This window comes from Platichthys flesus, chromosome 13 (assembly GCF_949316205.1).
Source record: "Platichthys flesus chromosome 13, fPlaFle2.1, whole genome shotgun sequence".
NCBI classification, from domain to species: Eukaryota; Metazoa; Chordata; class Actinopteri; order Pleuronectiformes; family Pleuronectidae; genus Platichthys; species Platichthys flesus.
The window spans coordinates 21,233,874-21,355,769 of NC_084957.1; the positions used below are offsets into that span (position 1 = coordinate 21,233,874).

Sequence of the window (121,896 nt, forward strand, 5' to 3'; positions counted from 1 at the left end):
ACTGTGGCTCTAACTTTTATTCCCTGTCGTTATGAAACATGTGAAAGATCCCGGGGCTTTCCTCTCATCCACTGACATTCCACCACAAACCCCACCCTACACAAGTCACCCATCATCCAGCTGCTGTTGTTATAATAAACCATCCGGATAATCAGACTGATGATGAACATGCATTTGAAGTAATCCTGGATTTTACAGACATCTGCATTTTATAGACAATCCCACAGAAATTGTCACTGTGGAGAATCCATGCTGGACTTACTGCTGCGGAGAGACGATCGACAGGATAGCGTATTTAAATAAAAGTCTTTGCTGGGTAGAGATTCCAGATTTATTGTATCTGGATCCAATTTATGATTGAATGCTCTTGCATTTCACTATTTGTTGTTCCTCATAGTATCTTCTGTAACTAAGAAACTAACTGCACAGCACCAGCATCCACATGCAAAATGTATGTGAACGATCATGTGATGTGTTTTCAATCGTCTAGGCAGATCTTTTCTTGTTTTAGCTTTGAAAAACCGTTTCAAATGCTCAACCTCTCTGGTGGATGTATCTTTAGTCTGATGTGTGATGTGGACACTGCGTTTAAACTCTTGTTGAGTCAGTGTTTTGGAGACAGTTTGTGAACAAGGTTTGGTGAGAGACGAAATTTCAGATTGGGAGACGAGGATTGGATTTATTTAAATTTTTTACTGAACAATCAGGGAAGGGGTCAGCAGCGTTGACTGTTGAAATGTGTCCCATTCCCTTCAATGAACCAAATAAGTAAAATATGAAACAAATGCTGTTTTAGATTGAAATCCCAAACACATATGCGGCTTGATTATCAATCAATCAATCAATCAAATTTTATTTGTATAGCCCATATTCACAAATTACAATTCATCTCATAGGGCTTTAACAGGGTGTGACATCCTCTGTCCTTAACCCTCAGCAAGAGTAAGGAAAAACTACAAAAAACCCTTTTAACAGGGTAAAAATATGTAGAAACCTCAGAGAGAGCCACATGTGAGGGATCCCTCTCCCAGGACGGACAGAAGTGCAATAGATGCCACGTGCAGGAGAACATCATCAATAATCAAAGTCTCTAGCAGCATTGATGAAGCACAGTCCATGCTCAGCAACCATCTAGACCACGATCCACCATCCAGACCAGACGCCACTTCAGTCCTCAGTCACCGTCCACCGCCGCCCACCAGGAGGACCCATCACAAGCCACCACTGCGGTCCTGGTCCACCGCCCGTGCCCAATGCCAACGCGACACAGGGTCCGCCACCAGCACCACGATCAGCCCACATGACTCAGAATCCGCCACACTGGATCCAACACCGCGACCCCCGGTGCGCGATCCACAAACCGCAATCCATGGTGCGGCCACAGAGGCCCTGGATCTGCGGGTGATAAAGCAAAGGGATTCCGGGGAAGGGGGATAGGGATGGAGAAGAGGAAGGAGAAGCTGGAAAGAGAAGCTCCGTGTGTCATGTGTCATAAAATAGAACAAGTAACGTTCTGGCGCACTAATTAGCTCTAACTATAAGCTTTATCAAAAAGAAAGGTTTTGAGCCTACTTTTAAACGAACAGATGGTGACTGCCTCCCGAACTGAAAGTGGTAGATTATTCCACAGCCGAGGGGCTTGATGGCTAAAAGCTCTGGCTCCTACTCTACTTTTAGAGAATTTAGGGACGACAAGTAGGCTTGAATTCTGGGAGCGGAGTGCTCTAGTGGGTTTATAAGGTATTAACAGCTCTTTAAGGTATAAAGGCGCTATATTATTAAGGGCCTTGAAGGTGAGGAGGAGAATTTTAAATTCTATTCTAGATTTAACTGGAAGCCAGTGTAGCGATGCTAATATTGGAGAAATGTGCTCTCTTCTCTTTGTTCTCGTCAGGACACGTGCTGCAGCATTTTGGACAAGCTGTAGAGTCTTTAACGACTTCCTGCTGGAGCCTGATAATAATGAATTACAATAGTCCAGTCTCGATGTAACAAAGGCGTGGACTAGTTTTTCTGCATCTTTTTGTGAAAGGACATGTCTAATTTTTGAAATATTACGCAAGTGGAAAAAAGCGGTCCTAGAAATTTGTTTTAAGTGACTATTAAAGGATAAATCAGGATCGAAGATCACTCCCAAGTTCCTGACTGTTTCATTGGAAGCAAGGGCAATGTCGTCTAGCGCAGCTATATCATTAGATAATGCATCTCTAAGGTGTTTGGGGCCAAGTATTATAACCTCTGTTTTGTCTGAGTTTAATAAGAGAAAATTGCGGGTCATCCAGGTTTTTATGTCCTTGAGACATGTTCGAAGTTTAGTTAATTGATTACTTTGTTCAGGTTTTATTGACAAATATAACTGGGTGTCATCCGCATAGCAGTGGAAATTTACCGAGTGTGTCCTGATAATGTTTCCTAGTGGAAGCATATATAATGAGAATAAAATTGGGCCGAGCACAGAGCCCTGTGGAACACCATGATTAACTTTGGTGCGCACAGATGACTCATCATTAATTTGCACAAATTGGGAGCGATCAGAAAAATACGATTTAAACCAGTTAAGGGCGGTTCCATTAATGTTAATTAACTGTTTTAGTCTTTGTAATAAAATTTGATGGTCAATTGTGTCGAATGCTGCACTGAGATCTAACAGAACGAGGACAGACACAAGTCCCTGATCTGAGGCTATTAAAAGGTCATTAGTGACTTTTGCCAAGGCTGTCTCTGTACTGTGATTGGCTCTAAACCCCGATTGAAAGTCTTCATATATATTATTTTCCTGGAGAAACTCACACAGCTGATTGGCTACCACTTTTTCTAAGATTTTAGAAATGAAGGAGAGGTTAGATATTGGTCTGTAATTGGCTAAAACCTCTGGGTCTAGGGTGGGTTTTTTGAGTAGGGGTTTGATGACAGCTATTTTAAAAGACTGTGGTACATAACCTGATGATAATGACAGATTGATAATGTTAAGTAACGAACTATCAATTAGGGGCAGAATGTCTTTAAGTAAGTTGGTAGGAATGGGATCTAAGATACAGGTTGTTGGTTTAGAACCTGAGATTAATTTGGTAAACTGATCACGGGTGATCAGAGAGAAGCTGTCTAAGTAATGGGTAGGATTCTCAGCCGTTTCTGAGATCTCTGTTGTTGGGAGGGTATTAGTGCCAATTGAGGGCAGGAGATGGTTGATTTTATTTCTAATAGTTTGAATTTTATCATTAAAAAAGGTCATAAAGATATTGCTATTTAGGGATGGAGGAATACTGGGTTCGGTGGAGGTGTGACTCTCTGTCAGCCTGGCTACAGTGCAGAAGAGAAACCTGGGGTTATTTTTATTCTCTTCTATTAATTTTGAATAGTAGGCGGCTCTTACTTTGTGGAGAGCCTTTTTATATTCTTTAACACTATTCTTCCAGTCTATGAGGTTTTCAACATTGTTGCTGGAGCGCCACTTCCTTTCTAGTTTTCTTGATAATTGTTTTAACTCATTTGTCTGGGAATTATACCACGGAGCTAATTTACTATGTTTGACATTTTTCTTTTTTAGAGGCGCTATTGAGTCTAATGTTAATCGTAATGAGTCTGCAGAGCTATCGACGAGGTGGTCGATCTCAATGGAGCTCAGGGTTTTAAAGAATTTGTTGTTTATATCTACTGCTAATACGGGTTTAAATGTAATTGGGATTATTTCCTTAAATTTAGCTACAGCACTATCAGGTAGACATCTAGAAAATGAATTTTTTATTAGTGGCATATATTCAGTTATAGAAAAATCAAAGGTTATTAAATTATGGTCTGATAGAACTGGATTGCGCGGAAGTACTGTTAAATTTTCAATTGCGACACCGTACGATAATACAAGGTCAAGTGTGTGGTTACCACAATGAGTAGGTTTGTGCACACACTGACTGAAACCAATAGAGTCTAGTATTGAAATAAATGCTACGCTAAGGCAATCTTTATTATTATCAACATGAATATTAAAGTCACCAACAATAATAATTTTATCGGTCTTTAGGACTAAGTTTGATAAAAACTCAGGGAATTCCTTTAAAAATTCAGTATAAGCCCTGGGAGCACGGTAAACTACGGCAAATATGATTGGCTGTTGGTGGTTCCTTGATTGGCGTGGAAGACTAAGAACCAGACATTCAAATGACTTGTAGCTGAGTTTAGGTTTAGGATTAATTGATAGACTGGAGTTAAAAATAGCAGCAACTCCACCTCCTCGCCCAATTTCTCTAGGAACCTGTGAATTGATATGACTGGGGGGAGTAGATTCATTTAGACTGACATAATCATCAGGATGCAGCCACGTCTCAGTGAGGGACAATAAATCTATGTTGTAATCAGAGACTATTTCATTAACTAAAAGAGCCTTTTTTTCCAGTGATCTAATGTTTAAAAGACCACATTTAAAAGTCTGGGTTTCCTGTATTGTTTCAGAGGTTGTTTTAATTTGTATTAAATTTTTGTGTGGAGTTCTCGTTCTATTATTGTTTAATTTCAATAATTTAATCGGACGGTGAACAGACACAATCTCTATGGGGTTTTGTGACTGATCCAGAGGGAGCGCAGAGAAGTGTTTAGCACTGCAGCTCTGCTTCCTGGTCCCAACTATGGGTTGTCATGTTATAGACTTAGTAATATTCCTAGATAAGAGAGCTGCTCCATCCCAAGTGGGATGAACGCCGTCTCTCCTAACAAGACCAGGTTTTCTCAAAAAAGTTAGCCAATTATCTATAAAGCCCACGCCGTTTACAGGACACCACCTCGACAGCCAGCGGTTAAAAGACAACATGCGGCTAAACATGTCATCACCTGTTGTGTTAGGGAGCGGGCCAGAGAAAACTACTGTGTCCGACATCGTTTTAGCAAAAGCACACACCGACTCAACATTCAATTTAGTGACCTCCGACATACGAAGCCGGGAGTCGTTGCTGCCGACGTGAATTACGATTTTATTGTATTTACCTTTTTTAGATTTAGCCATTAACTTAAGTTTAGATTCGATGTCGCCGGCTCTGGCCCCTGGGATACAATTAACTATGGTCGCTGGTGTCGCTAACCTGACGTTTCTCAGAACCGAGTCGCCAATAATCAGAGTTTGTTTATCAGCGGGTGCCTCGCTGAGTGGAGAGAATCTATTTGAAACGTGAGCTGGTGGCTCTTTAATCAAGGGCTTTCTAAGTCTAGCACTATGCCCCCTCTGGAACGTCACCCATCTGCCCTGGGCTCCCGGCTGCACGGGACTAGTCTGGGGACTGCTCGTTAAGGCTAAGCTACGTGCTAAGCTAGGTGGCTCCGCGGCTAGCGGGAGCCGGCTAACTACAGCTAACGGAGTTTCTAAGCTGCTGAGCCGAGCTTCTAAGTCGCTAAGCCGAGCCTCCATCGCTATCAACACACTACATTTATTACATGTACCACTACTGTTAAGGGAGGCAGAGGAGTAGGTAAACATTAGACACTCGGAGCAAGAGAGAGCAGTAGAGCAACAGGGAGAGAGAGAAGACATCGCTGCTATATAGCTACGAAGGTGAGCTCAGACAGAACACAGAATCACTAAGCACGATAGAATAAGCGTTGGTATGTGCGAGTGTTTAACTACAGACCGGTGATTTTAGCCGTAGTGCTACAGGGAAACAGTTGTGTTTAGCAGCGGAGCTAATTCGCAGAGCGACCACCACCAGTGGCAAGAAAACAGGAAATGACGCAGCACGCTTACCGTCTAGATTAGATGTTAGGCGACTGTTGGGCCTTGGCGGAGGCCCCTGTGTGACGTGAGTGTAAGCGTGGAATGGTTGCAACGTGTTCAGGGTGAACCTGGCTTCAACCCACAGAGACCCTTAAGGCATAATGGTAGCCTACAGATAATGGATAGCTCAACGACTATAAATGTCATATTATAGTCGTTGAGCTATTTGAAAAATATGGGCCGTGCCTGACACAGCATCACAAGCAGGAGATATTGTTTAAACATACATATATGTACCAGACCCGTCTCACCTCTACACACATATACAACTGAATTATCTCTGAGGTAGTTGACCACATATAGTTCAATTCCACATTTTCGGGGACAGTCAGGACATTTGAAGACCTAAAGAAATGAACATGCATACGTACAGATAGTTGAAAGCGTGTCCGTCTTTAACTTGAACTGCAGGAGTCCATGTACTGCTGATATGATATATGCGGCTCCCTCTGTCTACCCATCCCAGCTCTACCGGGGGCAGTGTCATCTCTCTCTGCAGGGAGGAGCAGATTTATGGAGCTGAAATTGTGAGTCTGTGTTATTTTCTAAAAACTCAACAATCTGCACCAAGATTTATAATGAGAAAGCAAAGCTTGCCTTTTTAATAATACACAAATAAAGAGAAAATGACCCAGTAGAAGAAATGATTTTACTTGTAATCTTCCTGCGATATTTGAAAATCCAGATGTTAACGCATAAATCAAGAATGGCCGAAAGAAACGTGATTGATGTGGTATGGAAATATGAAGAGCTTAACAGTTAAGTTGATGAAACTGCATCCGACAGGTACGTTGGTTTGGGTATTTTTTTCCCACTCTGACACACACTCTCTCACACACATGCACACTCTCATGTGTTTACGGACAGCAGGTCTCCCTCCTCCTGTTTCCTCCGTCCTCCAGCCGGCCTGCCTCCTGCTGCTGAGCCGTAAACTGAAGTAATACGTTTAGCATGCTCAGCGATCATCGCACTACCGCTGCTCAAGGCCGTTTGCTGTTGTCATATCAGCACACCAGGGCCACGAGGCCATCGCAGGATACATAACGCTGATATACAGTATCTGAAAGCCACCTGGTTTCTGATTTCATTACAGGTTTTATTGTAGCATTTTATTTTACATCCCATGCTGTTTGGCCTCTCTCGGATTTCCTGGCTGAAACAATCTACTACATATGCATTCCAAAGCCTAGCACTTTTCACAAAGACATTTTTACATGTCACAGTAGAAAAAGCGATGTGCAGATAATAAAATGACATTCAGCTGCTTCTGTTTAGCAGTCCAGGTCCGTGTTGGCTCACTGGTACACTAGAACGGAACAGAGCCCTTGATAAAGCAACACTATGCAAAACATTTTTGATTAAAAAGAGTTTGATGGTTGTGAACATAGAGAATGTTTCCTCTCTCAGAACTTCTGTTCTATGTAACTTTGGTGAGTGGGTACGATTAGAATGAGGTCCAGCAGGTTAAAGAGTAAAGCTGAACTATAGATTAGTTAAAAAAAACTGTTTGTATCCAATATTCAGCAGGAAACTTTTGAAAATATGAACAATTCTAAACAGAGTTTGGTGGATTTATTAGAGCAGAAGTTCGTCTGGTTCAGGAAGCTGGGGATCATGGGTAATATCCACTGTTCAGTTGTGTTTCAGGGACTCCGCCAGTCTGAAAATGAAATTGTTCCTTCAAAAATATATCATCTGAGTTTTAAAACCTGCATTTATATCAAAAAGTTGACGAGCGATGTCTAGTTGCCTCAGTCAGAATAATCTCTATACTTTATCTAGTCTCGCCCTTTCGAATCACTTACATACATTTTGCCTAAAAAACACAACTGGATCTTTGTGGTTTCACTCAGCCCATGAGATTTTCTGCGGCTCTGCCTCTGAGATATGACTAGTGCTTGAATCTGAGCATAAATGAAATTCAATCTGCTCCATGCATACTGCACATATCCATGCCAGCTGGAGTCAGGGACAGTCGAGGAGACAAATAGACTTTCCAGCACTCAACTCCCCTGAAAAGAGCCTGAGAGAATACATCTCATAGAATGTATAATGCTTACACACGGGAGGGCAATCAAAGAACGGGCCTCCTTCCTACTGCCTCTCTCTCCATTTCGTTCTTCCTCTTGTTCTCCTTCGCTTATCATAACCTCGCCAAACCTCACTGGATGTTGAAGTGTCATAGCTCAAACCCAGCATGACTCTGGGAAAATGTTCAAAACCAGATTCGCCTATGTGCACAGCAAATGATGATCTGATCAGGTTTAGGGTTTAAGTAGCTCTGCTCCTGTGTGTGTGTGTGTGTGCCAATGCCAAATGTTTCCTCTGAAACTCTGGATTTTCCATCACACCGTAACCTGTATCTTTTACTACAGTAGACAGATACAGTAGGGACCTGCTCGTCGTGTACAGCTCTTTTAAACCATGAGGCTTATAGGGTGACTTATTCCCACCTCATACTGTGTAGTATTTGCAAATAATCACTGTAGTTTTTTTTTTGGACCTGCTTGGAAAGGCAGATGGATGAATTTTGTCATGAAGCCAGAGAAAGGGCCAGATCCAGGATGTTGTGTTTATTATTTTATCATTGCAAGACATTACATTTGCCATTGAATAATGCATGGATCTTTACGGAAAGAAATCAAGCTTATTTAGGGGACGAATATCGTCTGTTGCCAATAAAAATCCAGATCTAGCAAATATACACGTGGTTTCATGAAAGTAATGAATATACAACCTTGTAAATAGCATCACCGTGTAGCTGAGATAATGTGGCTTAAGAATCAACAGTTTGTATGTATCTGTATTAGTTTCAAAGCTACATCCAATCGAACTTAACTGATTCAATGTCGGATTAAGGAGACTAGCCTTGCCGGAGTTCAGCATTCAGCTGAATGCCTTTCTATTTATTTACACTTTATTCTGGACTGTCATTGAGGTTTTCTCTTGATGTCAGACTTCAACTGTGGATACAAATAATGCACTGAAAATGTAAGAAAATTAAGTAATAAAAGTGGAGACAAAGGGGACAACTATACTTTGATCCTCATCCTTCCAGTCAACCAGAGTCGGGGGACTCACTGGTGTTAAAATAAATGCTTCTCTCCCATGAAGATACTGGTGTACCTCACAGGTTAGTAAACTCCAGATCCGTGTGTCACCTGAGACAGAGGCCATGATGAGGATGTAGGTGAGGGGCTTTGGGTCTCATATGTTTTATACATTTTGTGGTGTAACATGAAGGTTCTGTAAACAATAAACAAACACGTAATGAAGCACAATGAATTAACTTTCAACCTTACAGTAGCAACTTTCCAAAATGAAGACTATTAAACTTCCATTTATCCTCAGTCTGCAAGCAGGTATACATACATTTAGCTGTGTGGTACTACGATGTTCCAACTTGCATGAGTATTTGTATACTTTCCTGTATGTCACCGTTTCCTGGAGCAGGAAACAGGCTGATTACATGGCATTACAGAAGAATTCAAAGAAGCACAAATAATTATTAGTGAAAACGTTTCATCTCAGGTCTGGTCGTATAACCCTTGTGAAAAGGGGCTCAGCATCTTCTTTCAATTCATCAACCTTCACCTCCGGAGCAAGTCACACTGCGACAGGACGGTTGTGGCCCAGAGGGGTCAGAGATATACTGCTCTGTGTGTCCACATCGTCAGGCTGCTTCCTCCTCTGACATATACACAGGCCTCAAGGGGCCAGAGGACACCCGGGAGACTTTCACAAAGGAGACAGGGAAACTTGGAAAAGCAGTCCACATTCATGCGGCCTAAAACGAAAATGCATAGTGCATCGTTGAGCTTATTGTATTTGATAGATGTATTATATTGGTCTTTCTGCGGTTTTGCATGTATTTCTCTCAGATGCTATAATAAATAAGCAACATTCCATTACGTACAGCAAGCCTTATTTTCAAATATGTTCATAAATAATGTTTTGAGCCTTAACCTATCATTTGTTTTGTTTTTTATTACTCTAGAAACAATGGGATCAATTGTTAACCCCCCCCCCCCACACACACACACACACACACACATGCTGACATGTTCACATCTAATACAATGATGAAGGACGCTGAATTTGATTAATATGTTTATTTTCCTTGTTTTAAACAGCAGTAGATGAATGCAGAGAAATCAGTGATGGTTAACAAACATGGAAGACAGCCTTACGCCTCTCACTCTGCACCTATGGTTTCGGCGTCAGGTCAATTTTTTTCACTTGGCGCGAGCCATATTTCATATAAATGATCAAATATGCTGCTGTTGTCCTGGAGCTTCAATTTCCCCATTTTTCCCCCTCACATTAATCAATTTCCCCCTCTGCCCATCAACTACAATGATACAAGCAGACAGACAGAAAGAGAAAGAGAGGACTGTTCCCACTCTTCAGTATTTTTTTTGTCACTAAATTACTTGTGTGTGCTAGCAGGAAATGAACATTAGCGTGGTGGGGCCAAATGTGCTTTGTGGACTCAATCAATGGGTTAGTTTGAAAGCTGGTGTCAACTCAGTGAAAACGAAAGCAGCTTCTGGATTCGGCCAGTGCAGCTTTTTCAGTTTTATGAAAAACAGATTTATTTGCTGAAAAATTAAGAATTCAACAACTTAGATATAATACTTTGAAAGTTTCTCTGACTTCACTTTCAAAGATTCAACACTATCAACAGATTCCACATTTATGATGAAGACGGGGTGTTTTGGGATATTTTCCCTCCAGTAACCCTTTTTAATATTACATTTTTTGTTTAAAGCTTAAAACGTGCATACATGCATCAACACTCAAAGTTTTACTTAGTCAGGGAATGAAGAATGTATGACACTAGCAAAGTCTACTGAATCCTCTAAATTTCCCAACTATCATACCAGGACTGATACACACTTAGGACTACATTGACTGACATAAAAAGATCGCCCGACAGATGTTTGATGAGCTGAGCCTAGTCCTCCACCAGAGAAATAAAATGTTGGAGGAAACGTTCATCTTATGGATGCCTCCTTAGATCTTGAGCCGTTTGTAAAACACGGCTGCAAAACCAAGGGCAATAAGGCAAGCAACAATGAGAAAGCCGACAGTCACCCCAAGCCCTACAGTAGATTCATCTTTTTCTCCAGCAGCAAGGGGCTTCTCTTTTGACTCGCCAGTATCAGCTTTGGTGATGATCACTCCAGAGGTGACAGTGTAAGTTTGGTCAATCCCCTCTGCAGCTGTGTCCACGGTGTTCCTTTTCCTCCTCCGGCTGCTGCATTGCTTGAATGCGCTGCAGGTGCTTTTCTCACACAGTCGGGTGATGCAGTGAAGGAGGTAGGTGGACACGGTCTGATCCTGCTGCTCGATGAAGCGGAAGGCTGGGAAGTAGAAGCGGGAGCTCTGGCTGTCACCGTTCTCAATAATGGTGGTGAACTGATCCTTGGAGCAAGGGACAAGCAGGTTGAAGAAGCTGGAGTTAGAAGGCAGTGGTGAGATGGTGGCGTAGCACCGGTCAAGCAAGATATGGTACTCTCCCGTCAAGTTAGTCGCCTTGACCTCAACATACACCTTGGTCCTCAATTCAATCCCGAGCTGTGGAATGACCATGGGTATTTTGTAATCGGAATCACTGAACAGCCTCATGCTCAGGGTGCTGATGAAACTTCCATTGTTGTCCTTGATGGCAATGGAGGAAGAGGACACATCGATCTGGGTGTTGTTGACCAGATATTCTAAGGGATAGGCGCAGGAGTAGTAGTACTTAAGCTCAGCATTGTAGGTGACTGTGCCAGTTGTGAGATCAACGGACCGAACTATGCCGCTGATGTTGACCGTCTGGATGTTGGAGAAGTCGGAGAATATACCTGTTCCAGCAGCACTGGTTGTCCGGAATACACTTCCACAGGCGTTGGTCCTGTTTAAGGGGAAGTCGAAGCGGGCAACAGGTGGACTCACAGATTCATCAAGGGTTGCTCTACAGGTTGTGTCCAACATTGAGTTCAGGATCAGTAGAGTGTTGTTGTAGCCAGTGTAGATGACTGGGCAGACTTGGATCACCAGACTAATGGATGAAGTACCACACTGCACTGCAATGTCATCAGCCCGTGGCCTTCTTGCTTCTGTTCCACACTCATCCACCGTTAGCTGATTACTTTTGACTATCAAGGCGAGTAAAAGATAAAGAGTCTTCATTGTGTTTCTTCAGCGTTGCCTTGAATTGGTTAATCTCTCCTCTGAAACCTTGATCCTGCTGCTTGCAGACTCGTACATCTCCTCAGTTTGTTTGAAAGGTTAGGGCTGCGTTCAGGGTCTTTATAGGTAAGTGTGTCCTATGGGATTGGTCGAAAAGAAGGTCAAGTACCTTGCTATTTGTTAACAACTGCATTGTATTAAGTTCCAGGGTGAACAATATCCTAAGGGCAAGAGAACAGGAGAAACAGGTAGATGCTTCTCATCTACCTGTTTTGAAATACAGAGAGAATGGCTTTATTTTCATGCCCCTATCACTAAGCTACCGTGAAGAAAGTGAACATAACAAAATATGAGATGGGGTCGTAAGAAATTCACACAATGCAGTGAAGGTTCTTCTATCCAGTTTTAGCCCCACATCTTCGAATATGACCTGGTTTGGATGGATGGCAGTGACCCACAGGATAATTTCGCCACTGAGCTCTAACTTCATCCTGAAATTTCTTTGACATAATTTAATTGTAATTTTAAACAACGCATAGAAGAAGGATGATTTTGTTACTAAACAAAAACATCTTCAGCGTGAGATCTAACTCAAAGATCAGACTCGACATTGCAATGATCGGGGTTTAAGGCAAAATACATAACACGTTCTATTCAATTGAGTCTTTAAATTAACATGTTTCTCATGTTTTACAGTTTTACACTGCTTCTTAATTATTTTGATCTTGACTATAACAATTCCGGTGAAATATAAAAAAAAAAGTTAATAACAACATTCTCTCATTGTATGTATGTGTATAGGATTTGGCAGATTTTGCATTCATGTTTGTGTCACATATGGGGCAGACATCAGCCTATTATGTGTTGGAACAATACATACTGGTCAGCTATTGTTGCCAGCTTATATTCAGAGTCTGTTGCTGAAAGGACAGGCTGACACCGCAGGATCAGGATCATAAAGGTAAATGAATCCAAGCAGTGTAGACAAAGATAATAATTCTGACCAAATGATGACAGAGAGCAGGCAGGTCTTCAATGACACTGCTGTGAAGTAAAAAAGTATATGTATCATTCTAATAAAACAAACATCGCAATGACATAAACAGATTTTAAGATTTTAAAAGAATTGGAAAATAAGTATTTTATTGTTCAATCTAATGTTAACAAGTTACACAGGTAACAGCTTTAATTTGAAGGAACATGGTGGTAACAGGTGTTTCAACTGTTTGACAAAATGTAATCAAATTAAGTCTTTTGTTCTTGTTTTGAGTGGTCAAAGTTACTTTTTTCATGTTAAATTAATTTGTGTTAATATTCGACCATTTGCAATTAACCTTTTCTTACTGTAGACCAAACTCTTATTGTTGTTGAAAGACACTGACAGGATACCACACACCAATTTAAGTAGCAAAGATACTGTCTGTAGTATATGTGTGTGACAGTTTCTACCATCTGTGGTGAAGTGTCTAGTACAAAGTTTATTTGGTAAAGAAATAATGCATGTGCTTGAACCTTTATGACATTTTGGTAATAAAAAAAGCTAAATGTAAAATAAACCCTTTTCCCTTGTTGTATTTTATTATGACACCTCTTGTCTGTAGTGATGACATCAGGACGGAAGTGTGAGGAAAGACGACAAACGGACCACGTCAAAGTCCTGCTGTGAATTTATTGGGGCATGGAGATGGCGTTTGAGGGATGATGGGGGTCATGGGGTGGGGAGGGAGGTTCTGCGGCTGTGGCTGGCTGTTAAAGCGCTCCAGCCTGGTGATTAATGCTCCGAGGTTCCAAATCAGCCGGAGGGTCTGTGGCATTGAGAAGTCGCAGAGGCGGAAATGCTGCAAAGGGAGAAAAACGAATTGGGAATTCTTTGTGGAGGAGAAATATAACCCTCTGTCTCTCTTTCACTGCACAGGTCAGGACCAAACGACCCTCTGTTATGATGGGTTATTTTGTTTAGCGGCCAGAAGCAGTTGGGTGACGATAGCTTCTGAGACGGACGAAGTGATGTGATGTTCTATCAGAAAGATTTTACGAGGAGCACAAGCTGAGCATCGATCTGTTCTGCTCCAGAGCTTCTGTTGTTTTAAATAGTTTGAGCTGTTACAGCCATTTACATGCATGTATAGATACCTATATTCCTCCCATCATGCATTTGTCCCACTTGAATTGATACAGCTGATTATATATTTTTGACCAGGTTGTGATTCGTGACTGAACTTTCAGTACCTACCTTGAAAAGTGAGTAGGTGGTTTAAAGAGTCACTTTTTAAATTCAGTTCTAATCTTTTAATCTCAGCTGTTTCCAAAACACACACCACCAGGATCATATGTGCAGCCGATTGTGTTGTTCATCATTGTAATAACTGGAATAGAAATAGAAGTTTGATTGTCAGCAGGATTACACATAAACAGATGTTCACAAAACTATCTGTGCCAAGATATAACTAAATTATGGCATGGATCTGAACAAAGGGGTTTGTTAAGGAATGTTGGTCTTTCTCACAGATTTGTCAAAAATCACACATATTCAGTGGACTACTCACTCAAAAAGAACAAAATTTGTCAAGAATATTTATTTTATTAGACTTTCAGAATTATGGCCTCTATATGGCCCCTGATTTAGAAACACCCTAGGTCAAAATGTGGAAAAGAATATTCAGCCTAAGACCGGAGACGTCAAGTATTTATTGCTGCTGCTTTAGTTTGACAAGGAATCTGCAGCTCTGGTGATTTTTGGGAATTAAAATGTTTTTTAAGAAATGAAACGAAAACATCAAACATTTCTCATAACAAGTAGAAATTCTGGTAGTGCTTAGGTGCACAGCACAAACACACATGCATACATGAAGCCTTACCCTAACACACATATGTATAAATAAACTCAAACCACACCTCTTCTCACCAGCCCTGTACTAATTGAAAGGTCGTTTGTTTCACTCCTTCGGCCATTTCCTCTGGTGCCGGTTGGCTGCTGCGCTGCCATTATAACCACTGACCTGGTTCACACCAGATAATATAGCAGCCTGTAAAGTGAGCTGCTATAGAAGTCAACCCAACACCCAATTGTTGTGCTAAGGAAATGAAATGTCCCATATGGAATGTGTTCATGCATATGGGTACCAGTTAAACAGCATGACACACTGTAAAAATGCAGATATCTGAAATAGTGACATAATGGAAAGAATAGAATTGATTTGTCATGTGATCACTGTTTGGTGCAGAGTTGATTGATTGGCTCAGAGGGGATTTCCCTAAAAGTTGGCATAACCAGGTTAAACCAAGTTGTTCCTATACCACTACAGAAACCCACCTTAAAGCAGCCATTTTGCTGAAAGGTCAGTAATTGAGAGCAGTGAAATTGAGACTTTATTTTCTATACATAGACCATAAATGGAACGAGGTCAAGACAGCTGTGACAATAAAGTCAACTTTCCTTGGTGGTAATTTGAGGTTTTGTTGAGGCCTGTGTTGAAACCAGTCTTCTCACAGACACAGTGTCAGTGTCACAGTGCTGAGCAGAAGCAAGGAGAAAATTTAGATCCACAAAGGACCAGATGATAATTGGGGATATGTTGTGCACCATCACCAGTTATTAGTGTGTATCCATTTCCTGCAAGGCCTCCTGTTTGAGGCAGCTAAACTTGCATTGTAGGCGCACATGCAAATGTTTCTCTTTTGAATGAAATGCTTTTGACTGCATATTAATACACATTTATTAACTTCATATTCTTGCAGTCCTGACTGCAAGAATCAGTCATTCAATGTTGAGTCATTCTCAACATTGATACATATGTACTGTATGCCATACAAGCATAGTTGCAGTATGTGTGCACGACTCACACTATCTCACACACACACACAAATTGTTCTGTTAAAGTCGTGCATCAGGGTAGCGCTGTTTTACGACACAGTTTCTTAGTGAAGCCTGTTGCTGCCTTTCCCTTTCATGTCGTACGTACAAACACACACACACACGCTTGCATCCGTGTACACAATATGTGACTGTTGCCCTTTCATGTGTGGAAAATGGCAACTGCAGGGACCAGCTGTTAAGAACTGAAGATATGTCCTGCTTCCCGGGAGCAGTTGCTTCTTTGACGTTAGGTCCGACACACACACACACACACAAATGTACATACACATAAATGTATAGTGTAACTGCTGGAGAGGCTCCTGTTAGTTGGGAAGTATAACTTATAAAGAACAATATCTGAAAACTGAAATCACATTATTACAAATTCTGTACATCCTCCTGTCCTGTCCTGTCCTGTCCTGTCCTGTCCTGTCCTGTCCTGTCCTGTCCTGTCCTGTCCTGTCCTGTCCTGTCCTGTCCTGTCCTGTCCTCTCCTCTCCTCTGATCTCTCATCCCTATTCCACTCTTTATTTCAGTAGTACTACTGTTCTTTCTTCTCCTCTTTGCTAAATTATTTGTTTTGGTTCCTAACCCCTATCCCTTTTTGTCCCCCTACCTCTTTCCATTCTTTTCATTTTAATACACATCTCTCTCTCTTCCCCTCTCCTCTCCTCTCCTTTCATCTCTTCTCCCCTGCTTTCCTTCCTTTTCCATTTCCATGCCTTTGCTTTTCTTTGCTTTCCATCCCTCTTTTCTCCTACATCTTTTTACATTTCCTCTCCTGTCCTTTCCTTTCCTTTCCTTTCTTTTCCTTTCCTTTCCTTTCCTCTCCTCTCTTTCCCCTTCCTTTTCCTTTTCCATTTCCATTTCCGTTTCCATTCTTTCCCTTTAGCTTTTCTTTGCTGTCCTCTGCTCTTCTCCTCTCCTCTCTTCTCCTCCTCTCCTCTCGGTCCCACTCTTTAGTGAGGTTTGCTGCCATCACCTGCTGAATCACCTCTCCTCCTCCCCCTTTAGTTTTGAGTTACACCAGATGTGGACCCTCGCTGTTTGAAAGACTGATGGATTTTCAACCTAACCGCAATCCAGCTGTTGTGTTTGTCAACCACCTGCAAATGAGCCTCTCTTACTTACTTTTTTATATGTTTTTGAGTTTATTTTCACAGGATAAGTAGACTTCTGCCTCCATACAATAGAGGTGGATGGAATTTAATTTGTGGTTTTCACAGCATTGTATAAATCCATCAATGTGACCTTCAAAAAAACTTGTCTGCAATGTGAGTTTCTTGGTTTTCTTAGAGAATCCAGACAAACTGCTGTAAAAAAATGTCAGTGCAAGTATTCAGATCAAACTTTAAAGCCCAACATAGTGTGTGAGATGCAATGATGGCAGCAGCAGAGTTTGGGGACAGAGACACATGGAACATTCTTTTTCATGGACTCGAGCTGTTCACCGAGTTGCTTTAAAAAAAAAAAGGGTTCTTAGCGAAGCCGACCCATAACTATGATTGATCGTCCATCTGTGTGTGTGTGTGTGAGAGTGTGAATACTGCACATCATAATCTCTGTGTGTGTGTTCGTTTGAGTTTGTGAAGCTTGGGTGTTAGTGTCTAGTCTCCTACGATAGAAGTATGTGTGTAACTTGTACTGTACTGCTTGTAACACCTGTGTGTGCCTATAATGTTGTGTATATATGTGTGTGTCAGTTTCACAGTGTGTTTTTGTGTCTATGAAATTGTGCACGTATATAGAACGTCTTTCAGTCACACACTTACGGACCGCAATTTGTGTGTGAGTGCGACTGTGTGCAGAAGTGCAAGTGCGACGATTAGTGTGTGTGTGTGTGTGTGTGTGTGTGTGTGTGTGTGTGTGTGTGTGTGAAAATTGGGAAAGTGTTGTTTCGCCTGGCTGTTGATGTGTTACCCTTAAATCCACATGTGTATGCAACACAGGGTCCTCACTAGTCTAGAGATATCGTTGTGTGTATTAAATACAAAATGTAAGTGAAGGAATGCCTGTCAGTGTGAGTTTCCACAAATTTGTAAGAGCACGTGAGTGTGCTCTTTGTTTTACACACACACACACACTTGCAGTCCCTCGGCGTGCATGAGTGTGTGAGCAGCGGTCTCCAGGGCCCGGCCATAACAGTGATGGATGGGCCGTGTGTGGAGGCCGTTATTATTTGTTATGTGAGCGGGTGTGTGTGACTGGGCCGAGCGGGACATCCACCTGCTGCGCGCCCACAGAGCCCCGGCGAGCTCGGAGAACAGCTGGACGCATTGATTTAGCAGCTCGCTCCGCAGGCTGCAGGAACAAATCAAGCAACAGCTAATAAAACCGGCCTTTATGATGGCTGCTCCATTTGCCCTCCAAAACAACTGGCTACATCATGTGTTTTTCCAACACCCGCCGTCACACAAAATTAAATCCCGGGCTAAGGTGTCGCCTCTGGATGCCGTGGAGCTCGGGGCTTAATGTCTGGCTTTAATGCTGCAGGGGTAATCAATGTTGCATGGTGTGTGTGTGTGCGTGTGTGCGTGTGTGTGTGTGTGATTGCTTGCACACAACTGACATATGCGCTCTTTATATATTTGTTCCAGTGAGTTTGTTCAGGAATATGTGTGTTTGTCTTCACGCCTTGATGTTAATACGATCAATACATTTCCCTTCACGTGAAATAAGGATTTGCTAAATGCTGCGGCCAGGTGAATGAGCTCTGCACATGTAGTAAGTCCAGCAGTGCCATGTGTCTCTGGGCTCGCAGAACGTACAGTGACTCTATTGTGAGTCTATAGTGAGGTTTTAATCACGCCTGCTGAGCCATTGGATACAGAGGAACAGATTAAATAAGCCTTTGCACTTTGATTGAGACACATTCTGCAACCAGAGACGTCATCCATCAGTCATCCATCAGACAGATGCTACAGACACAATTTGTCCTATAGGAAGAGAATGAATGGTGTCACTGGTGACTGGAGGCACCGAAACCAAGGAGCCAAACATCTCAGATCTCATTACTGTAACACGTGGTGCTGACCTGAGCGTCAATATCCATCTCAACTGTATGTTTTTTAGCTCTTCTTAAACTTGTAATTATGTAACTAAGGCTTCTAGGGGTCCCTCAATCAAAACATAGCAAGATACGTCTTGTGAAGCAGCGTGGGATCAAATCAAATCATGTTCACAAATGACTTCACATATTCAAGTTTAACTTTACATTGAAAACAGCGAAGAACAATCAGATACAAGTTATCAATAAAGAAGTGGAAGGAAAAAGGGCAGACTGGCGAGCAGTGCTTTTTTCCTTCATTACACCTGATGAGCAAACAGCTACAACGGCTGTGATGCAATCTGAAGGTGAACAAAATGAAACATCCAGTCACCTTGAATAAGAGTGGGGATTTCTCTGGTTTTGCACATTGTTTGAAACCTTTTCGGATACTTAACAGCTGCTCCAATTACAATTTCCAACCAACTTGGCCTGGGGACGAGGCCTGAGCCCCTGGCAAGAACTTATTTAATTATGATGAAGATAAAGGGCATTTTATACTTTTTTCACTCAATATTTCCGTTAATGTTCCAGGGAGGAACACAGGGATCTTTAGTGGGCTGAAGATTTGTGTGCCTACAATTTGGATTTAAGGATTTGGATTGTTTTTGACTAGTGCAAGCAGTCAGCTATAACCTTTGGAAGCTTATGTGCTTTCATCAATGTTGATTTGAGCAGCCACGACACACTCCAACACTGCTGCAGTTTCATTTGACGGAGCCTGTTTAATAGTGATCTGTCTGTGAATCATCTGAGAGACTCTCCAGGCCGGTGACAGCTGCTGCGGCCCGTGGGGTGCGATCCTGTCAGAGCAGGAACCGGACCGAGATGTCATTCAGTCCACGGGGAGCTCTGAGCGGGCCCGCCGCTGCCACAATGTGAATCGCACAAAGAGGTGACACGGTGTCACCTCAGTGGCTGCATTAAATAGCTAAAGTGTGATGCTGTGGCCAATGCTGTGACATTGCAAAAACAGATACGGCGCTGGTGAGTGACACCACTTAGTGTCACACTTGGGGGCCGATGACAACAGGGAGGGTCTGGCGTTTTCTACTGTTGGTAAAAATAAATCCCAATAAAAGATTTCACTGGTCATCAAGTGGCCGTCAGATGAAAGATGAGGGAGGATGACGGCCGAAGAGAACTGGAAGCACTTTGAAAACGACAAGAAATATTAAGAACTTTGTCTCCTCGTCCTGTGACCTCGCAAACTTTTGTAGTGACTGGTCATACAATTGGATTCAATAAGTGGAACCAAACAGAGAAGCTGGATAATTGCCTTTGACTTTGTAGTCTCACCCACTTCTGTGCTCTCTGCGATATCTATTTCAGGAAACCTGCCGGCCAAGCCAAGACTGTAAAAACCAAAGTTGGACTTCAGATGTTAAAGCCATCAGATGCAGGCGAGCGTGTGTGTGTGTGTGTGTGTGTGTGTGTGTGTGTGTGTGTGCACATACAGTCGATGAGCTTGCGTGCTGTTCAGTAAGGGATGCCTGCAGTACTTGCAGTCCATAGCTAAACCACCGTTCCATCATCTTTATTCACCCGTGTGATAGATTCCCTCGCCGATGTCAGTGTGAGCGATGGAAAAAAGATGTGATGAGCCTCTTGTTGCGGGCCGTCCTTCACGAGGATGTGATCTCACCATAACACACTCGTCTATTCTTACAGAGGACGAAGAGTGCGGCAACATCAGCCCTTTTTAATGAGTATATCCAAATTACTTAATTACGGTCAATAGTAATTAGTCTGCATTTATATAGAGCTTTTCTAATCTTGATTACCAAAACCCTTTACACCCATTCACAAATACATTCATTTCTATGAGAACTATGTCAATACAATATCTAAACTATATCTTCTGACATATCTCTATAGTAGCATCTAGTAATTAGTTTTATACCATTAGCATTTCTCTAACCAGCGATGGGTGCTTACAGCAGTAAACCAAGTTTAAAATTAGATTACAATTAATAAAAACTAGAATTGGACATCTCAGCAATTTTCATTTGGCGCCGCAACAGATTGCACACGCTCATTAATATCAGTGCCAGAATTTGTTTCTACCAGATAGAAGTTATTATTTTATGAGAATGAATGAAAATGTCGAAAAACAACATCTCATCTCCAAATGTTAGCGAAAGTAAAAGCTCATTCCTTGATCCACACCAAAGTTGAATGGATGCTTCATTGTGTTATGACCTGCACTTCCACAAAATCTCAACCAAACAAAACCAAACAGTGGTAGGAGGTTGTCTGTCCAGTAACTGTATCCATGTTAATCTCCCTAACAGACATCACTATCTATCATTTCCATCTGTCAATTTAAGATTAATCTTTATTAATATCATGTACTGAGGAATGATTGACTTTTCAACCTTTTCTGTTTTTTGATTTTTTGCCTCTTCTTGATGTAGCTGATTTAAGACATGACCTCGGAAAGTCCTCTACATATAAAGAGCACAGTAGGAGATTATCTGATCAGACATGCTCTCTCTCAAAGAACCATCCAGATAATCTCCTGAGCTGATTCAGACATTCTCCAGAGTTTGTACCAGGGGACTGGCAGTAGAAACTCAGTTAATAATCCCCTGAAATTCCAGTGCATGTCTGAAAGCAGCTTCACACGTCTCCTTATAGGCCCCAGCATCAGTGGGCCGGTCAGCCAATCAGCAGAGAGTCTCATATTCTCAACCACAGGAAATAAATTGTTTCCTACAAGGGTATAATGACAAACCTGCAAATGGCAATTGTCAGTCAACGCTAATATGAAATGTCAGATTTTATCTTTTTTGCATTTCCTTGTTTTATGTTTTAGAGGTATCCTTGTAAATACCAAGTGAAAATGTCTGAGGCCTCCACGGTAAACATTCCTCCCTTGTTCTCTCCCTGCGTTCAGCACGTCTGGTCAGTTCATCCTTCAGAGTCGTTGACCCGAGGTCAAAGTCAAACATGTTCTCTCTGATGTCCTCACTTTACGTGGTTCACCTCTGACCCCTGCGTCTCTGAGGTCAGCCGGACCACACACTTCCTGCAGCAGGTGAGTATGAACTGTGGAATGTCGTAACTTTTACAAGTCTGGAGGCAGGTGGTGCTAAAGAGACCCAAAGTCATCACCCGACAAGCTTGACTGCTATTTTCAGCACCTGTCCATCACCGCATGAAATAAGACTAATAAATTATAAAACACAGTAACATTCAGATATATCAGAAAGTGGACAAAAACGTCTCTTCAACAACTGAACTCATTCATCTTCTCTGGAACTTTCCAAGCGTTTGCGACCATGTGGAAATTAATTTTAAGGAGCTATCGAGTAAACGTTGTTTCCATGAGAGCACAGTGGTTCTGAAGGTGCTATTTACACACACAGCAAGGGGTTGCTGATAGTTGGACATTTATGCTCTTGAGCAAGGCTTCGGTGGACGGCGGGTGATTCATACCCTGTGCCCACTGCTCCCAAGGAACAAGCCCTAAATTATTTGAAGGGGAAAAGGCTGCCAGACTGACAATTAAGGAGGAAAAAACTTTTCAACGTGAATTATTCACAGGACATGACTCCGGGGCCTCAGACGTCCCTTTATGGCCTGGCTCCCAGCTTCAGACTGAGTCTACCTCTGCTCTTTTTTCAATTCCTACGTCACAGAACAGTCGACTCGCTAAATGCTAAATGCCTAACGCCTTTTATTATCACTCCTGAGATGTCAGCACAGACCACTCTTTGTCACCTCCTGAAGTCGCTATGAATTCTCAACGTGGCCGTTCCTGTGGAGGCGTGCAGAACCAATGGACGGTGGAAATTACGTTTGCTCTTCTGGCGGGGACGGCGAGAGGCGAGAGCTGCCATTTGGCAAAGCCATCAGGGGCACTTTACGCGTCTGACCTTCACGTGTCTACATGCAGTAAATATAACCCCCCTGGCTTTGGTGGATGAGCCCAGAGCACTCGGACTTCCACAGGGAGAACGACGGAGAGGAGAGCGTGAGAGAGACGGAGATGGAAAGAGAGAAGTTTAGCTGGGAAACTTTTTTTTTTTTGTCGAAAAACACAGTCATCTTAGTTTGAAAAACACAGTGGGGCTGTTAGTGATTTCATAATATTTTCTAAAATAAAATTATGATAGTGGCCATTATCACGTCTGTACGCTGAAAATTTATGACTTTCAGCTCACCACTTGTTCTATTTTACTGGTTTTACAAATTAAATGTTTTCATGAAACTGGAAAACAGTTTAAGTTTAAATGTTATAAATGTCACAATAGTAAACACATTTTCTCTATTACTTTTAGTGGTGTCAATAATTATCTTTTCGTTTGTTTACATTTCCACCTCTGACATTTTTGCCTTGAGCTCAATATAACGGACGTTAATACATCATTTTGTTAATGTGTGTGGAAAGATCTTATTAAACATTTTCAACATAAAGATTTTTCGACCAGAAACATTTTTCTGTTTACTCTGGATATTCCACTGACCTCTCTGTCAGGAGAAACTACCTTGTACTAAAGATGTGGTCTGTATAGGAATTTACACGAGCTGCTGAACAGTGGGTTCTCGCATCAAAATATAGATTATCCCTTGAATTTAAGGACGTCCTTAAATGCTATACTATAAATATATCTAACAATAAATATAAATGAATGCGTATCCGTAAGCTTTCAGAAGACATGCACATAGAGTATTAATTGTATTAACTTCTTTTGGCATGAGTCCGACTTTGATAAATCACATTTAAAACCCTAAATGCATCATCTACCAAATCAATTTAAACAAGACTGTTAATTGGACAACGTTGACCTTAACAGACAGATAATTATTTCATGGCAAAACACTTTAAATATGAGCTTACTAAATGCATATTTAGTGAAGTTACAGTCAACATAGAATTGTGCATTTGTGAATCCATGTATTAGTGTCACTCTCTGTCAGCAGCACACACACACACACACATGTGATGTGTGTGCGTGTGTGTGGGGGGGGAAGGCTGAGCCAAGTTCCTGTCAGAGTTTGTGTCACTCCTCTCCTCAGATGGAGGCTGTGGAGGTGAAACCTTTCACTCGGCAGCACATCTGGAGGCCAGCAGTGGCGCTGGCTCAGCGTCCGGCAGACCACCTCTTCTCCACAGCTCTCTGCTGCCGCCGGAACGCTCAGGTTCTCACCATAGTGTTTTCAAGAGCTGTGTGTAAAAACTGCAGGTTTCTAGGTGTTTCCAGTTGGACCGTTAACACCATTGAAAAGCTCTGACACCTGTGCAGGGCGTGGGTGAATGGTTTGAAATTGATAATTAAAGTCATGTTGTATGAATTGTGAAAGCTTTATTTCACTTTAGCAGGCACACTTTTTGTTGGTTAAGTCTTGTGTAAGATCTTCCTTTGAGTTAAGGTTTTCCACTTTTCAAATTGAGGTGACAAATGAATGAATATATACCAGGGAGTTTATCAGACGTCTGATTCAGACCTGCACTGAACTCATGACATTTTCCAGTGAACATAAATGCCTGAGTCAGTTGTTCCCGACATTTTCTGGAGGTGTTGTAAAATGAGAAAATGTCCCAGTGAAGTGAGGCCATGTGAGAAAACAGCTTGAAAATGTCCCAGCGAAGGTGTGGACATGTAAATAACATTTCTAACACGCGATTGACACAAAACTGAAAAAACTTTTGGTGATCTGCTGTAAACAAAAGTATGAATGTTACCGCCATGTCATGTCTCCTGCATGTTCTACCCAATGTTACCCCTCACCAGACATTTTCCTGTTGTTCCTTTTTTATTAATTTTAACCCAATAAAGTAATTCCGGTGACATCTGGTGTTTTTGCTCTTTTCCTCCTCTGTCAGTCAAACACTGTTGGCTATGGTTGGTCATACCACCTACATACAAATACCAAGTGACAGCACAGGGTGCCTGGATGGGAACTTTAGAAGCTGCTGCGAGGGATTGAGAAACAAAATGGAAATTGGTAACGTCAGAGTCGTCAGAGGGGTTGAAACTGCTCGACATGTTTCCACATCAACGTTTTCTTTCTCTTGACTCAAACTCTTCGACCTCTGCCCCAGGAAGCGTGTTTCGGTGTTGCCGGACATTTCAACGCACAGATTGACAGAAAACAAACATCAGTGTTAATGAAAATGTAAATCATGTGAAAGTGGTGAAAGGCCTCAGTGCCCCTGGGAGCGGAGGCGGGATACGCTGCAACAAGAGCTGAGAGAAAAGTGCTGTTCATCCCGATTTAAACAAAAACTGACAAACTGTCGCTTCCTGATGTTAATCAAGATTAAATAATGAATTATTATTAATGTATATGTATGTATAGTGGGCTGAAATTAGTAGAACTAATAAAGAAATATAATTAATATTGTCTGTATGTTTGATTACATATTTTTCTCTTTTTTTGCTTTAAACATTAAAAGGGACATAAAATGTAATTTCAATATTTGATGTAAAAATAGTGCAACTTCCCATTTTAGACCTTCTGTTACTTATGTTTTCTGGAGTTTTCAACTATCTCATAAATCCTAATTATTTCATAGTAGTAGTAAGATATTATTTTGTTTTATTTACCGTGACAATAAATATAACATTCAATATCACACCTTCCATTATCCTGTATTCTTCACTGGAGCTGTAGTGATTTAAGGGGAAATCAAGTGGATTCTATGTTTTACAGAATAATAACAATAATAATAAATAACGAGCTGAGGATATTGATATATTGATGTTAAAATTTAATTTGATTTAAGTTTATATCGCTGTTACTAGAGAAAACGTGAAGCATTTATTGCACGTATGATTTTCTATTTGGGTTTCAGTTACTTAAAATCTGTCAAATACAGTCCAATGACCATTAAATCGTCCACAGAGAGGAAAGCATTTATTTGTGTATCTTTGTGTGTGTGTGTGTGTGTGTTTGTGTGTGTGTGTGTATACACTGCACAGATAGGGTTACTCAGGGACTCTGTGACTAAAGAGCTGGTGGAGGGATTGCTATAAATTGAGCAGCCATGCTGACATGCTGCTCTCTTTGAGGTCTCTCTTTTTACTGCATAAACGCTCTATCAGTCAGCACAGACAGTTCACCGCTGTCAGAGCAGATCCCGCTTTAATCTCTCCCCAGGCACGAGGGTGGTTAGATCAGATCCTGCGTACGGGGGGGGAAATACCACAGAGCCTTTTGGTGCAGGTCGAGAAAGTTGTTCTTCACCTTTTCGCTGAATCATAAGTTTCAATGCAGATTTTTCAGATGCAGATGGTGAAACAAAACTTTTCCGTGTGGAGTGATAACAAAAGTAGTTTTCTTGTTAGTAATCATTTGTACTCGTCTTTTGTTAAACCCTCCACAGGAATAGTACAAATATTTGAGCTTGTTGGTATAGTATCAAAACAAGATTTTGTGGACATCAACACAATCTAGATTTTGCCTGGGACCCCCAATTTTCCTTTAAACACACATGCCCCTAAACACAGACACAACCCAGCAGCAGGGCAGGCTACAGACAAGCCAACTCCGACATGGGAACTAAACTGAATTTCTCATTGTTATCCCGTCCACCACTCGCTGCTGAAAAAACAAATCGCTTTCCTGTAACGCAGTTCTGTATCGGCCCGTTTCATCTGCCGCCGTGACGTGTCTGAAACGCCAGCTCGTCTCCTGCAACCTGTGAAATCAGACACACTTCACATCCCATTTAGACGAAATACATCTGCAAAAGCTGTTTTCTTTGTTGTTCCAGCCAGTAAGAGATCACAGGGCCAGATAGAGTTGAGACGAATAAAGCCGAGGGCTCTAAGAGCTTACATACTAAAAACCGTCCAGTGAACCCCCCCCCCCCCCCCAGCCTCTGTCCCCGTCTCATCTCCTCCTCTTCACCCTGTGTCACCCCCTAAATGTAGTGTGGGTATTTTAGGGCAACCGGTGTGACCTCTTCTTTGTCCCCCGCGACCTCCTCTCTCTCTCTCTCTCTGCTGGCATTTTCAGCCCAGTTTGTCTTTGTCAGTGACAGTGCGGTGGTGATCCGTCCTTCTCACTGTGAGACGCAAACCTTCTGATAAGCCGTGAACAATATCTTCACACGTAAATGATCCCGTCTGGAAACAGGATGTATAAAGCCGGCAAACACACACACACACACACACTGAACAAATGCTGCACCTCGCCAGCCCTCATCCCTAGAGATATACCCCTAACAGGCTTTTCTTTTGAAACTGGACTTAGCGGCTAAACTACAGGTATTTTATAAATGTTAATTTATTAAACAAGAGATTGTCCTGTTGTTCAGTCTGAAACAAATGGCTAAATCTAAACGGCTTTGAAGCCTCAGCATACACTTTATGTGGAGTGATAGAATCCGTGCTAAAACATTAGCATGCAGTTGTTAGTAAGCACTTTCACGCTAAGCTACACGCTGTCATAAATTGCATGGATACTAGTTTCTATTGAGTTCTTGTTCACAAATGACTCATTTACGGTCATAATCATCATCACGGTCATCAATTCTGACATTTGCTCCTTTTATAATTTTCACTTTTGCGATTTACTGTTAACGCCCCCTGGGCCAGAGGGTGTTGTTATTTTTACGTTTTCTCCATTAGAATTATTTTAGACACACTCTCCTCCCTTAGAAAAATCCACATTCGTTAATGGTAATTACTGTAAACAGCCGTCATAAAGCCGGTCTGACGTAAGGTCGTAATAGAAAGACATTGCTTTGCTTTCTACCTAATTTGTATCCATATTTACAGACAAAAATACACTTCAGGAAAATTAGACTTTTTGGACCTGATCTTGAGTTTTCTTATTTTCCTGCAGGTGCTTTCAACGTTGAGTTGGCGAGTGATTCAGATGACCGCAGACGTCAACCCAAAAACACTTTGAAGGAAGCCAGCGAGAGATGCGTGACAACTCAAATGAGTGGGTGAGATGACACTGGTTTAAAAGAAATAAAATGTTTCTATGTGTTTCCAGTTGGACCGTTAATAATTCTGCAGGTAGCCAATCTTTAAAAGTAAAAATTCGTTTTGCTTTTGTTGTGTAAAAACATTTTAATTTGGGTGATTTCATGTGGAATATTTATGAGGTCATTATTACTCTTGGAATATTAAACTCGTAAATGCACGGTGGTTGCTTTACTGTCTGCACATGTCAATGTGACAGTGATGAAAAGTCATTTATCATTTTTTTGCTCTTCTGGAAACCTTCTCACTGGGTGTGTGTGTGTGTTGTACTGCCATGTTTCTTTGTATAAGTACACGCATATAAAGTTATTTCACACCATTTGTACACTTTCGTAAGGGTACAACATGTGTGTGCATGGATGGGTGCGTGCTTCGCGATGTGCGCATATGTGTGTGCGCGTGTGTGTTTGTGTGCGTGTGTGAGCAGGCTGGGTCTGTTTGGCCAGCTGTTTGGAGGGAAAGCCTGATCCCATGTGACTTTGTGTTTCTACAGCTGCTCTCGGATCAGAACAACCAGCTCTCTCTAACCCAAACCCTGTTTACTCTGCTTTTCCTGCTTTTCTTTTTCAGGATTATTATTGTTCGTAACAGTAGTAGTTGTAGTGACATGAATTGTGCAAGGAATTAAACCTTTAAGAAGAAGAAGCGTAGACGTTTAATTGAAAATGTTAAGGTCATCTGTAGCTGATGTATAAACCTCTTCCCTGTGGAGGTAAAACATGGATTTGAGTATACCATTGCTTTACATGTTAACTTATTCTTGATTGATCAACCTGATAGAATAACAAGCCAATTTACTCTGAAAGAAGAGAAAGAATGACTTAGTTAATAAATTGCTGCCTCAGCCTCGTAAGGTAACAATCATCGGAGCTTATGACCAAAGTAGGGAAATTGACTTATATTAAGATATTTGGGTAAATAATGGGCAAGCAGCAGGACAAGACTCAAAATTGCTTTAAATTATTACTTTGCTGTTTTACAGCTGTATATAATAACTTGTATTTTATACTTTCATCTTTTCCCAACTTTTTCCAAGTGTCTGTGGTCACAATTTGCTTCACCCATTTTCAGAAATGTGAAAAAAAAAATCTTTTCAAAGATTTCTGTCAACAGACGATGCATTAGATGCTATTTTTCTGTCAAAATTAGATCAACTTAAAGCGCAAGACCCTGAGCATCCGGAGGTTGGTCGGGCTGCCTTGGCCGACCGGGGTCAAGCAGGCTGTACTGGTAATGATCCTACCGCAGGTTCACCTTCAGAAACTTTGTCAAGAGTTTAATTTACTCTAGATAGTCAAGTTTGATCGTCTCTCGGCTCGGTTCAGATCAGTCTTTATTATTAAGTGTGTTGCAGTAAGTGGAGAGAGCGATCAATGACCAAACACACGTTTCTGCGTAGCATGCATTTTGCGAACTGCAGCAAGGATTAACGCTTTATTTCCTGTGTCCATCAAGCGATGTTGCTCCATGCTTGCTTATTGCTCATTAAGGTCCACGCTATCAATTGCACATCACACTGTGAAAACGTTATGTAAATCGAATGTTAGTTTTAAAACAAAGCTTACTTCCTGTTCCCAGTAGGATACTATTATTACATACAGACTAATAGATCGGTTAAAGTAGGGGCTCTGATGTAGCGTGAGCAATTTTGTGTCAATTGGACAATGTTACAACAACTTACTATCACACTGGTCAGTAGGTGGCTCTATTACCCTGCACTAATATTAATATATTGAGCTGTTCAGGTCAGCATTTGGGGGCCGCCTGGATAATGCAGAGTGGATCCACAAAGTACTTCCTGTTTCATGGCGAATCAGTAGGTGGCGCTATGATACTGAGGAAATAATGACACATGTTCTGGATTGGACTCTGATCATGAGACAGAAGTTTGGCGGTGATAGGACAATGCACAGTGGAGTTATGACAACATCGTCTCCTTTGGCGACGGATGAGCCTTTGCCGGCACCTCAAGGTAAACACGGTTTGAGGAATTGTCACAATTCTGACCATGATCCAATGACTTGTCTCAGCTGATTTGAGCTGTATATGTAAAGAGGAGGCGGTGGTCTAGTGGCAGAAACTTGGACTATGGGCAGAGAAGGTCTCTGGTTCGACTCCACGGAGACACAACAAAAGACTAACCTGGATTGATCTGTCCCAAAATTGGACCAAAGATGTCAGAGATACACAACCTTGTGTTTTGATGGCGTGTAATCAAACTTTGACGCCACGCCACAGTCACCGTGTGACGATTTTTTTATTTAAGGTTGTTTATATCTCAATCTTGTTGAGATGACACTCATCGTAATTTAAGTTTGATCTGATGAAACCCTACTACAAGTTCGTCAAAGTAAAAATGTGGAATATGACCAAAATGGCCACTAAATCCAAAATAGCAGGCTTCCTGTTGCGTTTTTCCAATTGTACCATTAAACTTTTTGTTTGTCTGGTCATGATACACCTGGGCTAAGAATTTTGGGAAGATCGGTGAAAGCTAACTGAGGGGCTTTCCCCAGGTGGCGCTTTTGAGCCATTTTGCCACGATCATTTCAAATTACTCCAGAATACAGTTACTTGTGTGGGTTTTGAATTTCCTGCAAACTTTGGAATGAATTTGAGCATGTCTAGGCCCTGAAAAAGCCCAAAAGGGAAATAGAAATCCTTCGAAATACAATAGGGCCACCCACTGTAGGTGCTCGGGCCCTTATAAATATTATGGTGAGTTGTGCTCAACGCCTAAGATGCAGTTTCATTTCGGATAAGTGTGTAATGCCTCGCAGGTGACAAACATCCTGAATGTTGTTTACCGTCGTCTTTGAGGTGACAGAGCTGCACGAACTGAAGACCAGAACATGGATTCTTCAGAGGAGAGACCGGGGATCAGTGAGGTGGTGACACCTGTCGGCTTCACACTCATGTCTGTTACACACACGCACACACACACACACACACACACACACACACACACACACACACACACACACACTGAAGTTAACAAAGATGCACAGTTCTTCGAACACATGCACTTACACACTTAGAACACAGGCAGGTTGTCTCATACTGCATATAAACACACACATTCCTATACACACATGCACACACAAAGCATGTTGTAATGAGAACATTATCATACATCAGACATGTGTCATGCCGTCCACGCCATGTATTTATAGAACGAGTAAAGACTTTGATCTATGTGTGTGTGTGTGTGTGTGTGTGTGTGTGTGTGTGTGTGTGTGTGTGTGTGTATGTGTCTGTGCGTTTGTGTGTGTGTGTGTGTTACTTGCATGCATGTGCTTGTGTGTGCACCAATTAAAATGACAGGAGAGCGATGACTGTCAACAACCAGGTGCTGGACGTTAGGTGGAATCTGAAGTGTGACCGTGACAAACCTGGACACATTTCTTACAGGGTACGTGACAGAGAGACGGACGACTCTCCAATCCAACACTAGGTCCAGGTTGAACTGGAAAGAGGCTTTGAAGTCAAGAAAGATACTGAACATTCTATTCAAAAAAAGAATATGTCTATTTGCATTGTGTATATAATATACATCAACGTGTATGATTATATGAATAGCTATTAAATAGGTGATATTTAATGTTTAATGAGTTATTCTCTAATTCCATTTGCGAATATTATCAAAGAGGACAATTAACATTCAAAGAAAAAGAAAATGTGGAGTTTTTTAATATCCAAACAAATGTATGGTGTAATGTATTTATGTAATGTATATGTCATATAAATGGCTTAACAATATGAAGCTAAATTTAGAACATTAAATAAAAGTAGCACAATAATTCTTCATTGTTCATGAAGAACAACATTTTTCTTTGGAATGAACATGCATTAATTGTATTTATAGTTCACGTTAAATTATCTGAAAAATATATTATCTGAATCATTGCAATTATCTATTATCTATATAGTAAGAAAAACAAGGCAATTAATATGTAAGATATTTCTTGACGTTTATAAACAGGTCATTTGTCCTGCAGAGAGGACAGACAGAGTCCTCGACATTTCCAGTAATCCCTCGTCTGTTCCCGGCTCTTGTTTACAGATGTCTCTGTCTTTGCTGCTCAAAGTTCACTGATGTTTAAAAGTGTCCGAACGGCATTTTCAGAACTTTCAACTGCCGATGTGGATTCAGCTCAGCTGGTCGCACATGTCTGTCAGCACCGCTATTATCATCCTGCCTGAGTGTGTGGGTGTGTGTGTGTGTATAAGTGTGTGTGTGTGAGAGTGTTTGTGACTGGGTGGGGGGGTACCCTGGGCCTGTGACCTTGAAACTAACCCTGAACATTATACTCAACACCTTCCCCCATGCACACACACACACACACACACACACACACACACACACACACACACACACACACACACACACACACACACACACACACACACACATACACACACACACAGACACACACACAGACACACACACTCACGATATTCTCAGCCAGGGGCAATTGACCCTTTTAATGTTTTTACATCGAGAACACGTGTTCAGAACTTTGCATTCAGCATATTTTAAAAACTTGTTCTATGAATCAACCAACCTGCAGGGAAGCCAGATCCGCTTTAGCTTCGGTGATTTTTTATGAAAATGGTTGTTGAGTTTTTCTGGTTAAAATTCAAATTTGAAAGTTCACCTCTTTGTCAGGATCCTCATAGAGTGTATCTGGAGGATTAAAGAGGATGACGATGATGCATCTCTCTCTCCCTCCTTACACTATCCAGAGATGAAGCCATAATATCCCAAATGCGAACGCTGCCATCTAACGCAGATTACGTCATGTGGAGTCTGTGCAGTAGCAGTCGAGGGGCGGGAGCCATGGTATTGAGGTCCCACTGACAACCAATCGTAAGTCAGTTTCAGCTGTCTATCATGATTCTTCTAACAGTTTTTATATCATCAAATAACTAATTAAATCCAAGCAAATCTGAAGCATGAACTCTTGAACAAACATCAGTTTGACAAGAACTACCTGTAAAGACAGAAACCTTGACTTTAGTTTGATGCATTGCCCATCTGCTAGCATGGAGGAGAGTAGGTTTATTATATTTACTTTAATTTGTTATTGCACAGTTAGGAAAGTTAAAAGAGACTATTCAGGATATATTAAAAACAAGAATACGTTAAAGGTTGCAAGCTACATGTAAGGGCTTAGAGAGAAGACTGAGAACTTCAATATTTGGCTTAAAACATGATTTCGTAAATTCTGAACGCCACCATCGTCATAATGTTGCCATTGACTACAATTAAGTGTTCACGATTAAGTCCTGTAGTAGAAGACACAAATAAAATGTAAAGCGTGATAATAAAACACACAGATGCAGATGTTAGGTGGTCTTTCCCAATTCTTTAGAAGGCTCTTCTGTCATAATATTCTGCTAATAAGCGCAAGGTGATACGATTCATATTCCTCCATTACACCAGCTTTCTTTACTTCCTGAAACTTTAAAATGAATGAAGCTGTCCTCATGTTCCACGGCTGTTCAGAATATTTTATTTGTGTGTGTTTCCCCCCGAGGGAGAAGTGTCGGAGCTGAAGTGGCACGGTGCTAAAGTGAAGAGGCTCAGTGGCCAGGACAATGTGCTAATGCTACAATGGGTCTCTAACGAGTGAGAGCCAGCGCTAATTTCCCTGTTTGACAAAAGGACTGTGTGATCCTTGGCAGTTAGAGGTTTGCGAGACAAGCAGGTGTGTGTATGTTTGTGTGTGTGTCTGTTGGGGGGGTGTTTGTGTGAATGAGTGTGTATGGGAGAACAAGACCTGAACTGAAACAAATTATACGCCAGCTCAGAATGATACAAGTAGTTTGTGAACTTACATGTTATAATACACACATCAGTGCACTTCCCTGATTTCTTATATCTGAGTCATGGCCGTGTGTGTGTTTTCACGTGCACATAAGTGATAGCTAAGGTCATGGGGTCGTCAGTGGCCTGCTGGGGGTTACTGGTCCAGGTCTCAGAGTGGACAGGTTGAGCGACAGATCATTTATATCTCCCAGCATGCTCTGTGTGCTCATGGCACACCAAGCGCCACTGTGGCCATCGTCTCACAGCAAAAAGCCCTGATGAAGACGAGCTGTCAGCGTCAACCTGTCACACAGGACACCCACAGCAGAGAAACATTGATTATAGAGAAGCAGAGAGAAAGCAGAAGAACATCCAGAATAACCAGCAAATAAATCAGATGAATACTTTACGTACAATAATGCTAATTATCTAAAGTCAGGTTTTACAACATAATCAGACTCAACTGCGTGACTGTTGTTTCTAAAGAAGAGTATAAGGGCCAAACAAAAGAAATATAAAAAACATTTTGAGAATAAGTAAAAATGTCAAGTATTAAGTCGAGCAAAATCAAAGGACAAATTATGTTTGCATATGAGGAATTAAGTCAAATTAAAGAAACTTGATGGTATTTTGTACTATCAACATTAATGAATGCCTCTACAAAGTGCTTTTTTTTAAATGTCTGGTACTCAAAACAGGTAACAGGGCTGGCTAATAAAAATGTATTATCTAAAAATATATATATATAAGTATGTATATGATACAAATGCCTTGTCCAAACATAATGCGAAGGGTTAAGACATATTATTTAATGTTTTAACCCTTAACTCAGGAGCAAAAATCTGTCTTTAAACTTGAAAAAAATAATAATCAGACATTTATCAAGATAATGATTGATATCAGCTACTAGAAAAAAAGTTATCATTTTAGTTTTGGCCATATTGCCCAGCCCTATCAACCACTGTTCCACAATATTTTACTTATTTAAAAAGGTTCAAATTCTATTAGGCACTGTTGCTGTACATAATAAATGAAAATGTATCTATGAATGAAAAGGCAGGAATAGAAAAAGGGAGAGACATATGCATGCCATATATGGTGAGACGCTGTAAGACTCAGAAGTTGGTTGGGAGTTAGGAGGATGTTTGAATCTCACTCATATTCATGCTCCAGTCCACTTCCCACAGAGGAACGCCGCGCTAAAAACGTACACAGCCATAATGCTGCACGGAACGTGGGATAAAAGTGTTGACCAGATACCACATGTGAGAAGAGGAGACATCGCTATGTGAGGAGATGAAGAGGGGACGGAGGAGGAGCTAGGCTGGTGATGAACGATGGGAACACAGGGGAAGGAGACGAAAGAGGAAGAGACAGAGAGACGGGAAGGAGGACGGTGACAACTCTGACAGCTCCAGGCCTTGCCTGCTCCTCCAACCTCCAGGATAAATTTAAATCTGAGGAGTGGGTGTGCTGCCCTAGACCTGTCACTCTGATAGTGATTTTGTGTGTGTGTGTGTGTGTGTGTGTGTGTATGCACAAGACAGTTTTTCTCTATATCAAAGCCCATAAACTCTGTATTCTGAGAAGAGTATAATTATTTACAAAAACACAAACCAACAGAATAAAACTCTTGGTTCTCCTTCCTCCCTTTATTAACCGTATTTGGGTTTTCAGATCTGTCAAGTCTCGGAATTAAAGAACATAAACCAGGTGTTCATTTCGATCTACTTCCCTCTTTTCCTTCTACCATAACTTCCTCTTACGATCACTTGACCTGTGGAACTTGAGGTGTTGTATTAAAACAATTCCTGAGTATTCCTGAGTCCACTAACCAGAAGGTTGATGGGTACTGCTCCTCTAGTCCAAAGACCGAAGTGTATGTCACTGCCCGTACACCTCCATACATCCTTCACTTCTGCAATGTTATAAAGTAATATATCCACTACAGCGTGACATGTAGACAGTGGAGGAGATTGCTATAATATTTAGAAAGAAACAAATGTGTCTGTGCACATGCCCGACGTTTGGTGCAGGAATGATTGTCATAACGGCAAAAATCACGGTTTCATGCTTGGGACACACAAAGCCGGGTAACGTGCCATGCTAGCCTTCAATACAGAGCTAAAGAGAAGTACACAGCTTCACATTAATGTGATTGGCTAGCGCCTGCACTTGGATTTACTGGTGCTTCCAATGCCGCGGGAAAACCAGAATGCATTTGTCAATGCATGACGTCAACCCAAAAATGAATGAGCAGCAATTCGGACAATGAGTCCAATAGATGCAACCTAGTCCAGCTCTTGCAAAAAAATACAGAAGAAACGAATGAAGTTAGTGTCTTTGTACGTATCTTAACATTGAGCATTAACATTAATATATATAGTAGCATATACAGTATTGTGTGAGGATGGTCAAAAATTCCTCAACAGTTTCACGACACTCCCTACTAGATTGCAGCGTTTGACTTGATATACATGATATACATATACGTGCGGCCTCATGCACTTCTTCATCTTTCTAAGATCCAGCAGGGATCTTGACTCTGCTCTCCACATCCCCCTCTGCTGTCTGCATCCCCGCTCACATGCACATAAATCACTTGGTGTACACAGACACCCTGTGGTGGCCTGCTGGCATGAGTGTCTGTCTATCATCCCTTGTGTCTGTTCTCCGGTTGTCTGTTTGCATTTCTCCCATTCTGCCTCATCTCACTCTCACACTCTCACTCCTCTTTTTTACTCCTGCGCTCATGTGCACGGATGCTAAGTGGGTGTTTGAGTGGCCTTAAGAATTAGGAAGAGTGATGAGCGTCTCCGGAGGACTCGTGAGACTTCAGACTGAATTGTGCACCTGCCTGCCATTCTCAGGGATCTTTCTTGACGAGAAAAAAAAAAAAATACAGGGGGAGATTTCAACATTTGCTTCATCGGTTCTCAACCATTTGCTATATGGTTCCTCTCATGTGTTCAGCGCTAAGGCCATCTGTTCTGGCACGTTATTTTTATCACAGTCCCCAAATAAGCCTAGAGCGTGCTGAGATGGTAACAGATGAGGGGAGAGAGGGTAAAGATTTAACTTGGCATTGGACAGGACAAGCTGATGAAGCGGGACACTTCGTACCTCTGGGGACGGATCATAGATTTCCCTGCATCAAGTTATGGTCCTTCTTGTTTCTCAGATTAGTGCCTCCAGTTGCTTCAGTGCCCACACTTTCTAAAAGGACTTATTCAGCTATTGACACATTAGATATAAAAGGTAAATGGGAATTGGAGGCTAACACCATTATTACAGAAGATGAATGGGAAAGCTCTTGGATGTCCTGGCACAAATGTTTAAGTAGTCCAACCTGGAGAGAATTTAGTTGGAAGCTAAGATTGAGATTTTTTAAAACATCCATAGTAATAGCTAAATACGACAAGGAGTATTCCCCTCTCTGCTGGAGGGGTTGTGGCATAACTGGCGACTTTTCCCACATTTTCTGGGATTGCCCTAAATTGCAGAAGTTCTGGGAGGGGGTGAAGGGGGAGGTACGTGAGATCTTGAACTTAGACAGGTCGATTGACCCACAACAGCTGATTTTGGGAACTACACCTTCAAGGGGGCTAAGGAAAAATGAATTGTATATGATCAGAGTTATGATGCTAATTGCCCACAAAATTATCACAGTAAACTGGCTCAAGCCCCACCCACCTACCGTGGACCAGTGGGCCCAGAGGCTCCAGGCTGTGAATTGCATGGAAAGTTTAACTGCAAGCCTAAGATTTACTTTGCAAAGTGGACACCTGTGATAACGTATCTGTTAAGATGAATATTCTGTTATTTTGTTATGGGGAGAGCGTGGCCTAGGGGATAGAGCAGGTGCTCTGCAACGTGAAGGTTGCCGGTTCGAATCCCACTCTATCCCATCTGCATGCCTAAGTGTCCTTGGCAAGATACTGAACACCTAGATGGCCCCTCATAAAATGATGAGTGTTCTAAAAATGTAAGTCGCTTTGGATAAAAGCGTCAGCTAAATGACATGTAATGTTGACATTTTACTGGATAAGCTAGACTGGATGTGAACCTATTGGGATAACTCTTCTGCCATTTGTGTTCTCTTTTTATTTTGTCTTCACTTGTAATATTGTATGACATTCTGTGTGAGACTCATTGTCAAGGTACTTGTTCTAATAAAAGTAAAAAAATAAATAAAAGGACTTATTATAGTGCTTTTCTAGTCATGCGCTTTCAGTCACATTCAACCATTCATACAAACATATTGTGCTTCTATATGCAGCATTTTTTTTCTTTCACCAAAATTGTTATTGAGCGTCTTGCCAAGGACAGTTAGGACTGCAGAATTGAGGAACCAGGGATCAAACTTCAGACCTTCTTGTTATGGAACGACCTTTTCTACCTGCTGGGCCAGCACCCATATATCTCACTGCAGTATGTGAAAAATAAACATTTTGTGCATTGATATATATTTCTGAAGTTTGTACCTCTCTGCTGATGTCTGTGATGTAGAGGGGACCTGAGCTGTTGATTATCTGCAGTTTAACAACATGAGTTCTCTGCATGATAATGAAATGTGTTTGTTGTGTAATTTTCATGTAATTGTTTAGTTTGATACCAAACTTCCATCACCAGCTTCTTTCTGATGTTAAATTGTTTGATCGATGTAACCAGGCACCACCGCTGTGAGCAAATTGATTTGTACGTATCCTAAAAGGAGTTGTCTCATTTTCACACTGCTATCACATGACTCACTGTGATCTGCCAGTGCTGTGTAACGGCTGGTGTGGATTTGAGATTAAGGCCCCAGCTGTCCCACACAACCTCCCCATGCCTCCATATTTGTGTTTCCCGCAAAACGGGATAACCTTTCCATCCCTTGAGAGCCAAGACAGAAAAGCTGGGACCATCTGACACCAGATCACCCCGGAGGAATTCGCGGAATGGCGCTGTCCGTCCGTCGTGCCCACCCCACAGGGGAGGTGTCATCTTTGAATTGTGTTTATTTGTTGGCACCCTGTCGTGAAAACCTTCCCATCAACTGCGTGTTAATCTTGTCAGTAAATGGCCGCACAATTTTTGTTTTCTCAAACAACAACCCAAAACATTTGATCTGTTTTTAAAACTCTCTTTGCTTCTTCACTCCTCATCATCCTGTTCATTCTGTTCACTGATAATAACTCGTCTTCATCCCTGCTGCTGTGCATGCATACTGCCCCGTACTGAATACACACACATAAACACGTGGCCTCGACTGAGTTTTGGTGACATGCGGCGGTGGGAGTGGACAGCACTAAAAAGGCTCCGGTGATGAAAAACCTTCTGGTCGTCCAGGGAAGGCATCTTCTGTTTCATACCAGGCAAAATGTTTGAGTCCAGCTCTCAGCATCTCTGCTCTCCTGGTGAAATGGACAGAGATATTCAGAGAAAGACATGTGGAAAGGGATATGGCAATGGAGTGAGTGCAGGAAATTGAGGTGCAGAGAAGCAGTAATCGGTGGACAGATACAGAGTAAGTGGCTGAATGGAAAGTAGAAAGTTCATTAACCCAATCAGTAGGACGTCAAACGCAGATCCTCAGGCTTTCTGCTAATGCTACCTTAATAATGTTTACTAATTCACCATATCATTGCTGAGCAAATAGAACTGGTAATCTGATAGGGTTGGCAGCTACTGCTGACCACGTCAAAGTGTCCTCGAGCGAGACACCGAACCCCAACGCTACTGTGTCTGATATGCAGGTATGTGTCTGTGAATGAGAGCTAAATTAAAAGTGCTTTGGATGGTACAAACAGTAAAACAGAGCATAGCAGACCATAAAAACATATTAAGAACCATATACAAAATACATTTTCAAACGTAGGGTCAGATTTACTACTGATGTTCTTTTCCATCTGATAAAGAAATGTCGTCAAAATTGCAACATGCATCATAAAATGGTGAAAATCATTTGCAACTACTTAACTACTAGAAGTGTAACAGCCTTCTTTAATCGACCTGAAGGTGGGGATGTTGTCGAAAAAATGTTTGCCTGGCACAGGTTTTCATTACGACCAAACAGCTCCTCCTTGTGGAGAGTTTACAGTTTGCAAGACAGGACTGAATTAAGAGCTGCTGAGTTACAAGACAGTTTCACGAGGTGATTTGCAGCCAGTGGAAAATGTTACATGTTGGTAGTTGAACAACGTCATGGATAGCAGTCAAGTTATCTATATTTTGCATTTATCCTAATGTACATTATGTCTGCTACTGCTGCTCATTCATACATTGATGACGGTCTTCAAGCAATAAAAAATCCCCACAACAAAAAAGTCAGTAAATTGAATTAACCTCTACGTAATCCTTGGGCTCATCCCCTCACACAGTATCTGGTGGTAGCGCTGTTGCTTAAATCTGTCACACAACTGCCTCCAAAAGAGAGATGGATTTACGCAAGTCAAGAAAAACGAATCCTAAGATCCACCACCAAGTAAATAAATTTGGTTATGAGATCAATATTTTGCAGGGAAGCTTTCTAGAAAGATTGTTATCCTGAGTCGAGCCACATCTAAGTGGTTCGGAAATAGCGTCCCTCGAACAGGCGGCTGAGGCTGATCCAAGACATGTGACCAAATTTAGTTTTGGGCCTGAGATGGATGAGGGTGCTGAAAAAAGAACACCCCCGGCAAAACATGAGAGCGTTTTCAGTCAAATCAAACACAACCCAACTCCTTGCTTCATTACGTCAAACAGAAACCCACTCCGGCAGATGAGGGTTCACGTGTTAAAGGGTCACTTTTATGCTAATTAAAATCCCAAATGTCAGCCAAGGCCCCGGGTAACTTCAGTTCCTATGCTGGTATCTCAGCCTGCCTGCACTCATCCTGCCAATGGGGCGTCAATGGGAAAATCCAAGCCTATGAAGATAATCGGACGGGTTCAGACGGCAAAAATAACAAAGACAATGATCATGGTCATAAATCGTGACGCAGACACATCAAGCTGTCTACGCACTCTCCATTTGAGTGTCAGCTGGTTGTGGAAAGAAAACACCCCATCACGGCTTCAAAGGTCATAACTCACAGCTCTCCTCTCTGACCTGAGTTTCGTTAGGACTGGACATCCTAACGATGGAAGGATCACCTTCCGACGCTCCTGTCCCTTCTGTGCAACCCGCACACGTATCCATTCCTGGTATCTCTGGGGTGCCGAACAAGATACTCTTACCCAACCAAACAAAAATGTGCCACAAGTGTGCAGTGAGAGGAAGTGAAAGCAGCGGTGGTGTCACACATACTTTATTTTTACAATCCGGACACACAACGCTCTCATGCGATACGGGTGGTTAATCTCCACGGGAGTAAATTTATATTCTATTCAAGCGGGGAATGAGGCAGCGTCAGTACGAGGCCCCCCCACCGGTCAATGGCACTCTGCCCGGGAGACCCCCACCACCTCTACCACCAGCGGATAGTGGTCCTTAACCCTCTCAACACCCCCACACCGCCAGAATTCAGAAGCAGCCTCATCCCGAATCCTTTAATTTCCAGGGCTCTGATTTATCTGAGGCTAAACATAACCCTCAACACAGCAGTTACATCGTCGGCTCTTTTTAGCTTTTTCAGCTCAGGCCAGGGATGAAATACTCAGGGCTTGAATCAACATGGACTTTCGGTGGACTCTAAACATTAGTATGATGAATGACGGATTTATACGGCTTCATGGATTTTTCTTTCCCTTTTTCTGACCGATAATTTGGGGGAATAAAATAAAATGTGCTGCCAAGGCGATGTAATCGAACCGTGGGAGTCGCTCTGAGCAAGGAGAAAAATATATCGCCCATTTCACAGCATGCTAGTCAGATAGAATGTTATTTGAGAAGTTAAAACCCCCGCTGTAGGTGTTTAAAATAAAGGGGATACTGAGAATGAAAGACAGATAGATAAAAAATGGAGGTAAAGAGCAAAGGCCTTTCTATCTAATGATCTCCCACACATGCAGCTTATCTCATCTCTGCTGCAGCTGAATCCCTCTCCTCTCTTTTCCTGACAATGATAACACAAGTGTGGAACTTTTCAAAGAGATTTCTGATCTTTTTTTCTATCTCTCCCTGACATCCGATCGCGACCACAGCCGCGACCTCTGGAGACGAGGCCTGCTCATGTTTAAACAGCCCCCCCCCCCCCCCCCCCCCCAACAAAAAAGGAGGTTATCAGCTAAGTAAAGATCTGTCACTGTGGGGGAGGATTGGGAGGAGAGGAGCAATGAGACTGTAAACGAGCAGGAGGAAGAAGGAGGGATAGAGTGACAAAAAAGGAACAGAGGTGTTGAAAAAGTCAAGAAGCACTGCAGGAAGAGGAGGTGGAAATACACAGGTGTGAAAGGATGAAGCGATCACTTTTTTGAAATTCAAATATTGTTTCTCACTCGGAGGAGCTGAATATCCGAAGACCAACTTGAAATGTGAGGAGCCTGTCATCAACATGACAATGTTCTCTTTTACTTCTGTTAATGCAAAAGGTTTTAGGTGTTGAATCAAATATGTATTGTACCATTCAAATGTTCAAATGGTTCCTGTTGATTATCCACAGGTAGAAGATTGAGGCTGCTTGGCTGAACAGAATCTTTAAATACCCTCCGGTGATCCATGTAGGTCAGACAGGAGGCAGACAAAGGCTGGACGTAGCAGAGAGGGAACAGGAACAGGTTGGTGAACCTGGAGCAAAGGAAACAGGAATCAACACAAAGCACCCAAGCATAATGTCAATGAAAGAACAAGTTTGTAAAGACTAGAGCGAAAAACCAGGGCTAAAGTGTTGTCATCAGAATCATGATGGTGTGCAGGAGAACTGACCGGAGCAGGTGACTCAAGGATATTATACAACAGGAAAGTGGACAAATATAAGAACATAAAGTGGATATTTGGGGATAAAGAATATGGAGCTATGGTCTATGGTCATTGGGATGTAACCAATACTTTTTAAATGTAAAAACAATGATTACTAGAATTCAAATGAAAATTTCACCACATTGCCTTATTTAATGTCCTTATCCCTTTACAATCGCTTTACAAATCTCAACCTGCCTTGATGCAATGCATGTTGAGATTTGGTGATATTGTCTACAGATAAATCTCAACTGAGCTGAAGTATTGACTTTGCTAACTCTCTGCAGATTGTGAACACCCATAGTAATGTTTGATAAACATGTTCAAACCATAGCAAATATATGAAAATATACAACATGACAGCTAAGAAAACATCTTGATCATCCCATGGTGGATGGCTGCAGCATAAGTTTAAATGCCACCTCCTCCATGTTAGTGGATGGGACAGGGGCCAAATAAAAGTGAAGCCAAAGGTTCTTAATTGCCACCTGATGGCTGGCTGGAGTAAAGGCCATACCAGCCTCCTCCAGGGTAGCAAATTGGACATCTTTTTTGAGCAAAATTACATGTCAAATACATTTCGTCAAAGATTGTTTCTCTCATTTTAGATACATTTTCTTAATACACTGATTCAAATGTAAGTTTGTCCAGTAATTTATTACTTTTTGTCACGTTATGAGATTGCAGCTCCACTCCACGATCACTACTGTGCAGCCTCTGGCTCCAACTGATGTCAAATTGCAAGATGTCAGCATTTGATCTGATTTCTTGAGATTTTATGTTTTTGCTGAACTCTCAATCATTGTATTTTGGATTTGAAGCCCGCCTGCTCCCTCCAACATATTGTAAGTTCAAGATAAAAGAGTCCAACCAGCTTGTCTTGGCAGCTGTGAGCCTGAACTTTTGGCTGGAGGGCCAAATTTGAACCTCCGAAAGTAAAGCTCGGACACTGTTGGGCAGGAGAATGCAGATCGGAGATGAGAGCATGTAGAATGAAAAGAAAACAAAAGGCAGGCGCACCAGAGACAAAGCAAGGGAAGGTTTTGTGGACAGAGGGAGGCTCGTGTAATAGTCTTATTGAGTTAATCGCATGAGTGAGACATCAGCGGTGGCCAGAGGCGGCTGTCGGGGCAGCGATGCCACAATCTGCTCTTCATGGCCTGTGATCCCAGGCAGCAGGAACGCCAGCTCACAGCCATGAAAGAATAGACGGCTTCAATTGAGTTATTGGACTGTGGAGCAAGAGAGGTGGAGAGAGGTCTTTTAACTTAATTAAACTCTAATAATATGAAGCAGCGCCTCTGCCTTTTTTCTATAGGGGCTTTCATGTGTGTGTGTGTGTGTGTGTGTGTGTGTGTGTGTGTGTGTGTGTGTGTGTGTGTGTGTGTGTACGTGGCTAGAGCTGCATTCTTTGACAAGGAAGACCCCCCTGGAGTGTCCAATACTGGCCAAGTCAGAAGTGTTATTAGATGAGGATAGAAAGATTAGTGTGTGTGTGTGTGTGTGTGTGTGTGTGTGTGTGTGTGTGTGTGTGTGTGTGTGTGTTTGTGTGTGTGTGTGTGTGTGTGTGAGCGTGTGAGCGTGTAGCATTGTGACAATATTTACAATATTTTAGTAGAATTATTGTCCAGCAAACACCATAAATCTTGAACAAACACGTTAACAATATGTCCAAAAGTATGTGACATGAAGCGCAGTCTACACACACGTCTGCTAAATTCACTTCTTTCTAGCTCCACACACCCAGATGTTTTTCATTCTCAGTGCTGCAGTCTTCAGCCCTGACCACTGTCAATTTATCATATTTTGCACTGCTCCCTCTGCAGCCACAAAAGGTTTCACACAACTTTGTTTCACATATGCAGTAGTTCTGCTCAACACAATACAAACCTTGTAAACAGGCCTTGATGTGTAAAATCAGCGCCTCTAATTATGCAGCAATTGTCCAGGAAAGAACATCTTCTTTTTCAGTATGACCCAGTGCATGAAGCAACTTCCTTGAAGGAGTAGTTTCCCTTGCCCATCAGAGTCGGACCTCACTAATGCAACTGAAATTGAGCAAATCCCTGCAGCCAGGTTCCAAATTTGTGAAGTTTATGGCTTTCAGCATTTAAGGTCCATAGTTTGGGAATCATATGGCCCATAATGCATGTATTAAAATGTCTGCATTATTCAGGCCAAATACTGCAGAACTGAAAAAACTACAAATGTGTTCTGACTCGTGGTTAAATTGTCAAAGTCAAATCAAAATTCAACCCATTCATTTAAAAATACATGTTTTTGGTAAAATATTGCTTACACTTATTATTTACACTTATACCTTTGGCTTGATTTTTCAATTTCTTATGCACGTTTCAGTCACTCATAATTTGATCATAAATCTTTATCCACCAGAAGCTGAATTATGAGGTCACAGGTTACTGACATTATGACGCCACCTTAAAGTACCAGTGATTTGAATGTGGTAGACCATTGGATACAAATCCTGCACCGTTAGTTTGACTGTTCAATTTGTTTCCCTTCTTTCTCCACAGCCTCTAACAATCTTTGACTAAGGTCCCTATTTGCATCCCTGACCTGCTCCATCTGTACAGCCTGAGTGGGTCACTCAGCTCCGCGACCTGGTTGAGCCATGTTTACAAACTAAAGGTGATCACGCTTTTGAAGAGGATGTCACACCTTGTTAAAGCTCTATGAGACAAATTGTGATTTGTGAATATGGGGTATTCAAATAACATTTGGTTGATTGAAGTTGTGGCTCCAACATCATGAAATACTCATCAGAATCTGCTGAAGCCTTTAAAACAACTGAAAACAAATGTATTCACTAACTTTTGTCTGTTATTGTATTGGATATAATTATTGTGTAGTTGTACTTACTGGAGTTCATTTATTTATGTGAAGCTTTTTGTTACAATGGTTTTAGAAAGATGTTATTAAATTAACTTGATCTAATAACTTACTTTTACACATTGTAGATAAATACAGTCAAGTACAGTGTATGAAGTGTATGTGTGTGTGTGTGGGGGGGGGGCTGTGGGCTGAATAGTAAAAATATCACTGGTTTGTACTCAGATGACTACTAGAAGGGACAAAGAGTGGTGTATTCTTATGATGTGCATGTTCTACTATTGACTCTGCAGACCCTCCATAACAGTTCATACATGAAATAATATAAGCCTGTTGCTCCTTGTTGAAATCTGCTCCATAAAGACTCTTCGGCATTGACACATCACGCTGGGATTTCAACATCCGCTGCCACAATATCTTCCCATCCGAACCACATATAGTGCCAGTCTAACAGCTCAGTTTTGAGAGGTCCTCAGTGTTTTCTGATATGTAATTTGACTGTCATTACATGAAAGGAACGCCGTTTACATCAACTTCTCCTAAATCTCCCTAGATTAGCCAGATGCCAGAAAGCTGTGCGGTGGTCTTCACCGAGGCTGTGGGTTATATTTGGACTGATGCTAAAACTCCAGGTTGGTGGGTTGATTGGTTGGTCAGGAGTTGGGGAGTGTGTGTCTGTGTGTGTCTGTGTGTGTGTGTGTGTGTTACTGGCAGGAGGTCCAGTCATTGACAGAGGGATTATTGGGAGCTCGGAGTTCAAGCCTCTGCGCTGACAGACAACCTGCCCCTGAGAGTCAACACACACTCTGGAGACACACACTGCCTGTGCCCTCGCCTGACCCCGATGTGTGTGTGTGTATGTAAGTCACGGCGATGATTAGCCAGCATTTCAAGGCTGTCTTTATTAAGCTGATCAATATCCCCTTATCCTCAGAATACCTGTTTAACTTGATGACACTGCCTATAAATCTGCAGCAGCTCTTACAACAGGACACGGGGATGCAAACTGGGGAGATTTGCCAGTAAATTCCCAATGCAGTCATGCAAAGAGGGGTGTTTATCTTAAATGCATTAGCTATTTAAAAATGATCTGCACAATATTTATTATACTTGATATCTAAAGTCTTTTAATAATGTATTTCTACACAGGGAAAGTTGTATAAAAGTCTGAGGGACTCTTTCAGTATTTTTTGGGGGTCAGAAAAATAAGAAATGTAAGCATTAAGTTAAACATTGATTTAGGACGCTCGTCAGAGAAAAGTGAACCCTTGCACATATAGATAAATAAAGAGCTCCCACACTGCAGCAATATATCCTTTAAATGGCTTTAAGAAATATAGAGCAATTCTTGACCAAGAAACAAAACACTGCAGTGTTTATCCTCGAAATGGAATGATTGACAGCTCCCTATTCTATCTGGGTGGTCTCCGGGTGGCGGTGGTGGAGGTGGTTCTGGTAGCGTTGGTGAAGGGGTCGACAGGGTCTATGTTTCCCTCGCAGCTATTTTTCATCCCCCCCCCCCCCCCCCCCCCCCCCCCCCCTTTAAAGGGAGCAGCCACATCACCAATGTCATGGGTCTGTTCCTCAGCCCGGAGGCGAATCGGACGTGTCAGACAGATTGTGACACACCTCACTTTAAGAGACATGCTGCCCTCATAAACGATTTCAGAGCCTTTCCCCACTAGGGATATTAGGGCAGATTTTACTAGGGTTCAGTCTGGAGTTACAGCTGAGTCTGGGTCCAGGACCAAACAATAATTCAACCAGAACAGTACAGTCATTGAAATCACTGATGTAAGTTGAGCTGACGAAGCCATACTTTTTTATTTAAGTTCACTGATTGTCTGGGATTCATGATTAATAGATTTGGTTGTAGCTCACATGATGGATTTAGAGTTTCAGATTTGCAAATGCACAAGGAAATCTTCAAATGTGAATTCACTATCTGTGTTTTTCAAATGAATGTATAGTTCTGGGAATGTGTAGATAAAAGTGAACTGCCCAAAAGAGTGTTTTGCTCCAAGAGCCGAAACTCACAATGGTCCGTTGTTTTTGCTTTACTCTGGCAGATCTGCAAATGCAGGTGGGGATTTTTCCCTATTCACAATGTTTGCCTACCCTGAGCTTATGTCATTTTGTTAAAAAATAAAATGTTATACTTACCCATGGGTTCCCTCAGTGTTTCCAGGCCTCAGTCATCCTCCACCTGCTCCCAATTCTCCCATTATCACACGTTCCCTCAGGTTCCACCAGAAATTCTATTGTTCCAGTTTTTTGTTCCAATACTTGTGGTTCAAATCACTCTGGCTCCCCAGCTCTCTGTGTGATTTTAATTATCAGGCTATTGTTTCACTCCAGATGAGACATTTTTTTTATGTTTTGTAATGTGTCCTTGAAGAAGTACATTCTTAAAGGTTACACACACGTTCGACTTGTTTATAGCTGCTGAGCGTTGAACTTTCTCCGTCCATATTTTTCAACTCCATCATCTGACCCTAACTGGCAACCGTCCCATCACAGGCTTTCTTCCTGCTCCAGGCTAATAACCATATCCTTGCAGAAGGCTTAAAACAGCCATTGACCTTTTCCCCTTTGGGTGTCGTACCTCGTCCAGATGTAGAGCTTCACCACCAACCAGACTTCACAGGCATTCTTCACATTGTTTCTCATTTTTCCTGATTATTCCTTGTTTCCTCTCACGGACTCCACGGTAGTTTTGACACCTTGATCCAATGCTAGACCAAACACGGAGCCGTGGCTGTGACTGCAGGGATGGACCAACGATCATGTCTGTGTCAAAGCCCTGGAGGATGTTTGGGTCAAACGGATGAATGGAACTTGGTAATTGGCTGTTTTGGGTTTCTGCTAGGCCACCAAGGATGGACAACATAGGGCCTGCAGGGAAATAAGAGGGACTCTGATGATGTAGACTGGTAGAAAACAGGTGTATTAAATATACAGAGGCAACAATGATGGTAGAACTTTTTCTATCTGGTGGATTATGCCTGAAAAAGCAAGGAAATGAAGTTGTGTGGAGGCTGTGGGCACAACCCAAAGATGAACCCATTATATTTTGAAGCAGAATGGCGACATAGAGCATTAGCCTTGGCAGAGAAATGTGCTTTCCCTCTTGTTTTCTTTCAATTTACTAATCTACTGTGGCACATCATTTATAAGCATTTCCTTTAAACCTAAACTAGAGTTTTAGTTTAATGATTTCCATAAAACTAGATGTTTTAGGTAAATATGATTTTAAGCAACACTTTTACTCCTTTTGTGTGAGGCTGATGCATATGGATTTTTAGGGCTCGATAAGGGAGTAAAACTTTTCCAATATGATTTATCAGCATATATATATAATAAAACTAAATTGTCAGTGATGCTTAGGTGTTGTTATCAAACCCTTGTGACGAAATAAAAACAAGTGAAAAAGGCTTGATATTCATCTCCACCAATTAAGGATGCTTTGTTATTTGTCTGCGTTTATTTGTCAGTTAGCAGATTTACGCAAATATTAATCAATCGAGTTCAATGGTGTGACCCAAGAAAAATAACTAATTTTGTTGCTGATCCAGATCAGGGGGCAGATCCAGGATTTTCTTTTTTTTTAGTTTCTTTCACATTGTTTGATCGTCCTTTCTCAACATTTTTCATTGATTTCTCAAAGAATAATTCATGGATCTTGATGAAAATACAAATTCAACGAACATAAATACACATCTTTTGTGCATTTTCAATCTGTAAAATAAATACTGATACGACTGATATCAAGGGATTATTATCAATCTGATTTTGCACTCGGCGCTCAGATTAACCATCTATGAGCTGTACCAAATCATGTGACGCGTGACAATGCTGAAATATTAAAGCAGAAAACACTTGGCCCTTGTTTCTGTTTACAATAACTCCAATCGTGATCATGTGAAATACTAATGATCTAAACTAACGTGTTCCTATCTTGAATCAAAGATTTAAACCAAGTTTGAGGGGTTTTTTTTTTATAATTTACTGAAGGATTAATGATGATGTCAGAGCTTGGGTTAAACGTTTGACTCTGCTTCAGACACAGAAGTGTTGGTGTGATGTGTGTGTGTGTGTGTGTGTGTGTGTGTGTGTGTGTGTGTGTGTGTGTTTTGGTGCGGGATATTTATGATGTGATCCTGCAGATTTGTGGTTTTACATAAAGTAAGTGAACTTTTCAGGCCAATTGTCCTGTCTGTGTTTATGGATTTTCACAGGAAATACCGTAAAAGTAAATGGCCGTGGGTTTTTGTAGGAAAATGTGAGTTTTAGATCTTGAGCAGCAACAGTCTGACCGTCTCTCGTCTGACATCCTCTGCCAGTGGTTGGACTATTACTCATTCACAAATACTTTCTGTCCGTGGATTTCTTTGCTTCTTTTAAAATCGCTCTGCTCCCTTCACCTTGTCGATATATACAAACTGTTATTTTTCAGCAAATGATTGTAAAACTTGGTATTTCAATATTTTCTGACATCAATTAACCCCACAATCTCCTCCAGTGGATTTTCTGTTTCTCATCGGAGTTAATCCCTCATGCAAAAACGTTTTTGTAATGTAATTTCATCAAGCCAACGCCACCCTGTAAATCCCCGAGCAAAGGGCCGTTGTTAAAGTGTTTCTGGAGCAGAAACTGTGGCCCAGAACAAGACGGCTCCATTTTTCTATTTATTTTCGGTGTTTAATTGGACAAATGAGTAGCATTCCAACCCGGGAGCATAGTGGCATTATTGTTCTCAGAGAATAAACACAGAAGGGTCCTGCGTGGACTATAAAACTCCAGAATAAACAGCTCTCTCAAAGCCCAGTATTGAATGTCTGTTTATGACTTGTAATATGAAGTGCAGAGCTCTAAAATTACTAATTACATCAGCTATGTGGATTTCTGGGGAGAGCTTTTAAAGGGGTTTTGCTGGATGTAAGTGTGTGCGTGTGTGTGTGATTGAGTGTGTGTGTGTGTGTGTGTGATTGTGAGACTTAATATGCCTAATGTGTTTGTACCCTCTAGGCTGTCTCGTGCCTAAAGTGAATATTTTACACTTTTCTCAAGTCCTGAGTGCATTTGCTTGATTTTAACTCTGCCCGTGTGTGAGCTGCAGAATTAGAAGCCGGCTATGTGCGTGTTGTAAGTGTGTGTGTGTGTGTGTGTGTGTTTTTGTGTGTGTGGCTTCATAACAACCCACAGAGGGCTGACCCCGGTGCGGGGCGGGAGGAAAAAAATGGTTTCCTCTCCCCTGATCTCTGCAGACCCTGGTTATTAAAACATGTTTCCCTCTTCCGCTGAGATGAGAGGAGGTGAGCTGCTGACCCCCTCAACACGTGCAGCCAACGGCACCCTCTAAATTCTGACACTGAAACTAACCGTCGTACAAGAACAGATATAAATCATTTACTAACTAAACTGACTGATTTATTGTTGGATCGACTGCACTTCCCAGGATTTTAGTGAAGATTTTTTTCAGTTTTAAGACGTAGAAACACTTTTTGAGACCTTCTGGAATCGACCCAGATTTTAATATTTTTAGGTTAGTAACTTGTACCGTAATGTAGAAGTAAAATAATGTTTTATTTATTTTCATTGCAGCTCTATTGACTTTGTTTAGCTGCTGACCCCCTCAACAATGACGGCTCTTTCAGCAAACAGCAGCGTTATAACAAGCAGTTGTACAGAAATGGATTGAAAATAATTTAATTGCATATTTGTTAATTTAACGTGGTAACTTTCAATGTAAGAATAAAGAAAATGTTACTTTAACTTATTTTGTTTATTTTCATCTCTGCAAAATAAGCATTTTAAAATGCGTGATTTCTTTTCTGTCAAAAATTGCAGTATGGAGCTGCAGCATTTCTTCATCTTGGTGAAACTACACTTTGAGCCAGTATATGAAGAAATCAGCTGTGAGGGGCGATCACACAAACAAACATCACAGAATGAGGTGTGAGAAAGTCAGAGGACAGCTGAAAGACGGGGGAAAAGAGGCAGAACGCAGAGAAAGGAAACATTCATGGCCGTATGTGTGCAGCTCTGCAGTTCAGCTGAGTTCAGTCAGTGGCCATTCGGTTCTGTTGGCCTCCTCTGCGTGCACCATCACCTCATCACTCACTGGCCTGCCTGGATGCCCTGAGGCCTCCGCCCTGCAGCTCCGTCTGCTGCCGAGGCCGCCACAGTACAACTGCGACTCGTCAGAATGACCCGTCACCTCATATCTCAGTGCAGGTATAGCCTCATTCATGAGTGCTGGACACAGATTTAACACAAGGCCCATCAGTGGGATGACTGGTAACCTGGCAGGCTGATGGACGGCCTGTCTGCCGTCTGACTGGACGCTGTTTTGACGGCGCTGAGGTCAATGAACCAAAATGTGCTGCTCATAGTCCTGCTTTTAGGAGCTAGTTGGCAAGTGGGTAAGAGGGTAAAATATAATGTTCTATGGGAAGATGCATCAGTTGAGATAAAATAAAGCATGACAAATCCAAGGGCATCAAAAGGTTTATACACAGCGTCATTTTCCAGGCAGAGCTTTAAGTTTAGTTTTAATTCCTGGAAATAAAGAGAGGGAATGGCAGTAAAATACATTTAATGAAATGACTGTCATGCAATCATTTGACAAAGTGACAATTCTCAAAAGCTGTAAAAATGTTCGACATTTGACTTTACAGACACATTTCTTATTACCTTGTAAACGTACAAATTTAGAATGATTAAAGAACGATTGATTCAAACTTTTGAAAAGTTTTCAAGTAAAGTCTGGTGATCTTGCATAGTTTTACTTATTGTCTACAAAATGAGAAGAGCAAAAACAATATGTTTAATCCATTTCATAAAACTTCTCTATTTCTGCAGCTTTCATTTTCATAATGAGGTTTATTTTTTCTTTTCATTAAAACAATGCAGTTTTCCAATTTCCCAAATTTTATGAAATATACTAAAGAGCAAAAGTTAAAAAAAAAGTGATTCTTTTAAAATATACCTGATGTATTGATCGTAAAAGTACTTGCAGAGAGTAGCCTGTTCCCCAATGCAGTGGTCAACTACACAATTAACTGTACTTACTGTATATTCTGTTCAAAAAGAGAATAATACAGACATTTTAATTTATGATTTATTTCTGAATCCATTTCTGGTGTTTCTTCTTCTGCTACTGCTGCTGGAGGCTGGCGCCTGTTTCACTGGTTGTTTCACATGAAAAGTAAATAAAAGGACCTGTTCCCTGTGTTTTCCCACTACTCCACACCAGGCCCGCTGTCTGAGTTGCTGTGCAAACTGCTCCTGTTGTAACGGGACGCCCGTCACTGCCAACAGCATCCATCTCGAGAACGGCTCATACGCATTTATAGCTCGTATCGTATTCGCCGGCCATAGACACCACCAAATCAAGTCAGCAGCTCCGAGTTGATCGTATCCTGCAGTATATAATGTCATGCTGACCATATGATGACAGACTATAGCAGGGCAGACCACATACAGTAATACTATCTCCTGTCCGTCAAAGTGTAATGCAAATACCGGCTGTAAAAGAACACATTACACCGTGTGGCGGAGGCACAGAACAGTCGAGGCACCGCAGCCTGGTCGCTGCCTCCAGGGAAGAAATCCTCCGTCCTTGGGGCAAGTGATGTGTTTAACATGTCCCCTTTGTTTGGACTAAACAGTATACGATGATATAGATGTATATCATGAGCAGTATTATGGCTGATGTGAATACATATAAGAACAGGAAGAAGAGGTCAGCGTCTAGCAGATTTCAACTCGTGGCCCAAACTGACTGGTGTCCCTGAAAGCAGCAGATCTGTCGCCTGGTAGACTATCAGTGCTAAAAGTGGGCTTTTCTCTGCGGAGGTGACTAACCTCCTTTACCCTGACTCTCCCTGACCTGTGTCTGTCAGTGCTGGACCGTGTCCACCTCTCCACCGTTATGGACTGAGCTCTGCAGCAGCTGGTGGGACTAGGAGGCCTCGAAGCCCCGAAGGTGGAGCAGCACATGGGTCAGATACCTGGGGGGGGCCGATGCTGGAACGGTCTAATGAAAGGCAAGACTCCCATCTAGTGGCTCAAAGAGGACCTGCATTCAATGTCCTGATGGGGTTCGATGTTTCTTGGTAAATTCTCTCTTGAAATGACTGCTGCTGTTTTTTGAGTGGTGTACTGTAGTGTACTGTGTAGTGCTGTTTAAAGATATGTGAGAATTATTCTGTAGACCACTTTCAAAACTTGCTCTGACTTAAATTGGGATGAACTCAGGTGCAAACTTTATATTTTGTGTTTTGCCACCATTATCAATGTATTGAGACCTGCTTTACACAAGAAACTTTACAAAGTTAGTTGAAGCATATTTATTTTTCTAACATGCCATTGAATATTTTCGGTTCAGTTTATTAATAAAAAGATAATTTCTTTTTGCAATTTACCATTTTACAGTAAATTGATGCTTTGGATTAACTGACTTTGGGCAATGTGCAGTTTTGTGTGGTTGTATTACTTCATGACTGAGTAGCACTATCCCCCCAAAGCTAGCAGTTTGATTCTTGTATAGTTTTTCTGTGTATAGTGTGTATGTTCTCCCCATGTGTGTGGGGGTTCTCTCCGGTTAATCTGGTCCCACAGTCATGCACAGTGGTGTTGGGTGAATGTTTTAGTCTCTGTATCTTGGCCCTGTGATACACTAACGACCTGGGTGAACTCCGCCTCTCACCCAATTCAGACAAACGTGTGAAACAAACATTGATTCATAGAGTTTTTCCCTCTTTTAAACCCAATTTGTGGTGATAAAGTTAAACTGCTGTTGGATGCTGAGACTGTATCAGGGTTTGTTAAAGAGTATGTGTGTGTGTGTGTGTGAATGTGGTTTGGCATTTTCCTGAAGAACTTTTAATTTTGGTAGGTGTGACATTTACGGCCTCAAGACTAAATCCAGCCCTGTAAAAAGCTGCTGCCGCCTCCCTCCATTTATTTTACAGCCCAGTAAATACAGAGTTAATTTGTTCCTTGTCAAAACTGTGAAATTAAAACTCCAACAATGTGCGAGAGGTGTTTTTTTTTATATCCTTAAGGTTCATTTCATTATTCCACTGTGCCCCACGGTCAAGAAATAAACACAGTAGGAAAATGAAATGTCTGATGTGGGTGTGAAACTTCTCGAAAGGTCACAGGATTAGAAGCGCGAGAACGCTCACATTCATCCGTGAGCAAACACAGAGCTGAAAACCTAGAGCCAAGATTTTCTGCTCCCGTTATGAAATACGTTCACTTCATGTACCGGCCCCGGGGCAATAAATCCAGGCAAAGTTACAGCGGCTGTAAAGTCGAACCACATCTCCCTGAGTCCAGCGGTGGACGGCTGGGACGGCTGGAACAGCGAGGCCAACAGGCTCCAAGGGAGTTCTCCTCTGTGGGATCGCTCCCAGGTGGTCTGGGGCTCAGGCCGTCTCTGACAGGGTTCAAACCCCCCACCATGTCCAACACATCCTCATCCTGGTTTGGCTCCGGGCCTCAATTGCTCCCTGAAGCCTGTGGGACCGAAACCAGCTTAAATCATACCTGCCCTCTGTGTGTGGTGACCATGGAGGGAGCGCCACTGCTGCTTTTAGCCTGACTTGTATTAAAAGTTAACAGTATGACGATGTATTTTGTGTAAAGATGTGCAGCTGCAGAGGGAACGGCTGTGAACACACTCTACATTTCCTTCTGCCATCGAGGATTTACTTGTTTTGAAAGCCCCCGGCACACGTGAGTTACTGTGAGAAAGATTCAGACACAGGTTTATTTGGGAGATGAAGCATGTCACTGAAAAACACTGAGGCAGATCCATTCATAACATACAAAAACCATCAGAGTAAACGTCCTGGTCCGGCCCTGGAAGCGGGGAGGAGACGGGAGCGTGTGTTTATACACAAACCAAAAAATGTCCATCAGGATTCAAGCGATGGTGAGGATGGCTCTCTCCCTCCTCCTCCTCTTCTTCTTCTTCTCCTGCAGCTGCCCTGTGGCATCGGCGAAGAACATGACGTCCTCTTTGCTCTCGATCTCCCTCTGGAGGAACTGTAGGGCGGCGCTGTTGAAGCCCATCATGTCCTGAAACACGGAAGGAAAAGTGGTGAGGAAAAGGAGAGGAAAGGCCAAGATGACAAATACTAATTATGTAGATGTTACTTACTCTAATTTCCCGAACTTTTGAGAGAGTATTCATCCGCAGCCCGTCGATGACATTCACCAACATCTGGTTGCTGGAGATCTGGCCAAAATGGATCCTGGAGAGACAGAACGGGACAAATAAGTCAGATCAGTGTAAAACTGATCAAGACTGGAATGTAACTAAGTGCAGTTATTCATGTTCTGCACTTCAGGTACTTCTTCTTTTACTTGAGTATTTCCCATTCAACTTTGCACTTACAACAGCAGTCATCTACAGTTCATGTCCTAGATTACAAACTAAAACTTAAACAAAACAAAAGCAGAGCTAATAGATTTAAATGCTTCAACAATTTATTTAAAAACAGCGAAATAATGCTGATTAATGGATTTGTCAAATAATTAAATGATTCATATTTTGATTTGAGATAAAGGAGACACTCAATACCATTTTCCCTTCCTGATTCTTATACCTGGACTTTGCATATCTGCAAAAATGTATTTTAACAGCTGTGTGCTACTGACCCTGCATAGGAGTGACTATTTTGTGATCATTGCTCCCTACACTTCTTCTTCGCTGCTTTTAAAACAGTACTTCCCAGTGGCAGATCAGCACAATTGTAGTTTTAGAGCTGCGTAGATTAAGTGATTTCAAGGAAAATAATGTACTTTCAAGACGTTGTATCAGAGTACATAGTCAGTGCATAGATTTGTGTACTGATGCCCAACTCTGTATTTTTCGGAACATCTTGAATTTTGATCACCATTTGTGTCACAAAATTCTTCTATCTTCATCAAGTATTTGCTGCATTTTCCTTGTGATTATTTCAATAACGACAATAGTTAAAAATGATTAAACAACTAACTAAGAAAATAAGACCTGAGAAAGAAGTTACTAACTTGAGCAGGAAGAAGAGGCAGCGGCAGACCAGCTCCACCTCCAGGCCCTGCTGGATGTAGCCGTTGAAGAGCGTCAGCAGCTCGGGGACGTAAGGGAACGGTAACACCAGCAGAGAAACCTCCAGCTCACTGATGAGTACAGCACAGACACAGGAAAAAGAGAAATGAGTGTAGTTAGTTGCACAAACAGGTATGCGTTTGTTCTTGTCACCTTGACCTCACGTCTTACCTGGATCTGACTTTCTTTATGACGTCTAAAATGTAGCGTGATGGCTGAAAGATGAACAAAGACAATACATTTAGGCTTACTATTAATTTTGTTGTCAGGTGGGTCAATGTTGGCAAGAAGTTTACTCTCCATAACTGTTCTACTTACTGAAACATTTCCAAAGGCCACAAGGATAGGGTTGGGTTTCGGAGCAGGAAGCTGCAAAGCAAGATAAGCTGTTCGTCAAAACTATTTGATGAACCATACAAATCGAAAAATCATAAAAATGCAAAAATACAGCAAACAACTGTGCAGCTATAGAGCACAGAATTATTGGATGATGACGTCTCTACCTCTTTGCCTGCGTGTATGCAAGCATATTTATGCTCTTCCGCCTTCCTGTTTTCGTCTCTGAAAAGCTCCAGAGCCTCCATTATTCGCTCCGCCTGCAAGGAGATCCCACGAAAACAACATTAAAAAAAACAAACATGTAAAGTTGCTCGTTTGCGCCTTTTAAAATCTAGAGGATTTAAAAATAAAAAAATCGTAAAACCCATCAACTACAGCCTAAAACTAAGCAACAAGCTTTACCCTAAACATCTATCACTTCAAAGTGATGCCAAGTAGCCAAATAGGAGAGAGAAAGGTGTTCTTGTTAGAAGAGGTGTAGTCAACTCACAGCTTTCACTGTCTCAACAGTTTTCTTGGCGGCAGGTGCTGTTTCTCCTTGAGTCTCTCCAGGCACCTGCAGGGGAGAACACATTAATGCCTCAGTTACATCCATTTAATACAACGGCAGAATAAATTATCTTCAATAAGGAGTTCATTTTTCACCTCTGTCCGTTGGTTTATTTGTTAGTTTGTTCAAAATATGATAAGACGAGGATTAAGAAAGAACCAATATATTTTGGGGCAGATCCAGGGTATAATTCATGGATCTGGATTTTTTTTTTTAATGAGGCATGTTTAGGGGTGTTAATATTTGCCTGGTATAGGTTAAATGGGATAATGTTGTACCATCCTCATGACCAAAATCACACAGAAATAAATGAAGCTTGAAGTTAAAAACTCACCACAGGCGCATCTCCTTTGGCCATGCTCTCCTCAAACTCTGCTTCTCGTTCCTGTAAAAAACTAAATTGTTTAATTCAGAGTTACTAATTGTGTGTGTGTGTCTGAATATCTGTAAAACCTGTCAATCGCTATTCCTCACCATCTCCCGCTCCTCTTCCAGGATGATGGGCTCTCTGGTTCTTTCCCACAGACGCAGGGACTTGTCGTGGGAGGACGACACAATATGGTCGCCGCTGGGGCTGATGGTCAGACACCAGACCTCCCGATGGTGGCCCTGAACGGCAGAGAGAAGATACAAAAATCTGAGACTCGCCTGGAGAGATGAGATAGAGAGAGCTGGCTATCTTAATATGTGTTCATCTGGGTGTAGAGTTTATTTCCCATCTACTTTGCTTTGTGATTGCATGAACAGCCTGCACATCATGTCTGCAGGCACCGAGTGGGGAAAAAGTGAGTGGTTATTGTCGTCATCATAACAACCAAATTAAGTTATGACGGTTTTGCTTTTCTGTATTTCAGGTGAGAGGGACCTTTGGGTAGAACCATTCAACTCTAAAATATAAAGAACATGGAGAAAAGAGTCACCTCTAGCGTCTGGATGTGCTCAAACTTATCGGCGTCCCACTGTTTGATCTTCTTGTCTTTTCCTGCTGTGAAGAACAGATGGGTCTTCGGGACAAACTGGAGGAACATGACGCTGTGGAGAACAAAGAAGAGTGAGGGAAGAGAATCAAGACAAACAATTCAAAACCAAGAATGGAAAGAACTCAAAAGGCAGTTAATCAACAAAAAAAAAAAGAAGAATAAAGAATCAAAGATCACAAAGTCTTGGAGTCATCACGGAATAAGCTTAAATGAAAACAAACTAAAGCTTAAAATGACCCCAAAAGATATTAAATAAAGCAAAGTGGAGAAAAAGAAAAGAGGTGAAGACAGAAAGTGAGATGATCCATGAGATGAGCGGAGAGATGAAAGAGCAGCTGGTGTGAAGTCACAGGGCGACGTGAGTTAACAACACGTGGATCAGAGTCTCTGACCACAACAGATGAAGTAAGAGCAGGAGACGCAACAGCCCACAACCTGATTTCATTAGCAGACGTTGAGTAGAAAAAGAAACTGCTCCAGTGAAGCTACGACTGATTGATGTGTGTCTCTGTGGTTGGGCGTTACCTGTCGTCATGAGCGAACATGGAGCGGTGACAGTCGCCAAAGTCCAGACCCCAGATCTTCACGTTTCTGTCGGCGGATCCAGTGGCGATGAGCGTGTTGTCCTGGTTAATGTAAACACAGGGTCAGAGCCCGGGGGCAATGGGACTGTTGCACTAGTCCAGGAGGACTTCTCAATTTAATGCAAATGATCATATGTCAAAACAAAAGACATATTGTCACGCTTAAATCCAGTTTTGCCACTTGTGGTTACTCACATGGGAGATGTCCAGACAGAGAACAGGCAGCTTGTGTCCATAAAGTGACAAGAAGAACTAAAGTGGGGAGCAGAAGAAGAAGATCAGTTCATCAATGGAGCAGTTATACACTTAATAAATGATGGGCAAGTTTTGTGTGGGATTTACCTTCAGTGTGTCTGTGTAGAAGACCTTGACGGTGCAGTCTAACAAAGAGACGGCCAGCAGGCGGTGATCAGGAGAAAACTTTACACATAGAACGTCCTCCTCCAGCTGCAACGTGCGTGTGTGTTTCACCGTTAGCCTCCTACAGCGCGCAAAAAGGACAGTTTAGTACAGAGAATATGCCATTTATTGCAGCATATTTCACACTGTGTGAGTTAATCAGAACAAAGAAATCACTGACAATGAAGCTTTGAAGATGTCGTACAGGACATTTGCTTTATACATTTTCATTTCATTTATAAAAGCTGAGCAGAACTTTCTTGTGTCATGATATCATTTTCTCAGTCTTTTTCAACTGAATGCCTGGTTTGACGTGCGTTTCCCGATCATGCAATGAGGGGGTGACTTACTTCTGTTCACTCCCCTGGTCCTTGATCAGCTCAAATTCCCAAAACTTCACTGTCTTGTCTGCACTTCCTGTCACGATCCCCCTCTGTGGGGTTGAACACGCAAAATAAATCAGCTCAGGAGAGTCATTTCATATAGTTAAAAGAATGTTCTAAAACCTGGTCCAGACATATTCGTAGATGATGTGTGACTGCAGACGTTACCTGGTCTGGGGCCAGGCACAGGGACCACAGGGCTGAACCATGAGCATCTACAGTCTCCAGGAGGCTTCCTGAGGACAACTCAAAGATCTGCAGCTTTCCACTCTGACAGGAGAAACATTTTAAAGGTTTTTTAAAAGGCATGGCACTCTGACTCTCTGTCTATTGCAAGTTACACGTAACTAATGAAAAGACCTAGTACAACTATTTTGATCCATGTACCTGGTAAAACAGTGATTCAAACGGCCTCACAAACCTGCTAAACTTCTATCAAGGTCTTAGTGTCTAACCGAGTAGGTTAGTGTCTGATTACCTTGGTTCCCAGGATGATCTGTCGGTCTCCAGGCACAAAGAGGGAGCAGAGAGCATATTCACAGGCCATGGTGCGGATCACCTGCAGAGTGGATCTGTGGCAGGAGATGGGACGTACAGTTAGAGGATCACTTACTAACTGCAACATGAAGAAAAAAAAAATTCTGAGAGTGAAGCAGTTTCACCTGTTCCACACTTTGACTGTGTCTCCAGAGGCGGAGAGGATGGCCAGGTTGTCGGAGCTGAAGGCCAGGGTGCGGACATCGGTGCGGTGGCCGCCGAGCGTGAGGCGAGACGTCTTATTGGGTTCGGGGGTTTTGTCTAGTGTTTTCAGGCTGTAGGTCTCAATGGTGTTGTTCTGCAGGAGGAGCGCCACCTTCAGCTCACCGCCTGTACACGACAGGCAGTCCACCCATCTGAGAGGGGAGGGGGGGACGTGTGTGAGAAGTCTATCTTTGTGATTTTGCTTGACTATCAGGGATCTCAGCTCTCTGACCACTTAGACTCCAAACTTACCGGATCTTGGAAGATGCTTTGATGTTCGTTAGCCGGATGATCTCGTCTTTCAGCATCTTCTCCACCACCGGCTCGGCCGCCTCCTCTCCTGCTTCTTCCTGAGCTCTGTAGCAGGGAACCAATCAAATTCAATCCAACGTAATTTGTAAAGCCCATATTCACAAATCACAATTTGTCTCATAGGGAAGCCACAAGACAAACATCAGCATTATCACAACCACCAACACTGAGTGAAGACGACAGAGCGGCAGCGGCAATAATAAATTAAAAAAACTTAAAATACTAGTTGAAGGGGAAGCAGTCCTAGCAGTAGTGTATTAATAGCCAACTGACAAATCTGTTGTGCTCCCATAACAGCTCTGAGTTTATATCTACCGTACACCCTTTATTTATATCATAGTAAGATTAGCATTGATAATCAGAGCATGACGGAAATAACCAAAACAAACGAAAACTACTTTGAAATTGTGTCATTACATAGATTTAGGGTTGCAAGATTCTGAGAATATTCAAAGTGGGAAACTTTCCAACGGGAATATACGGGAATATAAGGGAATTAACGGAAAATTGGAAATTGTGTAGGTAATTTATACTAACATCCTAAATCAGCATGTTAATATATTTCCCCAGCTATATCATCGAAACTTACCTGACTAGTCATGCACACTACAGCAGGCCTCAATAGCCCTGCTGTAGTGTGCAGGATGCTGGGAATTATCTGTGCATGTGATGGAGAAATGCACAGCTGAGGGTTGAAATTCAACGTGCAGCGTGTGCTTCATTCCATACATCTTTAATATAATGATGTCTTGAATGATGTTTTTATTGCTCAGCATTTAATTGGCAATTTATTTATTTTTTCAAAATTACGAGGCGCAATATTCCCATGGAAAGTTTCTTGAAATTTACCGGGAAATTTTCCGCCCGTCTGCAACCCTACATAGATTGCCCACAGTTTATGCTTTAGGTGTAAAATATCAAGCCTCAATTACATTTCTTTAGCAAATTGGTTTGATAACATCTTAAGAAAAATAAATATATATATACATTGGCATTGATATTGTTTTAATCCATCATATCGGTGTTGACCCCTTAAATCAGACTCCAGTAATAAGAGAGACAGTGAGGATGTAAATATGTCCCAGGAGCTAAACATAAATCATGATATTTCCTGTTCTTACTTGGTCGCCTTCTTCTTTGCTTTCTTCAGCTTCTTCGTCATTCTCTTCTGAACTTCCTCATTTGTCAGAACTGTGAAAAGCTCCAGGACTGAGTCGTTGCCCTGGTGGAATGAGAGGAAGAGACATGTGCAGCGTCAACATCTTTTCTATTAAACACCAATGTAAACAGTGTATTTATTTGAAGTCACACCGTCTCACTCCAAACAAATAAAAAACACAGATGTAAAAATCTCTCTAGTTATTCATCAGCTCAGCTTCATAAATAAACTATTGCCTGGGTCCACCTGATATTAACTGGAAACACAGCAAACAGCTGACGGGCAGCCAAACACAGACGATCACTGAGCCAGAGTGCACATGAAAGTAAAACAGGCTCCTGATCCAGAAAACACAAACAACGACAAACAAAACTAACGAGGAAACAAACAACACTCTAGGCATCACAAAAGAAAAGAAAGCTTCTTGACATGTGTTTGCAACACAAACTGACGACAGGACTCCAATTTGGAACTGGGCCTGTCAAAGTTTTCTTTTCAGCAACAATGAAATCCTGCATCTTGTGTTCCCGAAACTCACATGGCAGGCGACGACTCTGGCCCTCGCGTCCGATGTCAGCGAGACGACTCTGTCTCGAGCTTCCCTCAGGATGGAACCTGCTTTCTGACAGCTCAAGATCCGCTGAGCGACAAAGAGGGAGACACAAGACACAGTTTAACGTCAAGTTTGAAATGAAGCACAACAATGTCACGGTTAAAAAGATATAGATAAATATTAACATTATAGTGTATGTGATTCAGGTTCTCCTTAAATGAGAGCTCATGACGCAGAGATGCCATCTTTAACCATCTGAGACATAAATGATAAGATAAAGCTGTGCTTAAAACATTATATATCAATGCACTTTATTACAGCATTTGCATCACTGATTCACTCATACCTCTTCAAGACTTTCGTCCACTCCTTCTTCATTGTCTTCATCATCATCATTCTCCTCCAGAAGAGTTTTCCCCTTCTTCACTTTGGGCTCACCTTCAGCTTTTGCCTGAGACAGGGACAGAGCCTTAACACCAACTCATGCAGGATCATCAACATGACATTTAATCATTAACAAAAGATGACAAATGCATTGTTGTGTCCTCACCTCCTCTAGGTAGTTGATGTCCCAGGCTCGGAGCTCGCTGTCTGCAGAGCCTGTTAACAGCCGGTTCTCCCCATTCAGCAGCACCATGCCCCACACCTGACACACACACACCGATTTTTTAACATAATATAAAACGTCTCCATCTCATTCTCCAAGAGTTTTCACTCTCAAATATCGATATCGACCCAAAATATCAGTGAGGCCCCACTCCTGGAGACTAAAGAAAGATCTTCACTCACAGCGTTGGTGCAGACGTAAATGACATCTCCAATTCCAATAGTAAACTAAAAGCAGTCAATATGCAGACTAATATATCATGTTCAAGATATATCAAAAACACATGCCCACTGGCCGGGATGACAAATTCCGCTACAAGCTCTCCTCTTCGATATTTTGAGATAGAGTAATGTTGTTTCTCAAAGAGAAGTTTAATCATCAGCCACCATTCAAGTTAATGACTCTATAATGACTCAAAGATTGTTAGGGTTTCATAATCTTTTTCTTTCAAATGGAAACTTAAACCGGAACAAACCAAGCCTAAAATAATGTTAGGCAGTTAAATCAATCGAAATGAATATCTTCTTTAGTCATGTACTTTATAACCCATTGCCTCTGTTTATAATCAAGCTCCTCACCTCACTGCGGTGGCCCACCATGGTCTTGAAGCAGTGCTGCGTGTCCAGGTCCCACCACTTCACAAAGCTGTCCTTGGAGCTGTTAGACAGGAGAACAAAGGGATGGGCAGACTTTGTGTTATTAATATGTTTTCTAATTACAAACCAAGAATTAGAAAAACACATGGAATATTCCATTTCATAGAAAAGAAATGAGGACTCAAACACGAGTCATGTAAAGCAGCTACAACCACCAACATACTGTTCGAAATAACAACATATAATAAATAAATTTGTCGATGAGTCGCGGCACCGGAGGACAGACGAGTTACCTGGTGACCAGGAGGTTCTTGTCTTTGAGAAACAAAGCCTGTGTGATGACGTCTTTATGACCTCTCAGTCTGTACAGACCACACTCATTGATGATGTCCCACACGATCACATCTGTGTCCTGAAGGAAGAGGAAGAACAGGTAATAAATAAATAGATAAATACTCAACACATATTGTAACATAATTGACAACAAATAGTACGGAACCCTTGTTGGAATCTAGTTTATTTTTAAATGAACAGGCTAAAGAGGATTTGCTCAGATCTTTGAGAGAAAACAAGAGCATGAAACCTAATTTATCTTCTTCTGATTTGAACACATTTGCATCTCAGGTTAAACTCAACCATTGCCATCCTCAACACTTGATCCCGGTTTATGACTGTAAAAATTTTCCGCCACAAACCAGAACAGCCATCTGCCGGACGTACCTTGGACCCAGTGACAAGCCGTGCTCCCAGTCCGTCATAGTGTATGATGCTGACAGCCGACTTGTGACCATTGAAAGAGACGTTGCTCTCGCCGTTCAGGAGGCTGAAGATTCGCACAGCGCCATCCTCGTAACCCACGGCGATGTGGACACCATCAGGTGAAGGGCAGAGGAAGGTCACCTCGTGTTTCTGGCCCTTCAAGATCAGGATCTTGACAAAAAGAGACGAAAATCTAAAGTTAAGGAACAAAACCTGGAGTAAATCCCAGTCAAAAGAACTTAGGCCTGTCTTCTCACCTTCTCTCCTTTCCGGACATCCCAGATGAAGACGTGCTCACAAGCAGCCACGGCAACGTAGCGCCCCCTCTCTCCTCCTCGGAGGGTCACAAATGCAATGTTGGCCTTCTGGCTACCGATTACTCCAAACACCGCGCTGGTGACGTAGCGCAGGTACTGTTTGGTCAACCCCATGACCAGCAATCTTGATGGGATTCCTCTCCCTGTTTCAAAGAGAACATAGGAAATGATTGCACTGAAATATGGGACATGTAAAACAGTTTTAAAAATACACACCTAGCTAGATGAGGTAATGTTTGCTTTTAAAATAGTTTCCTGTGTCTCCAGAGGTCTAAAAGATTTGTGACATTCTTTATACTTATTTCCAGATCATTCAAATGCCTGTGTACGGATCACCTGATCAGCTTACACATCCAGTGCACTAAGGATAAATTCATTTGAGACTATTTTATTTTCTTAATTTTTCAATAATTAATGTTTCATCTCTCTATAAAATCCTCATTGTCCACACCAGTATAATAAACATTATACTATAACAAATATATGAATTGTTACTTTTCGGAAATATTAAATTAACATAACACTAGGACATCATCTGGACTTTGTTTTTAAACATCTGGAAAGTTCACTACCTGGACATAAATATGTGGACGACTCTCCATTATCTTAGCATTTCATTATTAAGCTGTAAATCCATGCGTTTAAATCCCCAGATACAAGTGAGGTTGCGACTTATGATTGTTTTCATTATCGATTGAGAGATTTATCGATTAATCCTTTCGGTCTGCTATTTACCAGACATTATAGATTAGAATACTTTTATACTCATTCCACTGTGTACAGCGAAATTTAGCAGCAATCCTCAAGGTGCATTTTATAAATACAAACAGCATAAGTAGAAGAAAAAGGTGCAATATATACATAAAATCATAACAATGATGTATACTGTTTACAGTGATTAGGACTGTTTTAATCCGCGGTTGTGTCATTTTAACATTAAAACAGATGTACAGTTGAGTTTCTATATCTAAAATGTAGCGATCAAGTTAGTTAATAATCGAGAATTCTCCTCCAGACGTAGTTTTAGGTGAATTTCTAGACGATAAGAGCTCGATAGTCTTTAGTACGAGGAGCACTTGTTTTGTGACAACTCACTTGTCCGCGTGTTCGGTGTTTAGAGCTGGAGACCGTTGAATAAACTAAATACGCGACAAACCCCGCCCGCCTGGTTAACATTGTTCAGCAAATCGAGTAAACACCGGTTGTCCCTGGACCCACGTGTTGAAGTTATTGGTTTAAATTTTGTCCATTACATCAGATATGACGCAGATTTGATTCTTCGAGTGTTGTAAACAAACTCCTTATTTGTGTCTTAAACCCAGCGTGTTGTTGTTTTGGATCAGAGTCTTCTCTTACCTATGAAAAGCTGCTGCTGCGAACTGTAACCCGTTAGCTGCTAGCTGGTAGCCTGTGCTGTACTTCCTGCGCTGCTCATTCAGACCAAACTAAACGATCATATAAAAGAGCAAAAACAGAACAGAATGAAATATAGTATAAAAATAGAAATAAACTACGTCAAAAAAATGAATGATAGGAAAAAATGTATTAAAATACAGCAAAATTAAATGAAATACGATGAATGAAAATGTAAAAATAAATTATGATAGGAGAAGTTATTCGAAAAGAAAAGAAAAGAAACTGATGGAAAAAATATATACATTTCAATAAAAGGAAATACATTCAAATTATAATAAATTATAATAATCTAATGAAACAAATGTGTATTACCCAAAGAGTTCTCACATTGTAATGTATTTGTATTTTTCAGTGGGGTATTTGTTATTTTACTTTATGTAACTATACATATTTACTGTAAAACACCTGAGCACTCTCACTATAGATATACATCTATGACGTCCCAGACTGGGTGCTTTTCATCGATGGTTCTGTTTTTCTATTGGTTTGGCCTGTGACCAGAGGAAGACGCACAAACGCGTGATAAACATATAATTGGATTTTCTTCATCTTCATCATGATTTTCCACAGTTTTATTATTATTATTAATATTATTAATATTGTTGAATTATAGTTTAGACAAGAGAAAGGTCTCTAAAATTAAGCTGAGCGGAAATGTGTTTCTCTCATCAGTCAGCTGATTAGGAACCGATGGGATACGTCAAGCTGAATCCAAACAGCAGGAATAGTACCAGTTAGTAGATAGAAAATAAAAGCCTGTTTAGGATTACGATTGGGAAATTACTTCACAACCATCACAGTAGAGAAAGAACAGGGCAGAAAGGCCTAATAATAGGGGGCATATAGATCTCGCCATAGACAACATGACACAAAACAAATCATTAAGAATAGATTTTTTGGTATCTGTTTGGCCTCGTTCGTTTGCACAAATATACAACAAACTGCTCCAGAGTCTATTTGCATCAGCTACATCCTAGGCAAGTACAAAAGTTCTACTTTAAACTCTTGAATTTTCATGTACATGAAAATACGTCCAGAAAACGAAATCAAGTTTTCCACACAAGGATGGAATAAAACTATAAAAAGAGCTGATTACATATTTTTCAATAAAATAATTAATGTTGTTTATGATTTTACTGGGTTTTCAAGACCCTCTGCCAGTGCATAAATTAAAAAAAAGTTAAAAGTTGCTTGTGATTTTATTTTGAAATTCAGAACCGGAAGTTGTTAACTGCACTTCCTGGTTTCTTGACGTACTAGTGGTTAACACCTAGCATGTTGGCTTATTGTGTAAACCTGCTCATTTCGCACCTTTTAAAGTCTTAAGTGTGATTTTGCGGTGTCTTCGCTCTTTAGTATGAAAACACCGAGGGACGACAACACTTCCTGAGTCCACACACGTCGTGTCGACATTTATCGATCATCTTTTTTAAATGTTTTATTGTCGTGGACATCACCTGAGTCTGAAGGAACCACAACAACTGGCCAGTGAGGAGGTAACTGCTGAACCTGTGGTTTACACACACACCGGCTGGTTTAAAAATACTATTTCTGAACATATACAGCAGGTTACAGTCCGTTGATCCGTCACGAACATGTGTAGGAAGATATACGAGTTCATCTGTGAGGTGGAGATGTGTGTTTGACAGTAGCTGGGATGTTTCTTTCACCAGTTCTTCCTCTGACTTTCTTACTGCGGTTAATCCCTCGATATTTTTTTATGACATTTGGCTGTTTTGGAGCCTTGTATCATCCACACAATTATAAATATATCATTATTCATCCTTGGTTATCATTAAGCAAAAATTAAAAAAAAAATTCTAATAAACTGTTTAATGTTTATTCAGTGTTGCTTTCAGTACCAGCCAGGAAGATGTTCACTTTACAAATATGTAAAATAGAGGAAGGTACCATTCATTTTACAATATTTGACTTATTTTGCTTGCTAAATGGGTAATCAATAAATAAAGAATTCAGGATATTACTTTTTTTCAGTGTGTGGTCTGTTATACCAAAACATGACTGACAAAAAACTGTAAATCCTCAAATTGTTCCAGCTAGAAGAGCTTTGAAGAACAGTGAAGTTAAACACAGCATGATAGCAGATCTTCTCAGGTGAAAAGCTTTAGTGTGACGAATAAGTTATATTTTATGTTTTGATGTGGATACTAAAATCCCCAGATTAGAATCTGACATCACCTTCAGGTATTTCTAGTAGAGACAATCAAGCAAAATGTTTGAGCACTATAATAGCAAACATCATGGTCATCCATTCTACCAAATCGAAGAGCAGGGTTTAGCTTCATCAAGCTAAAAAAGTTTTTAGCTTCATCAATGATTTGAATGATTATGAATCAAATGACCTAGTCACCTCTACTAACTACTTTTTCAATTGTTTATCATACAATCATCTCTTATGTTACTGAATAATTAGAATTCCTCTCTTGAACCCTTCTTGCAGTGAAGCTGCTCAGAGATCTGGTGCCATCCTGTTTCTCCAGAGGGGATGGATCCTCTGGGTGCTCGCTCTCAGTTTGTAGATATCCAGACTCTCCCCACGTGGCAGCAGCAGCTGGGTGAGGATGGTGAGGAGCCGCAGGATCAGAGCGACAGTCGGCTCAGTCAGCAGGCCTTCCCCTCTCCCTTCCCCTGCAGACCAGACATCAACCGCAAGATCATCCTCTTGTGAGTCACGCCAACATTTTGCACTTTGTTGCTGCTGGGTTAAAGTCCCCTGCAGATGCTCAGTAGCTCAGATTCCCTGCGTCCGTTTTAAATGGACGATTATATTCTCTTTTGAATGGATATACAAAATTTAAACAAACCTAAACTTGAGGTGCATTGTTTTGACACAAAATAAAGATGGATCACACGACTCCGCTTCCTACTTATGCACAAACATGAAGTTAAAATATCTAGGAAATGGATGGGCACAGTTTTGATCAAGTTGAGCAGCCGTGTTATCTATGTTCTGTCGATAAACACCCGACCAATCAAAAGTCAGTCTCAGATGTTTTACTGTAAAACGTAAAACAATAACAACTACCTTACATGACAGAAACCATCTTTGAGAAAAATTGCTTGTCCTTTGCCTTTTTATTTAGAAAAACTTAGGTGGTGTTTTCCGTATTTTATAAATGATATAATCTATCAAAGTATGTTTTTATTTGAATGCCTAATGATTGCCACAGATTGTCTGTTACTCAGAACTAGCTTTTTTATCTTGACTTTTTGTAGATGTGTCTGTGCTATTTCAGACGTTTGCCCAGTATTTAACTTTGTTACCATAATTATTCCAACTTTCTAATTATAAATCATTCAAATTGTTCTGTTGCATTGGTGTCCACATGCTGATATTTTGGCTTTTAATGCCGCCGTGCCACCGCAGTTTAAGCCGAAGGCAATCACATTTTAAAGGATATGAGTCCACAGAACACCTCTGGAGTCTCAGGGGTAAACTTCATTGCAACCGAATCCAACGCAATTGAAGCCAATGGTGAGTCCTTCTTCAGACGTAATTAAACAACAGAAAAAATATAACGTGCCTCAAAACTGTTTGTGCAGTGTCATCCAAATGTCTGCAAGACCCGACATTCATATTCGACTGGAAACATCATCACTACGGCGTGTTTTTAGCCTCAATTTCCTCTGATAGCCTTGGATGGAACCACACGAGCAGTATGGAGACATGTTATGTTTTTTCTATTATTTTATTACGTCTGAAGAGGCGGTCGCCTGGGCTGAAATGCTGTTTACCCCTGAGACTCCGAAACTGTGACTCAAACACTTCTCCGACCCCTCTATCTTCATAGTGGTGAGTAGATAATGGATGAATTTTCATTTTTCAGTGAACTATCCCTTTAAACGAGATATCTCAAGATTGTTCTAACTGAATTTCTTTGATATTTTGCACAAACATTAATTTGGACTGAGCAATGAACCGATTAACTTTAGTGGTTAAGGTCTCACTTTAGTGGTCAAGGTCTCACTGGTCAAACAAGGTAATTTGTTGAGTATGAAGAAATACACTTAAAACCTTTCCAAGTCTCTACAACATTTGTATCATGAGTGTACTGCCATGGATTTAAACTGCAGCTTGCCTGGTTGGCAGAGACGTTCAACTGCAAGGCAGTAATTCTAGTTTTGTTTAAACCGTCCATCATCTGACGATTTACTTGCTTTATTCATTTGATCTTTGAACAAGTGGATCAAACATCTGAAACCTTGGAAAATTTGATTTACACCGATCTTACTTCTAATTTATCTGTGAAGTGACTGAGAACAGTTGCTTTGTTGTTTCTGAGCAGAAAGATGTTTGCAATCAGAGTTTCTCCTCATGTTTATCTGATTTTTGTTTTTGTTTGATAGAAGTTCATGGGAACTCATGGGATTCATTCATGTGAATCATTTTTTTTTTTCTACATAGTGAAGAGCCCAGTGTGTTTGTAGTTATTTGATCATTTTGGTCAAGGACAACTGGACTTGAGTAAAAAAAAAAAAAATTCCCCCACATTAAATCTACCGTAATTCGATTAGAAAAATAGTTTTAGCCCATTTAAAGTTGAGGGGTTTAAGTCGATGTCAAATATTGCATGAAGTGTAGTGTGTCAGTTATGTTTTCGATGAAAACAAGTACTACAATTTTTTTGGGGAAAATTGTCGAAGGCGGAGTCGGCACGAAATTTGGCTGCACACGATTCTCTATTCAGGAAATATCCTGTCATCACTGTCACTTTTATCAGATGTGAGTGACATCCTAGAAAATGCAGGAGCAGCAGCACAAACTCATCAGGTGTTACTAGCAGCTCTGGGTTCATAGTTCAAATGCTGCCTGTGTCTCTCCCAGTGCTAACCCAGCTCAGTCCAGAGTACAAATCACTTCATAAATCCTCTTTGTGCAGGAGCACATGACCGTCTGGTGCCCGACATGGTGGCACTTTCTCTGTGAGCGCCTTGTTGTTGGAGCAGCCCTCCAATGCTCAGGCGTCAGGAGCAGGCACATTCCTGCTGCACGACCATGACCAGGAAGAATTGACCCTCGAGCAGTGCTCTTTATCTTGTGACCACTTGAAATCGAAAAAAAATTCTTTGCGTGAACCCTTGTTAAATGTTGCATGAGTAAATAGTAAATATATTTTCCCTTTTAAACTGTTTTTGAGTTTAAAGCCGTAACATACGCTGTAGCCTAACGTTAACCTTTCAAGAAATCAAACTACACATTTTAGCTCCTGTCTCTTTTAAGGCCCCGCTCTCAACCACTTGTTTGTGATTGGTCAACCAATTCCCACATGTATAGTTGGGGAATAATTTGGGGTATCAAGCCGCATGACAATGACATCAAAATGGTGCTGAAGTATAGTCTGGATTGATTTGGTGTTTCTGGAGCAGCAGTGTTTTCTGTGGAGGAGAGGAGCTTCCTTTTACTACGGATTTCAGAATTTTTTACTTTCCACGAAAAACCTGGTAACACACTAGAGGAAAGAAAAAGTAAAAAAGCATCTGTAGCTCCTTTAATACACTGCATGTGATTCAGTGTCAAATGAACATTGTAACCCGGATCAATAAACCTGCACTTTTGCTCTTAGAAATAAATGACAGTATGAATTTTCAATCAATTTTGAATCAAAGTATCTTGACTCACATCACATCAATTAACAGTCTGACATTGATAACTTTGTTATCAAGGTATGAAGTTCCATGACCTTTTATAACCAAACTACTGCAGTGAAACTTTCAGATAATTTTGTTGCTGCTGAAGTCACGACATAAATCATATCTTCATTTTTGCTGCAAACAATGCCACTATTATTAAAACAGCTTCTAAGAGTCTACAAGGTCGGTTTCTCAATGCAGTTATTTTCTTGCAGTGGTTGGCTTTGGATTGTGACTCATCTTTTATAATCCAAAAAGGGTTTGATGTGAAAGAAACAAAAAAAACTTGTTCCTGGAAGCTCAACCTGTCTTGTGACCAAATGCTTTCAACACAGTCGAGTAGTTCCTCATTGTTCTCTCCAAACAAACTGACTGTACTGAAGCAGTACAAAAGTAAACACATTGTTTTGGCTAAATGTGTATAAAGTTAATTGCATACATATGTGCATATGTGTGTTTGCTCAACTAATCATCCGTACAGTAAATACTAAATATATCAAGAATAAATTGAATGGAGATAATTATTGAAAAATCTATCTGAGAATTGACACCAGTGGCAAAATATGATGCAGATATACTATCAACAATATACCAAACACAATGATATGATTAAAATGTGTTAATTTAAGTTGGACGATATGACTGCTCCCTAAAAGTGAAGCCAGCATGTCTTAATTGCCCCCTGGTGGCTGGCTGCAGAATATGTCAGAAACCCTGCCTCCTCCGTGTTAGTAAATAGGACGTGGACCAAACTACAAAGTTTCTCAAAGATGTTTTATGTAATTTTAAGTAATTTTAAGTAGTTCTTATCACACCAGTAGGTTTCTGGTAAGTTTGCTCTTAATTATTCATTTTATGCTAAACGTAAAAAATGTAATGTTTGACACCTGAGACTTACTTATTGGTCAAGCATGTTGGGACCTCGCTAGTATGGCCTTGATTCTTTGAACTTCTGTAGAAACTCTGACTTTGAAAGCATAACTCTGTCATCATTTAAAGGCAGTGTTCATATTTGGGATATTTCGTCCACAATTCTGCATAATGGAAGGAAGTTGAGATGCATCTACCATCTTTATGTACAATCTATGTAGACATCATAGAGTCTTCCCCAAATCTTTGTTTTTTGGCCTGGCTGTACACACTAGATGTCTATTTCTGCTTATATAACCATTTTAATGTTGCAACTTTTATTTTTCCCACGACAGCACTGGGGACATCGCCCTGCTGAACTGCACTGCCATTGTGAACACCAGCAACGAGTCCCTAAACGACAAGAACCCGGTGTCTGACAGCATCCATCATCTTGCAGGGCCAGAGCTGCGAGATGAGCTGTTCAAAGTTAAAGGTAGGACTGGAGAGATAAGGTACAGCTGTCAACATTGTTGATTCGACTGCTCAGTGATGCTGTGAGTTCACGTCTGGAGGCAGACTGAAAAAAATGTCAGCATATGAGTGCGTACTCATATGCTGACATATGGGTGGTGTTACATAACCAGACACATGCTGCTCAGTTGCATTTATTTAAAAAAATATTTTTTGCAGCTAACTTTATAGTAGCTTGTAAATCAGATTTGTTTGTATGTTTCCGTGCAGGATGTCGGACAGGTGAGGCGAAGCTGACTAAAGGCTTCAACCTGGCGGCTAGATTCATCATCCACACAGTGGGACCAAAGTTCAAAAGCAAGTACAGGACGGCGGCGGAGAGCTCCCTATATAGCTGCTACAGGAACATCATGCAGCTGGCCGCGTAAGAACCATCAGATCAACAAAATCCATCAACTTTTTTTGTCAGTCAGCCCATCAGTAAATCATAAAACCATGCAGTATAAATGTACTAGACACTTGTATTAGTACTAACTGTTCCTAATGTTGTGTTCAATCTGATAAAAGCTTTGTGTTGTATAAGCAAATCCAATCATTTCTTATGGAGTTAAGCTGTCATGAGTCATGAACCAGTCTTTAGATTTCAGCTAGATACATCTGACCCCTCAGGTATAATTTTGTATGATATTTAATGTTTGTGCTTAAATAAACATGAATTTGATGGAAGAACACTCAAAATGCATTAGAGAGATTGTAGAAATAGACTTCCCAAAAACTATGACAACATATTATAGGTAAAAAAAAAGATGCAGCCTCAGGAGCAGGTATACAATATAACAATATAACTTAACAGATATAATCTTTTTTCAAATCTACTGCCAAACATATTTCAAACCGTCAAACCAATCACTGGTGTGCAGTATACATTTTATGTTAGGTGTGTGAAATGTGGTTTCTTTTCTTGCCTCAACAGAGAGCAGTCAATGGCGTCTGTCGGTATATGTGTGGTGAGCACGACCAAACGAGGTTACCCACTGGAGGATGCTACACACATCTCGTTCAGTAAGACGCATACACTCACACGAGTCTCAGTACAAATAACACACATGCAAAGCTATTCACGTGTGAGGCACAGGCATACACAACATGTCACACATCACAGATTCTGTTTTCATATGAACACCCAAACACATAGAAAGAGACAGGGACCCACAGACACAATGCAGTCATATACCTCTTATCTTCTGTCCCACAAAGACACACAACATGTGGCTATACTGTATATACACAAAATGAAAGTTATACAGTTTAAGTTATACAGGCAGACAGACATCTATTTAATTATAACACATATGTCATCCTGTGGGTCTGGATGGCTTTTATTGATCAAAATCTAATAATCTGATTTAAGAAACACTTTTAGTTGTTCTCAGTTCTTCTTTAATGTGCTGATCTGCTACTTTATGTCTGCACTATACCTCAGCAATATGGAGATTTCATCCCAAGTGATTGGTATTTGTGTTGTATTTTACATTTATAGTTGTTTTTGGCTTCAGTCCTTAAGGGTATTATATATGATGATTTGTCAGTTAACAGGTGTGAATGTGTGTTGACAGGAACAGTGCGCAGGTTCATGGAGAATTTTGGAAACCGCATCGATGCAGTGGTGTTCGCCGTGTCAGACACAGAGGAGGTCGGTATCGTTCACCTCGATGAGCAAAAACATTTAACTTCTCACATGATGTGAGTAACATTGATTATCTCGTAAAAACAGCACATGTCAACAGTCTGTTCTCATAGTCTGTGTGATGTAGATGGAATGAACAGGGTTGAAAACGTAACGACATGTAACACCTTTGAAGTGTTATGACTTATCGGGTGCTTCCCGCTCACAGGGCATTGGTTAGGGGGCAGGAACAAGTGCTAGCTGAGGCGGCCCCATGTCCATCTTATAGAACTTAAAGGATCTGTTGCTAACGTCTTGGTGCCAGATACCACAAGGGACCTTAAGATGGCTTGTTAAGTCTATATCGCACTGAGCCTGAGCTGTTTGACAGCCAAACTGCACATTAGACCGGGGTGGTCATAATGTTTTTGCGCATCCTTCAGACAGTTCATCCCCTTGGGAAAGTGTTAAAAATAGTGTCTATATGCTAAAAAAACAAGTAGCAGCTTTGCAGCATTAGTGTGAATATTAATTTGAATGTTGTTCCTTCAGCCGGTGTTCAGGAAGTTACTGCCTCTGTACTACCCTCGCTCAGAGAAAGAGGAAATGGCCTGCCTGCCTCTCATCCCAGCTGACATTGGCAACTCTGAGGGTGAACCCGTTGTCCCAGAGAGACAGATCCGCATTGCAGAGAAGCCGGGCAACCTTGAAGGTACAAAACTTCAACACAAATCTTTTCACCTCCAGCCAAGTAGAGCAAACAGACCCCTGTATGTTGGGTTGTTTCGCAGGATTACACAAAAACTTGAATTGATTTCCACGAACTTGGTGGAAGAATGGGACATGGTGTGAGGGCGTTTTTAGATATTTTTACCAATTTAAATAATAATGAATGGATCTTGATGGGAAAAAAACACATCTTGAGGCTACTGATATCTATGAGTATATTCAATTTCATGCAAATCCACATAACAAAACAATCTAGGGGATTTAAATGTGGTCAGGTTTCTTCTGCCGCTATATAGTAAAGCATGGGGATAGAAACTCTGAGCAATGACAGTGCAGCCTCAGCCATAGAGTGAGGTTTGAATCTAAGAAGAGTGTTGGTCCTTGGTGGAAGTATGTACTCTACTGATGCCATTCTGGTTTGTTTGATGTGATTAAATGTTTCCCAGCATTAGCAAGGGAACACAATGTAACAGGATTCACTTTCATGTCAGCAATCTGATTATTAGACGACCAATCAGATGTTTTCAAGTGGCTGATATTTAAATTTGGAATCAGTCTCATTAATAATACAATCAAAGATCAACTGATGTTGATGTTTATGACTGTAAAATTCCCCAAATAAACACATAGGGGCATAATTTAATATTTTACTCCTCCCTGTTTCTATTTTGGCTCATCTCACAGTAAGATCTATCGAAGCACCAGTTAGCCACTTGAACATGAGGTCAACAAACTACATCGGCCATTTGTAAAGCCGGTCAGTCACACATCTGATGTCAGTCTATTAATCAACCACTCAGCAGCTCTTCAAACCAAAACATCAAAAGTAACCGAGGCACGAATGACAGGACAAAGAGTTGAATGAACACAGTGTTCAAGCTTTGCTGCTCCGTGATTCAGTCAACGTACATCAACCAGCAGTGTCGCTGAATATTTTGTCAATTGAACATTTCGCTGCCTGGATCCTTTAGTCAATCAAATTTTATTTGTATAGCCCATATTCACAAATTACAATTCATCTCATAGGGCTTTAACAGGGTGTGACATCCTCTGTCCTTAACCCTCAGCAAGAGTAAGGAAAAACTACAAAAAACCCTTTTAACAGGGTAAAAATATGTAGAAACCTCAGAGAGAGCCACATGTGAGGGATCCCTCTCCCAGGACGGACAGAAGTGCAATAGATGCCACGTGCAGGAGAACATCATCAATAATCAAAGTCTCTAGCAGCATTGATGAAGCACAGTCCATGCTCAGCAACCATCTAGACCACAATCCACCATCCAGACCAGACGCCACTCCAGTCCTCAGTCACCTTCCACCGCCGCCCACCAGGAGGACCCATCACAAGCCACCACCGCGGTCCTGGTCCACCGCCCATGCCCAATGCCAACGCGACACAGGGTCCGCCACCAGCACCACGATCAGCCCACATGACTCAGAATCCGCCACACTGGATCCAACACCGCGACCCCCGGTGCGCGATCCACAAACCGTAATCCATGGTGCGGCCACAGAGGCCCTGGATCTGCGGGTGATAAAGCAAAGGGATTCCGGGGAAGGGGGATAGGGATGGAGAAGAGGAAGGAGAAGCTGGAAAGAGAAGCTCCGTGTGTCATGTGTCATAAAATAGAACAAGTAACGTTCTAGAAACTAATTAGCTCTAACTATAAGCTTTATCAAAAAGGAAGGTTTTGAGCCTACTCTTAAACGAACAGATGGTGACTGCCTCCCGAACTGAAAGTGGTAGATTATTCCACAGCCGAGGGGCTTGATGGCTGAAAGCTCTGGCTCCTACTCTACTTTTAGAGAATTTAGGGACGACAAGTAGGCTTGAATTCTGGGAGCGGAGTGCTCTAGTGGGTTTATTAACAGCTCTTTAAGGTATAAAGGCGCTATATTATTAAGGGCCTTGAAGGTGAGGAGGAGAATTTTTAATTCTATTCTAGATTTATCTGGAAGCCAGTGTAGCGATGCTAATATTGGAGAAATGTGCTCTCTTCTCTTTGTTCTCGTCAGGACACGTGCTGCGGCATTTTGGACAAGCTGTAGAGTCTTTAACGACTTCCTGCTGGAGCCTGATAATAATGAATTACAATAGTCCAGTCTCGATGTAACAAAGGCGTGGACTAGTTTTTCTGCATCTTTACTAGTTTTTCTGCATCTTTTAGTTTAGTTCTCCCATGTGCCTTCTCACACTCACACACGTTTTCTTACACAAATTCTCACTCATTCATTCCTTTTGTTTTCCACAGACTGTTATCTGCATAATACAAGGAGCATAATTTGTCGACCGACAGCCGGTCTAACACAGGGCAGGTGGTTGTTCTGATTCCACAGGTTTTTTAAGGACATCACATTTATTTTTGTCTCCTAATGAAAGTCCAGTTTATCTGAGAACTGTGTGTGTTACAAGGTGCTTTTGTAGTTTGTATAGAAAATAAGTATTCAAAAAAGCATCAGAATAAATTCATATAAGACTATTTCAAATATATGAATTAATGTACCATACAATTGGTTAAAGAACAGTAAGTCTGTAGGTCTCTTTAAGTATCTTCAAATATGGGAAAGTTCTAGTGCTCAAATTCTAATCGGAATCAGATTTGCAGCAACGGAAATGTTTGCATACAAAATATATCAGTTAAGATCACTCGAATGCCAAGGCTTATCGTGCCTCAACACTTTACAAAGCACTATAGTTAAACTGAGTAGCTTACCCTGCAGCCATAGTGGGAATGAGAATAGTTTAAACTGTGCAGTAATTTGCTTTCTTGCATATAAAGTAAATCGACAAAGAAGAACAAAAACAGGAATTCAGATATTTTTACTCTTAGCAGCTTCAGTTAAAACTTCCTTTCAGGCCATTAGCCCTCATATTATATACTATATTTTGCATAACCAATTGTTTTCCAACCTCAGCTTTTGCTTGCACATTGTCTAAATGTTAGTTTTCGGTGAAGAAGATTGTGAAAGTAACACCGGCCCATGTGTGAGCGAGTGTTTGTGGTTTTCTGAGTCGAGCCTGTTGACTCCGTTGACCTCCAGTCTGGTGTCAGCTGGCAAGACGTTTCAAAGAGACACAATGTGGCTTCGGGGTGTCGATCCAAAGCAAGCAGGCCACGTGCGAGCGAAACCCGACAAGAACAGGCTTATGTACACATGAACGATGACAGACAACACATGCCCATTTAAGCACAGTTAAAACGCGGGGACATGCAGATAATGATACATGCATGTCACAGTGAAAACAAGTATGGAAACAGACTTGAACCTGAACCTGAGTATATGACCTCGATCACAGGTTTTTTCACAAGCACATGCAAGTAATGTCATTCTTTCACAGTCAAGTGTGTGGCAAATGTGGTTAACAGACTTTTGATCTGGAAAAAGAATGTATACAGTTAAATATTAGAGGAAAATCAAGATGTTGAAAATCAGCATGAAGCCAGATCCAGGATTATTTACTGTGTTCATTCTGTAAGGAGTATTCTTAGGTCCTATTTGTGTATGTGCATGTATGTTTGTGATCAGTGAATAAACTGTAAAGCTGAATATGCCCTATGGTATCTTCCAAATGCGCGTTTTTTTCATATGCCACAGCGACCATTACCATTAAGTCTATCAAAGCACGTAAATTAAATTATAGTAGATAATCGCTCATCATCTACTTTTTTCTTTGTGTATGTAGATGATTCAGATGAAGAGAATCTAGAGTCAGATCTGGGTCAGGTGGGAAATCATGCTTTCGCCCGGATGGAGGGTGACGTGGACAAAGAGCGGAAGCTGATCCTACAGGGCCAGATGTCAGAGGCAGCCGTGCAGAAACATCACCAGAGGAAGTAAGAGTTCGACCCAACTCAGAAAAACTTTGAACATACGATCAGGAATGTGAAGTATTATACCATGAAGCACATGGCTCCAGTTCTCAGTGGAGACAAGCTTAATTGACAAGATTAATTGTAGCATTACCAATATTAGCAACAAATTAACATGCTAATAGAGTGTGTCACGTGATGTATAAATATCATAGACCACTTATAGTCAAGACATGGTTCATTCAATTTTTTTTTTGTCACAATTAAAAAGGCATCATAGAGTAGAAAAAAAACAATCACGCTACAGGTTGTCAAGGAATATGTTTTAAACAATATTTAGCTAAATTTGAATATCCAGAGGAATTTAACAAATATTTTGTTCATAGTATTTGACATACAAAAGGATTTTACTGAATACATTTGTAAAAAGTTCATTCCTTTAGCAGAGATAATGCACAACTCTCACTGATTAATCACAAGCCCACAACTGTCCCAAGATGACCTTTGACTTTATGTCTTTACACAGAGTTTATTTGAACACTAAACAGTTGCAGTGGTTCACAAGCATATCCAAATGCATGTTTTATTGATTGAATAAAATTACATGTGTGTGTGTCTCCCTCCACCAGTTACAATCGCTGGCTGTGTCGAGCGAGAGCAGAGGATCTGTCTGACGTCGCTGCGCTGAAAGCTTTATATCACACTGGTATGTGTGTGTGAGTGTTGTGGACAGTGGGTGAGAGGGCCAGAGGGAAGTTAAATATTATATTTCAGTGATTTTTTTAGGCTGAATCCTCTGTGTTGTAAATATAAAACAAAATAGAGGAACAAAAGGACTATTAGAGAACACGCACACTGTTTGTGTGTGCGTGCGTGGGCGTGTGCATGCGTGCATGCCTGCGTGCATGTTTGTTTAAGATACAACTGTTATAAGATGCAGTGGAAAGCCATCACCACTAGGCGGCAGTGTTGTTATTCAGTTCAACTCAAATGTGATCTGACCCTTGAACTTTATCATGATGTTTTATAACTTCCATGACTTTGAAAAACTTGGTTCATCGAACCAGTGAAAGGTTTAAACCCATATGACTCAACTCTTTTCTCATTCAGTTCTGGAAACAAATTTTGGGGATGAAACTCAATAACATAAACCTGATGTATCAGGAAAGTGACTATATAAATTTTTCCTCATTTAATTGTGTTTAGATGATTATTGAAGGACTTAGTTGAACTTTTTTTGACGGCAACCATATAACACTGTGTCTTCACTTAACAAATAACTGAATATTTATATCGAGATCCCACATCACAGGGCAGAAAATATTTTCATATTATGTGAGATAGGATGATGGTTGAAATATCTCCTGTGTTTCCAGAAAATTTTAAACAAATAATGCATCTTTGGAGTCTGGGTAAAATGCTGAGTTTTGTGGAAATCTTGTCAGCAGTTTTTGCATAATCCTTCTGACAAAGAAACAGACAGGTGTGAAAACATTTACCCCTTGATTGAGGTAAAAAATTCTAAGCATCGTCTCTTATGGTTGTTCGACAGAACTGAAATGAGAGAAGAATAAGTAAGGGATAGAAAACAGTAACTGGGGACTATTGGACACCGATTACTAATACCAAAAATTGTTTAAACAAAACATGGACCTCAGAAGAATTTCTCACAGTGCGAAGCTGACCACTGATCACTGTTTCCAAGCTGATGTTTTCACACCATCTGCAGGGACAAGGTTGTATTTCCAGGGCGAGGCAGGACACCAAGTGCTAGAGGGGCAGAATGAGCTCCAAGCGGCTGCCTCTCAGTGAAGGGTTTGCAGGTCGTTAAGTTCATACAGCTATTACTGATATTCTGGAATAGTGATATTGATGGCCTTTGTCATTTTTTCATTGCAGTGGAACTAATGTTGCAGATGAAGATGTTCCCATTTGCTCCCGTTTCAGAGCCACCATGTAGAAATAGTGGATTAATTAATCTAACTGCTGTTACTCGACAGCAAATCCTCAAATTTGAGAAGCAGTAGCCAGTGATTGTGTACCAGTTGACTCCTACTGACTTCTGCCAGCAGCATCTTTCAGGATTTGCATTACCAAATAACAGATATACATTGATTTCTGGAGATTAAAGAAAAAAGTATTGCATTAAGACAGGATAGGCAGAACCACGGCTGAACAGGAGAAGAACAGAACCGCAGAAAGTCAAACCACATGAACAAGAACTTCAAAGACGTGAAAGTCTGACCCAGATTTGGGCAGCACAGAATGCTTGTTGAGAAGCTCTGGGGTTACTTATCTGATCATCAGTCCTAATACTTCTGCCTGTGGTTTTGTCCATGTTTAAACTGAAACTGTGTTTTGACGTTTGTTTTTGGCTCCAGGTGTGGACATGTGTGGCAGGACAGTCATGGTTATCGTTGGACGAAATATCCCAGTGACCCTCATTGACCTGGAAAAGGTAACAAAGTAAAAGTTTTTTTTTTAACCAGTCAGAGCTTTGTGCCTTTAAACTCATTTTCCTCTTTATATTTATTTAAAATACCAACATGGTGTGATTGTCTTCGGATGTGTGTATAAATTGCTCTGTTGCAGTAGATGCATCTGTGTGTTTGTATGTACGGTTTCATAAATCCATCTGTATTCACATATTTGTGGCTGTGTGAAAGTTATGCATCTGTATATCCAAATATATGACATAACATAGGTTCTGTATTTAGATTTATATCTGCATACTAATCCATCTGTATAAATTTAATGTTTCAATGTGTTGCAAGTAGTTGTTTAACACAAACTATGTTCAAAGTAAAAGAAAACATGTGCTTTTCTTACTTGATATATTTACTGAAAGAAATTCAGGTACATACATTTTATACACTGCCTAAGTAGTTGACAAAAAAATCAGTTTCTGTCTTATTTCTACTGTCTACATCTGTTATATTTTATTTTTTACAAAAATACAAATACTTGAACCAAAGCTTGTGTATTAAAGAAACATGGATGACAAAAAGTAACTGAACCTGCTATCAAATCAAGTCATAGTGAATGGAAATTCAAATAAATGTGTAAAACTGTAAAAGAATAAACAGAGAAGTGCAGAGTCCATGACTATAGAAGTGTGTGAACACTGATTCTGTCTGTGTGTGTGTGTGTGTGTGTGTGCAGGCTCTGCTGTACTTCATCCATGTGATGGACCACATCACAGTGAAGGAGTACGTGATGGTTTACTTCCACACGCTAACTGGCGAGCACAACCACCTCAACTCCGACTTCCTCAAAAACCTCTACGACATCGTTGATGCCAAGTCAGTCTGCCATTTTACACTCTGTTGTTGCTAAGCTGAGCCAGTATCACAGGGATTGAATTGATCATTAAGTCAAATGAGCATAATATAAACCTCACACCCAATGCATTGTGGGATATGTTTCCTTTCATTGATGTGCAACATTTTGAACCAGAAATGTTCCACTTTCCACTTGTTGGACTCCTCATTCTGAAACTTAAGACTTGAGTACATTTACTCCAAGGTTAAATAGAAGGCTAATGAGATCAGACATTAGCTCTGCTCTCTTGTTTTAGTCTTTCTTCTTTCCGTTTTGTCTCATCCCTCTGCCACACACGGTGATTGAGGAAAACTCTGGAGCTCTTATTGGGTTAACCTCCAGCCCACCCAAGGGCACCGTTTTTAATGTTCTGTGCTGTATGCTCTGGGTTTTACAGGAGCAATAACATGATTTGGTGAACTCCGCGGGCCAGCTGCATTTCTGGTTGTTACCATCCAAAATTTTGAAAGATAGAGTGTGAGAGTTTTTCTGGAAAATTTATTTGAAATTCCTCCACGTTGAAAAGAGCATCTGACGGTTTTTGACAGGTCCCTGGTAATTATTATTGTTTTGTATCTATTGTTATGGGACGTTAAAACCTAGCCAGGTGCAGCATGTAATTGAAAAAAAGTGAAAACGCAAAGTGGAAATTTTCCTCCTCATCTATTGCTGGATGTGATCATCTTTGAGGCTTGACTCTGGTTTGACCCTGGTTTAGACTTCATTTGGCTCAGACTTGCCTTTGCTGACTTCTGCAAGGTCACTAGTGCAGATACATTGTTCATGCTACAGTGTGACACCGCCAAGGATACAGAGTTAAGATGTTTTGGAAAACAAAATAAACTGTGAAGCGCCTTTTGTTTCATTGTGGGTTTTTGGAAAATCTTGAAGGCATATTTGGAACAGGAAACCTTAACTTGGAGCTGGTTCTCGGGTGATGTATTGACTGTTACTCATCCTTATCAGAGGGTTGAAAGTTTTGGTCGTTGCTCTGAAGTTCATTTGAATCCCTTAGAAAATGTATTGTTAAATTATTTTGTGGAAGTTGATGAATACTAGCTCAGTGGCAGAAATCCTGATATATTTATATAGAGAAGGTCCCTACAACCAAAAAATGATTGGAATATTTGCCCAAGCATCTCAGTTTTAAAAACTTGAAATTAAATCTTAACCACATTTAAACATAAATTATCTGATTCTTAATAAATACAGGATTGAGCCACGGTCATTCACATAAAAAGATATACCTGCCTCTCTTAAAGATCAACATGTGAAGGATTTAGTCACTGAACACCAGACAGATGCAGTCCAGACGTCAAACCTGGAATGAAATCAGCTATTCTTTTTTGAGAACCATGAGCGATAACAGGTTTTGCTCAGAATTCTGTATAGGAGTTATCACGTATGCTGCTTTTTCATTTCAAATACACATGGAGTCAGGCACTGTGTCCGGCAAAAATAACCTAAGAGTGCATCTCTTTGTCTGCAGCCTGCTATGAAGTGCGCCATGGAAGAATAGTTTCTTCAAGCTAAATAGGAGCCACATCCTGCAAATGAAAACCAGTTGTTTTCAGTTCCACACAGCATCGCGCTTTTTTATTACCTGAAGTAATATTTCAGCTGTTCTACCATTCGACTCTTGATGGTTATTTTATTTTAGTACTGAGTGCAGTTAAGCTTTGTTTAAACCCGAGGACCAAACATTTTTTAAAGTAGCAGTGATGTGAAAAAGGATGTGAAAATTAGGTTGAAATGATTCTTGTAGTACTTTGCTTGCAGCAATGGTGCAGTCATGGAAAAATGACATCTTAGGTTTTAGGAGACGTTCCAGTGCGACAAGAAACACAAACAGTCAGACGATCAAACTGCTTGAAACAAACCCGCAGGTTAGGCTTACTTGGATGAGAATGCAAGAGTGAGGTATAACCTTAGACTGTATATAAAAAAATCTGATTCTTATCTCTAGCTATCGCAACCATACAAACTTCCTGTGTCAGTGGGGAACTCCATGCAGCCATTACGCACCTTTCAAATCTTTTTGTTAAAGGTCATTTAGTTAGTTTCACTCCGAAATTCAAAAGTTCCGACAGAATTTTGTGGTTGTATTTCCTGAGGAGATGTATAAGAACACTTTCCGAATGTTTGTTTATTTTACAGAATAAATTTGATTTAAACTCGATTTCACCTCAAGGCTGTTAAAATCATCTGCCTTCTCTGTGACAACATACAGTGATGAATTATGATAGCAAAAAGGACACAGAATGCAAACAGTCAAATTAAGAATATGTATAAAGAAACCTTCATTCAACTTGGAACTGGGAAACCCCATCGAGTCATGTGATGATTGTGACCGCTGCAAGGTGATAAATACCTAAAAACTGCCAAAGTTATTGTAATGTTTTTAGTTCCACATATACTCTGCAAAGTTTTAGATCTGACTCATTGAACTTTATATGACAAGTTGGACTAGACACAGTTTGACAGCTGAAATAAATGTTTTAGAGCTGATTGTTGTGACCTGGACTTTGCCCTTTGGCTTCTTTTGAGGACATCTGTTTTGAAAATGACAGCATCTGATTGTTACCTCCACTAATGAGGGCATGTTTACACCCCGTCTGTTTGTTAATTGATTGATTTGTGTGATTTTCAGCACGACTAATCAAAAACTACCAAACACATCTCCACAAAACCTGATGAGAGGATGGATCTTTGGGTGGATCCAGGTTTTTGTGTCTGTCTTGAACATTGCATGATAGTGTTTTTTTTATTGACATTCCCACCAATGTCCCAGAGAATCATTATTTAATCTTGATGGGAAAAATCTGGCATTATTAATCGACCGATGTCTATGAGTTTGTGCAATTTGGTGAAGCTTGATTGAATTTATCGGGACTTCTTGGGCCTTGGCAGAGCTATGGGCTCGACTTAGTGCTATTCTATTCTAAAAAGTGTTGCCATCTAGTAGTTATTTGCGATTTGGGGCTCTACATGTTTTGGTGAGCCTCTTTTCTTGTTTAATCCGTGTTAAACTTAATTGTACAGAATCATTATAGCGGAGTCAGACACCCCCATTGAGAATGAAACCCTTTCCCCTCTGCTACCTCTGTTAATGTCATTCAAGGCGTACAGTTTCTATTCATGGTCCAACTCTTGTGTCAGAACGTGTGACTAATTGAGAAGCTTTTTTTGTTCTCAGTTTCACTTATTAAGCGGTCATTGTGCTTTTTACTTGGCGTAGCACTGTTGATCTGTGCAGGCAATGGAAGCACTAACCCAAGCCTGACGTGTACAGCTAGTTCAACCCATCAAGCTATTGATTGCCTGCAGATGCATTGTGGCTCCAGACAAACCACCAGCAGTACTAAGCCAAACATGAACACAAACAAGTTTCTAAGACTTTGTGGCTAAGTGGGTCGATTGATTATCTTTTCCCATTGACAGATGAGTTTGTTTAAGATTTTTTTGTTGTTGTTCTCTCTTCGTCCATCACTGGACCAATGAGAACGTCCCACGTCATGTTTTAGTTCACCTGAATCCCCCTCAGAGTTAGTTTGTCAATGAAAAGACCAAGTTCCTCCCTCTTTTGTCTAACTGTGGTGTGTAACATGACAACAATGCTGCGTGCCCCAGCCAAACCACCACTTTATATGTGAACGGCTTGACAATAAAATTTGTCCCAAATGTGGCGAGTTATTTTCAGTGTCCTGCCATGAATTGAAGAGCTAAGTCTGTCCTTGTTTTCCGGAAATTTGAATATAACTGCAATTTTTGTATTTATTAAATGATCAGCGTGTAAATACCGTATACTTCAAGTTTGTTGTTGTCAGAGATTTATCTTCAACCTCTGGGTATGCTTGAGCTGCCAGAGTCAGGTACTCTGACTCCTTTGGGGCTAGATAACATTGTTGGTTCCTTTCTTCAATATGGAGTGATGAAAATGTGGTTTGCTGAACAGGATGGTTTGTGTGATTTGCCCATGATGTGGTTTTATCATGCCTCTGTGCTGGCAGCAGTGCCCTGATTGTGTTTTCAGGTTTACTGTCCATGTGTCCCATTTTTCCCAGTTTGATTCAAGATGGAACTGATTACCTTTGTGGGTAAAAGGTCAGGGTCACTGTGACCTTACAAGACACAGGTTTCCCTGTCCAAAGACACCTCCAGGGGATTTCTTCACATTTAGTACAGAAGAGTTCACTTGGACTGAAAGATGAACTGAGTACATTTTTTTAATCAAAGGCACAAACGTTCCCTGTTTCCTCTTGAATGTTTTATCTTAACAATGCTTCCAGAGAATCCTGTCAAAATTGGAACAAATGCTCACATAGACTGAAGTCACATGTGACCTAATGAGTCAGGAACAAATATATGTAAAGTGCAGTGGTTGGCGGCAGCACACAACACCAGGGCTGTTTTTATAGTTGCAGCTGAGGGAAAAGTAGGTGAGATACGGGTCTGTACCTGGGCGGCTGTGGCTGAGGGGTAGAGTGGTAGTCCTCCAACCTGAAGGTTGGCAGTTCTATCCCCAGTCTGCATGCCGAAGTGTCATTGGGCAAGAAGCTGAACCCTGAATGGCCCCCCATAGAATAACTAATTGCTGCTAATAGATGCACTGTATGAATGTGTGTGTGAATGGGTGAATGTAAAAACTGTACTGTAAAGCACTTTGAGTGGTCATCAAGACTAGAAAAGCGCTATATAAATACAAAACCATTTACCTCCAGATTTAAGGCATTTTGCAAGGTAATGATGGATTTCTCCCACCTGGTTGGGAGTGAGTCTCTGCCACACAAGTTGAAGTGTCTTGTGGACCTGAAGTTGCATTACATTGACAGGGAGAATGGGGCACCATCTTGGGTTCTGGCTACATTGAACTAGGCTGCTGTGGTGAAAAAGATCTTGACCTGAAGATGAAGCTCTTCTTGACTCCAACTCTCACCTCTGGTCATGAGCTCAGGGTATGAGATCATGAAGACAAACTACTAACACGTCTTTCCTTAACAGGCGGTTGGGGCATTCTGTTAGATACAAGCTCACATCCATGTTTGTACCGAAGAGTCAATGTTTTGAGATATTTTCTGCAAAAAATTGACTACGGCATCTGTTAGTGCTGTTGGCTAAAAGTTAATCCTGCCAGCGCTATTTACAATATCTTGAGAAGAAGTAAAGCATAAATGTATGTGGTCCTGACGTCATGAAGACACAGCAGGAAAAGTCAGGGAGCCCTGAAAAAACGTCATAGGATTACAATTTACCCGACTTTAGCATTAGCAGCATAACCATTGTTTAACAGATGAGAGAAGAAAAAAAACACTGTTGTGTTTTATGTGTTGCAGGTTTAAAAATAATTTAAAGGCATTCTACTTCGTGCATCCAACATTTCGCTCTAAGGTAAGATTGCCGTCATCATCAAATAGATACTTACAGGGGTAAATGTTGATTACAGTATGTTTTGCTGCAGTGGCCAAACTTTCATCAGGGATAATTAAAGTGTCATTAGTCGTTATGTAGTTTCAGTTTTTGTTGCAGTCAATTTTGTCTTTGTCGCTCATGAAGATTAAAGTTTTAAAGTCAGATACCATCTATAACTTATGAGTTGTTCTTTTTTTCTTGCTTCCTGACATTGTTTCTTTAAAACCAGGTCTCAACGTGGTTCTTCACCACCTTCAGTGTTTCGGGGCTGAAGGACAAAGTCCGCTACCTGGACAACCTGCACCAGCTCTTCACCTGCATCAAACCGGAACAGATCGACATTCCTCCATTTGTCGTGGAGTATGACGCACGGGTACGCACCATCACACACAGACACATGGACAGAGATAAAGACATTTTCCTCACCAACATCTCAACTTTCCCTAGATATCCTTCACCTTCATATGAATAATTTCCATGTATTCTAAATCAGTGGTTCCCAAACTTTTTACAGTCTCGTACCCCTTCAGACATTCAATCTCCAGCTACGTACCCCCCCGACGCACGTATACAGCATATAACACTTGAAACTTTGAAATTGTCAGGGATTTGAGGACTCGGATGGAAGTTTAGATCAAACAGAGTTTATCTATCAATTGTCAGTTATCAATCAGTTGTTAACCATGATAGTCAGTTCCTAATCGATTGTCGGGAGAATTAACGATCGATTTTTGATTAATCGTTAATATTTTATATTAAAATGCACTATTTATAGGCTCTGTTAAATGCAGTGAAAATATAGATCTTTATTACAAGGTGAACAAGTCTTGTGGCAGTTAAACGGGATCCGCTCACTGGTTACACTTGAAAATATGCGCTACTGTTCTCTTAAGCCCAGATGAGAGTGCAGCTAGCCGCTGTGAGCTAGCTGGATTTGACGGTTCTCGACCTCTCAGTCCGGTGGTTGTCACCCCTAACTCAGAGCCAGCTCTGTCTGGGTCCGAAGGGACTAGCTTGGAGCTAGACCTCCTACTTGAAGAGAGCAGTGGACTCCTCAGGCGCACATGGAGACGTATAGCTTCGCAGTGTTGGCAGTGAACGCAACAGAATTAAGTCTATGACAAAAGTTCATCTAGGAAATTCTTAAGGATCAATTAATCGATTGTCGATTAATTATGCCCATCCCTTTTTTTTACTAACAGTCACTAACCTACCTGTAACTTTTATTGGCAGTGTAATTATTTTGCTGAATATGGGTATACATGAGTATTTTTGGCAATGCGACTTGGCTATTTAGACTATTTAATATTGCATGATTATTTAAAACTCAGTTTGATAATGTAAATGGCCTTTTTCACTTTGAAAACGCAAATAACATTTTCTCCCCATGTACCCCCTGAACCACTTTGCGTACCCCTGGGGGTACATGTACCCCAGTTTGGGAACCGAGGTTCTAAATGATGGATGAATTTTCTGGCTTTTGTGCCTCTTTATATAATGTGCCAATCTCATCCTGTGATCTTACTAAGGAGAGGATTGACATATAAACAGCTTACACACTTCCATGATATGCATCCAGTCTGGGGAGGGTGGAGGATGAATCACTGTAGGTGGATGTTTTACTTAAACAACCATGTGAGAAAAGAGTTCAGCCAGATACATATAACATACCTTATTTCACATAGGCAAAACAAAGACCTGGGATACGTTGGAATGTTTGTGTCTGCAGCTCCATTTTTATATCCCATCAGTCTTCCATTTGCAGGTGAAATGCCTGCGGTTTGAGTTGCATCCCGTACAGCGTGACATCTGCTTTCTGGCTGTTTGTGTTTTAAGTGAAATGTTACCTCCCCTCTAATATCTGTGGCCTCAAATGCTAAATACAAACACTTAAATGTGTTTCCACTAGTTTTATCTTCTGAGCATATTATTCATTAGATCTATCTGGAAAATCTGAGTTAGAAAGGCTAAATGAGGAGATTTACATGGGGTGTCATTTATAAACACTACTTCTCACGCAAACGTTGTGATTTATAAAAAAAAAAGAAAATACTTGATAGGAGAATTTGAAAACTACCTTGCTAACAGTGACCCATGTGAATGAACATTTTGGAGATGGGGAAATTACGAAGCAAACATGAGAAGCAGATTATTGATCCACTTCATCATTAAGATTAAAACCAACAGCGTTATTATTGCTTGCATGACAAAACTGCTCCTTAAGAACATTCAATTGAAAAAGATATGAAACAACGTACAGCAAATTACGTTTAGATAAAAACAGTTACAGAGCCGAGTCATTAATAGTTTTTAATAATATATTCTGACACTGTGTGTGTATCATCCAGGACGAGTGTGTGTAAAGTCGCTGCAGTGAACGTGACGTGAAAATATAGAAACTATTCACTTTCAAACTTCTATTTCCAAATAATCTCCCAGAGAGGTCCAAAGGATGACTCCTACGCACTGTTTTATAAATAAGGCCCCTGGTTTGTTTTCTTTTCTGTCTTTATGATATAAACCAAAGAAAAGGGCAAAAATCAGCTGAAGACTTGTTAATTGTCTGTAAGAATGTGAGCATTTGTGGAAATGACACAAATGAATCAGTGTCCATGATACCATGTTGATTTATCTTTGAAATCATGAGTATCACTGGATATAATGCAGCAAAGCCAAGGTTCTGTGAAAAGACACAACTGTATACAGGCTTTCACCAGCTTTATTCTTCCACATTGACTTGGGAGAAAGTGTCAGAGAAGCAAATGAAGAAATTATTTACACAATAGACTGTAAATTAAGATGGACGATGGTCCTTTACTAAAAACTAACTTAAGATACCCTGAATGATGAGCCACCATCTTGCACTTTTGACACCATTTTGAACCAGATTCTGCTCAGTACTGATAGCGATGTGGAGCCGCAGGGTCAGATTCCCATTAATACAAATACGATTATTCGCAACCATTCTCAGCTGTCAATCAGGCCGTTTATCTCTGTTTTTATAGCATCAAATGACTAATAAAAACCAAACTTATCAGTAACAAGGAACCTAAACGTGCATCAGTGTGATAAGTAATACCTAAAATGAAAATCGGTCCAAATAATGATTTAATATGTTCTTAGACTGGGTTTATGACCGATACCACAGCCAGCCACCATATCATCCACTTTTTATATACAGGCTTGGATTTAAACCATCAGGCGGAAATGGTGGACAGAATTTGAGGCAGCTTTTAAAAAACAAAAGTGTCAAAGTAGGACTCCAAAAACGGTGGGTTTCATGTCCAGCTCCCCAAAGTGCTTCCTAAGATTCCTCATGATCTGTGAATTGCTGCCATCTAAATCTGTTATATCGCTTTGTGGCAGTTTGTAGTTTGGGTTGGCTGATAAAAGATATACACGTCTTCTCCTTCGTTGAATCTTGGATTGAGGACTGCGTTTTATTCGGTTCAGCTGAACAGTATCATTCACCTCATTTTGTACGTCAGATTCTCTGGTGTAGATTCACACATGGGCCAATTAAGTCATTTGGACATAATTTTCATGAATTCGAGATGTCAGGGGAGTTCAAAAGTAGTGTAAGCTATACTGTTGGAACCAAGTACATGGAGTAAATTACTCACAGCCACAGTTTTGTACCAGTGAATCAGGTCTGCCCTTTTGCACATGAACAAATGGTAACAGTATTTTTAGAAACCAATTTGCTACTCCACATATGGGATCTTTCTCACTGCTGGCATTGTGAGTTGGCTTCAGGGTGAAGATCTGCAGGTTTTAATATGATGGGAGTACTTCTCAGCCATAAATCTTTTTTGGGGGTAATGCAGCATAAAAGAAATAGACTTAAAATTGGATTTCGGATTGATTTATGCATTTTTGACAACAATACAGCACATGGACATGAGGTAGTGATTACATAGTGTTTTTCTTGATCATGTCCCTACATGACTGAGAAGACTGATTTTTCAACATAAACCAGAGAGGGAGTTCAGGTTGAAAACAGAACAGCACTGTAACAATGCACTGTTCAATCTGTATCATCATCATTGGAGGTTGGGGAGAAAAGTAGTTAGAGCAATGTGGTTATAAATTGTCATCCTTATGTTTTCAGGTGCTGCTTAAAGTCCGTAGTTTCGAACCTTCTCCCAGATTTTACTTACTCATCAGGAACCTATTTTATGTGAAGCTCAGGTCTTGGTAGAGGATTTAACTGTGTAATGGGTTGTTAGGCTGTAATATGGTTTATTTCCCCCTTCAGCACCTCACCCTTGCATAAACTGGACAGTAATATTCATATCAACACCTTTTTGAGTCGCTGTTATCCAGAAATTGTCTTGTAGGAAATTTAGCTTCTTTCTGTTCACTAAAATGTGGCCTGACAGGAGAAGTAACTTACAGCACACACACGCCATCTTTAGACTCAAGCTGAGTGTACAGATCATTGGTGAATACAGAATATATATTATTCTATAAGGACAGAGTGCCATCTGATGGTTTTAATAACCCTAAAGGGAGCGTTGCACTAATAGGAAAAAAACGTACAGAGCACTGTCATGTGAATCAGCAGCGCCCTTTCTCTTTATAATGAGTTTAATCTAATCTTTCACACATCAAACTTGCAAATGTACTGTTCCGGTTCACTCTTACTGCTGTTATAACCTCATTTCTGCTGAAAAAGCTCTAAGTAGAAAAAGAAGTTGTTACTGCAGGTTTAAAAGGTAACTTCTATTAAGGGCTTTGAAGTGTCTTAATATCTCACTATAATGCTTCACCTGCTACACAGATAAGCAGCGTGAGAGACCAACAGGTGAGCTCCAGTTTCCCCTCTGAGATCAGCTAATGATAGCTTTCCTGCAAAGTGCACTGAAATGACAAAGCATTAAAGTTTTATTCTTTCAACAATTTAGTGCAACATACCAAAGGGAACTGTATGTTATTTTGTTGTTTTGTCCACTAAATTTAAGATTTTGTAAGAGAAGTTTGCCAAATTTTGAGGAAATTATTCAAGAAACTCAACTGTAAACCAGAACAGGGAGAAGTGTGTGTGATGTGTGACAGATCCTCTCTGATCCAAATATTATTTTACTGTATAATGATGAAATTTAAAGTGACTCTAAACGCTGCAGGCTCGGTTACTTCCCCTCCATCTGAAATCCGGTTTCTCCTCATTTGATAAATGCCAGTTGTGACCAGATTGCATTTTCATGTGCAGTCACTGAAGCTCCTCCTGCATCAGTGTTTCACAATAGAAACTCTTCCAGCACGGCACAGAGCATCCTCCAGTCCCTCCAGGCATTTCATTTCAAACAGTTGTACTAACAGCAACTCAGTCACGGTGAATTAAAACACTATTTGTAATAAAATGTGATCGGAAAGCAGAATATTGGTGGATATGACATAATTACATTACATTACATTACATGTCATTTAGCTGACGCTTTTATCCAAAGCGACTTACATTTTTTTAGAACACTCATCATTTTATGAGGGGCCATCTAGGGGTTCAGTATCTTGCCAAGGACACTTAGGCATGCAGATGGGATAGAGTGGGATTCGAACCGGCAACCTTCTTGTTGCAGAGCACCCGCTCTATCCCCTAGGCCACGCTCTCCTCAGCATAATGCTGATGCTTGGATGATGCCCGTTTTTTAATTACTGTTCTTTGTTATGTCCAGTAACCTCAGCCAGTATTTGAATACTGTTGCTTGATTTCAGACTTTAAAAAAGCCTTTTGGGGCCCGACCCTGAACCCAACAGGAAAATCTGTCATTTTCTATTTATTGGTCAATTTGATGTATTTATTTTGTCACTTGCGCACCTTGTAATTTGACAAACTCACAGCATTTATCTGATTGAAACAAAGTGAAACTTGAAGGTTTTTAGATTCTGTTTATTTCCTGTGATTTGTTTACAATCTGCTGATGTTTGTCTCCTCCACCTCAGATGAATGGACCCTACCGTCCCACCAACTCCTCCAGTCTGTGACAGTCAACCGGCCGTACCTCTCTGCCAGGGGGGGACGAAATCAAATGGAAGCTGGATGACATATGTGGACATCGGTGTTGCCCGTGTTGTCTGACCTCCTCACCTCCTTGTCAAGGCCCTGAAGCAAAGGGCGGGAGGGGGATGGCTCTCCTTTGTTCCGTCCCTTCTGAAAAAGGACAAAATGAACAGTTGCAGGCCACGTTCAGAAGCTTCTGGCGCGGTAAGCGGTCATTCTCACTCACCACAGACTATTTCGGGATCTGGTATGGTTTTTGGATTATGCCTTACACCAAGGATTCTTACTCAGCAGTTTCCTCAAACATCCCTGAATATGAAGCATCGTGTCACGCCGGACAGTTCTCTCAAATTGTGCGGCCACATCACATAGTCTCGCAAATGTGTCTGACTTGTTTACCCAATATGCTGGAGGTGCTGCCTGGATTTCCACACTGTTCCATCCTGAGCCTGCACAAGACTTATGCTGCGTTGCACTTAATCAGATGTTGGGGTACGACATTGTTATAACAATCCTTCCTGTGGTCACACTCAGAAAGACGGGAAGAAACATTTACTTGAACGACACATTCATCAAACTCCATCTAGCAAATTCAAGGAAAAGCTTAACATTTTCTTATGATGATCAATACCACTCTCATAGTTGTGCATAAATATGACCCAACCATTTAGTTAATCATCCAACTGTAGCTGTCGCTTTTACTCTTTTGTTTTTTACACTTTTGTTTTTGCCTGGATTACACAGACAACATGTGGCGCATTAGTTTATGAGCTTTAAAGGTGCAAGTAGGCCGATTTTCTTACAGAGCCCGACGAGCTGCAACTTTGTTTTTTAATTCCCAATATGAAACATTGTTTTTCCTGCTTGTATCCAATGCTTGACAGGAGAGCATATAAGGATATTTCCCTAATAGGTTGAAATACTCTCTAAGCTTTAAATGCATATTGTTGTCAGTGATGTGCTGGAAATGTTAATTAGGAGAATGTGAAACTATGCTGACATCAGCATCACTTAAACACTGTTGGTGTCTGGCTTTTCTTTTACTTTATCTTATCATTTCTCATGTGCTTCTGTGTACAACTCACTTCTTAAAAGTAGCAATAAAACAGTCAATCCATCAGTCAGACAGCAGATCAATCGTTTGAGTGTCAAACGTTTACTGGTTTCAGTCCCTCAGTTGTGAGAATTTGCTGCTTGTAACGTTTTATAAGTTTCATACCTTTGGTCACGTTAAAATTGTTTAGGACCACACCCTATAGGCTGGATGCGTTGATCAATAAGGGCGTGAGTGAGAAAACCTCTCTTCTCTAGGATCGCTATGTGAAGATGCTGTTACTAGTCTTTCTTGAATTCTTATATTCAAGAAAGACTAGTATACAGGATTACAAACGATATTCTTCTATTTCACTACTTTAATACTTCATTTATTTGCTTCCAAGTCATCTTTTAATAGTCATGATTGCTGGATATATGATTGCTAACATTCAGTATTTAGTATAACTCACTTTGTTCTAAGGGAACCCAAGCCAACAAGGGTAGGAACTGCTGCTTTTGGTCCATTTTCACTTTCACCTTATGAAAGACAGTAACATTTGTTGATTTTTTCTTTTTTTCTTTGCCAATAGAGCTTAAAATCTTTTGTGCCTGTTTGTTAAAATGAGATTATAATTTTGTTCTGGGTTATTTTTTCTGTATATAGATTATCATTTCTTTTATTTGCACAGTTCGTTTCACTCTTCTTTACTTTTCCCAATATTCACCCCTGGGATGACTAGATCGATTTCTCTTATCAAGGCAAATGTAAATCGAATGTAGTGATTTTTCCAGCAGTCATAATGTAGTAGACCTCGTCGCTCTGGTACCACAAGAGTCAACACTATCACCATATATGTAGGAGATAATAACCTGTCACGGTTGGGAGGGATTTCATTTTTACCTGCATGTAGTTCTGTCCTCACCAATTCTTGCCACACACCTCGTCCAGGCGTCAGGAATCTGCAGCTTTAAATCATTCCAGTTCCGGTGCTGGCAGCAATGGCTCTTAGTGGTAGAGCTCTTGTCCCGAGATGTCCTGGCTCACAGAATCCTGATGTAAGCAAGTCTGCTCACACACACACACGAAAGTCACGTGACACCATCATGCAGAGTTCAGCCTGAATCCTGAGGCTTCTCAAATTGTTACTGACACATCGTTAGATTTTGTAGACTCAGCCACCAAGAAGGGGTTTGCTGTGTCAGCGGCTCAAGGACATTATGGTGATTCCTGCACTCAAAATGATGTTAAATACAGTTATTCATTCTGTCAAAGAAATTCATAAAGGTCATTATTCAACTGATAAATGTTTTTAATCATATTTAGTAAAATGAGGAAGAACACATCCAATGGATTGTTGATTTGAAATCCTGCATCTACAAAAGACTGGGAGTGTATTTAAGAATGTTATAAATACAACTGCGGAGAATTTGAGTAAATCTTTTGTTGCTGTTCAGTCGCTTCCTCAAATATGAACGACCAGAAGCGACTTTGGATCAGGGAATTTGTTAATGTTAAGTTCATCATCAGAACTGTGATCATGTGAGAATGTAAAAAAATAAACAATGAGCCAAATTTTAACTTTCTGTATTAATATGATCTTTTTGTATTATTATTATTTCAGTGATGAAGTGAAGTAAGAAATGCGAAAAGTTTAGAGTAAATGTTTGTGTTGACATGTCCTGGTTTGTCGTTTTCTTTTCTTTCTTTTTTTTAAACTTAAAACTGATTAAAATGATTTTTGTTAATGTGATTTTTTTTTTCCCTTTCTTTTTGGTGATGAAAGCCAATTATTGGCCAAAGAATTGATGTACTGCAGTGTTAATTTTGGCTATTTTTTGCATTTAGAAAATGCAAATTAGTTTTAGTCACATTTAGTCATTTTTATCCTTCTTAGTTTTAGTCTAGTTTTCGTCGACGAAAACTCAGAACATTTTAGTCTAGTTTTAGTCACATTTAATAGCCACATTAAACTCCTTTTCTATAAAAACATATAGCTGCAGCCTAATAGCTTAAAAATATATATTTAGTTTTAAATGTGAAAACAAAAAGTGAGAGCAGGTCAGACTGGAGGCGAACACAGATACTGCAGCTCGTGCTCTGATCAAGAAGCTGAGGCGCTGATCTCTGATCAGCTGAGAGAAACTATGTGTTTTCACTGTTTCCATAGTTAGGAAGCAGTGAGTCACTGAGAGGCTGCTCCACGTGAACGAGCTCTGCTTTCACTGTGTCTCTGAGCGAGTGCAGGGAGCGGAGCTACGGACCGGTGCGCTATCTGGGAGCGCACAGGCACACAGACACACAGACTCACTCGCCCGCTACTGATACTTCATGACGGCCTGATACAATGATGTTTTAAAAATTATTGTATATATTTTTTTCATAAATAACACCTACTTTAACATGTGTAATTGGACCTGAGTGATACTTAGTCAGAATTCAGAGCAAAACAAATACAAATAATAGGAAAAAAAGGGATAAAAAGTGTGTGTACAGCCGTGGTCAAAAGTTTTGAGAATGACACAAATATTCATTTTAACAAAGTCTGCTGCCTCAGTTTTTATGAAGGCAAATTTGGATATACTCCAGAATGTTATTAAGAGTGATCAGATGAATTGCAATTAGTTGCAAAGTCCCTCTTTGCCACGAAAATAGGGACTTTCCCAACTTATCCCCAAAAACCATTTCCACTGCATTTCAGCCCTGCCAAAGAAGGGCCAGCTGACATCATGTCAGTGAATCTCTTGTTAACAAAGGTGAGAGTGTTGACAAGGAAAAGGCTGGCGATCACTCTGTCATGCTAATTGAGACAAAATAGCAAACTGGAAGCTTTAAACTGAGGGTGGTGCTGGAAATCATTGTTCTTCTTCTGTTAACCATGGTTACCTGCAAGGAAACACATGCAGTCTTCATTGTTTTGCACAAAAAGGGCTTCAGAGACCAGGATATTGCTGCTAGTAAAATTGCACCTAAATCTACCATTTATCTGATCATCAAGAACTTCAAGGAGAGAGGTTAAATTGTTGTGAAGAAGGCGTCAGGGCGTCCAAGAACGTCCAGCAAGCGCCAGGACCATCTCCTAAAGTTGATCCAGCTGCGGGATCGGGGCACCACTAGTGCAGAGCTTGCTCAGGAATGGCAGCAGGCAGGTGTCAGTGCATCTTCACGCACAGTGAGGCGAAGACTTTTAGAGGATGGCCTGGTGTCAAGAAGGGCAGCAAAGAAGCCACTTCTCTCCAGGACAAACGTCAGGGACAGACTGATATTCTGCCAAAGGTACAGGGATTGGACTGCTGTGGACTGGGGTAAGGTCATTTTCTCTGATGAATCCCCTTACGGATTGTTTAGGGCAGTGATTCTCAAATGGGGGTACTTGAAGGTACTCCAGGGGGTACTTGAGATTTTTTTTTTATATAGTTAAAATTAGCATCCATTCAAAAATCCTTGAAAAATTGTTATTTGACAAATATTCAATAAAATATAAGTGTAAGTTTATGAACTAAATTTTATATTCAGTAGGCTTTTAATTTAATTATCCTAAAAAAAACAGAGTCTCCCCCATACCGATGGTTTGACCCAACCTGGCACACGCCACCTGTCATCACCTATCATCACCTGCCTTGAAAACTTCAACAATGGAGTCGAGTTGAAGTGCAGCAGCAATGCTGCTGAAACACAAATACCAAAGAAGGCGAAACCAGAGAAATAAAAGCATGTAATACAAAAGCGGAAATGAAATTGTATGACCTTAAAGCGAGCAAATATGTCACAATAAAATAACAGAAAGACACTTCAATAATATTAACAATAACATAGATTGGGTTATTTACACTTTTTGCTTTTTCTGCGGGGAGAGATTAGCCAACAGTGGCATTAGGCCACCACATCTTCAGCGGTATCTCCAGACAAAACATGAAAGTCATGTTGGTAAGCCACCTGAGTTTTTTAAGAGGAAACTTTCTGAATTCAGGTCATCTCAAGACACGATGCGAAAAGCCTCCCCGAAGCAAACGGAAACAAGCTACCTGTCAGTATTCTTTTCGATCCTTAATGAAGATATTTTAAGATGATGAATATTAAAAAAATATGTTTTGAGCTAATCTTTTATTTAAAACTAAGTTAATGATTTATTTTTTGGGAAGAAGTGTTTAGCTATAATTAAGTTCATGAGTTCAGTTTTAGAACATATTTTTATTATGATCCCAAAAGAGGTCACTTTAAGTTGATAATTATTTTGAGGTGCACAAATCTTTATTTGTATTGAGATAATAATAAAAGTCTTTTGTTATTTTATATCTTTTTAATTCGAAATAGTTCAAGAGAGACCCCTACAAATGAGCAATGTTATGCACATTGATGGAGTTTTAAATTTGAATTTGTCTAGTTACAAGACTTAATAAATCACATTACATCTTTCTTTGCGCTGGTTAGGGGGTACTCGGCAGAATTCTTTCTACGAAGGGGGTACGTCACTGAAAAAAGGTTGAGAACCACTGGTTTAGGGCATCTGGAAAAAAGCTTGTCTTGAGAAGAAAAGGTGAGCGCAACCATCAATCCTGTGTCATGCAAACAGTAAAGCATCCTGACACCAATCATCTGTGGGGTTGCTTCTTAGCCAAGGGAGTGGGCTCACTAACAATTTTGCCTAAGAGCACAGCCATGAATAAAGAATGGTACCAAAACATCCTCAGAGAGCAACTTCTCCCAACCATCCAAGAACAGTTTTGTTACGAACAAGGACTTTTCCAGCATGACGGAGCACCTTGCCTTAAGGCAAAAGTGATAACTACGTGGCTCGGGGAATAAAATATCAACACTTTGGGTCCATTCCTAGGAAACTCCCCAGACCTTAATCCTGTTCAGAATTTGTGGTCAATCCTCAAGAGGCGAGTGGACAAACAAAAAACCCACAAACTCATGATTATGCAAGAATGGGCTGTCATCAGTTAGGATGTGGCCAAGATGTTAATTGACAGCATGCTAGGGCGAATTGCAGAGGTCTTGAAAAATAAGTGTCAACACTGTTAAAATTGACTCTTTGCATAAACTTAATGTAGTTGTCAATAAAATCCTTTGACACTTATGAAATGCTTGTAATTATACTTCCGTAAACCATAGTAAAATCTGAAAAAAAGATCTAAAAACACTGAAGCAACACACTTTGTGAAAACCAATACTTGAATCATTCTCAAAACTTTTGGCCACAGCTGTATACTTAGAACACTGTGTCAGGAACTGGGCTGAATTCATTCCAGCCACGAAGGGAAAAGAAGATCCATCATTTGCAGCTGATAGGTGATGAATGAATAGAAGCCTGGTTTGCCAGACTCCAAGTCGGCTAGTACATGTTGGTGGACTTCCCCCTGACCTACAGTCAAATGGTTCTGTGAAGAGGAAATTCTTCAAACAGCGTTTACTTAGAAGATGTTTGAAGAAGACTTTATGTTTCAGAGAACCTCATGTTGCTTGTTCAACCCTTTCAGAATGAGTGTCTGCACCGAGAAGACGTAAAGCCATCACCCCTGTCAGACACTGTTCAGATACGGGTGATTTAACCCCCTCCGCGAATCCTGAGCATAGAGAATCCATCTGCAAGCAGAGGGAGGATGATCACCAAACCATAAAACATGAAGGTTTCGCTGCAGGGAAATAAGAATCCAAAGGAAATCCTGCATCATCAGTTAAATTCTTGCTGGTCTCTCTTGAAAAGTAACTCTTAAATGTTAGAACCAAAAGGTCAGAAAAAACTAAGTTCAAGAGCCACAAACATAACAGAGATTTTATGATTTTCGGTTTTTTCTTGATATTAAAGAAGCTAACATTATCCTGGACAAAATCTTGGAGCCATTGTGATATTATTACACAGTGATACTAGGCTAATGATACTCACAGTTAGAGTCAGGGATGTGAAGACCAAAACACACAAAGTAGCTACAGGAGAGATGTTGCATTGAGGTTGTATCAAAATTATCAGCAGAAACAGTTTAAAAAGGAAAAACACGTTATACAAGGGAAAGCTAATCTGTGAGATGGTGACCTCAACACAAAATATAATAACCTTGAAAAAAAAGGATTGAAATAATAATGGTATAATAATTTATACATCACCTTTAATTTACAAAGTGCCATATACCAGAAACTAAAAAAAAAACAAACATTCACACAAATAAAAACAAATAAATAAATGGATGCAATAAGAAGAAAAGATCACGTCAAATCAGTTAATATAAAGAATGGGAACGATAAAAGCGAGACCATGTAAGAGAAAAGCAGATGAATTAATAAAATAATATTTTCATCTCCTTGGGCCGATCGTTTTAATGTTGGAAACCTGTTGCTCTATTCACAAGTTTGTCAACAGTTGACAATTCAGGACCTGTAAGGGGGAATATCGTGATAACTTTCTGACAGTGCAGTTATATACTTCACTTTCAGCTTTATTCACTATATTGTTGCATTGGTGGTTTTATGCCACGCACATATGGTTAATGGTCGTTAATGGAAACAGATTGATCTTTATAAATGTTGGATGTAACAGATTTAGCTGCCAACCTGAGATCTGCAGCCTTTAACCACACAGACTGAGACACATTAAGTTTCCAGGTTCGAAGGAGAAACAGCAGGTGTTGCACTCAGTGTTTGATTTCTATTCCACCAGCCTCACCTTCCCTCTGCAGAAAAACAGCATCATGTTTCAAGAAGTGAAGAAGTGCTGATTAAAAAACCTCCAACCTGCACGTCTGCTCTCCGTTCTCCACCTCACCACCGTCTCTTCACCTGCTCCCATCCTGCTGACCCTTTTTCATCCCGTCTCATTTTATACTTCTTAATCTCTCTATTCATTCCTGATGGATTAGAGCCCTGAGCAGGAGATGAGGACGGGAGGATGCTGCTCTCTGTTCTGTAAACAAAGAGCTGTGGCAAATGGACGAGCAAATCCATCTTTTATGGACCCCCCTCCGTGACAGGCAGGGCTTAGCTGCTCAAAGGAACAAAGCAGACACACAGGAAACCTTCGGTCAGTGTTCAGACGACTCTGAGGAGGGAAATGTGTAATAAATAAAAGTTACTTCTTTTAATCTTCATGGATTTACAAATGACTGTTGTCATACGAATTAACACAAGTAAAGCTCATTAATCATCACGTCCATCCTTGTTTGATTTTTCCAAACCTAACTGTGAAAATAACAATTTGCAATGGGAGGGAAGGGGGGGGGGGGGGTTGCAAAGCTAGGCTAACTAGCTGCATAGCAGTGGTTTTAAATAACAGACTTTTATTTTACCGACTTATAAACCTCAGAGTTCATCACTCAAACATTTAAACATAAAATGATGATATGAACTAGCCCACGTCTCCTCAATGGCGTTTAGTTTGATTTAAATCGTGGCGATGAGCTCAGACTTTATGTAAAATGTCGTTTTAATTAAGAAAATGTCACATTTTTGTTCTAACCTTTCTCTTATAACATGAGCTCATTGTGAGGAGCTGGACAAACTTCCTGGGATTTTCCCTCAAACCGACATTTCACTTCATAGACTTCCAGGAAAAATCTTTTTTTAGACCAAACACTGACCGAGGTTTATGAACACCAACACTTCTTTTATCTCAGCAACACTTCTTTTATCGCTCTTTGGTTAAAAAAACAAGGGAATTGAATAGAAACCTTTTTATTACCACATGAGTTCAAATGGATGGACTGGTGCTTCCTCTTTCAAACAGATGTTGATGGAATTGAGTGATTTATTGTGTATTCCTCAAAGCTGGAATCACACCACTTCTATATGAGTCCAAGAGAGAATTGATTCAGCTTGTTGATGGAAACATTTCCCTCACATCGTTTGGATGCAACATTTAACCTTGTTTCTTTCAGTGTGGATCTACCTGGTTGATTGACTTTTGCTTATGATAAGTTGAACAGCTCACGTTCACATTTACTGTACGGGCGTGATGGCTATGTTGGTTTTCTTATTGAACTGCAGCTGTTTGACACAACAGTGTGACGACACATCAGTGTGTGCACCTGCATGGAGGAAACGGGGGACTGCAGTGAAACTGGATGATTCACCCGCCGGCTCCTTGAACAACAGAAGGTTCACATGTTTGCACTTGTTCAAATCAAAGATCAATATGAGGCTGACAAGGAGGCTAAACAGCCACAGCAACATCAAACGCAGACGTCAGTGCAATGAGGGCTTTTAGTGGTCAGCACCAGGGTGTGGATGTAATCAAGACTTTTCATCACCACCATGTGCTTCCATAAGGACCGAGAATCTGCTTTGAGGAAAAGATTGAGACGGAACTGAGTGATTCATTCAACCACGTTGGATCTCCAGATGATGACAAGTGGATTAAAAAGAGCCGAAATTGGGCAGACATAAGGAAGAGGCTGTGTCTTCAGTCAATATCATGGTCCAACCCATGATAAGTGTGGGGGTGCACTGCTGAGACCTCCAAGGCAATACCGAGTCTTTGAAGATGTCTTTTGCTGACATTTGCCCTTTTTTAAATGAGTCATTTAAGGGTTGTGCATTTTATTTACTGTCATTCGTCCAATGTGGCGATTTGTCCCTTGCAACCACTGGTCACCACAAAAGTGTTTGTGATCCCATCTGACCGGTCCAAGATATCTGGTTTTCAAATCAAGAGAAGGGAGCACAGAGTTATAAAAACAGTTTAAATGTCTACAGGAGCAAAAACCAGAGGAAAGTCTGACGCACACCAGCTGACGTGACACTAAAATCAAAGTGGAAGCACCAACTAGACTGCACCAGAGTTTACAGCCATGCTAGCAGCTCTGACCGGTTTATATTTATTTGAATTCTGATGCAAAATCAATACTATATTTGCCAAATTAAAATAAAATGGTCTATAGTGCCGCTTTGTCTATAAGCAGGTGTAAATCATTTAAGATTCCAATTCTGGGGCCAACGAGACAGTTTCATGAAAATCCATCCAATAGCTGACAAATGTTTCAGTCTCGACTAAAGAAGTGAAAAACCATATGCGGACTACATTCAAAAGAAGAGAAAAATGTAATGTTGCAAAAAAACAACTTAATCCACCCAAACAACTCAGGTCCTGATGACTGCGATTCTCAACACAACGCCATAAAACACAGTTCACTCATGGAAACTTCTCGGAAACAGACAGAATTTCATCTGCATCTGGAGGCAATACTTTATCACAGAAAACAATTTCATGGAACACAGGAGTGTGGAGCTCAGCCTGCTCGGTTCTCTGTGTGTGGATGTGTCTCAACTCAGTGGTCCGGCCTGTCTTTTATCACGGCCCAGATACGTGGCAGCTTTTCAAAGTGAGCATGTGCTCGCTTGATTAGAAACGAACGCCCACTCTGGCTCTGCCTCTGTGAGTGGTGCGTAATGTTGGGGGGGCAGGATGGGGTCAGGAATCAATGAGGACGTGTGGCCACAAGGGGGATGAGCTGGCTTTCAGGTGAAATATGCTGCCCACTGCTGGAACCAGCTCCCAGTGGATATCAAATCTGCCCCAACCTCTACCTGCTTCAAAAATTAGATAAAATCAGTTAATCAATTTAATGACAACTTACTAAGTTTTTATTTTATGCTTCTTCTCTTTACTTTAATGCTGATTTTATTTCTGTAAAGCACATTGCATGAACTCTGAATATTATAATATGCTATGCAAATAATTTAGCTATGTCTTAAATCACTTTGGATTCTGCAGGTTTGAAACTATTCTTTGTCCCCATTTTATTTTTATTTTATTTTTTCAGCTCTGTATTCCTTCAGTTTCTGTTCAATGTATTTACTAAGTTTTCTATCTTTTTGTGAAGCAGATAAAAGTGCTTTCACTATATGAAGAGATTCTTTCTCAGTGTATTAACAGCCCGTATGGAAACCAGATTTCACTCAGGATGCATGTGGTATCTGAATGCAGTGCACATACTGTCACAGTATCAATGGTGCAGATAAGCACCGATGATGAGAACCTTCAGTACAACATCTGTGGCATGTTGACACCAGCGAGGCAGTGAGTCATTTAAACCCACGCACACAGCAAATGCATTTTATTTTTAGGGAAAGTGATGTTCCAGTTTTATCTGGAACATTTCATTGATATATTTAGTTATAGTACATTTTGATTTTATAAAGGCTTGACCGCTTCTCTAAAGTGATAAAGGAAAGATTTAAACGACTGCAGAAACAATCAAACTGTAAACACACAACAAATTATAAATTGTGACGCAAACCACCTTCCGATAGGGAGCTTAGTACAAATAACTCAGAAAGAAGCAAGAAATCTCACAAAATAAGCCAAAATTAAAATTTAACTTAGTGAATTTACTTATAAAGTATAAAAGTTGTGCAGAAGTATTTCTACCTGATGCTACCTGAGTACTACACTACATTTTTTAAGGGAAAATACGTTTTACTATTGCATTTATTTCACAGCTGTACAAAAAGTGAATTTTACATTAATTGAAAAGTTTGAAAAATAAACATTACAACATTCTTTTTTTTTTTTGATTTTATGAGAGTTATTTTAGAGTTTGAGGTTTTAGCCAAAGAGACGTTTCCCTTTTGAACTTCTCAAATGGTTTCATTTAAATGTCTGAGGCTCGAAGATCGGAGACGAGAGGAATAATAAAAACAGATTTTTGAATCCAAACTTCTCATCCTCTTCTTCCCTACAGCATCAATGATTTCATCACCCTTCAGATTTATCTGGTGGCTCTTTGGAGGGGCCCGGACTCAACAGGACTAAACAATACACAATTAACTTCCACTTGTTTGAACACAGTGATTGTGAGTGCGCTGGTCTCAGCCCTGATGAGCCCTCTGTAAACTACCTGCTCAGCTCCAAACTGCTGACAGGGAGAGTTGGCGACCAGCTGCTGGACATGGTGGAGCACTTAGCAGCTTCAGATCCAGATGTTTCCATCAGACGTTTTTCTCAGGTGGAATATTTGGTTATAATCATAAACAGGACACAAGCATGAAGTATAGACGTAATAGAAATATAGGGATAAACTTCAGAGCCGTAAATGAAACCTGCGGCTCATTATCACCCTGTCTACAGCTGTGAAACGTCAATTAATTTATGTTTAAAAAGATGACTGCTTTTGTTTTATGATCAACTTTTTATTGGAAAGCTACCCTGAGGGTGATTTGGCCTGAGGCGACATCTCGTTGGAGGACTTTACAGCAGCGGCTGAGACGATGGGGATCTGCTGTTACTTCCTATAGTGACTGATCCAGCAGACGTTAACTCCAGCAGCTGTAAATAGGGATTCCCACGAGTCCCGTTCAGGTGGCCGCCTGAAAAAGCTGCAGCTAAAGTGCCTCCAATAAACATATGGGGCCCATTATTTCTGTTGGTCGTATAGTGACACACTAGATTCACAACAGAGTCTCTTGTCAGGAAGTCATTCCAGTGTGTAAATCCGTGCATGAATATGGACGAGAACAGCCCGGGCCATCTGTTCATTTCCATCCACGTATCTAACGTTGAACATGAACGGGCCTTTAAGCAGGCCATGCCGTCACTTTCTTTCTGCGCACTTTGACTTTTACGAGAAAAGTCAGTTTTTGAAGTTGAAAGTGAAACGTTGTGTTGAACATCTGTAAAAAAAAAAAAATGTTTGTCCTAGGGATGTATGGCTTCAAATTTGAAATGTATTAGTCACCCCTCCCCAGGCGGAAGGCTTCGGAGCTATTTGACAAAAAGGCATCTAAGACTGCTTTCAGAGCACAGAGGCTTACGCTCGGCCAACAGCTGTGGGATACAATCTGAGGTTCTGCAGCAAACACATGCTGCGTTGGCCATGTTTTGAGGTCTGAGCTCTCACACACACACACACACACACACACACACACACACACACACACACACACACACACACACACACACACACACACACACACACACACACACACACACACACACACACACACACACACACACACACACACACACACACACACACAATAATGAATCTGATGCGGAGATATTTGTGAATCCTCATCATGCGAGGCTGTGGCTGTTTTGCTTTACATAGGCTGACGGGTAGAAAGGGGGAGTGGGCGTACATGCTGGAGGGTTTTAATGCCACAGTCCTTCTGGGAAACCAACCAGCTGTGCTTTGAAAGGTTTATGAGAACATGCTGCAGCGCACTCCACCCCCTGTCCCTTTCTCTGTTTCAGCCACAGGTCGCCAAACACCAGCCGTCACCTGTTTCTCGGGGCCGTGGTGACCTCCTATATTTGGCACTCCTCTGGGGCCCAGCACAGCGGGGGGGGCGGGGGGGGGGGGGGATGGAGAGTGGCTGGCGGTGTTTGCACAGCTTGCCTGATTCCTGAGATGGGTGGACGGTTTACATGAGCTGCTCAACTTCTCACACTTCTCCTTTTTTTTAGGCACATTTGTTTCCTTCACAGGTCAAAGTCCAGGCAGCAGCCACATGGAGAGGCATTTATGGGTCGAATGGACCTCCAGGCTGTGACAGGTCATTCCTGCTTCTAAATCCTGGTGCATTTCCATGAGAGGGTGTCAGTGTTTACATGTGACGATGGAACACAGACTGGGATGCATTACATTCAAGATACCGTTTGGCATCAGACATGATATTTCCTTAAAAGGTCAAAGCTCAAGACTTAGATATTCACCCAGTTCAGACCGAACTGTGACCACATGTAACGAAGGCGGGTTTGTACTTTAGTTTTTACCGTTAGAGTCATTTCCTGTGGGCAGAGGAGTTTCCTCTACATATATCTTCACAACATATTCATTTGAGAACACACATGGTGAATCTAGGGTTTCAGTTCGGTGGGTTTTGATTCTCAGCCACAAACATTTTCACCGTAAACTGGGGCCTGAGTTGGTTCCTAGTTGTTGTTTTTTGCATGTAAAAGTAAATTTTCTTGCTTTGAACTTAATCAACTGTTTTGTCAAAACATATTGAATCAGGTAGAAAAACTTATAACATACTGATGAACTTCCAACATATAAAACCATGTGATTGATACTAGCTGAAGATTAGCCTGAAATGCTAAGAGATGTTGCTTTTCTAAAACGGTGGCTGTGGGGTAAAGTGGGACAAATTCTGTGGGGTAAAGTGAAACACTGTCTCACTTTACCCCACCATGAAGCACAAGTTAAGTTTAGTCTTAACATATTCTAGTGTTATATCAATCAATCAAATTTTATTTGTATAGCCCATATTCACAAATTACAATTCATCTCATAGGGCTTTAACAGGGTGTGCCATCATCTGTCCTTAACCCTCAGCAAGAGTAAAGAAAAACTACAAAAAACCCTTTTAACAGGGTAAAAATATGTAGAAACCTCAGAGAGAGCCACATGTGAGGGATCCCTCTCCCAGGACGGACAGAAGTGCAATAGATGCCACGTGCAGGAGAACATCATCAATAATTAAAGTCTCTAGCAGCATTGATGAAGCACAGTCCATGCTCAGCAACCATCTAGACCACGATCCACCATCCAGACCAGACGCCACTCCAGTCCTCAGTCACCGTCCATCGCCGCCCACCAGGAGGACCCATCACAAGCCACCACCGCGGTCCTGGTCCACCGCCCGTGCCCAATGCCACGCGACACAGGGTCCGCCACCAGCACCACGATCAGCCCACATGACTCAGAATCCGCCACACTGGATCCAACACCGCGACCCCCGGTGCGCAATCCACAAACCGTAATCCATGGTGCGGCCACAGAGGCCCTGGATCTGCGGGTGATAAAGCAAAGGGATTCCGGGGAAGGGGGATAGGGATGGAGAAGAGGAAGGAGAAGCTGGAAAGAGAAGCTCCTTGTGTCATGTGTCACAAAATAGAACAAGTAACGTTCTGGGGCACTAATTAGCTCTAACTATAAGCTTTATCAAAAAGGAAGGTTTTGAGCCTACTTTTAAACGAACAGATGGTGACTGCCTCCCGAACTGAAAGTGGTAGATTATTCCACAGCCGAGGGGCTTGATGGCTAAAAGCTCTGGCTCCTACTCTACTTTTAGAGAATTTAGGGACGACAAGTAGGCTTGAATTCTGGGAGCGGAGTGCTCTAGTGGGTTTATAAGGTATTAACAGCTCTTTAAGGTATAAAGGCGCTATATTATTAAGGGCCTTGAAGGTGAGGAGGAGAATTTTAAATTCTATTCTAGATTTAACTGGAAGCCAGTGTAGCGATGCTAATATTGGAGAAATGTGCTCTCTTCTCTTTGTTCTCGTCAGGACACGTGCTGCGGCATTTTGGACAAGCTGTAGAGTCTTTAACGACTTCCTGCTGGAGCCTGATAATAATGAATTACAATAGTCCAGTCTCGATGTAACAAAGGCGTGGGCTAGTTTTTCTGCATCTTTTTGTGAAAGGACATGTCTAATTTTTGAAATATTACGCAAGTGGAAAAAAGCGGTCCTAGAAATTTGTTTTAAGTGACTATTAAAGGATAAATCAGGATGATTTGAGTAGGGGTTTGATGACAGCTATTTTAAAAGACTGTGGTACATAACCTGATGATAATGACAGATTGATAATGTTAAGTAACGAACTATCAATTAGGGGCAGAATTTCTTTAAGTAATTTGGTAGGAATGGGATCTAAGATACAGGTTGTTGGTTTAGAACCTGAGATTAATTTGGTAAACTGATCACGGGTGATCAGAGAGAAGCTGTCTAAGTAATGGGTAGGACTCTCAGCCGTTTCTGAGATCTCTGTTGTTGGGAGGGTATTAGTGCCAATTGAGGGCAGGAGATGGTTGATTTTATTTCTAATAGTTTGAATTTTATCATTAAAAAAGCTCATAAAGATATTGCTATTTAGGGATCGAGGAATACTGGGTTCTGTGGAGGTGTGACTCTCTGTCAGCCTGGCTACAGTGCTGAAGAGAAACCTGGGGTTGTTTTTATTCTCTTCTATTAGTTTTGAATAGTAGGCGGCTCTTGCTTTGTGGAGAGCCTTTTTATATTCTTTAACACTATTCTTCCATTCTATGAGTTTTTCAACATTGTTGCTGGAGTGCTTCTTCCTTTCTAGTTTTCTTGATAATTGTTTTAACTCATTTGTCTGGGAATTATACCACGGAGCTAATTTACTATGTTGGACATTTTTCTTTTTTTTTTTTTTTTTTTTAGAGGCGCTATTAAGTCTAATGTTAATCGTAATGAGTCTGCAGAGCTATCGCCGAGGTGATATTACATTATATATGTTTTATTTTTAATGTCATAAACATAGTAGAAAAGCCATCATGCCATGAAACTATACACCAGGAAGACAACCTGGGGCCAAACAATCCCCATGATTCTGTTACTAGTCCGATATTAGTTTTGGAATGTGTGGTTGTCAATCTAGCTGTCAGGATTTTAACTAGTACAACATTTGTTGTTATGGTAGTTTTAAAGTGGAAAAAGTAAGTTTTCACTTTACCCCGTAGCTGGGGTAAAGTGAGACACAAGACCACTTTTTTTAAAACAATCATATTTTCACTGCCCTTTGTCCTGAAGACATTCTGATCATTTGCATTGCTAGAAAAACTCCTGAATCAATGGGAAATGTGTAAATTTGACTGATATATAATTTAAGGTCGCCTAGAGGGGAGCAAATTTAAAAAAAAATGTCTCACATTAACCCGCTCTCCCCTACATGACATGCTCCTCTGTCTGAAACACTTGCAAACATTTACAGTTTTGCAGAAATACCCTCTACTTCTTCCTCCTCCTCCTCCTTTTGAAGCCGTCTCAGTGCTGTGTGAATATTTCCACCTGTAGACTGGCTCCAGATGAAGTGATCATTTCCAGCCATTGCTGCGTCTTTGCAGGATTAGTTGCTGTAAGTTTACGCTGCGGCGAATTGAGGCAACAGAGCAAAGACGCCAAATGCAATTGCTGGGCTTTATTCTTGTGTAAACAAACTTCTGAGAAGTTAGCAGCACTTTGGCAAAGCCCCAGTTAATTGATGTCTGGACTCTGCTAGGGGAGAAAGTGTGGCGGTCATCACTAGTGTTACAACAGCTTATCGTCTTCAACGGTTTCAAACATAAGTTGGTAGGTTTGTCAACACTCTGATTAACACACAGCAAACCCACAACAAGACACGCACACATGCCAACATCCAGGAAAACAGATGCTATCACAGCTCATTGCTTCTGCATCGTTTGCATGGATGCTAATGAGGTTTCTCAGGGATCTTTGCTGTTAATTCAAACATTGTTCTTTTGCCTGGAACCGTCAATGAGGTAGCAAGGGAAATATCAGCAGATCAATGGGGCATGGTGGTACAGTGGGTAGCACTGTTGCCTCACAGCTCAAGAGGATACTATGACCTTGTTTGGTCAACAAGTTTGAAGGAATTTTAATGAAGGTTACAGGAAGGTTCTATTTCTGTTCCTGTACCTCAGTATGAAGGAGTATGGTGGGTGGACATGTGTGATATTGGTTTAGGAAACAACACCTTGTTAGTAAAAGGTCATGGTTGGGTTAGTAATGAGTCTTGTTTTGTCTTCTCTCACCTTAACCAACTGCTGTGAGGATTCGCACATGTGTAAAATATAGACTATAAATAAAGATGTGTCCTCCCACTGTCTACAAGCACTGCCAGCTCACACATTTGGATCAAGAGTCTGCGCAGGAGCGTTCAGGAAATGGAGCCACGCCATCGAGATTCTGGAAATACAAGAGCCCACACCAATCACAAGTTAGTCTCAGCTGTCAATCATGATGTTTCACTGCATTGTTCTGTCTAACTAATGTAACAAGACTTCTGAGCGGCATGAACACGTGAACAAACATCAGGGTGATGAGAACAAGATACAATGACAGAACCCATCTGAGTGCTGCCTGATGCTCTAACTGCCATCAGAAATATTTGGTGACCTCTGAGAGAAACCTCTGTGTGTGTGAATCAGAGACAGTGGACACACAGTGACTGTTGTGTTCACTCTCCATTATCTCACTCTCTGCTATGAACACTGGTGTCCGTATTTTTCCAGAAATTAAGCATTGTTTGACCTGGCTAACAATGGAGGGGGGTTTCACTGTGTGCGTGTGTCTGTATGATATATAAATAAATATATATATATATATTTTTTTTTTTTTTTTTGAATACTTGTATATGGTATATTAACTCTGCCTTTTCTGGTCAGAATTTTTTTTTCCTATTAAGTTCCCAGCAGTAACAGTAACTCAGATACCCATATGTCTGGTGCGTACCTCAACCAGGCCCCAACATTCTCCTTAAATTCAATCAAGCAGCACCAGATTTCTCACATTCATAGTTGTCAGCTACATAAATGTCAAATTTGTCAAACTCAAGATCCATGAATTACTCCCTGCAAAACTGGTGAAAATGTCAGGAGAAACATCCTGTCTCACACTTCCCCGATTCAGATCGAATATAAGAGATAAATTCTTCCCTGTATCACATCCTTGTACCAAGTTTCTTGGTATTCGTCCTGTAGTTGTGTGAAATCTATACAAACAAACCCACAAACATTTAGTCTCATCCTTGTCAGAATAAACTAGAATGAGTACTCCTTCAAGGCCCAACAGTCTCCCTTAAATTCAATCAAGCTGCCCCAATCACACACGTACAGATACTAGTCCTTTTAAAACTGCCGGATTTCATTTTATCAAGTTATGAGAGTTATTTCATTGAAAATCAGTGATCATGTCAAAATCTTTTGTTACAGAAAGAAAAATAATGGATCTGCCTCAAAATGTAGTAGATTCTTTTTTTGCCCTTTTCCCACCTCTCCACCAAATTTGCGTGTGATCCTGCTGACACACAGCAGTGGAAACGTGTTGACAAAGGGAGAGGGAGGAGGAATAAAGACATAAAGAAGAGACACAAATAAGAAGGAAAGGGTGGAGGCTGTCTGGGGAACAGTTTGAGCCAAATCATCTTTCAGTCTCACTGTCGTCACAAAGTCAGTGAGATGTGGAACCAACGAGTCTCTGAACCAGAGAAACATGATTAATGTGTGTGACCGCTTTGATCAGGGTCATGTGTTTCACATAGAAATCTCAGAGGTTTTCATTACTTTTATTATTGACTTCAAATGAAAAAATTCCAATATTAAAAACTGCTGACTCCAGCACTGATCATGAACCAGATAGGGGCCCGGAAAAACCACCTGCTGCTGATTGGACTGTTTAAACTCAGTGATTTGCTTCTATGGTGATGAGATTGTGATGAAATGTTGACAAAATACTGGGAGATGTTAAATTAAGTTAGTCAAGTCAAGTCAGTTTGAATTAACTAAGTCAAGTTGGTTAAGATAAATCAACTCGAGTTAGTGAAGTCAAGTCATGTTAAGTAAAGTAAAGTTAGACTGGATAAATCCTCTCCAACAGGAACAGACCTTTGTATTAGCCATCAGTTTTTTTACCATTATAATACCATAGTCATAAAATATCTAAGCTGTTATAGATATTGATAAGTTACGATACATTGCTAATATGTAAAAGCAAACGTATAGAAATGTTTCAGGACATTGAAAGTCTGCTTAATTGATCAAATACAATCTAAACTCTCCCCAAATCAGAGAATCTGCGGTTTAGTCTGGGTCCTAAATTCACCAACTATTAAAAAAAATACTATCTATAGTGGTTACAGACGTTATTGACAAAACAAGGATATTTAGAGAGCAGAAGATGTTTGTCTTGAAAAAGCTGATCCGGTAAGTGGTGAAGTTTGCAAAGTTTAATGAAAGTGAAGGAATATCACACCAATATCTAACCTCTCACCTCTTAACTAACCCTCAGATCAATATTTACAATCGTGCGCGATGGTTCCAACTCAAAATCATTTGTTGATGGACTTAATGAAATCCTGAGTGCAGGGCAAGGTCAGCTCATCAGAACGATTCTCGGGATTTGGGACTGGTTATGACAAAGTAAAAGCTGCATGAAGCTGGTTTCATAAAAAACAGCTTTGTCACACAGACACTAAGGGAACAGGTGCTGCTTTGCAAATGATACCAGGAACTGCTGCGAGAAACAAGTGCTTTCGGGGGACACTGCTGCAGAGTCGTCAAAGAGACTCGCCAAAGGCCAGATACAGCATATTGCACATAAGGTTTTATTCAAATGTACACAATCAAATCCGATTTTTAATGATTACGCAGACAACTCAAAACAAACATGAAACTGGAGTTGGAGGCGGAAAAAGGAGATGAACTCAGGGTTGGATTAAAAAGAAAAGGTCAATCAAATCTATAAAGCAGCATCAGCATGTGGACGGAGAGGAATGGAAAATGAGACTGTGAGGGCAGATTGCTGCGTCATGTCTACACAGTGACTCATTGCCCCCAGATAAGTCAGTGAGTTTTATGAATGGCAGCTGGTGACTCAAAGCTGAAGTAGGCTGGGGGGGGGGCTTCCTGTCTAAATGGAAAAAGGCATAGCAGGAAAACGTGTGTGATGGGGAAAACACATTCTCACCTCAAGTTACAAAATCCATTAGCAGTGAAATCCTCATCACCGTGCAGAGCATGTGTTGGTGTAAATGTGCAGCGAGGCCGACGCACTCTGGATTAAAAGCACCGCGTTCTCAAAAGCAGAGTGAAGGCTGTTATTACCCAATAAAACCTCTGGCTCGAGTGTTTTCCACTGCACCCAGATCAGTGAGACGAGGCCAGAACGTTGCGAGTGCCGAGTGGACGGAGTTCCACCACTAACCGCCTCCACAGTGATGAGACGGAAAACATCCACGGTTCAAATCAGCATCAGGATGCCCACAAGACCTAACTGGAGGAGTCAGAGAAGTCAAAGCTGCAGATACAAGATGGAGGAAAGAGACATGTTGATACCTATTTCAGTAGGTGCACTCAAAGATTCATATATATTCTTAACGATCATCTTATCCACATTTACTGCAACATAAATACCATATATTTAATTTGGAGCCAGAGTAGGGATAGAGTGGAGTCTAAGTATGTAAGTCCCACCCATAGTCAAACATGAACCAATCAAAAGTCAGTCTCACTAGTCAATCATGACATTACACTACATTTTTATAGCATCTTTGCAGGAAGGGGGGGGGGGGGGCAAGATAGATTCAATCTAGAGGCTGCTCCAGGCCTAATTAACAGATGTAGGATTTTCTTCCATTAGGTACAGCTCAATAGAATCGAAGGAGATGTTTGTGCCTTGGTGGAAAATCTGTTTTTAACATAAGAATATTGCATTTGAATGTGTTTGTCCAACTGGTCTGACACTTCAATGCTGGAATGGCTTCAGCATGAAAAGCAAGTTTAACTAGCGAACATGAGAATTATCAACACACTTTTACACACAAATCACCCGTTTCATTTGTTGAGAACAGTTTGAGAAGATGTTAGTGAACAGAAAAAGCTGAAACAAGATGCTGCATTTAATATTCTTTATTCATTATTTCTTCTTCAAACACATTTTCCTGATGTACACGTACATTTCCATTCAAAGGAAAAACTCAAGTGAGGTAAAAGTGCTGATAAATGAAATAGTATAATGATCGTAACCATCAAAGTCACTGTCACAATCACAAAGCTGACAAAAGCTCTTTTGCATTAACTATTTCAAAAATAATATATATATAGTGCCACTAATTTCTTATCCCCCCCCACTTAAACATCCACAAGCATCCCATCATACACCCATGCAAACGAGCACACAAATCCACGCATGAACGTATACACAAATCTGCTGCAAAAAGAAACAAAGGCTTCACGACTCGCAACACAAACTGTAGGAGAGCGTCCACATGGCCTCTTTCAGTCCTATGGCGCAAGACTGAATATCTAATCCACAGCTTCCTCCACACCGTCCTCTCCCAGCAAAGGATACATCTACAGGTGCTGGGAAGAAAGACACCCACAACACACTGCACTGATAAACAAAGGCCCAAACAACTGGACCACCAAAAGGCGAGGTGAGTGAGAAGCAACAGGATTGACAACACTGACAAGTTTGCAGCAGAAAAAGAAGTGGGGGTCAGAAAAACTAATAGACAAAAAAAAAAAATACACTTCATCCTCTTACCATCCTTCACACAGTTTTTACAGCGACATAAATACATACGCCAACACCGACGAAGGAATTGATTTCGTACGAGCCCTGCTGCCTATATAAAGCTTTCATTATTTTCATCAACAGAAACTTCAATCGTCAGAGAAAAAAAAGTTGTAATAACCGTAAACATGTGAAGTTAATGTGTACACACACAGGATTAACATTCCAGGCTGGTTCACCATTGAATGTCTCGTTAATCTTAGTTTGTATCTCTTGTGTTTTATTCTGACCTCGAGCGCAACGATATTAAGCGAGCGATGAGAACATGGAGGCCTGAGAAGAGACTCGTCCTCGCCACACACTGCAGACATCAACCTGCAGCTGTGAGCCGCGGCATAACCGGAAATCTGGTTCTGAATGTGGCCTCAATAGGATGGTTACAGGGGGGAGCAATTGGGTCCGATTGACCCGAATGAGAACATTAAATTCAGCTAAGACGAGGAGAGTCAGAGAGAAAACACGAAAGACAGAAGATAAAGGCGAGTAGTAAGAGGTGCCGTCTTTATGTCAGGGGGAGATCAAACCAACTCATCGTCCCAAAAACTAAATGGGGACAAAAACAAAGCCCTCATCAACACACTATGTCCCTGAGAACCAGCTCAACTCCCTCAGCATTTGACAACATTAGCTTATTTACATTCCTCTCAGGTGGCTGGGTTAAATGTAAAACAAGGCCCCTTTTTAAAGTGCGTCTGTGAGTACCGGCTCTCTGCTGGGGAACCTCTAGCTACTGTGCCACAGAGCGGCTCGTCAGTGCACTTCAGGTATTGCATTGGTTCGGATCTGGAGAGAACTGTCAGCAAAAGAACAAAAAAAAAAACTAAATTTAGTCAGAGCTAAATGATTGGCCGACTTTTAAATCAAAAAGATGTAAATATGGAACATCTGTTTAGATGATCACAATGAATCAAAAGCTGGATCTCAAATGTGCCGATGCAAGACTGGAGTCAACATGGCTTCCAGAGACTGCAGGAAACGACAAAAAAGAGAGTGAAACAAAATGGCAGACAGGAATGACAACACAGGAGGGGTTTCAAGGCACAGAATTGTGTGGGACTGATACTAAAAAGAAAGAAACAAAACACTCAAATTTCAAATTCAAACCAAAGACATTTTACTCCCCAACCAAATACATGAGCATTTCCCCAGAAACCAGGATCTAATACAGCAATGACAGTTGTCATGATTAGGTTTAACTGGGGTTGAAAATAAAATAACCTTTTGCCAACACTTTCCCTCCTGATCACCATAAAAACAAAAACTTTAAAAGGCTACATCATTTTCAAAAAAGTGAAAAGGCACTTGATTGCTTCAGTTGCTGGTTTTTAAGCAGCCTTTGGTCCAGAGTTAGAGTGTGTGGCACCTCACTTGTTAAAGACTACGGCAGTTCCTACACCAAAGCTCAGCCGCTGAGTCAGCACGGCATGCCCCTGCCCTGGGCGTGAACTGCAGAGGAGGCCGAGTAGACTTTCCACTGACCATTCTCAACCAGCCAGGAGCTGTGAGCCAGCCAGATAACAGTCGCTCCTGGTTATCTGCGGTAAACATGTGCTGCAGGGGGACGAGTAGCAGCAGCAATGCAGCGAGCGAACTACGGCTTCAAAGAAGTGGGGGCTTACTACACTGCGGCTGCCACTATGTAAGGAGTTTAAGAACAACTCTGACATGGATGCTGCAACGTCAGGATCGCAAAGAGCAGAGATGAATGGTTTGGGTCAGAGCTCAGCCCATCTGCTCGTAACACCACACTGCAAATGTTCAAAATTCACAGCTAATAATAAGTTTGGCCAGAAATAGAAATTCAGAATAAGGGGGTGCGGCCTCGTAGCTCGAATCAGTTGTAGCTTCCAGGATAAAGCAAACTTCACTAGGGGGGGTGGTGTCCCTCCAGCAGACACGTTGGCATTTCTCTAAACATACCAAACTCTACTGGTGTCCATGACCACAAAAGGTGTTCAAACACTGGTGGTCCCAGCAGGGACCAGGAAATGATTGTATGCCCTTCCCACACTGAAGGTGGCGGTACTGCTGCTGCTGGCACACTGGCTCCCTTTCCCACCTCCCCCAGGAAAAACTGAAAAAAGGATAATTATAGCCAGCCTTTATTTTGAGAGCTAGTTGCTGTGATGCGTCAGAGGAGGATCCCATTTCAGGGCTGCCGTCGAGCCTGCAATGGCTGTGAGGGACGACCCTGCAGGGCCCACCATGTGCTGCTCCTTTTAAGGGAAGGGACAGTCACTGCAGGACTCCCAGCCGGTTCTGGCTCCAGGCAACAAGGACAGTCCCAGAGCGTTCACTGCGTCAGTCACACCCACCCTGCAAAAGCCAGGATTTTGACATGTGGAGGTCACTGGTGAAGCATTGGCAGTGACTTAAAAAACTAAGCTCCTCACTCCTCCTCAGTCGGAGGCCTACGCGGTCTTACTGCAGTTTTAAACTCAAAGTACAGGACTGAGTAAGCAGGAGAACGGGGGAGGAGGGGAGCTCGTCCTGTCCTGAAATTCACAGTGGAAAATAAAAAAATATACATTTTGTTTGCTTATTCACAAATCACAGGCACTGCCGGCGTATTAGAGTTTGTCTGTGAGAGATATTTACAAAATCCATTAAAACAAATCTAAGTCTCGCTTCCCATTCATTTCGGATTTGTCATGCATCCCTTACATTATTCCCAAGTGCTTAACACCAGTGCTGTTTTTTTTTTTCTAATTGAGCTGAAACATTTTATATCGTCTCTTCCCAATAACAGCATTTTGTCATTATTTCCGTTTTTTCAAAAAATTTTTGGGACACCAAATTCAGGCTATAACGTTTTCTTATTCCCTGTCTACAAAAAAACAGCCTGTATACTTAAATAATTGGGAGATAAAGCTGGAGGTTAAGGCACAAAACAGAACTCCATTAAGAATAAAGTTGATAAACAGGGAAACAACCAAACATTAGAGAGAAATCTAAATAACACTTAAAAATATCACTTTCTATTCAATGACCTAGACGCCTCTGTAGATAAGGAATGAGAAAGGATTGCAAAAACAAAGCAAAAACACTTGTCCACTTAAATATAATTGTGCCTTGAGAGGAACTTTATATCAATTGCCTCTATATCATTTTTTTTTTGTTTTTTTTCTCTGCTATTCCTCTATTTTCAAACGCAGCAGTGGCCGTGCCCTCTTCTACATCCTTTCACGTGGTTCTTGACTCAGTTACATGGCAGCCATGTTGGAATGTTCTGGTTGGCCACGTAGTAGTTGCTGAAGTTGTGGTCTCGGACGTATGGAGCTGGCTGATAGTAGCAGGTGACACAGGACGCGTCTGGGATGGCGTTCTGCTCTGCCAGTACCCGGAAGGCCATCAGCGAGATGAGGTGGAGGGTCTGCCGCCGCTCGTGACCCATGAGGCACACCGTGCTCTCGTTCACCACTCGCCGCAGGATCATGAGGTAGTCGTACTTGCTCTTCTCCTCGCCTATGAAGTGGCTCTGAAGATAGGCCTCCACCTTGCGCTGCTGCTCACCAAGATCAGGGAAGTCAATGAAGAAGCGTGAGCACATGTACCGCTCCAGGCCTTTGAACTCCTCCTCGCTGGCCGGCCGGAAGTCCCTCACTAGCAGATTGCAGTATTTCAGAAGGCCGCCGCCCCGGATCTCCTCAGGCCGCTTGGTGGCAATGAGCTTGTTGCGCAGGTGGCTCAGCGCCATGCTGAAGTCCCCGTACACGCTCTCCCCGCTCACAGTCGGGTGGAAGGCCTGCGTCATTGGCGTCTGTGCCAGCTCGTAGTAGACGAGCATGGAGTCCAGCACAATCTGAAAGGAGTCCACACTGAACTCAAACTGCCGGCGTATTGTGTCCACAAACTTCAGCTCCACGTTGCGCCCATTGTTGTTGGAGAGAGAGATGAGGCTCCAGCGGTCTTGCTCTGTGTTGACCTTCACCAGCTTCTGGACGTAAGCCTCTTTCAGGGTCATGGGAGTAATTTTATCCTTGTTCACTCCCTCAGGCAGAAAGTCCAGCAGGGTGCCCATTACCACGTCCTTAATGACGCGGTATTCTCTCTCGTGCGGCAGGTCCACCCTGAAGATGACGTCCAGATCTTTGTAGCTCCAGCCGATGTCCTGCACCAGCACGTGGCTGGCCGTGGAGCCGTTGAGACGAATGTCCTTCACTCGGATGCCCCTCAGCTCCAGGCGGGTACGCACCCAGGCCACAATGTCTTTGAGGCGCACCTCTAAGGTGGGGAAGTTGCCTCGTCCGTGAACAGGCACGACCGCAGTTAGCACGTCATTGAGCCGGCTCACTTGCTCCCAGGACAGAACGCTGACTGAACTACTCTTTGATTCCTCCTTGTTCTCCATCTTCTCACAAGGTTCTGATTTACTAAGTTGACAGGAGAGAGCAAACAAACGAGTGTTAGCTTCAAGTGTAGGAGAATCCAAACGAAATACACAAAATCATAAACACACTGAAACATTTCAACAAGAGCACAACATCCTACAGCAACAGTCAATCAGGGCTGTGAACACTTTTTAACAATTAAATCTATTGAACAAAATGTAAAAACTAGCCTGTAAACAGAAGAAAAACTAAATGAATTGCCAAATGGAAGAGCTGACCATTAGGTCCCCAGTATGGAACAATTTGTCAATAAATTGTTTAGGTGGTCCTTCGATAAATCTCAAATCTATGTCTCAATATGTTGAGACATAGACAATATGCAACAGTCCAAAACCAAACGGTAATACATCTCAGTCCATACATGGGTACAAATTCAGAAAAGTATTTAATATGAGTTGTTGATCATTTTTATGTCATTATCAATCTTTAATAGTTGCCCTGTCAATAAAAATGTCAAATATTGATAAGCAAACAACATTAATGGACTATAAGGTTAAATCATGTGAAACATCATCCTCCTCATGTTCAGCACGAGCGCTGCACAGTGTGAGCACGAGACGACCCGTTCACACAGCGGAGCACGTGAAGCTTCCAGAAACAGCGGAGTGCACGAGCGTGGCGTTTTTATTCTGGAACCGACGCACGCGGGGTTAAAGTGCACGTGGAGAACGTTAAAAAGCACGACACACAATTCACCATTTCCGATCTGCTCCAGCTGATTCATCAGCGCACCAGCAAACTGCGTGGAGAACACCGCACTGCGCTTTGAAGGCCACTAAGCGTGACTCGGTAACAGTTTCATAGTCAACGTAAGGTTAAAGCATCTAACTGTTGCGGAGAAACATCCCCACATCGCTCTTTTGAATCGCTGGTTTACGTAAACGTGGTTGTAGCTGTGTTTCCATGCTAACCGCGCAGTTCACGCAACAGAAGCAGCCACACTGAGGATGAGGTCGATACTTACGTTTTGTTGAAAGTCTTCAGAATCCAGAAGAGAAGAAATACAGTTCGTTCCGACTCATGATCCAGAGGAAACACTCTGACACACACACACCGCGGAGGAGTCAGTGTCCGCACCGCCGCGCACACACCTGCTTTATACAGCCGCAGCACGACCCACTCACACCGCTGCTCCGCCGAGACAAAACACAGTCCCTCAGATACCAATGCGCGGAGCCAGCCTCTGATTGGTCGACGGGCCTTTTGCGTTGCCAGGCAGACGACCAATGTTGAGGATTCGGTTTATCTGTCAACTGATATCATAATAACAATATTAATAAATTGTATTATAACTATTAATCAATCATAATATAAAAAAGGCTAATAATAATAACAAAGGAAAACACCGCACTGCTTTTCCTCATGTCACTCTACTTATTTGTTTAAATGTATTTATTTTTTCATTCT

At 41.1% G+C, this 121,896-nt stretch overlaps 4 protein-coding genes and 1 long non-coding RNA gene across 5 annotated transcripts; 1 reads left to right on the top strand and 4 right to left on the bottom strand.

Moving 5' to 3' along the window:
• Positions 1-10,771: 10,771 nt before the first annotated feature.
• Positions 10,772-11,935, bottom strand: LOC133967121 (zona pellucida-like domain-containing protein 1). Its single transcript, XM_062402360.1, has one exon. It carries the CDS (start codon positions 11,933-11,935, stop codon positions 10,772-10,774), a length of 1,164 nt encoding a protein of 387 aa, XP_062258344.1.
• A 43,137-nt stretch (positions 11,936-55,072) lies between these two features.
• On the bottom strand, positions 55,073-66,122 carry wdr3 (WD repeat domain 3). The gene is made up of 27 exons (XM_062403187.1): positions 66,053-66,122; positions 64,637-64,839; positions 64,341-64,550; positions 63,914-64,032; positions 63,603-63,681; positions 62,968-63,063; positions 62,764-62,868; positions 62,403-62,504; positions 61,827-61,927; positions 60,646-60,750; positions 60,315-60,545; positions 60,131-60,224; positions 59,821-59,922; positions 59,620-59,702; positions 59,213-59,351; positions 59,066-59,122; positions 58,812-58,912; positions 58,227-58,338; positions 57,781-57,915; positions 57,641-57,691; positions 57,247-57,312; positions 56,921-57,013; positions 56,736-56,786; positions 56,589-56,632; positions 56,360-56,488; positions 55,485-55,578; positions 55,073-55,402 (listed from the first exon to the last, which is right to left on the bottom strand). The coding sequence occupies exons 2-27, from the start codon at positions 64,808-64,810 to the stop codon at positions 55,247-55,249; spliced, it is 2,829 nt and encodes a 942-aa protein (XP_062259171.1). The 5' UTR covers positions 64,811-64,839; positions 66,053-66,122; the 3' UTR covers positions 55,073-55,246.
• A 1,243-nt stretch (positions 66,123-67,365) lies between these two features.
• Positions 67,366-96,811, top strand: gdap2 (ganglioside induced differentiation associated protein 2). The gene is made up of 14 exons (XM_062402653.1): positions 67,366-67,608; positions 68,574-68,797; positions 72,970-73,109; positions 73,358-73,511; positions 74,061-74,149; positions 74,704-74,780; positions 75,306-75,465; positions 79,168-79,318; positions 79,924-80,000; positions 81,676-81,752; positions 82,457-82,596; positions 87,949-88,003; positions 88,254-88,397; positions 93,968-96,811. Exons 2-14 carry the CDS (start codon positions 68,619-68,621, stop codon positions 94,007-94,009), a joined length of 1,485 nt encoding a protein of 494 aa, XP_062258637.1. The 5' UTR covers positions 67,366-67,608; positions 68,574-68,618; the 3' UTR covers positions 94,010-96,811.
• Positions 96,812-110,157: 13,346 nt separating this feature from the next.
• On the bottom strand, positions 110,158-114,841 carry LOC133966887 (uncharacterized). The gene is made up of 2 exons (XR_009924002.1): positions 114,628-114,841; positions 110,158-111,712 (listed from the first exon to the last, which is right to left on the bottom strand). It is a non-coding gene; the product is annotated as an uncharacterized LOC133966887 (long non-coding RNA).
• A 575-nt stretch (positions 114,842-115,416) lies between these two features.
• Positions 115,417-121,570, bottom strand: tent5c (terminal nucleotidyltransferase 5C). The gene is made up of 2 exons (XM_062402505.1): positions 121,454-121,570; positions 115,417-120,471 (listed from the first exon to the last, which is right to left on the bottom strand). The coding sequence occupies exon 2, from the start codon at positions 120,447-120,449 to the stop codon at positions 119,298-119,300; it is 1,152 nt and encodes a 383-aa protein (XP_062258489.1). The 5' UTR covers positions 120,450-120,471; positions 121,454-121,570; the 3' UTR covers positions 115,417-119,297.
• Positions 121,571-121,896: the final 326 nt, after the last annotated feature.

Excerpts from the sequence above, each read along its gene's own strand:
- gdap2 (XM_062402653.1), top strand. The coding sequence starts at position 68,619 with ATGGATCCTCTGGGTGCTCGCTCTCAGTTTGTAGATATCCAGACTCTC. Across the intron at positions 73,110-73,357 it reads TGAGCTGTTCAAAGTTAAAG|GATGTCGGACAGGTGAGGCG; the intron begins GTAGGACTGGAG and ends GTTTCCGTGCAG. Across the intron at positions 88,004-88,253 it reads ATCCAACATTTCGCTCTAAG|GTCTCAACGTGGTTCTTCAC; the intron begins GTAAGATTGCCG and ends CTTTAAAACCAG.
- LOC133967121 (XM_062402360.1), bottom strand. The coding sequence starts at position 11,935 with ATGAAGACTCTTTATCTTTTACTCGCCTTGATAGTCAAAAGTAATCAG.
- wdr3 (XM_062403187.1), bottom strand. The coding sequence starts at position 64,810 with ATGGGGTTGACCAAACAGTACCTGCGCTACGTCACCAGCGCGGTGTTT. Across the intron at positions 57,692-57,780 it reads TGGAAGAGGAGCGGGAGATG|GAACGAGAAGCAGAGTTTGA; the intron begins GTGAGGAATAGC and ends AGTTTTTTACAG. Across the intron at positions 57,014-57,246 it reads CTGTTGAGACAGTGAAAGCT|GCGGAGCGAATAATGGAGGC; the intron begins GTGAGTTGACTA and ends ATCTCCTTGCAG.
- tent5c (XM_062402505.1), bottom strand. The coding sequence starts at position 120,449 with ATGGAGAACAAGGAGGAATCAAAGAGTAGTTCAGTCAGCGTTCTGTCC.